We start from the raw sequence: 144,179 nt of genomic DNA on the forward strand, positions 1-144,179 counted from the left end.
GAAACAGCGAAAACTAGAACTAGTAGCAGGCCCCTGGAAAGGCTGCCCTGGGCTTTTAGCATAGCCCAAAAGGAGCACAGCTCGGTGCTGTACTTGCCCTCGGGAGCTGCAGGGCCAGGGCACAGCCGGTGACACTCGCCAAGGCTTCGGAGCGCCATGCTCTATGGCTTTCTGGAATTGAGACGAAAACACTAATTTCGCTCAGTGAGACGGAGCATGCCTAAAGCATAAAATGTCAAAAAGCCCGGGAGTGCTTTTCGCCCATTTATCTTTGTGTTCCTCCCGCCCTCAAAGTTTTAAAGACTGTGAGTAGCCGCAGTTAAGGCACACTGGAAACCCGCAGCCTCGCCTCGGCAGCAGAGCGGCACTGACTCCAGAGACCCCCGGAAAAGGCGACCAGCGGGGAGGATCCGGGAGCCACCCCGACCTGCGGGGCACAGCCTCCGCTAGCCAAGGACGCTCCCGGCTCCGGAGCTGATCCCGCCGCCGCTTCCCGCCCGGACAGCCCCGCACCAACCGGGGCACAGCCGCCGCTCTGGACACCCATCAACGGCCTCCCCACCGCGGAGGCTCTTGGGAGCTGTAGTCCGAATCCGCCGCTTCTCCGGCCAGCTGCGAGACGGCAGTGCGGCGCTCGAACTACAGCTCCCGGCGTGCGGGGCGCCAGGGCGGTGCCCGCCTGTGGCGCCGGGAGGCTGTGCGATGGCGGCAGGTTTGTAATGGAAGGAGAAGGCTGTAGCAGCCAGAGCCGGGCACGGCTGCAGGAGAGGCCTGAGGAGCGGGGCCGGGGCTGCTATCTCACCATATGCGAGGGGCCGCTGGTCGGAGCTGTGGCGGTGCGGGTGCTTCGGGGCCGCGGAGCGCTTGGGGCGTCCTCTGTGAGGGCGGTGTTGGTGTCCGTGAGGGGAGGAGGGCGCTGGGCCCGAAGCCTCGGCTCGGGCTCAGGAACGTGGCTGTCCTCTTCCCCACTGTCCATCTATTTGGGGATTCCTCTGTCCTTCCTCCCCTTCCCGGGGCGGATCAGCCTGAGCCCCGCCGGCTGCTCCGCTTGGCACGAAGGTGCTGCTGCCGTCAATTTCATTTATGGAGGTTTAGGCTGGCAGGCGTCTTGCCGAGAGTCTCCGAGAGGTGACGAGTAAAACAGACCGTCAGCCTGTAGGCTTGAATTTACCCCTGCGGGAATCTGCACCTCGCCGGGAAACTTCGCCTTTCAAAACCTAAGGCAGTCGGAAAGTATTTCTAAAATGGAATTTCGCTGTTTCTCCCAGTCGCGGTTTAAAACTGGTTGGAAGCACAAGCCTTTATTACTGCGGGAAAATTGAGAGCTGATCTCTAGGGAATGAGGAAGCTTTAAGAAGTTATTTCCTGATCACCGGCACTGTTGAACCTGGGCTGCTGTGGCTTTCTGTCCTTGGTTCCCTGGCCTCTTCCCTTCTCTCCTCTGTATTCCCCCGGCCCACCACATGCACAGGTAGAGAGTTCCTTGCCCTGCGATTAGTTTGAGGAAGCACACCTGAGTGGCCCAGCCCAGCTCCTGCTGCCACACTGTCAGCAGCACCAGTCTTGTCTCTCTCTTCCTAATTGGGTCTCCTTCCTTCCCGAGTTCTTTCATGGTTTATGGCAGCTGTAGGATTTTTTGCAGAATTTAAACTTTCCTTTGGATAGCTTTTAAAGAAGATTTTTGGGAGAAGGAAGACATAGGCAGCACAAAGATAAAGAAGAAGGAAGATAACAGAGTTTCCGTGGGAAAGTGAGGAAGACATGAGAATGATAGAGTGTTGCATTGAAATATGTGCATTAGAATGTTTGTATTTAGGAGGACATACCTGAAACTTTGCATTAATATGAAGGTTATGTGGCAGAAGTCTCTATGCTCATCAAATCACTTCTTTTGTTGTAAGCATTTTAAAAAAATTGGAATCCCTCTCAGTACTACTGAAGAAAATATTATTTGAGATGATATTAATTGCACTTAAATAAATAAGATGATTAAGAGTTGGATTAAGAGTTGACTTTCTGCACATAAAGCGTTTGTTACTTGTCCAAATTGTTTCTATTGATTAGGACTTATTTTTATAAATACATGAGGTTGGATACAAGAGACTAACTTTCTTTTACTGGGAATCTGAAATTTTAGATTTCTTATTTTGTTTATCTGCTTAATTTCTAGGTGCTCAAAGTAGATAACTGTCTGTACCAGCTAGCTGGAACTTTGAAAGTGATATTGTCCTAACCCTACATAAAGTAATATTGTTGTGTTAATGCTGATCAGCAAAGAAACTGGAATAGAATTTGCAAGATGCCAACTGTTGAAAATCCAAGTGGTGAGCAAAACTTCAGTGCACATTGGATATTCAGTAGTTCCCGTGCTGGAGTCTTACTAGGTCCTAGTTTTACTGGTTTGAACTTCAAGAGAGAACATTTGTTATGTGGACCTGAAAACATCCCAGCTTTACGTGAAGAAGTGTTGCATCTTTCAGACAGCTCTTCTGTAAGTGATGACTCCCTGTGTGAAGAGTCTGGCAGCTCTCAGACACTTGTGCAATGTACCACTGGAACACCTTTTCCAGCAGCAGCATGTAATGTAGAAAACTCAAAACCAGATTTAGTCCATGGTGAAGGGGATGGTCAGAAAAAATCCAGGCACAGTGATCCACTCCTACAAAAGCTTGAACAGGTAATAGTTCTAGAATTTCTTGACATACATCCATTAAGATTTATTTTGTTCCTGCATATGATTTGTCATACCTGCAAGTAAGCAAACTCCTTGCAACATATAGGCCACAGCAAGCTTAAAGAGTGAATCCTAAATTACACTTATGCTCACATAAAAGTTGGTATTCTTATGATGGGCATTTACTGAAAGTCTAACTACCATTTTTTCCAAGTGGCACAAGTTCCAGTTTAAAAAGAAATTGTTCTCAAAATAATTTTAACTGGAAAGGTGTTTTACAATGTTTCTTCTTTTGAGGCTGTGCAAATGGCTTGCTGGTCATTACAGTGGTGGTGCTTAACCACAAATATTCACAACATGGTGAAGTTGTTTGTTCTTGTATCTATAGCAACATCTTTTGTTAGTTCTTAAAGTATGTGTGAACATTCATATGCCTGGTCCTGTTTAGAGGAAGAGAGATGTTAGTGTTCAATGTGATAAAGTATCCAAGTCATCAGGACAAAAAGGCCTGGAATTATAATGCTGTTATGTTACTTACTGTTTGTTTTCTAATGCAAGTGTCATCCACTGTAAGTGGCTGTGTGTTGGCTTGTAGCTCTTCCCAATCACTGTATACAAATTATGTTAGTTGAAAGTGTTCAGCAGCACTTTGACAGATCTTGCTGTTAAGGACTAAGAACTCCTCGTCCACTCTGCCAGCAGCTACATCAGCATAAATCCCTATGTCTGTTCGCTTTAGTGGAGAGAGGGAGAGAAAGCATGTGTCTCCAGAGTAGAATTCCACAAGTTACCAGGTGCTATAAAGGTTTTCTGTATTTTACATGATAGGAAAACACCCACTTTTTAAATATTGTCAGTAGTATCGATCAGTGGCTAAATATTAGCTGGTTTATTGGTATCTTAAGAGGAATTATTAAGTGTCCTTGGAAAGTTACTGACAATCTATAACAAAGTAATTCTGTGGTACATTCTAAATAAATGTAGCCTCTAATACCTTTATTTTTTCATTTGTAAAGCTGAAGGAATTGCAGCAACGGAAACAGGAACAGTTAAAGAAACAACAGATGGAACAACTTCAAAGACTAATGGAAGAGCAGCAGAAGCTATTTAGCATGGTATCTGGCCAGACAGCAGCTCTTGGTAAGTTGAGAAAGAAAGCACATGATATACTTTGAATAAACTGAAAAGTTTAATCTCATTTTCCAGTTAAAATCTGAAAGTGTCTTCAGTGTTCTTCATTTTAAGATTATTTATTTAGTCAGAGACAAATGCTGCATTGCTTCAGTGCCTGTAAGTTGAGTGCTACTGAAAGAATACTGTCCTGTTTTTATCAAATGCCATCTGTAATTGTGATGTGATCAGTTTGTGCTACGATGGGAGCCCTTGCTTCAAAGTACATGTGTTAAAGTGTAAAACAAGCAGTTACTTTCCTTTCTGCTTAGCTGTTTCTCACAGAAAATTAAATTAGGGCTTATTTTAGGAGAAGAAAATCAAGATTGTGTAATTCTTCATCAGTAACATAAGGATGGAGGCTGCGTGATCCATCTTGCCCTTCAGTGCCATTTCTTTTCTCCTGTGGAGCAGTAGTTTTGTGATACAAATAAAATGACACAGCATTTTGTTCCTTCTCATTTCAAGGTTATACTCTAATGGCTGAAAGTCAAAAGGTAAGACCTGGGCATTCAGCAGGCTTAGCAACTTCACCTCAATTGCCATCATCTGGATATCAGAATATCTTTGAAGACAGAGCTCGTGCTCCGATTGTTTCTTCTCACACACAAGACAATGATTCTTTACAAAAGTTGAACCACAAAGAATGCACCTCATCTTTGAAGAACAGTCATTCAGAAGTGTCTGCCTGTGAAAAGCAAGGTCTGTGTGTGCCTCTGAAAAGGCCAAATTGTTTGAAAAACAAGGGAGAAAAAAGCATTACTGCTTAGTCATTTACAGAAAGATAACTTGATGTGTGGTGCTTTTTTCCCCGTATAGTTACTGAGAGTAATTTTCGTCTACATATTTTGAAGCTCTTCTGATTTTTGTTGGTTTACTTGATATGCTGGTTTACTGACAGCTCACAGTTCCCAGAGTGCTCCTGTTGTTGTCCATGTGAGTTTGGTTAAAAGCAGCATAAAGCAAAAACCAAATTCTTCTCAATTTACGCACATATATATGTGGGAAACAGAAGCTTGATAAAGCTTGATAAGAGAGCTCATCAGTACAGCAGACATCAGAATTTGTTTGGGTTTTTTTTTAAACCATGCATTAACAATAGGAAAGCAGATGAACAATCAGAATGGATTACTTAAGGTCTGTGGATTGTTTTTGAGGCATAGTTGCTTGCTCCTTTAAAAAGAAAGTGCAATTTCAAACAAGAATTATTTTGGGGAAATCTTAGGACTATTTTATGTAGGTATTCAGATCACGTGGCCATGAAACTCCCTTCTGGTTTTAATCTGACCTGAATGCTGCTTAAAGTATGTGCTGAAAACTGATTTGTTGTTGGGATGAAAAAAAAATTCTGTTGTCTTTATAGGAAAACACATGCAGTGTCCAGAAAAAAAGATGGAATTATTAATGGAGAATGAAGATAATCACATTGATCCTTTAGGTGTGGGAAGCGCAGATCTCTTGGAAAATTCCAGTGTAGGCGACCAATTGCAGACTAATACAGAGGAAAGGTAACTCAGACCACCATTATGTGTTTTTTGTCAAGTAACATGAGTTTGATTCAATTCTGAGCCCTGATTGAGAGAGTCTGATGCTCTCAATCTGTGTAGCTTTCTTAAAAAAGGATTCCATTTTTCTAGGTACTGTGGAGACCTGTGGTAAGAGAGGCTCTTGCTTGGAACTGCTTGTGCTGTAAAAGATGTGATGATGTGTTTTGGATGAAGAGGGGTGTGTGCAGCCTGGGGTAATGACAGCTTATAAGCACCTTTTAGCATAGCTGGGTATAGAAGCAGTTATAATTACTGTTCCCAGTTTGATTTATTACAACCTCCTATCCACTGTTATGTGCTGAAAGAAGTAATGTGAGGGAGGAGTGCAAGGCTGTGACTTTTTAGTTTATTACCAGGAGTTATGATTGTTTGAAATGCTCAAGGCCAGGTTGGATGGGGCTCTGAGCAGCCTGATCTAGTGGAAGATGTCCCTGCCCATGCCAGGGGTGGTTTAGAACAAGATGATCTTTAAAGTCCTTTCTAACCCAGACCATTCTGTGATTATATGATTCTATGAAACATCTGTGTATGGCTAAGGCTAATCATAGTGCCTGTGGCAGAAGCTTTCTCGTGTATGGTAAAAGATTTGTAGATGGAGTTGATAGAATGCAGTAGTGGTTAGCTTTGTTTCAGAGCTCTGCCTTGTCTACTGGATAACCACAGAAACAAGATGTGCTTCTTGCAGGCTGTGGTGGGTTGAGCTCAGCCAGCAATTCAGCACCCACCCAGTTGCTTGCTCCCTGTTCACAGAGCAAAAAGCAAGAGGATATCAGAGGAGGAAACTTGAGAAAACTTGGGGGTTCAGGTAAAAACAGTTTAATAAGTAGAGGAAAGAGGGGAAAACCCCCTAAGTGATGCATAGGCAGTCATGCTCCACATCCCTCAAGTAGACAAGTTCCCACTTGGTCTCTGAGCAACAGCTGCTTTTGGAAGACAAAGCCCCCAGTTTTTACTGATGAAAATGATGTTACGTGGCATGGAATAGCCCTTGGGTCAGTTTGACTCAGTTGTGCTGGCTGTGTCTCCCCTGTGGTAGGTCTTGTCCACCCCCAGCCTGTTTCCTGGGGTGGGGAGCAGCATGAAAAAGCAAAGAAAGCCTTGATGCAGTGCAAGCAGGGTTCAGTAATGGCTAAAACATTACTGTGTTATCAATGCTGTTGTAGTCACAAAGCCTAAACAGAACTATGCAAAAAGCTCACTCCATGCTAGCCAGACCAAATAGTCCTGTGAAGGCAGAGGAATATCAGAGGGGGAGACAGGAAACATAATCTCAGTAGCATTCCTGAGTGGAAAGGTGGTACTGTAGAAATTGGCAATGTGACTAAACTATGAGTGGAAGTTTGGTGATTTGGCCAAAAGAAAGGGTCAGGAAGAAAAGCAGTGAAAGAAGAAAAAGCAGCAGACCCTGCATATAGTCTCTTTTAGATATGCATTTTAACTACTGGAGGGATTGGATAAACATGTAGTGTTAAAGTGCATTTCTCAGATTAACTTAATGCCTAAAGCACCTCAGAATTTGTCATCTGTTATGCAATTACACCTTAGGTCTTTGAATACCAGTGATGTTAAATATATTTATTTTATACAGATTTTTAAGAGTTATTTTTGTAATTACACCAGACCTATTAAAGCTGCAATACATGAGAAGAAACAGACTTTTGAAGAATTCTTGGAAGAACAGATCCAACTAGAAGAGCAGCGTCTGGAGCAAAACCAGAAGTTACAGGTTATTTATTATTACTTTTGAAAACGTTATTCTTCTTTATATATTGTGCCAAGATGTGATAGGTGCTTTAAAAGTGTACAAGGAAGATACTAGCATGGAAAGCTAACAGTGAATGCAACATTCACATTCTTGAAATTAAAACAATAAGCCCCAAATATTCCACTTGCTTAAGTCTTTAGAAACCCAGTAGAAATGTACCATCTAAATCCTACTGGTATGGGGGATTTATTTTAAGAAATCTTCAAACTGTGTAAGGAACTTGTTAACATTTCATGGTTGGCTTTTCTTTACTCATTTTCAGGAGACAAATGGATTGGCAGTTGAAAAACCAGTGATCAAGAGACCTTTCCTGAAAAGAGGAGAGGGTTTAACAAGATTCACTAATGCCAAGTCTAAAATTACAAAACTTGGAGAAAACACTTCAAAACTTCAACAAAGGACTTCAGATGACAGAAATGTTATTAAAGTGGACAGATTACAAATACAGAAGAAAACTGTTCATCGTGGCAAAGAACTGGTTTCTGAAAATACTTTTGCACCATGTAAAAGATACAATCACCCCAATAAAGTAAAACGTTGTCCAATTCAGAAGACAGTGGTACTCAGGAATCACAATGGAGAAAATATCTTGCCATCGGAAACAAGACTCCAATCAGGAAAAAATCATGATGGACACATGAGAGATTCTTACCCATCAGAAATTAACAACAAAATAGAAAATAAAGAGAACAGAGTAGAATTTGCTAAGTCTGACACTGGCAAAATCAAAACCAAATTAACTGGCACAGAAAAGTCTCAGTTTTCTCAAGAACTGGCCAGTGCCTTTTCTAATTCTAAATGTCCCATAGGTCACCCTGTAAAAGATTCAGAACTGTCTTTTGAACTTTCATTTCAGAATAAACTGGAGAATTGGGAAAAAGAAAAAGAAAAAGAGAACCTAGAATTAGATGAATTTTTGTTTCTAGAACAAGCTGCAGATGAAGTATCTTTCTCAAGTAATTCCTCGTTTGTTCAGAGGATCTTGGAACGAGACCAGCAAACTTTAAAAGGCCGTAGGATGTCTTCTACTCCTATCAAGACAAAGCAGCAGCAAGTCAAGGCTCTGGCCATTGAACTTACAAATGAGAGAAATAAAAGGGCAGAGTGCATGGCACGGGAAAATGTAAATGATAGCCCAGTCGTGCATGCAGCCTCACATTCAGGAGCAGATTTTAGAATGGAGGATCCATTGAGTAAAACAGATGGTGTTATACTCTCAGCTTCTTCCATGAAAGCAGTGCCTGCTTTAAAAAGTAATCCCTGGATTGTAAATGAAGATAAGGGTGAGGGCAATGGTGATACTGCTGGAGATTCTGAGAGTGAATTTGGGGCCACATTGAAGAATGACAACAAAGAAGCTAAGACATCCTTTGTGAGCCATAGAGAAAGTGATCCAGAATTTTTTGATTGTGGAAGTTCTATTGCAGACATCAGCAAAGAGAGCAAAAATGGAGATGCTGACCTTGGCTTGCCAGACAAAGATTGTAGTGTACTGTCAAAGCAAAAGGTTAGAAAAGCTACAGATGATCACAGAAGTATGCCATGTATAAATAGGAATAAGTTTGAGTTTGATGATGAAAGAACATGGAGTGATCTTGATGAAAATTATGTTAACAGTGATTTACCTGAAAAATATACTAAAATACCTTTGCAGATGGACTTTTCCAGTAAGAATGATACAACTATTCCAGATAAAGCAATAAAGAGAAAAGTTGCCTCAAAGAAAGCAGATGAAATGTCCAAAGAGTCTGCAGTGGACAGTGATTCAAATGGACCTCCTGTATCAAACCTGATGATGAAACTGTTTCCTTCACTGAAGCCAAAGCAGAAGGCAGGCTATCATCCAGAGCGTGAAACCAAATCAAATGTGGAACAGGAGCTAGGAGGAGAGAGAACAGCAACTGGTAAGTAGTGTTGAAGAATGCAAATCATACAAGTCTTTCCTTCAATGCTAGGATAAAGAAACCACAAGTTAAGGGGTGTAAGGCCCCACCCCTTAAAACTGTAGCTTTTAGGTAAGCAAACAAAGAAGGGCAGATGCCAGAATTGTGAATTATAAAAGCCTGTGTAAAGTGAACCTCAGTCAGAGCTGCACATGGAGGTGCTAACCCCTGCATGTTCTCTTGGTGCCAATGAAGGTGTGCTTTACTTTGCGGTACCTGCTGTGGTGTAGATTCCTTTGAATCAAGGGAATGGCCTGAAGTTGTAGCAGGGGAGTTCTAGGTTGGATATTAGGAAAAGGTTCTTCACCCAGAGGATGGCTGGGCACTGGAACAGGCTCTCCAGGGAAGTGGTCACAGCAGCAAGCCTGACAGAGTTCTAGAAGTGTTTGGACAATGCTCTCAGGCACATCAGTACATCTCTTGGGGATGTACTGTGCAGGGCCAGGAGTTGAACTAGATGATCTTTTTGGGTCCCTTCCAGCTCAGGATATTCTATGATTCATATGAAAGCTGCTGCTTCTGCTGATTGTTTTCTGAAGGACTGATTATGTAGGCTTGTTTAAAGATGGCTGCTAAATTTTTTTTTTTTTACAGCATTTCAGAGTATTTAAGGGTGAGCAAGGCAACCATCTACACAACAACATCAGTATTTAGTCTGTTCTGTTGCATACTCAGACTCAAACTCCTGGCATTCTTAAGTAGTGACTGAACAGCAAACTGTGATGGGAAAAAAGCCCACAAAACCCATCCCCATTATTGGCTTCTGCAATAGGTGTCACATCGGTGATGGGTGAACAGGCTTTGTTGTGACTAAAACTTGAAAAAACTTAAAACCATAAACTTTGCTGTTTGATATACCTTACACCATCATACTGTATACATGTACCTGGTACATATATATGGTATATACCTACACATGTAGCATACACACTCATTATACCCTTATACCTTCATTTTATTTCTGTGGTTTGATGTGAAGCCCTTCACATTCCAGTTCCCAATATATCTTTAGCTCTACCAAGATGAAAGATATATTCAACACTTTGAAGTACTACAAAAGTGATAGATCTATATATTTGAGGTACATGAGTTGATAATGGAAAGTGTCTTAAAATGTAACTTCTGTGTTACTTGGATAGTAGAAGTTTTTTGTAATATTACTAGTGTCTCTAAAATAGTATTACTTGCTTTTTCTTTTTTTTAAACAATTTTTTAAGCTCGTGTATGATAATTGTTTACTTCAGTCTTATGGATGCCATTTAGGTAATTTACATCTGGCTGTGCTTTAACAGGAAACACTGTTCCATCCCAGCTACTGAGAGAGAGACTTGCTGAGTTGGAAACTGAAATAGAGAGATTCCGAGCTGAGAACTCAACTCTGACTAAACTCCGGGAAGAAAGAGAGCATGCCCTGGCAAGCATCAGGTAATTTTTAGTTGCAATGTTTTGGTGCATTCACTTACACAGTGTGTTGCAGACTCTCCCAATGGCCAGTTACCAAAAGCACAGGTAAACAATTAATGTGCTTCAGTTACAGTGGAGATAGGTCAAGAAATGAGTTGTTCTATGTGTATGTTAAACTGTAATTATTACACACAAATTATAGTATTGAGAACTCCTGCTCGGTTAATATGATTACACTTAAAGGCTATACTTCGGAGAATGCTTATACTTTTGTTCTGAGGGATAACACAGTCCTAAATTGGTCTTGCAAAACTGGTCTTCATGCTAACATGATTAATGTTTTGCTTTGGATTGGATATTTGTGTTTACAAACTTAGAATCTTTTAATTTGAACTGGGGCATTTGTAAGTGGCATATAGAACAGAATAATTACCTCTGATGACTTAAATGTGGCACACCTGTTCCTTCCACAGCCACTTTTGTTTTGTTTGAGAACAGCATTGTGTCTTTGGCTAATGTTTAATTTTTGGCCTCCTATTAGCAGGTTCTTTTCTTCAGTACTTTTGAGGGCATGGTATTCTAATGTTTTGAAGACTGTTGCAAGATTTTTGCTAAAGTTTTTGTAAATTCAGGATAATGTTTGTGACTAGATGGTATAAAAATACAAACTGTTGCACTTGAAACACTAACTGTGTGACAATTCTTATTCCTTAAGTAATACCATTTATAGGTAAGTCTTCCTGGGGGTAATAGATGCTGAATTACAGTCTGTAACCACAAAGTATTGAGTCCTCATTTTCTTCCTTAAAATCCAGATATGAAGGAGATTTGGGCTAAAACAACGACTTTGTTTCATAATTATAGGAAAGAAATTGCAGACTTTGAACAGAAGAAAGCCCAAGAACTGGCTGAAATAGAAGATTATAAAAAAAAGGAAATTAAAAAACTGCAAAAGGAGCGTAAAGTTTTTGAAAAATACACCACAGAAGCTAGAGCAATTCCAGATAAAAGAGAACGTGATGAAATTCAGGTATAAGAATAATTTTTCTAGTCCACACAGGAACATGTAAGTTCACTTAAAGGCACTCAGGAATTAAATTTTAACTTAGTTGAAAGATTACAAATGATTTCAAGATGGGAACTGTTGGCAGACATGGGTTAGTGGTGATCTTGGCAGTGCTGGATTAACAGTTGGACTCCATGATCTTAAAGGTTTTTTCCAATCTAAATTATTCTAATTGAGGAAGGGAACTACAGTCTTCACAATGCTGTTTGACGGTTTTAAGGCAAAAACTCCTAACGAGAAAATATTTTGGTCACATTCTCATACTAAAGAGTGCTCGTGACTGTGGTAAGAATGATCTTCAACTTTGAAACAAAATTACCAAAGTTAAAATACTAAGTTGTAAGTTTTTATTCATGGTAGTGGATTAGAGTGCAAACTAGAACTCCACAGAGGTTTTATTCTCTCTACAACTCTTGTACAGTCTATGTAGTAATCTTCTACTATTTTCAAAGTTACATTTTATTGTCACTTGTAGGTCTTTAGGTATCAGAGATGTAAGGAACATGATCGGTTTGTTCCTTGTCAGGATGTATGGCATATGAGATGTATGAACAAGCCATATTAAACACCATACAGGGATTTCCCTCTTCCTTCCCTACAAATTTTCCTTACTTCAAAAAACTGAATTGACATTTGCTAAATTTTCTAGGCAGATTTATATGTGTTTTGTTTGATTGTGTCCTCCCTGTTTTCCTGTGCCAAGATTTTTGCAGGACCCTCCAAGGGTAGCATTAATGTCTGTCTCAAGTGTATTTGTACTGGCCAATCGATGAAGTGTGAAGCATGCCAAGAAAGCAAGAAAAACAGTGTTTGTGATTGGAATAGAGCTTATAAAGTTGGTATTTTAAAGTAAATAATCACTCTTTCAGGGAACAAAATTTTTCCTGCCTTTCACCCCCTGCACTATTAAGCTGATCTGACTTTTTTGCCTCTTATACCTTTTCTGCTTGTGCTTGTATTTCTATTAGAAACTAAAATATATTAAAATATCTTAAAAATGAAAACTCTTTATGAATGTGTTTTTCTAAGGCTTTGAAACAGCAGATTGCAGAGTTACAGGAAGATTTAAAACGAAAAGAGGCAAAATGGTCAACCACCCATCGGCGCCTGAAAGATCAAATAGAAGCTTTAGTAAATGAGAATTTGGAACTAAAAGAGGAAATCAGAATTATGGAGAAGTTTCGTCTAGAAGCCTGGAAGAAAGTAGAAGCTGCTGGAAGCAAGAAGAAGATAGAAAATTCTGGGATGACTCTAAAAAGAGCAGAATCTGTGAGTTATTAATCTTGGTGTTTTAAATACATTTGTGTGAACACTTGTGAGTTTTGTGTCATATACTTGGACTCTAATAGCTACAACTTGCTGTTTACTTTTAATTTACTAATGTGGGGACTACACTTGTGGTGACAGACACAGAATTTTGTTAATGTCACATTCTCTCCAGATGTGCAGCATCCCTTTTGTTGAGGAACTCCTATTGGAAATAAAAAATGACACAATTGTAAAAGGAAATTCACTGATGGGGTCTAACCTGTGAACCTCTGCCCCTTGAGGATCAACCAGGCGAACCAGGCAGTTCACAACTGTGTAAAGCAGTTATATTAAGTTTTGAAACTATAACTATTATTCTGGATAACTTGCACAAAATTAATATTCTGGAGTTGTTGATAGTGAGGGAGAAGATAGACGAAGAGCTCCAAAGTGCAGCTTAGGGTAAATTGCATGAGCCCTTCTGCTGACCAAGTCTCCAAACTGTATAGTTTGTGAAGAAAGCTTCCAGTAAATTTCATGTCATATGGTCTATACATTTTGTTGATGCTGTATGAACAGTTATGATTACATGTAACACAAACCACAAATCCTTCCTTTTAGTGTCTACCAAACAGAGGCCCGAAAAGTCGAACTGCATCTCCGCTTCTTCCAGTACAGAACTGCAGCAAGATAAATGGCAAAAGTTATTCACAGGCAAAAGGTAACATATTTGTCTAGTCAGAGAATTCTGTTAAGTATTTAAAATAAAACACTTAACAATTGTAACACTTAAACCAGACTTTTAACTTCTCTGTCCAATCTAATTATTTCACGTATCTCAGCAGGAAAACTTTCTAGAACACCTGTATCAGGATCTGCTAGTAACAGAAACAACTCTGAGATGACGACAGCACTGGAAGATTCTTCTGAGAGTTTTATGGTAGTAAGTCCTGTGTCTTGATTCGATTTTCAAAGGCGGGGGGAGAAAAAAGCCTACAATAGAAAAGTTAATGAGTAGCTGGAGGGTGACTGATGATGCTGTTGACTCATGTTCTTATGTTCTTCAGCTTTTAATGTCATAGCAGGAAATGGCTATGTGCCTGTCAATGAGGAGTGTTTCACCTTTGGCTAGTAGTTGCATTATTCTGTAGCTCAGGAGAAAAAAAGTAATAATCTCCTGCTCTTTTGAATTTTGCAGAATGTTTTATCTTTTGAGAGGGTTAAAAAAAGATGGATGTTCATATGCTCCATGTAGGGCAACTGTGCAAGGATCTTGCACAGTTGTGGATATCTTACAGAAATTGAGCACCATGCTGCAACACACCACTGAATCCCACTTTAGTCCTGACTACAGCTGACCACAGACAACCAATGGTTGCTCAGTCTCCATCTCTTGTACCACTTGTACTTAGAGTTGCTTAAACTCCAGACTCTGTTTATGCCTCCCCTTACTCGTCTTCCTTCTGTGATGCTCCTTGTTGCCTAAAATACTTGTCAGTCTACAGAGGAAGTGTGTAAAGACAAATCTCAGCTTGAGTTTGTGCTTATCATCTCAGGACACCTCTCCTGAAGCTCATGTGTCACTACCATCTGCTCCTGCATATACAGGCAGTGAAGAGATACAGAGAGAAACTGCTTACCCTGATGGAAAGGTAAAATGAGAGCTTTGCACTTGGAAATTCTGGAAGACAGCTGTTGTGAAAGATGAATGAGAATGTGAGGGCTCAGTACTGACCTCTCTCATGTTTTCATTAGGTTGAAAAGGTTTTGAAAAATGGCTGTCAGCTCATATTTTTCCCAAACGGAACATGGAAAAAAGTAGGGTCTGACGGGAAGACTGTAACTATAACCTTCTTCAATGGGGATGTGAAGCAGATTATGCCTGATCAAACAGTGGTATGTATCCTACACCTGCATTTTTCAAGAAATATGTATCTGCACATGTACATTCATTTAAAACTTCTCACATTAAATCTGAACTGTTACCTGCAGATTTATTACTATGCTGATGCTAAGACTACTCACACTACATACTCTGATGGCTTAGAGGTCTTGCAGTTTTCAAATGGACAAATAGGTAATGAAATCATCCAACCCAACCAGACTTATTACCCATAAATATGTATTTATGTAATAAGAATATTGTCTCACAATACCTTTCAGAGAAGCATTATCCTGATGGCAAGAAGGAAATAACCTTCCCTGATCAAACAATTAAGAATTTATTTATGGATGGCCAAGAAGAAAGTATCTTTCCTGATGGCACCATTGTTCGTGTGCAGCGGTGAGCTTTTCCTTCTCAGGTCCCCTGGCCTGGGGAGGGGATGGGAACAGCTGAGGCTCACAGACAGGAGCACTGGATCATGACAGATGTGTTTCTACAGCTCCTGAAAGTTCACATTTCAATACTCTACTGTGAACATGCATGTACTGCTTGCTTGAGTTTGGGTTGCTTGGTTGTTTTTTTTTTTTTGGTAGCATGAAAGAGGCACAAAGACTGAATGCCTGTGTATATTGTCTCATACCCTAACCTGACTTTTCTGATTTGGAGGTAGTTCTAGTAAACTTATGAGACCCTGGCTGGTGAGGGAAGCAGGTGTGACAGACAGTTGATAAGTGATAGTGCTCAAAATACCAAGTTTTAAACTTTCCTTGGACTCTAGCAGCAATGGAGTTAATGCAGATAAAGTGAAGTGGAGGCTCTCAAGTATAAAGAAGTCATGTCATTTTGCAGAAACAGGATTTTGATTATGAACCAGCTGAGATATTTAAGAGTTAGATTTTTTCACAAATACTGTATTTTTGAAAGGTCTTCCTTCATTTAGGCTTACATATTTGATGTTTGTTCTGAGACTAATCTTACACCAATGCATAATCCTTACTTGGTTTTTTTTTTCTCCCTTAATGCAGAGATGGAAGCAAAACTATAGAGTTCAACAATGGCCAGAGAGAACTCCACACAGCCCAGTTCAAGAGACGGGAGTATCCAGATGGGACTGTCAAGACTGTGTACACAAATGGACAGCAGGAAACAAAGTATGTCTCTGGGAGAGTCAGAGTGAAGGACAAGGATGGCAATATCATCATGGACACAAAGGTGTAGACCATGTCAAAACTGCTGAAGTGCTAGCACATCAGCAAAAATAATGTACATTATTTCTGTAAACAAGTGAAAACCCTTTAAGCTTGTTGTGTATATATTATTTATAGTTTTCTCTAAATAAATTTATTTTTCAGTGGGTGCTACTACAGAGCTTTTGCTAGTTCTTTTTTCCCACTTCTACTTTTAAGAAACAGTTGATTGACTCAGTACTTAGTCATGTGGGGTTAAAAGGGTGTTTTTTAAATCAGCTGTCAGTGAAAACTCAAACAGCTGTAGACTACACCTTATTTTAGACATCAGTTTACATACTGCTTGACTTTAAAGACTAAAGGAATGGCAGCCTTGGGCTATTTTTCCTTCATTGTCTTTTCTTCATCTCAGAGTTAGGAGGCACCAGCATTAGACTGCAGTGTCTGTGAGTGGGGGACAGGTTCATTCTCCAAGCTACTCAGAAACAGAAGAAGATTAACAAAGGTCATCTCATCCAATTCTCCCACCTAAAAGGCATTTTTAAGCTGATTTGTCTTAAAATTCTGCAGTACCTACTATCAAAAGGTTGCTGCTGGGCTGGCTGCTCTAACTCTCCGTTCTCATGGATGCTGAAAAATTTGTTTCGTTCTCTCACACAGTAGAAGAGTGTCACTTTCTTCTTGTCTCCTCTGCCCTCTCCCCTTTATCTCCTCAGTGAAGGCAAGCTTTGTTCTTACTCTGTCTATGCCTTTTTTAAGTCACAGGGTGGCAATGAGAGCTGTGCTCACTCACAAGCAGAAGTTGCTTGGTTGGGTGGATAAACAGGTTTGAGCAGGATTGCCTTTTGGGCAATCTCAAACAGCAGCTCTTACATAATTCAGGGCTAAGTCCCTTTCAAGGTGGGTGATAAACAGTGGGGTTTTTGTTTTTTTTTAAATGAAAATATTTTGAAAATGAGCACAGGAGAGCTTTCTAGGGTATTTGCACCTACAACATGTAAAGGATTTAGCACAATAAAGAGACACCCAAAGAAACCTCACACACTACAACAGTAAAGGAAAACAAGCTTTCAGGTGCATGCTGACCAAACTGTTTATTCCCAAACCATGATGTGAAAGAGGTGTAACACCTACAAGTGAAAACACAAACCAGCAACAATGCAAAAAACTGTGTTTTAGAACAAAGATAGTAATGCAAAGAACTGTGGTTCAGAACAAAGTCAGTAATGCATCCCCAGCTGTTGGCTCCCTATCTGGTGCTGGGTGGAGACGTCTGTCACGAAATAAATCTGAAACAAAGCGAGAGTCATGTCACAATAATAAAACTATCATCTTCCCTCCAAGTCTTCTAACAAGATACTAGAAGAAGTCCCAACATCAGCTTTTGGTCTAATTCTTTACCACTATGCATTAGTCCCATCTACTCTTTTGAGAAGGATATCATAGAACAGTACTTAAAGCTCCAAGGTCAAAAGAGATTGAGATGGATATTTAGTTTCACTATTTCAAGATTATCAAGTGTTAGGAACATCATCTGTTACATCTATTAGAGTGATTATTAAATGGGAAGGAAAAATGTGACATAACAGGGTTGGCCAAGAAATCTGAAAATCCAAGTCTCTGGTATTCTGCATGGATAACACAAATTATAAAGCTCTTCATTAAAAATACTCCATGTTTCACTAGACTCGTGGACATCAATATGTTATCATGGATGTTTGCCTGAGAAACCACTGAGAACCACCAGCACCTGACACAGATTAAAAGCAGAAGATAGAATATTTATTTTGATTATCTGGGCAGAGTACACTGCCACACACCTGCAAGTTGCCTTCTTCAGTTACCGACAGAAGCGCTTTATACTCCATCACCTTAGGGCTCTTTGTTTCAGTAGCTGTAAGTTCTCAAAACTTTTGAGAAAAATGTAATGTATGTAAAAAAATTTTTAACAGCTTTTTGTTTTATATTAAATACTTCACTAATAGGATGGAAGTGTGGACAGAAGGGATTTTTTTGAAATAAATTCTAGTTGTCTACATTACTGGCAGTTTATACATTGCTTAAAACTTCTGAACGTATCCCTCCCCAGTGGTATGAATTTGAAGTTCTAGGTCATTGTACTTACATGTCACTCATCCAACTCTGCAAGTCCCATTTCTAACAGCTTCATATGAACCAGATTTTTGTCATCGCCATACAAAGAAACGGTGACCTCTGGTGAAACACTCTGCAAGTTGACAGTTTTGACAGTTAAAGATTTAAATCAAGCTAACTGATACTGAAAATTATTTTACTGGCTGCACTCACTGTCTAAATGGAACTGTGAATATACAAAGAATACCTTCAGTTTTTAAGTAAAGAAAACCAGTTTCAAAATAACAGGAAGCCTCAGAAACTTTGTGATCAGAGGATTAAGAAGAACACCACACCATTTTCTCTTAGCATTCCTTCATGGCAAATAGTTTTCAATTTTAAACTATGAGGGTTCACAGTAAGACAAATACATAGAAATTAGAGTGCTAGTAAGAATTTTAGGCTCAGCAAGAACCAGGAGAAAAAACCCAAAAGCACATTTCTTACAAGTACGGAAGCAGAGAGATGCTTTCCTTCAACACAGTCCACCATGGTCCACAATGCTTTCAGGCTCCACTCTGGGGCATATGGAATTCTTTCCACGTTTCTGTCATCTGAAGCAGGTTTAAATCCAGCCAACAGAACTCGTACTGCTTGAACTGGATACTTCAGCAGATGACTAGGTATGTGACGCAATCTGAAAGAGAAATGAGAAATGTTTGCCCATAGCAATCCACCTGCCAAGCTCACGTGCCAGCAAGGACATCAGGATGGCTGAACGGCTCATGCAGGACATTTATGGTGTGGGAACTGGGACTGGACTCCCTGCTCTATGGAACTTGCCAACATCAGACCCAACAATTCCTCAGGCAGGGCTAGGCCCTCTGAAGGACTCAGCACAGGAATTATCAAAAAGCAGCCCAGCATCAGAAACCCCTCCCCACTATCGTGACTGGGGAAGAATCTCAAGTGCCTAACATAGACTGGAGCACATGAATCCAAGTGTAAATCATCTCAATGCAGCTCCACAAACCTTTGTGGTCCAAAGTACTTCATGCCTGAATGTGCTCTAGACATACTACTGGAAAGAGGCACCTGGGGTTTATATTATCATCTCCCCATTCTTCTATCCTTCTATCCCAGAAGCAAGAGAATGGGGAAGCAGAGCAGGAAATGCAAGCCTGAAATAAAAGACACTATCTCCCAAGACCCTAACAGACTGTGAAGAACAAAATCTGTTCAAATCCTCATTTTTGCATTATCTTCAGCAAGGAAGTGTAGATTCCACAATAAGCTTGGGAGCAAGTCATTGTGATTAAGCAGTACATACATGTGTGTGTACATATATCTATGTACTGTATATATAGGTTCTATATATGCACTGTAGTACTAGGTACTATCCATAAATATCTGTGTACCTGAGTTGTGTACATATGAGAAATTCGGACAATTAGAGAACCTTAAAAGCCTCAGATGTTTGAGACACTCAGCTGACATCTGTGTCAGTACAGAACCAGTTGTTACAGTGTCTCAGCACCACACAGATCAGGAGTTTGAACTTCCATTTTCCACACAGAGCACGGTGTGTCCCACTCAGACAGTCCCTCATCTCTTAGTTTATTCCTCAGCTGTCTTCTGTGCAGACTGCAGTCACACAGGATTGGGATTTGTTTGCACACCTGGAGAGCTCAGTCCTTGTTTTGAGTAAAGTTCTCAGGTGCAGAAACAGATTAACCTGAGCCTACTTACTGGAGATAATGGAGAAATCTGATATTATAATAATGGGCTTCTCAGAACAACCTGAAACAGAAGCAGGTGCACAACCCCATACCCTGCAGACAGAAATTATTAAACTGGCCAATCCACTTTCTCTCTAATTGAAATCCTAAGGTAAAATATGATAATACACAGTTATATGTAAATAAATAATAATAAATGTAAAAATACATGCAGGTATTTTTAAGTACATATTTTATGATCTAAGACATTTTACATGCATTTTTTTCTTATTTACCTGCTTGTTGGGGCAACTAAATAAGTACCATAGTCAACAAACTGAACTAGAATCTGAACAGGGACAAGCTCTGTAACAGAGAGGACCTTTGCTCTATACCATAAACCATCCACATACTCTGCAAGGCAAGGCAGTTCTGTAAAAGAAAGAAAAAAGAAAACACTGTTACACCCCAGAATACTCAATGCAGTAAAAACTGAATTTGAAAATCCACTTTACTTTGTTTCCCCCTCCTTAGCAGAGTCATGCTACAATATTGTTCCATGCATCCTCCTATTCTCTCTGAACTCCAATCCAACCACTAGTATGCAATTTAAGTAAAGTTTCCCTACATCACACAGCAATGATGAGAAGTAACAGCAGATTGTTTGGTAAAAAGATAGTGAACCAAAACAGTTTAATGTTAAAACTCTTCAACTTTATCCATTTAGTAAACAGTTAGTAAAGAGACTGATCCCTAAGAGAACTGACACAAGTCTGGAGGACAGGAGGCAGATGCTGCCTAAAACCTCACCCAGAATTTTATTAGTAGGCAGAATCAAGTACGAACGAAAACTGTTTTCTTCACTAAGTTTTATACAACCATACTTTGTGTTAGTTTATGCCCAACAGCTGAGGACATTAAAATGGTGCTCTTTAGGGCTCACTCACACAAATTCTAAACCTTTATAATATGATTTTCTGTGCATAAAACTTTTGTTTTTTGAATACTTAGCAAGATTTTCAGTTACAGCTTCAGTGAGAGGTGCCTTTAGGGAAAAACTTTATTACTGCCAAATGCAATCTGAAGTCAGTTCATAACTCTAACAGACATCAGGAGTCTGAGTTTTGTCCATCGTTTTCCAGGGGAGCAGAATGACACAAAAGCCCCAATTTAATGAAGAATAAAACCACATTACAGTGTATCATGTAATTATAGTATGTTGTTACTTCTTACTCTTCAAAACTTTTATTTAAAGATACATAGAAATAGAAATAATAGTCTTCTTCAAAAGGAAATTCAGGCTGTCAGAATATGTACATATACAACAGGGAAAACAAACACACAATGTACCTTTTCTGAAGTTTGTTAGATGAGGAAGAGTCTTTACAATTTTATTGCACCACTTCAGGGCTTTATCAAGGCTCTCTGAGTCATGGCTGGCAGCTCTCTCTGTGTCACATGGCTTTGTAAGGTTCCCAGAAGAATCAGGACAAATATAAACCTATTTAAAGAAAAGGCTCTGATGTTACTATTTTTGCAGTTAATTTAGAAACTAGGAATTCCAGCTGTGATCAACCATTATTAAAAGATTACTTGATCCCATCTTTGAAAGGTTCAGCACCTCCTTGCTCCCCTTTCTTCTCTATTTCATCATTCAACATTCAAAGTCCACATGGGAATCTTTTATTTCATGAATGCACATTACATTCTGCCTTTTGCCTGGGCAACTACCAGAACTCCAGGAAGTTCTGTGGGCTTATATAGAATTCACTCTCGTTCTGCCACATTAAAATCCAATGACCTATTTTCTTATTTAAAAAGCCCAGTACCAGACTGTTGTATTGTAATTCTTTAAAATCAGTTTTTCTAGAGAAATGCTTAGTGTTTCACTGCCCCATCTATGAGGTTATCTTAACTAAGAACTCATTCCAAGAGCTGCCCTGCACAACCACCTGCACCAATAGCTCAGGACCACTTTGCAACCTCTAATGCTCTACAATTGTCAGCTGTGATTTCATTTTTGTCAGCTTGATGGGACTGCAGCATATGAGATGTTGACAAGACATACCTCCTTAGGGGACACCAAGTGGGTAACTGTGACAGGAAAGGTTTCTCCCGGAACAGGCAGTGGTTGCAGCAGGTATGAACGCGAAAGGTCTCCTTCAAATACCCCCTAGACCAAGACAGACTTCAGATGAGCATCATACTGAATAACAAAATAGAAACTAACTTTGGTATGACTTCTGGTTCAAAGGAGTTAGATAAGAATGTGCATAATAACAATAAACAGTGTGTCCTTGATGAAAAAACCAGACACTGCAAAGTACAGATACAGATGATCTCAGCAACACAGCAATCTCCAGTGTATCTGCTTGTAGAACCATGTATTTTACAGTTTGAATTCTACATGCCACTACTGCATTTGGCTCACCACAAAATAAACCCTGGCACATTAAATCATACTTTTATAAGGACATGTAGCACACAGCTCAGAGGTCATGCAGAGAGCTCCTATTATCTTTGTTACTTAAAGGAAGATGCATAACAAAATGCATGATTTCTCTGAAAGACATTTTTACACATTTACTTGATAAACACTTTTCATTATGCCCCAAGCAAAGTGAAAAGTAAAAACAACATGTAGAACTGGAAAATGAAACAAATTATGACCTTTTCTTCCCCCTGCAGGATCTGACAGAGGATGCAGTACAAAGTAATCATGTTCGTCAGACTTAACTAGGAAAAAGGAATTTTTTCCATTTGAAGTATGTACTCCTACAAGTAAAAGAAGGATGTCTACACCAAATCATAGATACTTATAATGAATGCCAGGTTTCTGCAAAACTATCAGCAGCACTCTGAGTCAGGAGTCACCTGACTGCACCTGGACAGGCACACCTGGGATGAGAGTCACTGCTGTGAAGTTCAGCACACTTGGAGGCTCCCGTGTGTTCTCCAACATCCTACTGCCTACCAGGATTTTTCCTGGCTAATGCCCAAGCTAGGAGTATCATACAGTGACAAAGACCAGCTCCTAAACTCATCAGTGCAGCTCAAGAGAAGTGCATCTTAAAGGCAGTGACACACTGCAGCAACAGGTACAGTGAGCTCTGCATAAGCCACTGTTAGCAGCTGCAAGGCTCACAAAACAGAATAAAGTCCTTATCAGCTTAACTTACCCCAATCACAGATCTGAAGCTGTGACAAAGTTACAAAACTGTAGAATAAAACAAATCAAAATGGTTACACCTCACGTAAAAATAATGCACTTTAGCTGACCTGTGAGGATGGCTGCTTAGTCTCTACAGCTAAAACCAGAGCTGATTATATCTGAACATGTTCAGAGCTGCTTGCTTCCCACTTCCGCTTTTCCTGAGGTTCTTCTCCTGGAACCAGCTAGAGTTCCGGATGCTTTGCTTCTTTTCTGGTCTACAACTGAACACTTCTGATGTCCATTTTCTTACACATTGTTCTGAGTCACTTATTCCTGGAACGGATCTGCTCAATGGTATTATTCCTTGAGGAAAGTATTTCAGGCTTTCTGAATGCTTCTTGCTTGCAACCTTCTTACACAGCTTTAATTTTGTTTTCCAAATTTAATTTTTGTGTTAAAAGCACAAATCTCATTTCGAGATCCATATTTAGTTTGCTGAAAGCTGTGTGTCACGCGCTGACTTTATGAAAGTGCAACAAGAGACTGATTGACAATTAGGTTTTCAATGGTTACTCAGTTCTAATATACACTGAGAGATTTTTCTAACTGCATCATAAGCCCACTGGCAGACAACTTAAGCCTTACACCAGCAGTGACAGAAGCAGACTCTGTACTGGAAAATGATTTTCTGAAGCAAAGTTGTACATTGGAAAGAAGTACACTGCCTGGCTCACAGAGAATTAAGAGAAAAAGGCAGTAATGAAGTCTTAGCAACTGAAATATACATGATCCTCAGATTTCAAGGAACAAAATTAAATCAAATATAGAGAAATTACTTATGTAGGTTTTTTTTTTAATCTTAAGATGATGAAGTTAGGTGGAAACTTTAATCCTCCCCTACAGAACATCAGATAAGTGTTCCAGATTCTTGGAATAATGAACCTGGGTAACTCTCCTAAAAATCACTAGGTTTATGTTGAAATATTTAATTTATTCCATCCTTGGATACATTTCTGTGAATAACTAATCTCTTCAAGTGATAAAATATTACTCTATTCCTACTGTTTTAGAGGAACATAAAACTAACTGGACTTTGAACAGAAATGCAAAAACCTCTTTTCATTATGGAGTCCATGAACAAACTCTTGGCAATTTGCTATTCCACGGGGTCTTAGCACATTGTAGCTCCCTGTGTAGTGCTGCAGATCTGTGTGCTCAATCCTACTGCTGCTTACAGCACAAAACTGTACAGAAATGTAAAAGAAAGGAACAAATCCTCAGAGGTCACAAAGAGCAAATGAAGAATCTTTTCAACGTTAGAACAGCAACAGCAAAAGGGACAAACACACACAGACACATCTCACCAGCTTTTCTATGTCCTGGCAATCTTCAACAACACAGTATTTCTGGTATGCCATGAAGGATGAGAGTGACATCCCCCCAAAATACAGGCTGATGGACAACTTGCCCCATGGGTTATCTGGTATTTCCTATTTACACAGAAAAAAAATCAGGATTGTAATAGTAACACTGGGACTGAAGTTTTAGAAATAGTGACCAAGAAATTCAAATCTCTCATGCTGATATGCGCCACACTCAAAAACATAAGACCAGCATGCCCAGTACCATCAGTTATAACACAAATAGAAATATCACTCTCTGGAATGGCAGCACCAATTGCTCATTCTAACACCGAAATATTATCCCATGTTTGCTCACTCAAACCATTCTCTTTTATAATTTATCACTGAACTGTCTGAAACACCTTGTTTTCATACAATACAGATGATGTATTTCCCTATAACTTTAATAAATGAATTTGAGCACATCTAAGTTATGTCAGAATTTTATCACTTAGAATTTAGAACAATTTATGCTGTTGATAGGTAAGTTACTTGTCAGAATGACAACTCAATATGAACAGGATGAAAAAACAGCATGAACTCTAAGGGACATATTTAAGGCCTGAAAACTGTAACAAAGGTACAGTCACAGGACAAGTCAGTAGTTGTGGTTTTTGTTTCATCTAATAAATACATTCACTGCTATATGCCTTCATGTACCATTTTTAATGCTACTTAAAGAGGAAAAAAAAAAGTTAGCTTCATTCCATATCTATGAATAAATAAAGCTACCTCAACATGAATTTCAACCTCTTCATTTTTGAGAAGTTCTTGAAGGTAATCTACTGCATCCTGCTGCCAAAAACTTCCAATCTATTTTGAGAAAAGCAAAAAATCCACACATTAATATGCCAACAAGTAATATTCTTCCTATTCTTAGGGTAGATGGAAATCCATGACTATCATTAAAAATACACTTATTTTGTTGGTATTTAAATGGTTGTAGACAAACTATCTGCTATTTGCATTAAAACTTACATGACAATGCAACCCACAATTTTAAGGTCCTGAAATGGCTTGGAAAGAGATGCTGCTTACCAAATCTAACAGGTACTATGTACATAATAGCATGTGCACAAGATTATCTGAAGCATAATCCAAAGAATTACAGAATCTAAGATAACACACAACAAAATACCTTAAACACTTTTATTCTCTACTGTATCTGTTTGCTTTCCAACCTGTAGGCTTACAAGCCTGTCTTTCACAGAATCATAGAATAGTTTGTGTTAGAAAGGACCTTAAAGACAAAGTTTCAACCCTCCTGCTGTGGGCAGGGACACCTTCCACCAGACCAGGTTGCTCCAAGCCCCCTCTAACCTGGCCCTGAGCACTTAAGGGATGGGGCATCCAGAACATCCCTGGGCAGCCTGTTCCCATCTCTCACCACCCTTGTAGTAAGTGTTTTCTTCCCAGTATCAAATCTAAACCTGCCCTCTGTCAGTTTGAAGGTATTTCTCCTTGTCCTGTAACTCCATGACCTTGTATGGAGCTCCTTCCCAGCTCTCTTGCAGGTCCCCTTTAGGTACTGGAAGGTGCTGCAAGATCTCCCTGGAGCCTTTCCTTCTCCAGGATGAGCAGCCCCAACTCTCTCAGCCTGTCTTCACAAGAGAGGTGCTCCAGCCCTCTGATCTTCATTGCCCTCATCTGGACTTGCTGCTCTTGAGATGCTCTCCTGCTGCCCTATGATCACTTTCCAGGCTTGGCACACCTATTGACCAAAGATGCTCTTCCTCTTCTCTGACAGATAAACCCCACAGGACCCCAAAGAGGCTCCTCAAAGCGACTGCCATTGTCCAAGTAGCCAAACCAGTGGGTGTGGCAGCAGTCCTGTAACAATTTAACTCACCAGACACAATAGCTCTTTTAAACCCCTTCCCTTTAACAGGCAGGACTGATGAAAAAACTACCAGCAGTCCACAGACCCTTACCAACACTCGGGATCTGCAAGCCCTGCACATACAGCCAGGAAGTCTGAGGAGTGTATCACTGGTGCCAACAGGAGTGGGTTACAGTGAGTGGACTGTACAATGCCTGGCACTCTCTCAGCAATGTCCATGATAAAAACAGGCAGTAAGCATCACTCCTCTCTAGGGAGTGTCAGATCAGCACATGGGTTCTTCTGAACCTCTCAGAAGAGTGCACCCACTGCTATCACCCGCTGTCTTTTGTTAGCTGCACTGGGAGCAGACAGTGCTGCCTTCCTCAGCCTCTCTCCTGATGTAACAGCTCTGCCTGTCCTCATCAGCCTGAAGAGTGACAAAGCAGTTCTGCAAGTGCACCTCAAGCTTTGGGGGGAAATCTTGTCTTCTTGCAGGTCCTTGCCATTGCAAACTTCTATTCTGCTGCATTATTGCCCCTCCTCCCTTCTGCATGTATTGCTGGGAGTGTCTGGCTGTTTGGCTGTGGGCCTGCTGCAGATTGCACTTGGAATCAGCTACCCAACTCCTTCTCAGCCATCCTGATATGATATGCAGCCCTCACCACCTGCTGCAGCAGGTTCCCTACCTGGGCATGTCTGCTGCCTGTCCCTGCCCCACATATTGCAGACACCCCTGTGCCCCACTGCTGGAGCTGCAGCCATCCTTAATCTGTCAGTTCAACTGCTTCCAGCAATAAAAGCAAGCTGGTTATTTCACTAATTTACTTTTACTAATGTACCATTCAAAGTAAGCAAGGTGTGATGGTATGTGAAGATGTTATTTACATACCAATTACTTACTGACAAAACCCCCTAGAACAGTAACTTGTATTAGTTTAGATTGTTTTCTACACAGCCAAGCTCAGAATGTTAGAAACAGTTTTGCAGGACTTGAAGATTTCAAAATTTCTGGCCCTTCTGCATTAAGAAACTCAAGCCTTATTTTAGTTGCTGCTATTGCAAAACAAATCAGCATTTCAGAGTATCCCCCTACCACCCCTGCAGTGCCCTGTCTGACAAAGGTTTAACTCCACTGACAGCTGCTTTTGAAGCATGGTCCCTTCACAAAGCACATCTGTTGGGTCTTGGTAAGGACCTGCTGAAACAATCCTCATCAGCTCTTCTCTGAACCCTTGGCAAGAGAAGATGCCAGCAACTACTCTCAACCTTTCCCTAAGCAGTGTATTGATTTGAGTAATTACTTACTAACACACAAATGTGTCATTACTCACCGGCAGTGTCTTGTAGAGCTGACATGGGATGCAAAAGGGAGGAATGCCAGTGTAAAATGTAGTTGGATACAGATGACACTGAGGAATGCTCTCTATGTAACCACGATCTATGTACTGAACCTATAGGAAATGCAAAGCTTTCCTGAAATAATTCCTGGTTTCTACGTTAAATTTAGTAAGAGAATGCGTTCATTTACAGCATTACTTCTATGGAGGAAAAAAATAATGGTTTGATAAGTAGGTGATGTGACAAAGTGGAAAAAAAAAAAAAAGGATTAAAAAAGTGGCATGGCAGATTAGAAATTCAGTTTTTAAACTTCTCTTGCAAGAATTCCCACCTTTTGTGGAATAACCAGCATCAGTTTAAAATTGAGAGCAAAGAAATTTGTGAACTAGGATAGTGTCAGCTTTTGCAAATTGCTTTCAAAAATCATGAGCAGATTTAAGAACTTAGGTAAGATTAACTGCTAATAAGAAAAAGCTCTATACCTGTGCAGCAGAAAGAATTCAAAACAGACAGCCACTACTTTCTGGGTGGGGATAGGGCAAGGGAGGATACTAAACCTAACTGTTTTCAAAATATTCTACATATGGTAAGAACAGTAAAATAAAAACTAAAAGGGATTACTTACAGGTGATCAAGAACAGCTTTTTACTTAAGAAAATTTATCATTACTAGGAAAGCTACAGGAAAAATTGCAACACCTGAAATAGGTAGGCAGATTTGATCTTTAAAATAAATGTAAAAATGGGGACAGTAATCAACACTTTTAAGCACAATGAGCATCTGCATAGAAAGGTCAGCTGAATGAAAAAATATGAAGTCCATTATTTATTTTAGAGGACTGGATTATTTGCCTTTTTTTTTAAACACACATTTGCACATATACATAAATCCGCCCCACCCCATACCATCAAACTTACCTGGAGAGTACTACCACTGACTTCTATAATTTTAGCTCGATACCACACAGTATCTGATCCTCTTACAACACAAGCTTCTCCCTTTTTCCAGCAGTAGGGTATCAGAAGACCAAGGCCTTTGAAGGTATTTTGTATTTCAGCCATCAATTTGTTTAGTGCAGTTTCTTGGGGGAAGAAGGAAATAAAAGAATTAAAAATAGTCTCTGACATTCATGCAAAATATTTCAATCACTAAACCCCACCACTTTCAGATATAAAATGTTTTATGTTTATGTATAAATATAAAACACATGTGCTGCTCCAAAATGTATTTTCCAGCACTGATACAACATGTATGTTCAATATCTAGTATATGCAAGAAAGATATTACTTGAACACTAAATTGCATTTCCAATTCTGAAGCCATTAGTAATTTGGAATTCTAGTCTCAGAAGAACTTATGGAAGGGTCTATAAATTTGGCAACTGACACCTTGGCAGCACTAATATAAGATCCATACAAAGCATGAACAGGACAGTAACTCCCAGACAACTGTTCCAGTGGTAGAACACTGTGAAACACCACAGGACAGGTGTCCAGAAGAGCCTCCTCTGCTATGGGTACAGTCTACAGTAATAACTGCAGGAAGAATACACAGTCTTGTGCAAGTGGGGTTACTGTACTTTGAATTTCAAAGTTTTATGAATAAAAATTGTTACATAACCTAGTAGTTAAACGTACTTGCAGAGCAAAAAATATAAAATTAATGCTCTTATATGAAAATACTTCTCCAAAGCACAATATACTAACATGGAACTGAGGACTGATACTGCATCTGTCAGAAGAAAATGAACTTCTTTCCAACAGTACAAACAGCAAACTGTGAGATATAGAATGCATCACAATGCAAATAAAGAGCCTGAAGAAACTGGGTACAGAGCTTAAATTGAAGGGAAAAAAAACCAGTTCCAAGAATCTTTATGACTGTATCTTCACCACTTTGAAGTAAATGACTTCATTTACTTTATCAGTTAACTCTATAAAATAAAGCATTCACTGCTTTACCCATTACAGCCTAGAGAAGAAAGGCAAGTAACCTGCCCATCCAAGCACTTTGAGTTTTTTGATTTCTTCGGAGGGTGAAAGACAGGAAAGCTGATTTAAGGATGAAGAGATCCCCTGCCCCTCGCACCAAAGGACACGGCATCTCCCAACAGGAATCTTTCAGAACTGTGAACATCTATACTAGCACGCCTGTCAAAAACGTATTTTCTTCTATGCAAACTTACCAAATGATTTTGGTATTATATAAATAGTTCCATCGCCTCCAATACAACTCACTACAGCCTGGAAAATTTTTGCTTCAGGAACAAGGGGAGATTTATATACTTCACCCATTCCTGAATGAGGTAGTGATTTGTACGTTTTGAATGATTTTTGTTCACTCTCTGAAATAGTGATGTTTTCCTCTGGAACAGCCCTGTTTCTTGCACATGCAATTTTGGAATTACAACCATTCAGCTCTGTGTTCTCCTGCTCGAAATCCACTTCAAGATGTTTCTTGAAGACTAAGCAAGCACGATCAGTTTTACCAGTTCTAGAAGATTCAATCAAATACCAATATATTAACTGACAAAGAACCTGAAAAGTGCAGAACTATAAAATACAAGTAAGAAAACCAAACTCACAAAAATAGCAAAGACTTCTTAAAATACTGTCAAGCATCTTGTCTACAAGTAGAGAACCAAAATGAGCAATGGATACAATAAATAATGTTATACTCAAGTGAGTTCACTGAAGATAGAGTTTTGTTGGCACACATGCTGTAGAACACAATCCAAACTGTTAATTTACTTATTAGTTCATATTTGACCAAACAGTGTCATAGAGAATATAAAAGAAAAGTATCCAAACCTTCTGTTTCTAAGAGCCAAACCCTGTTCAATAAGGTATTCAGAAGTATCAGTAATTTTTCCTGTTTCATCTTTGCAAAGAATTTTCACAGGCAATGCACACGGCACATCACTTTCCTGGAAAAAATGAGAGAGCTGGACAACATACTACAAATATGCATTTCCTCTAAACTACAGGTGTATCTGTCATTTTATTGGTACTGACTGTCAGTCAGACATCCCTGAACAACTGATGCCCACATGAGAAGACAAATTTATTTAATCCATATGACAGTTCCCATCTTTTTACCAACTGTTCGACACATGACATTAAAAAAAAATTGGAGAATAAAAACTTGCTTTTTCCTTCAGCTTTTTAATAGAATCAACTGCCAAACACTTGATTTCCACAAGGAGGTTTAAATTCATGCATAAATAACTTCACTCATCACTGCTTTTATTGTCATACACACTGTAAAATACCACTGGCAGCTGCCAACAGACACTGAACAAATCAAATCCTTCTAATAATCCTGGTTTGTTTTTTAAACCATAGGAGAAATAAATTACTAATGATGATCATACAGCACTAGCTGAATTCTTTCAGTCTGAGGCTTGAAAATTAATATAGTATCTGCTGAAAACATTCTCATCAAGAACCTGAGCATCTTGGCTATCTGTCCATGAAGGCTGTCATCATCCAGTGATCCCAAAGATACAGCTACTGTTCTTCTGTAACTAAATATACCAAACACTAAATTCCCTCCACACTGGGTAACCAAACTGCTCTAATGTTCCACTGAGTAACAAAAGTAAAGCAGAAAGAAGAAAAAGCACATTTTTCCCTAGCACATACAGCTATCCAAGCAAATTCTACTCAGACCTTTTGAAAGGTAAAATATTCAGGAAAAAAACCCCATGAATTAACAGACAGCCTGACAAATTTTATAAATACTACTGGTTTTGATTACCAACCTGTATGATTATTTTCACGTGTGCTCCAGTTAGGTAATAGGATAAGCATTCACATACTGTTGCTGTCCACTGTGTGCTTCCACCTGTGGGTCTAACATAGAACAAATGATCATCTCTAGGACAAGAGAAGTTGGCATCTCCTGAGTGTAACCACCAGCTCTTCCCTCTACCGAGAATTTGTGAGTTTTTTTTTTAACTTCCTAAACTGTTACAGAAGGAGAAGACAACCTCTATTACAGCTAAGTGTAAAATGAAATCGTTATTCGTTTCTGGATCTCTAGGTCAGTAAAATTAAAAAATACAACCCCAAAACTTCAAAATGACGAGGATCGTGAGTTCTACAAGTTATGACACCTGTCATAACAGTCTACAAAAAAGACCTTCTGTACAGTTCCAGGAGATCCAATTCAGATCTAAAATTCTGAGCCAAGGAAAAAGAAACAGTTCAGTGAAAATAAATCTGTTCACTATTTTATAATTCATCCTGTAAGTATTTATTTCTACAGCAGTTTCTGCTTTACTACTACGCAGTACAACTCTTAGAAAAAACTTCAAACCTTTATAAAATAAATCACAGCCACCACCCCATTCATTTATTCAAAAAATAAACTACATCCAAATCTTACATTATCAGTGCTAACACACTAACAAAGATATGTCATTATTAGTTGCTAATGCTGCTACACAGTATAAGGGAAAAGTTACCTTATTTCTGTCAGTGAACATTCTATTGCTAACTTCCTAATGTTCTTCATGTTTTCCTCAAGTTTTCTTAGACAGCTAACCTCCACTGTTTTTTCAGCTCCAGAATCATAAAGCAGTACCTGTTACAGGTAAGGAACAATGAAACAAAAACCACCCCTCTCTTATTATTTGTAAGAATTACTTCAAAGCATCCCCAAGGAGGTTAAAAACATTTCAAACGTTACCACAATTCAGTAAATGCCTTTTGCACTGAAGTACTTCACACAACACAAGCAACTACCACAGTATAGCAAGGGGACAAACCATAAAAATGTGCTTAAAGGGGGTTAAATGACTTTACTGACTTCTTCGTAAATGAAATGCTGCAACAGCTCCCCTCTACCCCTTGCTTTTTATTCTGATGGGGCTAAATAGCTGTTTGAAGGCTTTTAGGATCAGAAAGCAGATCATGCAAACCTGAAGTACACAAAGTCCCATTTCTGCATCCTACTCAAAAGACCCCTGGGCATAACCTGATGATAGCAGAGAGCACCAGTGGTAATCCAGTTCTGGATTTTCTTTATGATCAAAAAGCCATTCTTTCTTTTGAGACATGTAAGTGTCTAGTCACAAAACGCTTTTTCTGGTGCTCATTTTCAAATTGGTGCAACAAAACACAGGTTTCAAGCAGTGCTATGTGAGGTTACTGTGGGAAGTGTTGTACCTGCATGGTACAGTGCATCATCATCAGTTTAGGGCTCATGCCACAGCATGACTTCATGTGCTCCTGCAGTGCTGCGCTCAGTTCAACTGGCTCCATCTTTTAACAAAAACCATTAAACTGTGATCCCCAGTTTCACACACATTCTGGAATCTAAAATGAATTGTTAAGACTATAGCTTGGAAATCTCTGCCATGTTCCAAAATGCAGTGTAAATAGAGGGACAGTCAACATGAGCCTTCCTCAACTACCGAATTCCCTGCTAAAGGCAACTGAGCATTGATGAGTCAACTGATTTGCAGCAATATACAATGTGATTTAAACTCTCAGCAGAAGTAAAAGACTGTATAGGAGAACATTAACACTGCAGTAAGAAACTAAAATTTAACCTTATTTTAAACAATGAATGCTTACAAGTTTAGAAATAAAAGTATGAACTTTGTTATGATAAGAGCTTTACCTCTGCACTTGTTTCAGAGACAATCCTACTGATCTGACCTCTTTGCCACTGTCCCACATCACGTACGTAAACAGCACAGTGCATTTTACTCTCCCACTTCACAGACTGTGGCTGGGATTCTCTGTAGAAGGAAGTCATCTCCTCCTGTAAACTAACATTCAAAAAACCACTTTTCTAGTGAAAAAATTTTACGCAGTAAATAAAGGACTTATTCAATCACTGTTTAGCATAAAGTTTCACTGTTTTAACAGATGCACAGTATTGCAGTTTTTCTTCATGTCATGTTAGAAATACATGAAAAGGGAATTACAAAACACTTGCATCCTGATTGAAAGTCTGTAAACCTATCATCTTTACTTAGACACTGGAATTAAGCCAAGCAATCCTGAGTGCTTTGTATGGCACTATTAGAAAGCTTCACTCTTTTCTCCTGACAACTTGAGAGTGCAACACTCATTTAGTGTCACAACTAAGTAAATGGAACTCTAGGTAGCTACAACCAAGAAGATGAAAAGAGATAAAATATATAAGTAACTTGCCCTAAACCATGACATTCTTTTAATTGTCTTCCAAGAGTAGGCATGACTATTTGAATATCTACCAAAGATAGGCTAATACACACAGTCTAGAAATTGTCTTCAAACTTTCTAACAGGGTACTAGAAACCTACTGAAAAAACAACTGCTACTACTACAACTAGTAAGTTCTATGACTTGTGATACTGGTATTATTTAACCAGATCTCTAACAAAAGAATGGGAAGGAAAAAAGAAAAAGCAGAAAGTTACTCTTTTTGGACACTGTTGCATTCATCAGGCCCCAGTACTTACTACAACAAAACTGCTTTGAAATAGGAGTGAGATCATGTACTTAATTTGAAATCAGAAATATTTAATAAGCACCAACATAGTGCCAACCTTGCTTCTTCTGCTCCTATACTTTCCCCAACAAAGGACAGTAAATCAGAAGCCTTCAAGAAATACAGTGTCAAATGCAACTCGAATCGGACTTTGTTCCAACTATACTTCGCCACTTAAGAAGAGATAATAATAACATCTTAACTGAAGGAAAGTTTAGTACCTTTTCAGTATACTTTCTGATGACAGCAACTGTACAAATATTTTACTAGGAGACACAACATGACTAATTCTTCCATGTAACTCTTTGTTACAAAGTGACCTGAAATCTCCTTCATTCGCAGGTTCCATGTCTACAGCATTTAAAACTTCTGAGGTTTTAGAACTGTCTTCTAGAGGATCATCCCATATTTCACTGGACCTTACTTCAGTTCTTTCAGAGTACCTGTAAAGAGCATAAAATAATTAGATTGTAAAGTTTAAACAGATTTTAAATGAAATGAAAAAAGCTCAATAATCCCACTTCAACGTGACAGGAATTATTCAACATGAAAGTGAATAGTAACTCAGAAGTAGCATTTGTAAGTGTTTTTGTCTGAAACACTCACTACAGTAACATTTTTATTCACCTTCAGAAGGTATCCTTGCACATTCCTCTGTCAGATGGAAGCACTATTGCAATATATGCTGCCAGCAGAAAGCTGAACCTCAATGCTTATGTCTGACTTAAAAGACATCAAATTACTAACATGCTTCTGGAAAGCACTGCTGCCTGAGTAAAAACTGCAACAACTTCTACAATGGGTAAATATTCCTTTCAGAAGTGGAGAGTATTAACATCAGCAGAACATTTACCTTTCTAGTGTTTCCTGAGGACACAACTGGTGCCACCAAGGCTGGCTTGGGTATCCCTCAACAGCAATAAACATAGAAGGTAATAATATCATAAATATAATTCTAAATGACCTAAACAGGTGTAAGTTATTCACCAATCTTTCCCATTTGTGAACATAAAAAAGGGAATCCATCAGAAAGTGTGACAAACAAGCTCTGAAGAGCTAGAATAAAGCAAGGTAAACTCCAAAGCCCTCACAAACCACCCCTCTGCCCCTACTCCCCAACAGAAGCACCATTCCAACTACAAAACCATGGTGCACCAGGTGTAATGTTGGCAGCTGGGGCCAGAGGCTGCAGGGTGACCTCTGACAGCAGAGGCCAGGTGCTGCCCCACGGCAGACACTGCTCTGCAACACAGGACACTACTGAGCTCATCCTTCAGTGAATATAATGAAGGGCAGAAAACTTCAGGGAGAGAGAAGGAACAGAAGAGAGCATAGGGAACACCAAGATCGTAAGAACAGAAGAGCAGGAGTGGGCCTCTTGCCCCACAAAATAAGGGACAAATGCCTGTGGAGGGTCCATGCTAAAGCAGAGGGAGAAAAGGAGGAAGGAGCAGCATGGATAAGCTACTGTGTCTTGACCCCAACTCCCTACACTACTCACTGCCCTCCTGAATTGACTGAGTGTAACTCAAGTGCAAGAGGAGAAAGAGGTGTTTGGAATAAACTTAGTCTTGGGAAAGGGGGAGGGTAGTTGCTATAGATGTTTGTCTTTTGTGTATCAGTGCCTGAAGTCTGTTTTGCCTGCAATAGTACTTGGTGATTTCTCTGTCTTTATTTAGATGCATGAATTTTCTTGCTTGTGTTTCTTTTTCTCCCCAGTCCAACTGAAGAAGGTGAAATTGAGCAACCCCATTAGTCAGGTTATCAGTGTTACACAGCAACTTAAAGGAATATGCTCCCCTGAGTGAAGGCTGGAAGCAGGCATCTAAGTACAGATGGAACACAACAAAATACCTTAATGAAAAAGTAACTCAGCTGTTCAGACTAAAAGGAAGCTGCATACCTTTACAAAACCCTTACTAAAAACTGTGACTGTGACAAGTATAAGAGTGTTACTAAGATTTAGTTATGTTTCTGAGCCAAGAGAGAAAATCCACTTACCTGCTTCCTCCTGAAAAAAGAAAATTCAGGAATTTCGTTTTGGAATGAAAACTTCCAATTTAATGATCTATTTAATGATCTATTTAATGATCTATTTAATGATCTATTTAATGATCTATTTCTATCAGTATTTAAAAATTATTCATGAAAGAGTAATGACAGATTTTCATGAATACAGCCCATGGATTATCTTTGTAAAAAGCTAAGAAACTTAACACAGCAGTATTATATCCTTATCAGCCTCATCTCCACCACAATGCTTCCCAACTCTGCTGCTTTCCCAACTCTTTTGCTGTCATAGCTGGTTACTCAAGTGTTTTCTAGTAACTGACCTTCCAAAGAAATTACTTGCCTTAGGTGCAGGTTAAATACACAAATTTATTTTCTTACTATGTTAATGGGAACATATTAATGGGAACCTTAACAGGAAACACTTTGGGAAGATTTGGCACTTAGGGATGCAACAAGTATGATGCAAATATTTGATCTCCAATTTTTTCACAACTACAACTTCATTACATTAGTCGAGATTTAGTTTGAGAAAGCAACCATCAAACTGCAGAGTTACACTCTATATTACACCAGCCAATGAATGTGATTAGAATATTAATTTATTGCAAATGTGATAAATTCCAGCCTCTGAAGGTGACATACCAATCAACACCATAGTTTCTATACACAAGTTCAGTACTTCCAGACACTTTTAAAGTTATGCAGTGTATTTACCCAGGTATGTACGATGCTAGGTCTTCCTCAACTAGCTGGCAGTTAATACTAAACTTTCTCCCATTATCAGCAGAGGCATTGAAGAGTTCAATAGATAAGATGTTATTATCTAAAATTTCTGTGAATGAATAATATCAACATAATTAGTGCCAATAAATGACAGTGTGAAGTCTATTTATGATTCTGAAGGAATGACAAATGGTAGTAGAAGAAAGATTTCTGCAAAATTACATTTCATGTACAAAATTGATTTTGAACATCAACAATATGTAGAGGCTTAGCTTTGCACATGTCTATAAAATTAACTTAAAATACACCAATAATCATAAAGTATTTTTGTACAAAACCCTCAATCGCTACACAGTTCCTTTTATTAAATGGATTCCAAAACAGAATTCCACAAGGGCTGAAAAGTAGCTACATATTAACAATTTATGGTATCAAGAAAAACCCTACTAAGGCATGTATGTCTTATCTGAAATTTTTTTTTTTTGGCAACACTTTAGAGCAGCAGCAATCACACTCCCAGCTACCAATAAAGTCAGGAAACATCAAGGACAGCTAGTACTTTTGGAAAGAAGCCCATCTGAATAACCAGAACTATACCCTCTAACACTGGTGTGGTCTGTAAGAGAAGACATAAACCTTGTAACAAAACCTCTGTTCATCTGTTTTGTCTCCTCCAATCAGAGGACAGAATTTAGATATTCTCACTCCAGCCCACCTCTACCAGGTATGAACATAAGCATTTCAAGAAAATACTGTTTTAAGTCTCAAAGTGATAGTTTCTATATTTGAGTCAACTTAATAATATAGAAATAAAAATTAATACACTCTTGGTAACTTACCAATAACTGAACACAACATAAGCTTATCTTCAGTCATTTCTTCAAACCTTTCCTTGGCTTTTATGTTCCACTCACTTGCCCCTTTAAATGGCTCAATGCAAGCCAGCCTACACCTGATTGCCTGAAGAATAACTCAAGATTATACAACTAACATCACATACAGATCAAAATCATCTCATTACAATCAAATTGCAGGCTTTGCTTTGGACTCATACAAGACAGCATGACCTTGGCTTCTGGTTCCACATTGCCACAATCTGGTTTAGTTTAAAATGATCCCTCCCTTCCCATGAATTTGAGCATGAACCTCAAATTCAGAGGTGCTCTTGCTGAAATACAAAGAGCTTACTTCTCTTTGCCTCCCTTTATGGTAAGGCATAGAACTGGTGCAGAGATCAGTACAGATTATTGCACTGAAGTCAAAGCAAGCCTAGTGGTGCCTACAACCAGTTAAAAAACCCCTATCAACATATGAACTTTCAAAGTTTAGCATAATTATGATCGGTAACCAAAACTATCAAAAGAATAGCTGAAGAAAAAAATTCAGTTTATGGGCATTTTTTGACAGAAATACTTTGTCATTTTCTTTCCCAGTCAGGTTTCCTCCTCATCAAAAGGGGGAAACTCCAACCATTCCTCAAGTTAGGAAAACACCAAACTAAGAACTATAAATCAAACCAAAATATGATTTAACCCCCCCATTATTATTAGATAATAATTTAAAGATGAAAGAATGCAAAAATTAATCTGGCTTACAATGGAGATAAATTTAATGGAATTAAATACACATGTATATATGCAATGTATATACACCTCCTCTGCATGTATGTATACTGCAGGGCAACGTTAGATTAATTTTGCAACTGAATGGTATAAAAAATAAAAACGAGTTATCAATGTGCACCCAAAGCACATTAAGTGAGACATCATAATGGCAGTCAAGAAGGAAGTTCCCTAACATTTTATTTTATTTATTTTGGAAGGTGAACAATTCACTTTTTCCCTTCTTGTTCACAGAGACAGTGCTTAACCCAGGCATTTACCTTTTCCGGAATGGTCAGAAACTCCTCTTTCACTCGGCGTATATCTTTATTAGTTAAGTTAGCAGTGTTGCCATAGTCAACATATTTTACCAGAACTTCTTGACAACTTGGCAGCCCTTCAAGGAAAGCAACCCAAGGTTTTGTAACAAAACCAGTATCTGATACAGGTTAAAGCAAGGTAATTTCAGAGCAAAAGCCACATTCCTGCCATACGATCACTATCAGTTTTTTAGAATTTTTATAACCCAATTCAAAACACGTATTCTTTAGGAGCCAGCTCTTTTCAGGTTCCTGAAATAATAGCATTGGCATTTTGGCCTCCTAACATCTCACCACTTTGTGAGACACTGGCACACTGAACACATGCCAAGTAAACATGTAAGCACACAGGCATGCTACACTGCCCACATACAGGCAACACACAGGTCAGCATCAGCACAACCCCATACCCCCTTGGGAATTACTATGGAGAATTATTAACCAACAGCAGACAAGGGGTTAATATCTCAATTCACAGGTTAGCTGGAACAGCCAAAGCTGCAGTTCAAACTGTAACAGTAAGAGAAATATTACTTAAAATAATTATGCAATAAGATGTCAATGCTCTCTAGAAAATGGAATATATTGCATCTCTGACCAAAAAAGAACATGTGTATACACCAGTCTACTAATAGCAAAAGGGTATGAATTAGTACTATTGACTTTATGAAGCTACCTCATAGAACCATAATTCCTAGTAAAAACACTGGCTTTTTTTTACTGTTCACATCCAGTATGTGACTCTGACCTAGCAGCACATCTGATTTTGCAACCTAGCATTAGGGCAAAAGAATCAATACTTCACCTATAATCTGTGCTCTGTACCAATTCCCATCCTCCTGTTTTGCAATGCAGGCTTGGCCTTCAACTGGGCAGAAAATTTCCAAATTTCTTCCATTCTCAAGTTTATAGATCTCCTGAATTTTCTTTGGAAGAGCTAAAGATTCCACAGTCTCTCTCTGAAATAAAAACAACAAAACCACACATACACAACAGATGTTATTTTTTAACAGGATTTTCTCTCTTTAAAAGGTATAATCTTTTTCTAGTAGTGTACTTTCCAGTCTTCCCACCTAAATTACAACGTGGTCATGAATACATAAACTGAATTAAAGAGCCTAACTATTGTTGAATATTGCTCTGTTCAATCCCCATTCTAAACAGTAAAATACTACGTAGTCACAAAGGAATTCATCTTGTAACATAACTGACAAAAACTTTCTGGGATTTTAAGAATTCCTGGAATTTAACTAGGCTCAATCAAGGACTGTTGCAAATAATTTCACTTATTAATTCTAGGAATCCTATCACTGGTAACAAGTGACAGAACCAAAGTTGTAGCTTATTTAGTGTGGACTACAAATAGCTCAACATTAAAATGCTTATTCATAGTTTTATCTAAACAGACTTTATTTCTAAACTTACCAAACGGAGATAGAAGTCACTGGGACTATTAATGTGACAAACCACAACAAAGACTTCTTCTCCTTCTTGTGGAATATTAGGAGGACTGTAGCGTGAGACAGTGCCATTCTCTAACTGGCTGGGAAGCTGTGATTTAAACCTAAGGTAAACAAAATAAAATTTTGAATAAAGTCAGTAAAAATTAACTGAAAATTAATCCTTTTATATTCAAATGTCAAATTTCCCATTAAAAACCACAAAATATTATAAAAATTACTTGATTCATATTTATACATATAGCTTAAACTCTCCTTCTTGCAGCTGGTGCAGCCAATCACCTGTAATATTTCTCCCACTGCCTAGCAGCCAAATCAAACAGACAACAGGCTCATTTCTGTGAGGTTTTCTGTCTGTGATAGACACAAAGGCTTCTCCTTTAGCCCCCTTGTTATTTAGAATTTGTACAGAAATATAAATTTAGCAATTTTCTAAAATAAAGTTCACTACCTAAATGAAGCCTGACTAATGCAAATCAGTACAGCAGGGTGATTATTAGTGAAGGTGGAAAACAGAAATCAACATATACTGCTAAAGGTTAATAAATCACATATTTCTATACGGAACACTGCAAAAGCAACCAGCTTGGTAAACTTCACTTGGAAAGCATTATTCTGTTATCAGTTATGGCACATGAGAGCATGAACTAAAGGAAGAGACATACCTTGCCAAATCTAAGAAAACTAATGCATCCTTGAGAGACAGCGGTATGTTACTGCTCAGTTCATTACATGGAGGTTTTCTCAAATCTACAATGAGAACACCATCCTCTTCTCCAAACACCAGCATTGAGACAACTTTATTTTTTACCATTTCTAAAAATTTTGTCTTCGCTTCCTCTCCCCAACCTTCATTCTGTATTAGAAAGCAAAAGTTACTGAGGATGTCAGAGAATGTTAAAACAAAAAATACAAATGGTACTTAAAACCAAGATGAAATAGAAGCAAGGAAGAAAGCACAGATGCATCTGAACAGATTAAATACTGAACATGGTCAGACTTGTCTCATCCATAGCCAGGACAGCACTGAATAGAATTCCTCTGCTATGGACTACTAAGTGTATTCACTGTATTTACATTTATTTATTTAACCTTATAAAACTGAGTCAGATCAAAGGATTGCAGTTTCTACCATTTTTCTTCTGAAGATCCCATCAGATTGTCGTGATACATAAACCAGAATTGTCTGTTTAATTTCATGACTTTCACATGAATTGTGAGAGCAGAAACAAAGTTTGCCTTCTTGTGCCTTTACAAAAATGCACAACAATTTGATCAGTTTATATATTCCTGCTCTCCACAACATCCTGTATGACATTTTATCTACTCTCAGAAAGCCTGTCTGAATTTATTTCTCTAGGATCAAGTCAATGCATTTCTCATTTGATACTGTAAATCTGTGCCTTTTAAGAACAAAAAAAAATGAAAGCACATATAAGGAAGGCATTTTATCTACACCTGTGAAAATTGTTCCAGAACTTTCCCATTTGAAGTTATTTCAGTCAACATCAGACTGGTAAAATCTCCTCAAAACTGACCAACAGTTAATACTGTCAGAAATGCAAATGCAGCAAGAATAAAGCAAGCCTAATAAAAAGTGAACACTGAAGAAAATAACACTGCAATATATATTTTTTTTAATGATGGAATTAAGGCTGACAGTACTTTATTTGTTTTTATACTGAAAGAAGAAATAACATTTTTCAATAGTGGCAAAAATTTCTAAGTAACAAGTATAATCCCTGAAGAGATTATGTTAAAAATTTTGAAGCCATTTATTCTGTGTGGACAATTTTTGAAAGTTACTACTTGCATAGTTACCAGACAGACACAAAATAAGAGGATCAGTTTTGCAATTAAACTTCACAAAAGAACATGTCTGAAGTAGGAGCATTTGTAGACCCACAGGCTTTTTAAGACAGACTGCTATAAGCTCTTGCTTCCTTTCCAATGAAAGCAACACCACCCATCTTTACAAAATTTAGCTTTAAAAAAAAGTAAAATACACCCTGTACTCTTGAGCTTCCTTCTGTTTATACTGGAATAATTTATACTGTTATATATTTATAACTTAAGTAATATATTTAAGGTTCTTTAATATAAATCTTATGAAGAAAAGAAGTTCCTGAAATACTTCAAGCAGTTTGTACTTACTTCATTTTTGGGAACAACATCCTTCAATGAACACCGTACTGCTAAAGGAGGAACAGCTGCAAGCTCTGCCTCAATGTGCTGGTCAGGCTTCCTCACAAACAGACAAATGTCATGGGTTTCAAGAGCTTGCAGAGTAGCAGGATCAGGCCTTTCAGGGGGATCACATCTAGTGGCAATGGGAATAAATGCAGCATTAGCTTAAAAGGAAAAAAACCCAAACCCAATAGCTAAAAACCCTCAAACCAAACCACTCACTTTTACTTAACGTAAGTCATTATTGCACTAATTGGCATAATTTCATGTCAGTGAGACAGAATTTTAAAGTCTCAGTGAAATGCATTTTTTTAAGCATTTAATACTCACATGACCTCTTTTACAACCCAAGTCTCAGATAAATATTTTAATGTATGCAGGCCTGTACACTTGTGCACTGAAATACAGTGCTACCTTTCTGTGGAGAATATGTACAGGAAGAAAATCAGAGTCATTTCAGTATCTGCTTGTCTGCTTGTGTGCAGTTGAGGAAGGACTTCTCAGTAGAGATCTTGAGAACAACAGTCAAAGACATCAACTACAGACAAAAGAGCCTCTCTGTAAACATACCCTGAGAAAATGAGAACTAGAGAGTCTCCAAAATCAGTCAGGAATACTTTCAGCAATGCAACATCGCACACTTTGTATCTTATCGGACCACAAGGCTTCTTCCTCTGATTTTTACTTTCTATGGGAATTAGTTCAGTGATAGTTCCACGGCACCACATTCCAGTTTCCTTACTCTTAATAAAAGTTCTAGCACCTATATGGAAGCAAATAAAAAGGACTACAATTGGTCTTTTTAAATATTTCACACAGGAACTATTATTACACTTCTGCATAATGTTCTCCTGTTCCCATCCTCCACACAGGTAGTAAAAATGCTACTGCTAAAATAAAGACACAAAGACAGTAAAAACCTTGCCTTCATAGCCATTAGAAGTTCCCCCCACATTCATTTACACAGCATCTTAAAGGCTAACAGGTGTTTGGCTTGTATCAAGAAGTCATTTCTGGTAAAGTTTCTATACCTCTCAGTAAAGTGGCAAAAAAATCTATTGATGGATAAAGTTACTACATACTTTTCATCAGTTTCCTAAACACATTATAGAAGTGGGTAAGATTACCAACATGTGGGTTAGGAAATAATTTCAATGATTTAGGAATGTATTATTGTCTTTCATTTTCATTTCTGAAACGGTTTCTATTCAGCCAGTGAACTTTATAAGGACTGCTTTACTATGTAAATTGGGGGGAAGGAGGAAAGGAAAAAGAATGATACTAAGGAATGTATATTGCAAGGCAGTATTTCAAGCTGTGTAGACCTTTAGAAATTAACCATTTACCTAGTTCCAAAATGTCTGAAGGCAAGAGATAGGAACTCTTACTACAACAGAAGCTTTCCAATTTCTTCTGCAAAGCAAATACTTCTTTCCTCTGTGAGTATCTCCGAATGTAGAAGTGGCATGGATTTACAACATGGCTTACAAACACCAGTTCTGTCAATCCTGAGTAAGAAGACACATATTATGAAACACCCTCCAAGTGACTCCAACAGATATTATCAACACATATGATTGAGTTTATGTTGCATTAATCATGCTAACATTACCTCATATAGATTTTAATCCGACAAGTCTGTTCACACTTCTTTCAAACTATTACTGTCTGCTTCCTGATGAAGCTTCCCTTTTGAACTATCTCCTTTATGCTACCCTCCAAAACAAAAGGCTGTCTCACTAAGTGGCAGTCTGAATTTAAGTATGTAATTCAGAGTTTTTATTCCCACTAACAAAGACATAGAAAGCTCCTAGAAAGCAGAGATGAAGACTCCTACCTTTACAAACAGGTATGCTAAGCAAAGTAGGAGCACCTCCTGCACACCAGCTTGGCAGGCCCTGCTTGACTTGCTCCCATATGAAAGTGACTTTCAGCACCACAGGGTCCAATACTGGACATGGTACTCCAGATTCAATCTTCCAACAGAGGGGAAGGAACCCTTCACGGATCTGTCAGCTACACTCTTACTAGTACAATCCAGGGAAAACCTGACAAGCTGAGGAACCTAATTGTTACTGCCAAATATCATAGGACAATGGCCTGGGAGAAGATTCAAGAAGCTGAGTTATCTGACAGAAAAGAATTCTCTAGGAGCCAGTGTCAGATCCCTCCTTGAGAGGGCTTATGATAAAGTTTTCACTAAGCTAAGCAAGAGAACAAAAAAACCCCAAAAGAATTGAAACAGACACCATAAGGGAATTTGCATGAGCCAAACACACAGCATAATACAAGACTCAAAAATAAGATCATGCTCGACAATGGAACACTGAAAGCATGAGGAATACCTTCAAGAGACTTGCCTTCCAAGTTATCTTCAAGTATTTCTTCTATTATGACATCAGGTGTTTCTTCCTGGTCATCAAGGACAATAGTGTCTTGCCCATTATCTTCACTGTATTTGGGAAAAATTTTATTTTGAGACCAATTAATATAATTCAGTCTGTTTCCAGAAAAGCATGTGAGTCAAAGCAGAGGTTTTATTAAGAACAAATCACTATGCTAAAAAAAAAAAAAATCATAAGAGCTGCTAGAAATAAACTTAAGTTTTTGAATACCAAGACAATAAAAAACAGTAGCATGACTTCTGAATCCTAAAAAGAATTGTCACAGACACAGCACATATTGCTTGGGCACAGTTCAGAGCAGGAGCTATCCCTGCTTAGATGATCAGAGACTGCAAATAGTAACATCAATTATTTGAAAAAGCATTAATGTGTTAAGATAGTTCATGTTAAAAACAAAAGGCATGTCAGATGTTTTTGTACTAACAGATAGTATTCACTGTCATATGTAGGATTTTCAAAGATTACAGTATGCAACAAGCCTTTTTTAGCATAATCAGCGTTAACTACAAGAGCCCTAACAGTAATTCCATTTCATTTTTTTAAGTTTTAGTCAAAGACCACAGGGGGAAAAAAAAAAGGAGAAAAAAATAAAAGCAATTATAATTTTAAAAACAAAATGGTTTATTTGTTAATCTTAAGAAATTTCTTTTGGCATTTGACACAATCAGTATTTAGACTGCAAATTGGAAACACTACCAGTTTCAGTATTTGCTGTTCATTTTAGAGATTTATTTACACTAACATGAATTTTCATATGCTGGAATGATAAACATCTCTATTATATATGCTATGAACATGTAGACCCAACACTCAGGGATATGGTTTAGTGGTTGCCTTGGCAGTGATAGGTTTGCAGTTGGATTCAGTTTGATACAGTTGATCTTTTCCAGCCTGAATCATCAAAAGCCAGCCAAAGTTGAAAAGCAAACAGCCTAAATAAAAACTGGGTAACTGATTCAGCAAAATATACTTGGACAAAACAAAAGTAAAACCAAAATATCAGAACTGAAACACAAACTAGACTAACTGGAATGCTGATTGAAATACCAGAATCTGAAGATTTGCTTTGCTTCAATATATTCTTAGAATTCCATAAGCATCTACAGGTTTTTTTTACCTTATCTCCGATAAATACTTAACTACTAGAACAGGTAAGTTACCCTATCTATTCTCTTCCACAAAAAAAAGATATACTTACTTCCCTGTCAGTCCCCATTTAACCTCGCCCAGATTTTCTAATGAAGATGTAATCTCCAAAGTGTTCAGGAACAATCTTAGGAGAAGATAAAAAAAATTGTAGAAGTTGACATGAATTACCTAAATCACTTTGACAGTTTGAGATCTACAGTGTTTTTCAGCACAATATTCATGGAGGGGCAAAGTAAGAGATTAATTACCTACTCCAGTTTATTTCTTCCTACAAAAAAACAGATTTGACTGCTCATTTATCTTCATGTTCATACTTAAAAACTCTTGTCTTTTACTTTCTCCCTCATGCACAGAGTATTGCAACACTCATTTACTCAGTTTTCACGTCTATACTCAGTTTAGTTCAATATATTATTCTGCACAGAGAAAAAGAATTTTCTTTTCTTTGTAAAGAACAAAACCACAACTCAAGTCCACAACATATGCTTCTGTTTATTGCTACCCTATTAACTATTTTCTTTACCAACAAAAACTGGCAAAATCTTTTAAGCACTTTTACCTTTAGGCTAATAAACTGTGAATATTACTTAAATAAATGCCTTAGCTTTCCTGCCTACTTTTAATTAATCCATGGAAACTAAAGTGTAAGTAGTATTTAACAGCTGTCTGTGCTTCTCTCCCACTGCCCCTTCAGGAACACAGCCCCTCCTTCTACAACATTTTCTGCTTACAGCATATGCCTCGACTTCTATGCACCTTCTAGTTCTGATTTTTTTTCACCTTTGGTGTTATTTTGGAGTGGCACAAGGCTTATGTAATGCCTTTGCAGGTTTCCTTTGCCCCCTTTTGGGCTGAAGTTCTTAATTTTTCCAATGCAAAGAGATTGGATTTTGTTGTTTCAGCTTTCTTCTAAGCTGGGAGGGTTTACCACTGTGCATTTAAATAGGCTTCTCTGAAATCCTCATTCATCACTGACACTACCTTCAAAACAGTGATTTGGTAGGTACGGCTTAAATTTTCTAAAAGAGGATTTTATAGATGGCTTTATCCATATTCTAACTCAAGAACTCAACTAAGATGACAGGAGGAGTCCTAATTTTTGTCTAGCATTGGAACAACCCACCCAGGGATTGGCTGAGTTGCCATCCCTGGAGGCATGTGGCTAAAAGAGCTGGAGTTGTCCAGCCTGGACAAGGCAAGGCACCAGAGAGGCCTCATAGTACCTTCCAGATAGGCACAAGTTTTCTGGTAGAGCCTGCTGTGATAGTTTAAAACCATTACCCCTTGACCTAAGGGAATGTAGATTCAGACTAGATAAAAAGAATATTTTACATCAAGAATGGTGAAACAGCAGAACAGGTGGCCTGGAGAGGTGGTAAATGCCCCATCCCTGGAAAGGTTTAAAGGCTCAGATTGGATGGGGCTCTGAGCAACCTGATCTAGTTGAGGATACCCTTGCTCGCTGGAGGATGCTTGGACTAAATGACCTTTAAAGGTCCCTTTCAAACCAAACCATTCTATGATTTAAAAGATATGTAGACATTACAGTTAAAATCATGGCAAAAGTGGACCTAGTAATGTTAGGTTAGTGGTTGGATTCAGTGATCCTAATAGTCTTTTTCAACCAACACAATGCTACAATCCTATAAAAATTCACACTTTGCATGGAAATAACCAACTTGATTATTCAACTTTATTTCTCTGTGCCATTCAGAATCTGGTGGCATACCCCTCCCCCCCTATTCCCAGAGTGTTTCCATATCCTGAAATACAGCAGGATCCCCAGCATGTTCCAAACGAGCACCATCTTTGTCCTGCCCCTCCATCATTTTTGAGTGTGGCCTTTATACACCAGGAACGGCAGCACTCTTGACCAGCCTTATGACCAAGTTGCATAAGGTCAGGTGTACCACAGCTGTGACCTACTTTCTTACTCATTTCTGCTACAGAAATCATCAGGCACTCCCAATGAGGACAGCATGGCAACTGGGATTTCCCACACATTTCTTTAGACATCAGAAAACAAAAAGCATTTAAGTGTTTCCTGAAGGTCAGAAATTGATTTGCTAAAAAAATAAGCCATTCTTGTCCCAATTTATAAGGGAACTTATAAGGGAAGGAGAAGTTCAGAAGTGGCAGGAGTCTACCAAGAATTCTTAAAATGCATGGGTATTTGTTTACACAGCAGCAAACTCCATGTGTTTTCTCCCTGATGCCTCACATGAAGGCTGCTGCCCATTCTTAGTGAGTTTATACTTACGTCTGAAGCAGCAGTTTTTCAGACAATGCAAGAAGCTCAATTTCTGCTGTTTAACTGTTATATGAACCGTTTCTGTAATTAAGATAACCAGTGCCTCCTTTTACCTCCCTGTATATCTCCCACTTCCAGTCATTACCTTGAAAGTATTTCTTCCTTTAAACTCTTCACTCTTGAGAGCTCAGCCTCAACTGGCAACTTCAAGTCATAAATAATCTGAAATTAGGAAGTACCGTCTTAGCTTCCACTATACCAAAAGTAGATTATACAGACACCTATTACCTATAGCATGACACCTTTAATTTTATGGTAAAAACCCTGAGAGTTCAGCCAACAGCTAATTCTCAAACATGTCTTCTTGCCTTGCCAAGATCTAATGGCTGGGATTCTGTAATCTAAGCATACAGACAGAAGTAAAAGTCAGATATTCCTTTTGTTTCAACATCTAATGAGAAAGTGACCTCTAAGTAAGAGGTCAGGCCTATGAGAAGACAACAGTGGCTGCCAGTTCCCCCCCCAAAAAAAAAAAAAACCCAAAAAACCCCACATTAAGACAGAAGTAAGTGACAGAAAAAAGAGAGATTAGACTTCTTTTCTGAGTCAGAAGACTCAGTTTCTTCATATAGAAAGTGACAAATGGATGCCAGGTGGATGATTCTGAAAAATATATTTCTTCAAAGAACAAGAAGACCAATTATTCATTCTTTTTCCTCAACACAAGGACTATAAAGGCTCCAACTGAAATAACTGGGTGGCACAATTTGAAAGAACAGAACAAGCTGTTTTATATAAATCTCATTTTAAATAGTAAAACATGGAACTCACTGACACTACCTATGCCTACGTACAGATAATGCACATATGTACACACCCATGCACACTGCCACAAGCTTTACAATGACATTAAAGAAAGTGTTACACAAGTTTATGACAGCATGAAGTAATGTCTATTCAGTGTAATGAGCCTGCTGCATCCTACTGACACTAAAATCCTTAACCTTCAACTTCCTATACTGACTGAATACCCAGTTTCTTGGATGCTTCCTCCAAGCATCTTTTTCTCTCTGTTGCCAGAGACAGAAGACTTCACAGGATAGACCTTTGGTCTGACACAGCATGGCAGGTAGCATGGGCTTCTAGGAACAGCAGATATGACTGGGAGAAAGAATGAAAGCAAAGGCCTAGGACCAAGTGGATCAAATGCATGTGGCTATGAATTCTGGACTAGTTCAGTGAGAAGGCTGGAAAGCTCTGGAATGGAAAAGGCTTGAGAAACTGAAGTGATGCAAACACCACCTTTGCACTGACCACTACTGTGTCACAGTTTTCCTACCCTCCCACTCCACCTCCTGTTTCAGATGCCAAACTCTTCAAGGCAAGAGCCATCTTTTTTGCTTCACATCAGTCACCAGACTAAGTTGTGACCATGACCAAATACAAATTCCATGTCTGTGAAAAGGCAGGGAAAGAATACAACACGCCAAGAACGTCAATATTGAAGACAGCAAACTGGGATCACAAACTTTCAACCCAAATTTGAATGTCTCCCTTAAAAATAAATTATTTCACAGTGCAAGAATATAATTACCTGAGCAAGATCACAACAGTTTCTTAGAGAACGTGAAAATTTTAATTCCTTTGCTGTCCTAATAGCACCAGCCAAGTACTTTTTCTTCTCTTCAATGACTTCCTTAGCTTTTGCAATACTAGTACTGTAGTTGTTGATGTTCTCCTTTAGTTCTGCAAACAATTTCCTTCTCCTGCATTAAAAACACTACTTTTCAGAATTTAATATGCACTCAGCTGTACAGACTCAAACTTGAACTGTAACACACAGATGTGAGCCACACAATACAAAGTGAATACATCCCACACACAAGGATCATCTTTCCCAAACAGGGGTAAGTAGAAGCATAGGAAAAGCACTCTGAAACTGGAGGAATGGCAAAAGTTAAAGAGTTCACACTGAAAAGACATTTATTAATTAAAAATTAGGAGCACTCTTCCATTTTAAGCCTCCTGATATTTCAAAACATATCCAACTGAAAAATAAACAGTTGGATCTTACAATTCATTCTACTCAGATAAGATCTAAGACCTCTTCTCTCAGAGGCTCTTCTGGAAACCTGAACTTTAACACATCTTCCTTAAATCTGAAGATAAAAATATTTGTGCAAGTCAAGAAATCAAGTGTCCTTGGGCTTCTGTCAATTTGAAAATTTCCAGGAAAAATTTGCAAAAATCCCTGATCATCTACCACAGTATTAACCTCAAAATCAAGCTTTTTCATAAGTTAACATTATGACTAGTTTTTCTTACCTTTTAAGAGCACAAGCAGCATAAGCTACTATTTTCCAACCATGCAAATCAGCTCCAAGATGGCACAATTAAATGGCAAAAATTGAAGACAGGTACTATGAAATAATGCTATGAGAAAATTCTGAGCAAAATTTTACTCTTTCACCTGAATTAGGAAGAGGTTCTTGATAAAAGTAACTCACCCGTGCCATACTACAAAACTAGATTACTACCTTGACAGAAGAGTAATAAGTTCATCAAGTGTTCTATCTGCAGCTTCTGTAAGTTTGTCTTTTTTATGCTTTACTTTCAACTCCAAGTGTTCCAGCACCTATTTTGTTCAGTATGAATAAACACGCATTATTTCATTATTCGTTATTATTTCATTATTTTCACAATACTACTTTTAAAATTCAGAACAGAAGCAATGTACAGTAAGACAGTGATTGATACTCCAGCACACAGAGTGACATTAAACCACTTATTGCTCATTACAACCCTGTTTTCTTTAACTTGAAGTCAGCTGGCACTGTTTGAATCCTCCTCAACTGAAGCCTTTAGGTCTGAGGCTCACTATCTCATTTTCCATACCTGACACTCAAACATACACAGATAACTAGCATGCTGAGATTTCTGTTTTTAAAAACTCATTGTGAGCACAAAGGGAAAATTAAAAAAAAAAAAAAATCTTCCTCTGGCTAAGTATCAGTTTTGTCACTATAGTTACATTTAATGAAGAGACTATGGAAAAAAAATCTCAATAGTGCAATACTGCTTTGGCAATTCTTAGTCTTTGTTGAGAAGCTTTTGGAAGACCACAGTTGCACTCATGAGTTTTTATAATAGAGCTGCTGAAATGGGTGGTTTTTACAAGATGCTATTAGTGTATGAATTACAAATTCAACATTGCTCTAACAGAACGACTGGCCATTGCAATAAAACAAGTTAGAAAGGGAATGGAGAACAGGCTTTAATGGCACTTCAAGCAACACTTAACAGAATTAAGCTTTTGAAACATTAAATACTTCTATACATGTCTTACAATACAAGTCAAATACAAATAAATGGTAAAGACAGAAGTGCAAGCTTTTCTACAGCACATTTAAGAGGAGTTAAAACTTTAAATAAAATATCACTGATAAAATTCAAAAGTTACTCAATAAAACCTGCTAACAGCATCATCCAGTATTTTAGGATTCTTCCTATGTTTTACAGTGTGCATAAAAATGTTATTACTTGATTTACATGTTTTGGCACATGCTGTTACATTTTTTTACTTCTGCTGCCTACATAACATCTTTTCCACCTTTAAATGCAGAAAGAGGCACATCAGAATTCAGAAGTTAGAGCAGTTGCTAAAGCCACAGCAAATGATGAATTTTACCCTGATCAACACAAACCTAGTACTTAAAGACTGGCTTGCAGATGGTTCTCCTAAATGTATGTATTGACTTTATTAACTCTAAATTATGCACAGGCTCAAGTACTCTTTTGCAAGCTACTTCTCAGGCCATAGCCTTGAGTTTAAGGCTGTATATTCACAGAAATAACATGAACAGTTGAGGACAAGAGACATCAAAATAATGGTAGGAAATGCATATTTAAATAGTGTGTTAGAGTGTGACTATTTAAAACAAAAACCTTCAACCTAGGATAGGATTTAATATTTCATTATTTAACTGATTTACACCCACCTTGCTTGCATCATTGAAGTGGCCAAGATTATTAACAGCTATGCACAAAGCTTCCTCAATATCTTGCCCAGTGTTGTTCTGCTAAGGAAAGGTTTGCCAATGAACATAAAGTTGCTTGCACAACAAAAGACAAGATGGTCTATAACCATTCGCTGTTTTGACAGAGGCATTTGATGTGGGTGACTGATGAGCTATGTAAAGACTCTGAGCAGCTCCATAGTGGCCACTGGGCCCAAAATACTTGGCTCACCTGAATTTCACTGAGAACATTTACACTAATATTTCTTAAACAGATTCTAAATTTGCTTTTTTAAAATACATACAATTAGATTGTGTATCATATACAAAAAACATATTAAAAGAGTACACGAAGAAAAAAAATAAAGTTACTGATACAGAGAAGAGAAAAGAAAACATCCTTATCAGGCACTGTAACAAAACTACCTAAGAAACCACATCAGACACTTGCAAATTATGATTTTTTTCAAGGTCAGTGTATAGGACAATCTCTACAGTCAAAAACACGACTAGCATTGGATGTATAGTTCCTTTGCAGTTTCCTTTCCAGTCACTTTAAAATACCCATAATTTTAGTTCCCCTGGTCTAAAACTTCACAAACCTCATTCAGAATTATGAGGTTAGGAAATTTAACAGTATGTTTACAGAGATCCATTTGTTCGACAGCCTTGCTGCCCTGAATTACTGCTTTCAGGAGGTTAGCAAGAACAGTGCAGATGCTCGAAATTTAAAAACAAAGAAGTTCCCAATTCAAACGTTGTGATACCTGGGGTTATCTTTTAAGAAAAGATAAATTCAAAACACATAGTTTCACAGCAGCTGAATAGAACTAACAGTCTTCAGCTATGATCTCATTGAGGGGTTTGAGCTGCACTCATTTTGTCAAGGTAATTTTATGAACACTGTAGTTCTATGATAAGACAGAACAATAGCACATAACTATTAAGGTTGCAGGGTTTTGTGTTTTACAAAGTGCACTATTAACTATGCATATACAAACCCAAGTGAGAACATAAGGAAATTCCATGTTAACACACCACGTCAGCTGATGGAGATAGAGCTGATCCATCCCTCAGCCCACCATTGGAAGAAAACAGATGCTGAACATTTTTCTCTTTGGTAGTGTGACTGAAGGGCCTGCAAACCAAAAACTTTTAAAGACAAGACCTAGGCATTTTAAATTAAATACCGAACTTTCTGCAAATGCTTTACACACGAGTATTTAAAAATCCGTCATTAAATACATACAAACAACTATTTTTTAACAGTTGAATTCACACATACAGCAGATACCCCATTTTTCCAAAAAATTTCCTTTTTACTATAATCCCCTTAAAAGTAGCTATTTTTCATTTGACAATTTTGGCAAGGCTGAACAAAACCTTAGTAGCTGGTAGTGATTCTTACCCTCAGCAAGAGTAAATGTGCAGCTATGAACATTCCAGGATTCATTTTTCATTTGTTGCTGTTAAAAGTCATTAGAATACATGACAAATGATACCAAAACCATTTACTGGCAACCTGTTAGGAAGGCTCTTTAATTCTACTGTATGATCACCTACAGCTGCTCTTCTGCAACAGCTAACAAGACTCTCACAAAAGCAGTCTGCATAAGCCAGCCTTATCCCAGGAGGGAAACCCTGTCATGTTCTTCCCAGGCTCAGTTTATCCAGTCTGACCAGCTGCAAGCAGATGTGGAGAACACTGCTGCAGAGACTGACAGCCATATGTGAAATCCCGAGTTTCTACTTCACTTTGGGCAAGGTTAGCAGCACATGCAACATGTACCAAACTCAGAAGATAAATTTCCTGCACCTTCCTTTCAGAGCAGGTTCCTTATGCAACAGATCTGAAAGATTTATCTGGGTCCATCCTTATTTGCAGGAACATTAATCTCCACAGCAATAACACTCAGGGGGCAGATACCCACTTCAAGACTTCCTTCAGGTTCACACTAACTAGGCAAAATAAGCAAGTGAATGTAATTTAGATTTGACAATACCACTGAATATTGCTGGCCTGTAATCTTTACACAGTTGTTATTGAAGCAGAAGATGTGATGGGATCAGCAGGCAGTTGTAAGTGAGGCAGAGGGGAGGCACAGTGTCTTCTACCACAGCTTGGCACTTCAGGACATCTCTCTCCCTCTGAACCCTTATCAGTCACTTACCCTTATCAGTCACTTAGTGCTTAAAAGCCTCAGTTTCATACACTTTCAAGCCAAACCAATTTCTTTCTTGCTGCCTCTCACTGAAACAATACTTGTACTCAATGTGTTCCCACAGTACTAGACACTCACACCAAGACCACATTAGTAAAATTTAAAGAACACATTAGAAAAAAAAAAAAAAAGCCCAAGGAGAATGTCTGAAAATGCTTACTTCATTGAGTCTTCCCCCAGGCTGGCATCCAAACACATGAAAAGATTTAATAAAGACTTACCTTGCTTGTCTTTCTGGGCTGCCACCACACAGCTCAAGTTTAAAGTTTGTTCTAGTCTAAATTCAGAGCAGAAAAGGAAAGCAAGTTCAAACACAGGGTTACAGCCAAGTCCCAGGAAGAAGTGTGCTATAAACCTGTTTTCACCTTCAACGTTCACCCCTGCCCACCATTTCAATTAGACCAAGTTTCAAAGTGCTGTTGAACTGTGCAAGGGGAGGTCTAAGGAAAGAGCTTCCAAGCAGATCTGTAGCCACCAGTGCACCTTTGTGGTAAACAAAAAGTATTCCTTGTAAAAGGAATCCCAACTTTCTGTTTGACAGTATTTTCCCCACTATTATGCAAAGCTTGTAACATATTGCATTACTGAACCAGACTCTACAACTTACTTTTTCAATAAGGCTTAATTGCAGAGCTTTAAATGCCAAAAATCTGACTCATTAGTATTTTGCAATAAATGCTAAATCTGAATTTTTAAGAGGGGGGAAAAAAAAAGGCACACTTAACATTTGTCCAAAACACAGAGTTTTGTGAAACAAATGGCACTAACATGTCATAACACAGAACAGTCACACACAAGGCATTTTTTTTAGATGCACAAACAAAAAAACTCAACTTATGCACTACTGGTCAAAGTGAATGTTTTCTTAAATCTTTTAAATCTCAGAGAAAATGTACATATTCATCAGTTGCCTTTTTGCACAATGTGTGCACACAAGAGGGTGAAACAGATCTGGCAACATGGGATATTAATGAGAAGTGTAGAAATACACCTTCCTAAAACCAGGCTTTGGACATTTGATGTGCACTACCCAGCAAGACTGCATAATGAGAAATGGTAGCAAACACTTGCTGGGGAAGCAGGTGGTCAGAAAGTGCAGGCCCTCAGTGCAGAGAGGACTTGAGCCTGCTTTAGTCACTCTCAATGAAAATGCACAACATCCTATAATACCATTACTTCAGACCACCACAGTGACAACTGAACAGAAAGCTTTACATCTACTTACTTCTGGAGAAGAGAAACAAAAAAAATCAGTGTCTTCATTCTTTCCATCACCATGCAACACTGTAAAAGCAAGCATAGAAAAAAACCACTCCAGTAGGGCATCCTAATCCATGAGACAGTATGAATACACAATCACTGGTGTAGTCTTCTAAACAGTATTCATCAAGTCAACAGGAATTAGAGCACTGACTTTTTTAATCAGGGGATTTAAGACCTAGGAATAGAAGTCCAGATAAATAGACATAAAACTTATCTGAGCATTACAAGAACTGACTTGCATATACTGATTAGGGCATTATCTGTTATCATTAGCTATATTATGCTGCTGCTACATTTAGTAGAGGATAAACACATACAAAAGGCAAAAAACCCCACATTCAAAAAGCATAATTAAGGAAAAAAATTGCTTCATAAACACCCATAAATACTACACTTCCCATACAATTTTTTAACTCTTGCAAAATAGTTACTGATGCAGAAAACCCAGAAAAATGAGGTTTCTTTTAGAACAAACTTGTCAATCCCTTTGTAAAAAAAACCAGCAGGAGATGAATCAAAAGGTATCGACTGTTCTTGCTAACTACTGGATAAGTAGTAAATAAGAAATGTGTTAATCAAATCTAGTGGCTCATTAACTGTCCTTAACACACTAAATAAAATAAAAATTAACAGTGAGTAGTGCCCATGGAAGAATTGCTGGAAATAAAAAGATCCCAAAGCCTTACCTTCTGCACTAAGGGCTTTTGTCACATGACACAAATCACCATTTCTCTGATGTGCTTCTGTAAGATGCTCTTCTAGGACCTTAGAAGATTGCCTTCAGAGGTAAAAGTAAAGGTTTAGGATCATCTGGAACATCAATAAGAAACTAATTCTGACTTCCAGCTCTCTTAGAACTAAGCTCACCCACTTTTACCAAATGACATTATGAAGCAGCTCCAGTTAATGAAACACTCAACAAAATTGTTACCTTCTCTTAAATGGAGAAGTACTTTAGACCTGTGACACTAAATTCATCATACATAAAGGGAATACTACAGCTTTTAGATAAGCAGTATTTCAGATAACTAGAACCAGCATGAATAAATTGTTAAACAGTTTTAATCACATTCATTCTAGCCATTTAAAATGTACTGAATAAATAAACTGTGGTAACTTGTAAAAGATACATGCAGACCAGTGCAATACAGTGTTTGACACCATACCAAGCTGCACTTAAAAGTCTCTTTCCATGAACCTACTCCAAATACCGAAACATCAAAAAAAAAAAAAGGTACATTTTACTCACACACATAACACATAAAAATGAGCTCACTTGCAACATGGCAGAACACAAACATTACTTTCTACATTTTCTCAATTCCATTTTCTGGTAATTGCACTATTAGAGCTTAAAGTCTAGCCACCACCTCCAAATTCACATACCTCACAGCTTTCTTTCTACTTCTGGGTAGCTCTTTATTACTACAATCCAACAAGGAGAAGTCTTCCCTTCCACTCATAGTGCCTGACCTTAAAAAAAAAAAGGAAAAAGAAGTGACAAATTCTTTACAGCACAGCCCAGTTCATCACTTGAGCCAGCACCACAGGTTCACACAACTTTGAGAAGAGTGAAAGTGACAGACACAAAAATACTATCAAAGCATAAACGTATTTCTTCTCTGAGAAGCAAATCTTCTAAGTACAGCCGAACAGCGGCCTACTCCGCACTGCTCCTCTATCCCACCCCGGACCCCCCAGCACTACCGGGCACACCGGGAAGCACTACTGCTGCTCCTCAAAGCTCCTTCCCCATCACGAACCCTCACCAGGATGATCTCCTTACCGCAATTACCTCCAAACTGCAGCACCGTGCCCTGCCTGCAATCCACCCCACCTACTGACCCCGACTCCTTCCCGCCAGGGCTGCACCACCCGCACTACCTCCCGTGGGTTTGTTTTGGCTGCAGCGTGCGCGGTGCGGTTTCCCGCGGCACAGAGCTCCGGGACAGCAGCACACAGAGCGCAGGGACAGCAGCACGCAGCACGCACCGCTCCGGGCGCGCCTCACGCAACGCCTCGCGCAGCGCCTCGCGCGCCCAAATGGCCGCCGGCTCGCGGTGCCTTTCCCGGCGGCCGCAGCCAATCACGGCCGGGCGCGAGCGGCGGGGCGGGGCGGGGCGGGCATGCCCGGTGCAGCCGCTCCGCCATGGCCTCGGGGGCGAAGGCCGAGCTGCTGAGGCGTTTGTTCGCTGGTGTCGCGGCGGCACCGCAGCCTGCAGTCGGGCACCACGCAGCCCCTCGTTCGCTCCCCTGACAGCGGGATCGGGGAGAAAATCTGGAGAGTGAAAGCGAGAAAATTCGCGGGTTGAGATAAGGGCAGTTTAATAGGGAAAGCAAAAGCCATGCGCGCAAGCAAAGCAAAACAAGGAATTCATTCACTGCTTCCCGTGGGCAGGTGGGTGTTCAGCCATCCCCAGGAGAGCAGAGACCTATCACATGGAATGGTGACTTGGGGAGACAGAAGGCATCACTCCACATGTCCCACTCCCTTTCCCCTCAACTTTATACACTGAGCATGATGTCAGGGTCTGGAATGTCCCTTTGGGCAGCTGGGGTCACCTGTCCTGGCTGTGTCTCCTCCCAGCCCCCTCCCCAGCATGGCAGTACAAAAGCAGAAAAGGCCTTGGCTCTGTGCAAGCCCTGCTCAGCAATAACAAAAACATCTCTCTATTATCAGCACTCTGTTCAGTACAAACCCAAGACACAGCCCTGCACCAGCCACTGTGAAGGAAATTAACTCTACCCCAGCTAAAACCAGAACACTGGGCTAGAAGCTATTAAGTGCATGCTTTAGGGTTACTTTATTCTACATGCATTCTCATTAATTGCAGAAGTAAGGGGTTTTTTTGCAATGTTTCCCACTCATGTTTTGGGTGTTACAAATGTAGCATATTTGTTTAATCATCTCTAGTGAGATATAGTTAAGTTTTAAAATTAACAAGATGTTGATTTTCCCCTGCTAATGTCCAGGTGTTAGAAAGATGAATTACTTTTTTGGTAGAATTACCCTGTTAAAGTTTCAGGCTTGACATGCATCAATGAGCTCAGACCCAGGAGGAGGTAACCCAAGCTTGGCAAGAAGGATGTACCACTAATAGTGGGCACAGGGAATGCAGAAACACAAACCTTACTCAAAGTTTTCTTAATAACAGGGAGTACTGCAGTTGGTGTGGCCAAGGCAAACAGTATTTGTGTGGAAAAGAGCCAGAAGAGGAGAGACTACAGTCCTGTTTGCTGAAAGGGCGGGAGAAGAATTTCAGGAGCAATGAGGAAGAAAGCATGAAGAAAGGAGCAGTGAAGTTCAAAAATTGTGCAATTCTGTGGAGTAGGGCCTCGCCTTCTTTTTGGTAAAATACCCAAATCAAACAAGTTCGTATGGGTTTTGTTTATCTGCACTTGAATGACCCTGATTGCTATGTGAGGGGCAGAGCTTTCCAGAAGTTATCCTCAAACTGATTTGCCTTGTACATAATTTCCCTCAGATGGGAACAAATAAATAATCTCTCTCTGTGTGACCCAAAAGAGCTAAATCCCCTTCTTCTGCTCTGTGAATACCAGTTATCTTTCTGATTCTCCAACCACTTTTTGTAATGAAGCTCAAATCTCAGGTGTTTTCTCAACATATATTTAGCTTTGGAAATAGCTTCCTCTACTTCAAAGGTGAGGACAGGCTTGCACACCCAAAATTTTGTCTTAATATTCCTTATTCTGTGTTAGTTCCCACTTAAAATTTAACTCATGAAGAGTTTCTTAAGAACATAATGAGTAACAGCTGAGGAGTAAAATGTAGGATTGGTGATGGCAGACCTACCGTGGATGTAGCAAGGAAAAGGAAATTATAGGAAGGTTTGCCTTGATTAGAGGTCTGAATGCAATTTTAAACCAGCAGAACATGATTGTCTAAAAAGCAGTATTAACTAGCTGTAAGAAGCCTAATTAGGCCAACTTAGCTCTTTGGTGGGAAGACAGCTCATCCTTGCTTATGCTTTAGTTTTAGTTCCATTTAATAAATAAGTGAACAATAGCAACAAATGCTCAAGTATAATTTTATGTTTATGAGTTGTGTCAAAAATAAAAAAATGGCTCCACATTCTGCTCTCCATGCCTTTACAAAGAATTATAAAGATGTGAATTAAAGAATTATGTTATGTGATGTATCATATGTATATTACAGGTTTTGTAGCTCTGTCAGCCTGTATTTGAAAGCATAAATGAACATGCACATCACCCCTTCAGTTTTGCGGTCACACCACTCTGAAAATCTGAAGACAAAACCGGCAGTTCGATTAATCATTCCTAAAAACGCAGTAATTTTCCCGGAAGGAAGGAGCAGGTTGTGTCTGTGCCGCGCGGTGCTGTCCCGGGCGGGTCCCCACGAGGTGGCAGCATGGGCTAGCCCTGGCCGCGCTCGCTCGCCCGCCGGCGGCAGCAGCGCCTCGGCACTCGTTTTCGGCGGGCTGGGAAGTGAGCTGCCGTGGAAGGATGCTGCTGAACAGACTGGCGGCTTCCGTGTGAACTCTGCAGCTGTATAAAAAGGACATGGTGAGATGCAGTTTGAACATATATGTTAGCTTGCAACGACCCCATGTAGTGCTACAGGCTGGGGGAAGACCTTCTGGGGAGCTGCCCAGTGGAAAAGGACCTGGGGGAGCTGCTCAACAGCAGCTGAACATGAGCCAGGGTGTGCCCAGGTGGCCAAGAAGGCCAATGGCATTCTGGCCTGGATCAACAATAGTGTGGCCAGCAGGACCAGGGCAGGGATTGTCCCCCTGTACTCGGCACTGCTGGGGCCACACCTCAAATCCTGTGTTCAGTTCTGGGTCACTCACTGCAGGAAAGACATTGAGGGGCTGGAGTGTGTCCAGAGAAGGGAAAGGGAGCTGGGAAAGGGTCTGGAGCACAAGTCCTGTGAGGAGCAGCTGAGGGAGCTGGGGGTGTTTAGCCTGGAGAAAAGGAGGCTCAGGGGGGACCTTGTTGCTCTCTACATCTGCCTGAAAGGAGGGTGTAGCCAGGTGGGGGCTGGTCTCTTCTCCCAGGTAACAAGTGACAGAACAAGAGAACACAGCCCCAAGTTGCACTGGGGAGATTGAGGTTGGACATCAGGCAGAATTTCTGCATTGAAAGGGTGGTCAAACATTAGAACAAGCTGCCCATGGATGTGGTGGAGTCACCATCCCTAGAGGTGCTCAAAACTGACTGGATGTAGCACACAGTGCTGTGGTTTAGTTGATAAGGTGGTGATTGGTCTGAGGTTGGAGTCAATGATGGAAGTCTTTTCCGACCCAAATGATTCTATGATTCTGTTCTATGAGTGTATTCTATGATTCTAGTCTATGATTCTGTGTTTTCTTGATAAACTTTCCAGCCATCTGTCATTTCTTCAAATGCATAATTGCATCTTCCTTTCTCGTTGTCTGTATTTTGGCTTTTCTCAGCAAGAATTTCTGTTCTCAAAATTTAATTACTAAATGCACTAAAACTGTCTATTTTTTTTTAAACTCCTTTTTTAGTGTGATTTAGATCATAGATTCTGCAAATGTGTATCTTGGTTATTTGGTATGTAATTGCTATTAGATTTTTTTCTGTACTATGGCTATGTGATTAAATGCTAAGCAGAAAAAGAGTCTTCCCCTAGGTGCTATGTATGTTTGGAAAAGGAAGGATACCTGTTACATTACTGCAGTCAGGACCAAATGACACAATTCAAGAGCAGTTTGTAGGTAGGGGTTGTGCAGGTATATTGGAAATATGATTTCATCGATTGCATAGCATTAACAATTGAAGGTTTACCCATTAGACAAGTGACTTTAAAATGTTGTGGTGGCCTAACAGAGAAACACTGATACCTGAGGGAAATGTGCCTAATCTTAACTCCTTGCCCACAGTTACTGGTTTATAGTACTTATAATTATCTTACTGAATTATCACAGATTTAAGTAATTTATGCTGTGAAAGAGAATCAAAATTTCAGGATCATCAGGGTTTTTGTTAGCCAGTATTGTATATTTGTGTGTTCTAGAATTACTCAATGTGCAAAATTTCTGCTCTAAGAGTACAGCTGGTATATTCTTCAGTGAAGTTTATATCATGGTAAATAGTTAATTTTTACAGTTCTAGTATCTGGCGGCAGTCACTCAAATAAAAGTTAAAATTATTGCTTACTTATCTTCATTTAATACATTGCATTTATCACTGTGCCTAAAATTACTTTTTGTGACTGGGTAGTGTTGATCTAAACTTGTGCTGTTGCTGAAAGGGTTGGTCTTCCATTTTTCCCATCCATGGTGTGTGTTCACCCTTTCCTTGTGTTACCACTGGTGTTTCTGGCACTGTGCAGTGAGCTGGATGTGTAGGTTACTGTTGAGTAACCATTTAGTTCCCTCATAACTCATACCTTTGAGAGCCTTGCAGCCTTGTATTTCACAGTGCAGTCAGTGGCTGTTCTTCCATGGGCTTAGTAGTACCACTGCCTAATGACCACTTAGTAGTTGTGCTTATATTCAGTAGGTATTATTTATCTAATCTTCTATGGATGAAATTAATTGCAGAGTATGCCAGATATGTTTTTCTCATCTACCCTGTTGGTTAAAATGAACAACATATCTGTAAGTGTTAACAGTGGGCAGTTTGGTCCTAGGTACTTCTGTGGTATTGGTGCTGAAATCACACTGCTTCTTCTGTCTGGAACGCAGTGTAGAAAATCTGCTGAGCCTGACTTGAGATATATCCATAGTAAAAATATGACAAAATTCATAGGGATAAGAGTATTAAATTTAAAATGTTACTGTGATTTTTACCACAATTTTAGTGCTTGAATCAAGCTTTCATCCTTTAAAATTCCTATTACAAGCTTTTTACTGTAACCATAACACAGTACTATATGTTTAAATTCCATGCTTTTTTAGCATGTAGGGAAGTAGCAGCCAGACGTGGAATTATGAATTAGCTTGGTCCATTGTGCTCAGCTTCTGGGTCTCATAGCCTGATAGAAGTGAGACAGCTGAAGCTCCATCTCTCCAGGTCCAGCCAGTAATGATGTTTGAGTGTGTATTCCCAATTTTGATTTACTGTTGAAAAGACTGCAATGCACCTTGACCACCCAATATAAGTAGGGATATCTGGAAATAATGACAATCAGAAAATCTTTTTCTGACCTCAGGTTTCCATCTCTGAAACTCAGTATGTCTGTAACAAGGCACGGATTTGGGTTCCATTGCAGAAATGAGTATCAAATAGAGAGATTGCTGTATCCCATGGGATCTGACTGAAGCCTCTGTGTGGGCACTGAAATTGGTTTGGGGGTCTTTCAATGGCATTTGTTTGTACAGGGAGATAAAAAAGATGTTGAAATCTTTCTGCAGATCAGCCGCCGTTTGGTTCATTGAAGATGAAATTCTGTCTCTAGGCAAACCAAGATTTCTCTTTTGTTTTGAAAATCTTTAGGAGACTTGGTTTCACAGTAAAAAATCAGTCTGGTCCTGTGATAAAGAGTACTAACAAATTATGTTCTCTTGTTAAGAACCAAAATTATTAGAAGATTTTTTGGAATCAACTATGCAAAATGAAAGTGAAAAGATCAGCAGTATTTTTGCAGTGCCTGTACACAACATTTCAGCAGTTCAAGATGTAATTATACAATGATGTTCTCTTCACAGCAGATTGTTGCAAGTATTTACCATGTGCATCTGTATAAATCTCTCAGCATCCCCCTGAGCTCCTCATGTTTGGTGTTCCTTACTGGACCTCCCCATAAGACAAAACCATTAGTTTCTTTGTCTTTTGTAACCAACACATAGAAAACTGTTGATTTCTTAAGAAGGCATTTAGAGGATTTGCTAGTTAGAATTCTTCATAATGCATTGAAAATGGGTAATGATGAGGGAAAAGTGTGGATTATTTCTATGGTTAATAAGGCTTTATCTGATGGTTATGAGCTTGAATATTGAAACTGTGAAATGAATATTGAATATTTTAATGAAAATTGAAACTTCTGAAACTGCAGTTTAGTACCATACTCCTTCACTAGCTCCTTGTAAGACCTTGAGCTAGTTAGTTAGTTGATCATCATTTCCCCATGTTTATTTTGGTTTCTTTGTGATGTTTCTCCAGAAGTATAGACAAAGGAATTGGACAGCTATTAGGATGACAAATATCACATGCTGTTGGTTCTGGATTCTGTTGCTTTACTGATAAAAGTGATGTTGTTCAGAAAGAACAGGATTACCACCCTGTGGCACATCCATTCCAATCCCTGTCATTGTAATTACTATCAAATAAATTCTGGCTATTCTGGGAAAGATAAAACATTTTTCTAGATGGTACTCTGTGTCTTAAGGTTTTTGTGTTACTCATGCATAAAGAAAATGGAATGAAATCAATGACAAATGGAGAATCTGAACTTAAAGTGACTGCTAAGCAAGTAGAGCACATTCTCAGGACTGTGAGTGTTTTACTTTTCCATCTACACAAGGCATAATATGAAAAATCCAAGAAACAATATGTTTGTGGTCCCAGAGAAAGATACGATTATGTGCCTCTTGTACCTACTGTTCCCAGAAATTATCTTTGTATTGGTCATTTTTTGAGGTGCACATCTGCTATTTGAAAGAATGTAAAGCATTGCTGCTATGTATACAGCACATGACAATTAATATACCCAGATCTTTGGAGAAAAAAAAAAAAGAAAAAAAACCCCAACCTCTATTTTAAATTTCACTTCCTTTAAAAATACAAGAAAATACAATGAAAAGATTTTTGTTTATTTTGGCTTGCATAGCTGTCTGCTTTTTTTTTCTGGAATAATAATTGAAATGTGTGGTTAATAATTTTTATTAGTGAAAAAGCTATCTTTTAGTACATTCATATGATGCTGAGCATAAATCTGAACTTGATACATGAGGAAAAATTACTCCAAATCACTTATAGCAGCATTCACTTATATCTTTTGCATTTGAAGGTCAAAATCACTGTGAATTATTAGAAGTACACAGATTTCTGTAGGAAAAGGCTTACATGGGCTATAACTTAGGGTGGATGTTGCTAAAGAATGGAGTATAGGATAGAATATTCTGTAAGAACTTGGGCAGGCATGGTTGTTCATTCCTTCTAAGTAATGTTAAGAACTAGAAGGCACCTGATGAAATGATGAAATGTCAGATTTACATTAAGCAAAAAGCATTTTTGAAAGCAATCTATAATTAAACATTAAAAAGTACTTCCTACAGACTTATAAATATATTAAAATATGATCAGTCAGTTTTATAGTCCATGAATTAGACCAGTAGAACTGTTAAAAAGGATGATGCACACATGATCTGTTGTAATTCTATTAGTCTCTCAGAGCTCACAGCAAAAGGGTTTACTAAGGGAAGCACCATTCCATACTGGTCTGTTTTTATATTTTTGCTCCCACTTACCCACTTATGGACACAGTAAGAGATAAGGCCACTTTTCTCTAATTGTCTCTTTGTATGGACCAGTATATATTTGCTTGTGTTTCCATGCTAACAAATTCTGATCCCAAGAATCTAATAAAGGTCTAATACAAAGGGACACTGTGATTAAGGAGAGCTAAATTCAGCCATGGCACAAGATTATTAAGTATACATCCAATAAATTTTTAACACACACATACTTCTTTCAGGTGTGTGATTAATTTTTTATACGTGGTCTAAATGTACTTTTGACAAGTGCATTTGTGCATTTGTATTAGCAGTAGTAAAGTAGTTACAGCATCTCTTTGATATCATCACTGAATCAAAATGAAATACATTTTGAGCTGTAGTGTATTCCATGGTTGGGTAAATATTCCAATTAACATATTGGCTAATATGTTGACTTTAGCAAAAATGACACTGTTTGAGTTGAGAATGGGAAAAACGTTTCTTCACATAAGAAGACATAATCTTTCCTGTATAGTCTGACTGCTTGCTGTTGGAATGCAGTGGGGAGTCATTAAAGCACAGGATTACATTTCTTATGGTAGTTGTTCTTGCACTTTTTTTTCATTTAGACAACAGAGTTTTTGTGAATACTTATAATGTGCTTCAGGTTTGTAGCATTTTAGAGAATATACAGTGAAAATTTATGACATACTCTTAATCAAGGGTTAAAAAACTTGAGCATTTTTCAGTGTCTGTCTTCTGTGAAGGAAACACTTTGCTGGATTTTCTCTCTATGATATTTTCCCAATTTTTTCAGTCACACTTGTCAGGCTGAAACAATGCATGGAAGCTCTTTGCCATAACTTGCCTATGTTCCAGGAATCACTGGAGTTCTAAATGGAAAATGTGAAACCTGTTCTTCTAAACTGAACAACATGCACAGCCAGATTAGAGCGGTAGAGCAGTGGCTGGAACAAGGAGAAAAAGAAATCAAAATTTTTCAAGCAGACATCAGTTAAAATAATGGAAAATACTAGAATATAATCAGAAATGCTAGAAATTCTTCAGAGTATATTTCCATGTATTTACAAAGCAGTGCTCAATTACATTCTGGGCAAAGTTGATCGGTTCATTCCTGGCCAGTTGTCTTCGGACTTTCCAAGCAGGTCATAGGTCTAAGAGTCTGGGACTCGTTTGGAAATCCAAATCAAGTTGTTCTCCTGGAGTTGCTAATGAGTCCAGGATTGAGCCTACACATTGGTTTGAAAGTGTAGTTTTGTGGGGGGTTGTTTCTGTTTTTCCCAGGCGCTTTTAAAAAAACAACCATCTTAGATGTGGTTCTGCATGGAGTTTGCAGTTGAGGAATGCCATTAGGTAAGACAGGTTGTTTCAGCAGCTTCTGGATGTAGGCTTGAGGGAGATTACTTGAGAATGTAGAGAAAAGATACGGTGGTTGTGAAACGGTAGGTGGGCAGAACGGACTTAAGGAGAGAAAACTGGACAGAAAGTGTATTCATTACTGCCCAAAATAGTCTCCTGAAGATATTATGTGGTTTTACTTACCTTGTTATTTTGTGTTCTGCTGATGTAGCCGTAGAAGCTCTTTCTAGGACTGATAAGATCCCCTAAGTTTTAAGAGTTCTTGAGGCTAATGAGAGCATTGTGTTTTTCAGGCTTCCTGTAGTAGTATCTAAAGGTACATCTTCAAAAGGAGTTCCAAAGTGTATACAGAATACTGTTAAGCTAGTGTTGCTCTCCATTACAATAGTTATTTTGGTAAGGCTGGGGGGAAATGAAGTTGGCAAAACGTCAGTATGACTTCACAGAGGTAATTTAGAGAGGCCAGCTGAGACTGGGACATCTGCATTAACAACCTTATACTGAGATGAATTCTGCCCAAATGATTCTGCTGTCTAATAATGTGTCTGGAAGAGTTTTCTTTCCAACCTGTATGAGTTTTTTGCATTCTGTCTGTGCACTTTAGCCATATCCTAGATTTGGGATTTATTAATATTTTCAAGCATGACTGAGAAAAGACCAAAGTGCAACTGGTTACTACAAATGAAATTTTGAAGGAGTGTGCAGAAGGTGCTGAACATACCTGAATTCTCAGTCCCTAGGAAAAAACACAGAGGTTTCCTTTTATGCCTATCCACAACTGACTTTTCAAAGTCAAATTAATTCAACCCAAATGGTGAAATAATCTGACCACAGGGAGCACAGTTATAGGGTGTCTTTCTTTCAGCAGAGTAGATAAAAGAGCATTTTCCATGTGTATTAAAGAGACCATCTTTATGCTCCACAAGTCATGTGTTCTTATCCACTCTGATGGCAGATTTCAGAATTATCCTTCTGGTATGAGAATTTACAGAGCATTATTTTTTATATATTCACATTATACGTTTATAAAAAAAAAGATGGGATTATGATGCTATTACTGATTTCTGTCCTTTGAGTCTAAAAACCAGGACTTATATTGTAAATTTATTTGAAAATTGTTGTAAATTGGATTAATACAACTGCAGTTCTAGAATCACTCAATTAAATTAATAACATTATCTGAAATTACATGTCAACTTTTTGCCAGGTTTTTCAAAGATAGTAAAAATTAATTCAGTCAGCTTGGCTTTTACTTATTTTCTTTGTTTCTTTGTGTCATTGTGCTTTCTGTTTGTAATTATTACTCTAATTAGTTGATAAAGATTTATGGTAAAGAATTAATTAAAAACCATGCACAAGAAAAGCTTGTTTGTGTTTTTCTAATAAGATATAGCATTTGCTTTCTCATGATTCAAGTGGCAGGTTATGTAAACATTTCTATTTCTGATCCTTCTAAGGCTTTTGTCTCTTGTCTATTAAGTATTTTGTGGGGGAAAACATGATCATCAAGTCGGCAATCTGCCTAGGATTTCAGAATGGCATGAAAATAAATAATTACACACGATGAAAACATTTAGGATATTACATTGTGATCATTTCATGTCACTGGCAGACCCATTTCAGGAAGAAAAACAACATTACATAAAGTCTAGTGGTACAGTAAACAAGGGGATTTAAAGACTGATGGATATCACTGTCTGTTCTCTCCCTAGGGTAAAGTATCAACCCTAATACTTTAAAATTAGATTTTCTTTTCTTTTCTTTTCTTTTCTTTTCTTTTCTTTTCTTTTCTTTTCTTTTCTTTTCTTTTCTTTTCTTTTCTCTTCTCTTCTCTTCTCTTCTCTTCTTTTCTTTTTTCCTTTCTTTTTTTAATTTTTATTTTTATTTTTATTTATTTTTATTTATTTTTATTTTTATTTTTATTTTTATTTTTATTTTTATTTTTATTTTGTCCATGACAGAGAAATCTGCAGGTGGCTGTTAAGTAGTTTGGCTTTGGGAATCTGTAATAGCTTTTATTGGAACAGAGGACCCAATTACATAGAAGGATTTCCCTTCTTGATAACCTGAATTGTTAAAGGTCTTACCTTGGTCACCTACCTAATCATCAGGAGGAACAGAGTTGCTCAGTTCCAGACTCCAGGCCTGAAAAGTACAGTGTCTTTGTAATATTTGTATGTGATATCATAATTCCCTTCAGAATCCAAATATATCTGTTATTCCCCTTTATTTATGTCTTTTATCCTTGTTCTGACTATAATTCTAGTACTCATCTGAGCTTCTGCTCAGAAGGAGTTTTACTTATGTGCTGCATCAAAGGAGAAAGTGAAAATGATCATTAAAAGACAAGGTGACCTACTTTGATATAATTAATCTGCTGTGTTTAAAATAGCTTAGATATGTCTGTTTTTCAGAGGTATTGCACTTCCAGAAGACTAGTAGAAGACAGTGGCATTAGCATGCTCATGAAACAATTCCTATGCCTATATGCATTAGGAAACAAGATTTTGGCAACTCCTATGGAGCTATACATATAGCCGTACTGGATCTACTTAATAAAAAAGGCAGCTTGAAAGGCTTTTTAAACAGAGGTCAAGGAACGTTGTTACATGCTTGGTTTTTATCAGCTTTTGTGCTTTGGAGTCAGAAGAGCGACTTCCATCCATCTTCTAGTGTGAACCTGCTGTGCTTTAGTATCACTGGAGTCACTTTGGCTTTTCCCATTTGGGAAACTGCATACTACTAATGAGTGATACAGGATCTCTGCTTCACATTGCTCTTAGCCTGAACTAGGGCAGTCTGGGCCAGAGAAAGCAGAGTGACTGAAAATATTTTCTCTTTGAAAGAAACAGGAACTGGAAGTTCTGTCAGTAAAGAGTCATGGAAAAAACCTGTGTTATCCATGTTGAGAAGCTGTTTGCTCTAGTTTGGGACAAACACAAGATGACATACCGATTTTATTTACAGGGGGCTTTATCTTCAACAACTGCATAGAAGATAACAGATATTGTACACTATGTTCCTGCAAAATGATACAGTTAGATTCACTTCAGAGAAAGGCAGGAATTCTTTGGGCTTGAGTGCTTAATGGTGCAATAGGTTTCTGGGAAAGAGAAATGTTTTGCTGTATAGAAGGACTATATCCTCTCCTGCCTGTGCTGTATCTCCTCTCCTGTCCTCTGAGTGGCAGATTTTTTCAGATGTTGTTTTTTCCCAAGATCATTAGTACCACTTTCTTTTGTCAGACATCATTGTGGATGTCCTCTAGTAAGATGTAAACTGGACCTGTAAATTTCTTGTGAAAGATTTTGAAATCATGTATTTTAGAAGTCACAGAGTAAATGGGAGTCCATAATGCTATGTTATTGTGAACAAGGCAAGTGTCATCTGAAAGATCCTTAATGCACTTTTTCTATTTGGCAGGCCTCACTGCTCTATTATGTCAGTTTTTGGGGAAGCACATGAAGAAAAAGATGACCTGGTTGGATAGAGTCCCAGAGAAAGTAGCCAGATTTGTCAGGGGACAGGACAGCACAGCCAATGAAAAGAAAATTAAAGGAATGGGAATAACAATGAGAATTTGTACTTTAGCTGAAGCAAAGACTAATTATGTTAAATACTAAGGAGAAGTTCAGATGTTACGGAGAGATAAGCACTCAGTGGGATAATTGATATCTGAAACTACTGCACACCTTAAGAAAATATTGAAAAACATCTCTTGGGAGCAATATTTGATCCTAGTTTAGAGCAAGGTGTTGGACCATGACCTTTTAATGTTTCTTCTCTGTTGCCAATGATTTTTTGGTAACTACCTACAACATTGACCTGTAAAAGCAGAAACTCAGAGTGCCAGTTTATAAGAGTAGCTGAGGTGATTTTGGCTGGATTGAGTTAAATTTCTTCATAGTACCTGGTATGGGGCTGTGCTTTGGATTTATGCTGGAAACTGTTGATAACACAGGGATCCTTTTGTTACTGCTGAGCAGAGCTTACAGGGAGCCAAGGCCTTTTCTGCTCCTCACCCCATCCTAACAGTGGGTGGGCTGGGGATGCACAAGGAGCTGAAACAGGGCACAGCCAGGACAATTGACTCCAACTGACCAAAAGCATGTCCCAGACCATAAGGTATCATGCTCAGCAATAAAGTTAGGGGGAAGGTTGGCCAGCGGGACCAGCCGCTTATTGGGAACCTGCATGACATTGATCAGTTGCTAGTGAGTAACTGTTTTCATTTGCATCAATTATCTTTCTTGGGATTCACTTTTTTCTTTGTTATTTTTTCCTTGTAATTATGATTAGTATTATTATTATTAAATTTTAACCAATAAAATTTCATTATCTCAACTCAGTCATTTTCTCACTTTTACCCTTCTGATTCTCTCCCCTATTCCACCTGCAGGGCAGAGTGAGTGAGCATCTGCATTAATCCACAATAGTATCCTTACAGGATCAGACCAAAGACTGAACTCAGCCACTGAATCAGCATGACCAAATACCTCCCTGGAGTGCCTGTATGCTACTACATGTTCCATGGGGAGCAAACAGGAGGAGTTTTAGCGCTGCATTTAACTGCAGGGTTGAATCCCACAGCAGCATGGTGGGATAGCTCCACTGGAAGATCAAGTTAGGAAGACAATAAGGGGGAGTGAAAGAATATGATGGACAAACCAGAACAAGTTCACAAAGGGCCATGAAGATCATTAAGAACTTGTAGCATTTTCCGTATGAGAAGAGGCTTAGAGAGTTAGGACTTTTTATCCTGTTGAAGACTCAGGGGTCCTAATCCGGTTTATAAAGCATGGGAGGGAATAAAGAAGATGGAGCCAGAGTCTTCTCAGTGGTATCCAGTGACAGGACAAGAGGCAGTAGCACCAGTGGAAAAGTGGGGAATTCTGTTTAAACATAAGAAAAAGCTTTCTAGCTGTAAAGGTGGTCAAACATTGGCAAAGGTTGTCCAGAGACTGTAGAGTCACATTTCTTGAAGATATACAAAACCCAGATGAGAACAATGTGCTCACCCTACTTTGAGCAGATATGTTGGAGTAGATGATCTCCAGAGTCCCTTCTAACCTTAGTGAATCTGGGGCTCTGTCAAATACTGGTAAATAGTGGGTGCATAGAGAAACATGGAACTTTCCTTGGATGGCCTTTTAGCTTCTGGCATCAGTAGATTAAATATTAGTCATGTTTAATACTCATTGATAGATCTTCTCTGCATAGATTTGTTTAATTATTTTAAATCTATTAATGCATATAATGTCTCTGGCATGTTGTGATAATGAACGCCACAATCTGATTATGCAAAACATAATTCATACAGCCAGAACTATAACATCAGGCCAGTGAATTCCCCAAAGCACAAAGTTCTTAGCCCTTGATAGCAGTAGGAAGGTTGCATGGGAGTCAGAGGGAGAATGTGACTCTGTGTTCTAACAAAACACTTACATCCCTATAATATTCAGTGCCTTTTGTTTACCATTGCAGATCACTGAGAAAATCTGGTCTGCTGCTGTGTTTTCGTCACTTTGATCTCTCTGCTCCGTCTTTCCCTTTACTGTCTTTGAAAGGCTTCTCTCTCATTTGTGTAACTCTCAACTGCTAATGGAGCCATTTTCACTCCAGTGCCCACCCTGTCTGAACCACTAACATGACTGCATCTTGGTGAGAGAGTTTTGATTCTAGATGACTTTCATGTGCCATAAAGAAGATAGTCCAGCAAAGGAAGAGTTAGGACTGTGGGAAAATAATGTTGGATGAACTTGCCTCTCTGCAACCATGATAAAGACTAACATGTAAAATAAGTTAATAGGTGGAGTTCTAGAGATCTTTATATTATATACACTTGTCTATGGCTACCTAAATGTATTGTGCCATCTCACACATTTGAAAGTCTTTCTGTAAAGCCACATGAATTTAAAACAATACAGTGCAAAGACTAGTATTAGAATATGTTTATACTTTGAAAACACCCTCTAATTCATATATTGAGTTACAGTCTTAGAAAACCACTCTTAGATATTTCCTCAAGCAATACAAAATGAATAACTAATGAATTTTCAATGATGTAAAAAATAAACTCTGCTTTTAAAAATCCTTGAAATGCCATTTAAATTTCTAAAGCTGTTTTTTACTGCTGTGGTTACTACAATCACTACCAAAAATAACAAAGCTTTGCAACTGGTCCCAATCCAGTTGAAGTAAAGATTGTTTTTGTTTGAAAGAACCTGGTTAAGGATTAACTGGAATTATATTTGATAAAATCCATATTGTTTTTAAAACTGGCTATCATTATGGACTTTAATTTCTTGCATTTCTCTTCACTAGTTTGGAGCTTTATTGTTTTGTTTTAAGGTAATGTACTAGGAAATACTCCACCTCTTTTTGTGCAATTAAAAAAATTACTTGAATTTTAGGAAAAAATTAGAAAAATAAGAAACAAAAGTAGGAAAAAGAGCAAGACAGAGAAATTATGTTAGAGAGGTTGGATTATGAATAAGTTCCATACATTATGTGGGAGGAGCATGGCTGGCTCTGGAAGGTAAATCTACTCATTTGGCCTTTATCTCAGGCATGGCTCTATAGCCACAGCTCTCATGGACCTGTGTAGTTCAAGAAATTTTACTCACTATCAAATTGTAGGTTCCCTGCCTGTCCCCATGTGATTGTCATAGCTGGCTGTCTATAGTGCCACAAGTTGGGCTGCTGGTGTTCCACCCAATCTGATTCACCCCTATCCTTGTTACACCCAGACCTGCTCATTCTGCTCACATTGAGGCCAATGGGAAGAAAGGCAGAAGAGCCTCTGTGTGAGAATTTGTGTGATGGAGCATTTGTTTCAAAGGCTGCACTTCAACATTAATATAGTCCATTCAATGAAACTAAAATGTCCATGGGGGCAGCTTTGGAGAAAGGAGTTTAACTAGGAGAAACTACAAAATAAGAGAGAATGATGTTGGGAATATTTCCTGTGAAAATCTTTCCCCTGCGTTGCACTGGCAAGGAGGTCAGGTACACTCATAACAGCCAAAACCAAATGCAGAGAGTGGTACCCAACATCCCATGGAGCCACAGAACATTAATACCATTACCTTCAGGCACGTTTCTGCTTCCCCTGGCCCTTTGTAAGGCTGCTGATCATTAAATTACAAGATGACAAGTGTGCAGGGAGCACAGCTTTCCCATGTGTGACAGAGTTCAAGCAGATGGATATTTTCAGCCTAAGCAATATGGGAGGGCTGGAGTCTGCTGTGTCTATTTGGAGAAGGTAAAAAAGCATCTCTCAGCATCTCCACCATGACAACCTTCCCAGCTGAGCATGAAGGCTGGCCTGCTGTGCTGCAGGGGTGGGGGGACCATGCAAAGGTCCAACAATATTCTAGGACTGGCTGTCAAAGCTGGTAGGGCTTGCTTAGGAGCTACTGGGAATGCTCGTGTAGTTCAGGCCAGTGCCCTGCATACCCCAAGGATATTACCATGCCCAAGGGCCTGGAGAAGACCTTTGTGAAGAAACAGGGAGGTAGAATAGATTAGGAGGGACAAGCATTGATAATTAACCCACTGTTTTTCTGTAATAGCTTTATTTTAAGAAACTGTGAAAAGAAATCATTTCACGACATCTCTGTGGAGAAACAAAAGTCAGAATATTTTTAAATTATTGCCCCTTTGACAGCCTTTCCTCTCAGTTTAAGCTCTGTTACGTTGCTGTACACTGTGGCAGAGGGTTTCCAGCATGCAGCTCGTTGCAGTACAGGGAACCAATGCAGAAGGGGATGGATTTTCATAGATGCATTCTCCCACTTATAAATACACAGAAAGAGTTAGCAGCTAACAAAATAAAATAAAATCTAAGATAATGTTTTAGGATGGATTTTTCATTTAAAAAAAAGAATAGGAAGAAGAAAATTACCTTTACTATGGCAATATCAAGCATTCAAGTTTGAACTGAATAAGGAGAATATCACTGTTATTGCCCAAAAGTTTTGGATTACTTTTTCTTGTTCTGCTAAGAGATTTCCTATATTTTTATTCTCTCCCATATATTTTTCATCTTACGTAACTCTTGTGAAATTGTTTTGTTCATGGTGAAAAATGAATACAAGGATGAGAGAGAAGGTTCTGGAAGAAAAATAAATAAATGGAAGATTCCGATTAAATCTTTGTAATATCAGACAGGCTACCTGAAGTTGGAACTATAGAAGCATAAAGAAGTTAATACCAAATAGAGTAGATACTTCTTACTGTATGAAGGGAAAAAAGTTCTCGAAATATTGAGTCTGCCATAGGCTACCAGCCACCCTTTAGAAAAGTGAGCAATGCACAAATATACACAAAATGTTGTCAGATAAAGCCTCCAGCACAGACAATCCACTGGGAACAGATTCTTGTCCTATTGATGTAAAATTGCCTGTCTGTAAGCCAGCAGGGGATTTGCCTCCAGCAGTTCAGCTATAGCTGTCCCCAGCAGACTTGTGAAGAGCACTGGATTTGTGTTCATAGTTAGGTATCTTATCATAGCCTTCTCAGTGGGCTACAGGCTGTGCTCTCACTACTCCTACAGTCTTGACATCTTGAAAGTGTTCCCTAGATATCTGAGAATTTAAAACAGAGCCTTTGATCAAAATGATAAATTTAGTAATCAGCTGGTTGAATGTGAGCCCCAATAAGGAAGACAGTCTAACAAGTGAATTTTCCTGGATACATACACAATTATATGTAGTCAAGAGTTGATTGTTAGCTGTGTGGTGGTCAGACACTGAACGGGATCTGCAGTTTTGCCAGTTGGTATCAGCGATGGTTCTGCCCAGGGTGCTGGAACAGATATCTTAAAAATGATGAGAGAAATTAAAAGTGTGGGAAATAGAAAGTGCATGAGAAAATCTTCATGCAGAGCTCTTCTCTTTAAAATGTTTTAAAAGCTGTGCTTGGGAGGCATTTTATGTTCCTGTCTCCTTTTTACTAAGAAGAGATGAAGAAGGGGTTTCGGAATGGAATGCTAGAACTGTATGAGGATACTTACTTGCCAGTGATCCAAACACTTCAAAATAATACCATTAAGATGTAATGGCTATGTTAGAAAATATATATTAAAGCATTTTTAATAATATTGTACTTATCAGGTTTTTGTGTTTTTATTCCCGTGTCCATCACTATTGATTGCAGATATGAGTAACTTAATATTTGTAAAGAAAAGAATTTCAAGATTATTATATTTTACAAGATAAAGAACAGGTAACACTTGTATCTTGATACTATGCTAGTATAAGGCATCATCTATCAGAACAACCATTTGTTCCAAGCAGAACTAAATTGAACAGGTCAGACTCACTGTACAAGAAAAATGCACATTATTTAAGGAAGCATGAAGAAGTTACAGGTTTTACTTTTCTGGTAGTGAGATCTCAGTGTACCTGAGCCCTGATATCTGTGCATCCTACTGAGCTGTGTCCAGCTGTTGGATAGGTGAAGTTTTGTACTGGACCAGGATTAACTTGGTTGGAGTTTTTTCCTCTTCTACTTTACTCCATTTGTCTCATCTGAAAGTGGACATTTTCTTGTTACTTGTTCTCTGTACATTATGTGACTACTTATATTCTACTGCTAGTGGTTAACATCAACAGAGAAAACATGTTTGAGCAGTTGCATGTGAGAAATGCACTTGCAACGTGTGATTTTCTTTAAGTGGTGAGAAGCCACTGGCTTTGGGAGAGTTGTCAGCTGGAAGTCAAACTGTCCCAAATATGTTCTAGGTAAACATATTTAGCCCTTATGCTGTAGTTCTGAAATCCCTTGCAATAATTTTTACGTCTTGTAACTTTTATTATCAGTTATGGTAGGCGTGATTTAAGCATGCTGAATTAAATAAAACTTAAAAAAATAACTATTAGTCCTTATTGTCTTTTGTGGTAGCCATTAATGGCTGTAAGTGTTAATAACCTTTAGAACTGCATCTACGTTTGCTTTAAATGCTGTAAATTTAAAAGAAAGTGCATCATATTTATAAGAAAGGTTTTAAATTCCTTGTTAACAGTTTTCACCTATTTTTAGGCCAAAGTCTCTAGTTTTCATATCTAGATATTGAATTTCATAATGTCTTTGCTAGCTTAAAGATTAATCTGCTTTCAGAAATATCACTTGCTGTGTAGATATCTAGAGACTGATTAGGCTCTGTTTGCCTTCCATTAGAGAAACTGCTTTTAATTCTTTGATAACAAAGCTGTATCTGGATGTGCCACTGTCATTTGAACAGCTTTCTGAATGTTTGTCTGATATATGTACCAGAAAAAATACAATGTACTGAATTATTACCACTTCACCACTTCAACTGTGTAGTGACTGTTAATGCACTGGGATATTGCATTTTTGCTCTCAGCTAAAATTAAGTTGCTCTCAACTAAAATGAAATCACTCTCAGCTCATGCTCGGTTACTCTGTCACATCCATGGCATATTCTCTGCTTTCTGAAGCTTTCATCTGCCAAATTACACAAACTGTTTTTTTCACTCAAATTAGCAGACACAAGTTTGTCCAAGCTATGTATTTATTTATTTAGTTAATTATACCTTTTAGAAGGTACTTAAAAATATCATTATGAGCGTATGAAGATTTTTATGACAATGTGGGGGAAACAAGCAGAGATCTAAAATTTAAGTGCACCCTTCTTATTCCTTGTTCTTGTACTACAGGATCTGAATCTAAAAGTGTGATGTGCCAAAGATAAATGAGATGAGGAACCAGAGATAGTGTTAGCTTCACCAAGAGGTTTTGCATGTGTACCAAGAAGTGTAATGTCAGATGGTCTTAGCAGTATAGTTTCTCTAACTGTCCATGTATCCAGAGCTGCCTCATATTTCCAACCCAGTATGCTGAGCAAAAAGGCTAAAGTTTCTGAATTGATTGTGCTGAAGGGAGCTGAATCAGTATTTTGGGGGTTGATAATTTTTTTTTTTGCTCTTTTCATTTTCTGCTTACCAGTTTGTAACTGTCCTCCTGCAAGTCTAGTTCAGATTTTCGGCGTCATTTGTGGAAGCACCAGACACCAGGGAAAGTGTCAGTTTTGTTTTACATCTGAGAACAGCCCCAGACATTGTACTGTCTGAAATATTAGAGAACGACTGAGTTGATTTCTTCCTCAAATATAATTGACTTTATAACTGTTACAAAGTCTAAGATATCCTACTTAGGGAAATGTTTCCCACAGAATTTCAGAAATCATTATGGGCTCCATCCTTGTGCTGTATTCCTCTTTTAAATATTTTTTTAAAATTGCAGTTCTGTTAATGTAAATGAAGTCAAACTGGTACAAAACTGATGTGAACGAATGGAAAACCAGATCCTCTGTGAATGCACTGATGTATTGTGACTGGGGTACTGTGTTCTGACATTTAGAGAAGATAATGTAACTGTGAAAATGTCATGTTCATTATCAAGATCTGAATGTCATCATCCTTTGACCTCAGAGTTCTGTAAAGATTGTTAACTATAAAGAAAAAAGCTGTAGTGTTTTCCTTCCACATTTGTCTTCTGAGTAGAGTTTCTGCTGCTTTGGGAACAGCACTGACATTTGTTTGAGAACTTGGTGGCAGGCACAAAATCACATCCTTAAAACAAACATAGAAATTTGTTGAAACATGCTGACAGCTAGAAACTTTCAGCTGTGCTACTTTTGAGATCTCTGTAGACAGATGTTTTTTAGAAAATGTGTGTCACAGAAGAGATGTGAACAATTTAGGTGATGCTAAATGAATTTCTTGACTTCTCATAGATTCTGCCTTGAGTCTGGGCAGGAATGAATGTGAGAAAGATGATGGGTTCTTTATATGGTGGCTAGTCTGGCAAGTGACTTTCACAGCCTCTAGAAAAAACCTGCTGTGTTGCAAATGCTAATGCAGTCTGTGACCTTTGCATAATACGAACATTGATAATGGAATTTCCAATGGTACACTCATTAATAAAGTGTAGGAAAAGGGACTGGTATGATGGGTGTGAGGTAGATAGAATTAGACAGTATCTTTAATCATCCCTTCTTGATGACTGAACTGTTTTACACATCTATGTTGGAGGCGTGGGCTGGAGTTATACATCAGATGTCTATAACATCACTAATATCCAAGTAATGCTAATATGCTTTCCAGGATGATGCTAGGAACCTTTCTACCTGGCCTCATGTCTGAGAGGCCAAAGGTAATGAAGTCTAACACAGATGAAGACTAACACAGACAGGATGTATGTATGAAGATATCCAGTTTCCAAATAGGATAAAGGATTATGCATTGCAGAGTATTTTCTAGAGTTGTCGAGTTTTAGAAGTCACTGGCAACAATGTCCACTTAGAGCAGGACATGAATTAATTAATTTTCATTGAACTCTGATGCCAATGGTCTCTAATGATCTGCTAATTTGTGTTGAATCTTCCTAACAAGAAGTAGAATATTGACTCTGTGTTCACCTGACAAGGAAGTCACTGCTGCTGGGAACAGTGCTTTCCTGGAAAAAGGTAAAACATACTCCTGCAGGAATGTGCTGGACAGCATGTATTTAGGCAGGACTTAGACACACTCGTGGTGTATTGGTACTGCATATACTGTGCACAACAAAATCCTTCCGTGTCTGAGTTAACCTGGAGGAGAGCATTAGGCCATGCAAAGATTCAGCAGGATCCAAAAAATAAGGCAGTAAAGCAAGAAAACACAATCTATGATCAGCATACGTAACTTATCCTCCATTTAGGTGAGAATGAGGCCATTGCTAGAGGCATTGCAGATTCCACTGGTACCACAGAAGTACCCCACAAGGTAAATATTAACCTGTAAAGCACTGAAGAGGACTTTATTGCAACTGTATAAATGCATGAGAAGGCTGAATACAGGCCCACTGCTTTTGTTAAAAGTCATTTGATGCTCTTTTTGAAATGTGGATCTGAGATCCTTGGTAGAGTCCTCTGGTCTCACAGTCTTTTCATTCTTTACTTCACTGCAGACTTATTTGGGTGCCTCTTTAGTGGTACAAGGCTTTACATTCACTCAAATGTTTCCTGGAAGGGGTTAGTTTTAGACCAAAATGAAGTTCAGGAATGGACTGAGTAATTAGCTGAGGCTGGGGATGTTGATAGTGATCTCTTTGTTGACAATGTGGAAAGGTGTAATTATTATTTTTGGAATTAGTTTAGATACTGTCAATTTGTTGCCAAATGTGTGTGGCATATTCAGTATTTTAACAAAATAAATGTTGCCATGGACCCATATTAAAAGTATGTATTACCTGTCAACCCTGTAAAGATTGAAATGCAATCTGTAATGAGGAAAAAGGTCCAAAGTAAAGAACAAAGAACTGCACAAGGGATTTCAGATGGTGTGGAGTCTGCTCTGAATTTTTCCAAGTAACACCTATTACTTCAGCTTCATGTTTCAATTACCTATAAAAGAGAGAGAATTAAGGGTTACTGTAAATGTGTATTTTCTGGAAATAAAACTGCAAAGAGGTAAAAGGACCAAAGTGATGGACAGGAGGTTGTTTTCCACAAACCATGTTGGTTATGTGCTCATGTGGTCCCAATCCCTGAGCATCCACAGTGCCTTGCCCTTTGACAGTACTTGACAATGTCTTGGTCAAATTCTTTGACCAAGCCCTGGAACAGATTGCCCAGAGAGGTTGTGGAGTCTCCCTCACCGGAGATATCCAAGAACTGTCTGGACACAATCCTGTGCCATGTGCTCTAGGAAGACCCTTCTTGAGCAGGGAGGATAGACCAGATGACCCCACCAGTGGTCCCTTCCAACCTGACCCATTCTGTGATTCTGTGTTCATGAGCTGTTTGCTCTGAGCACCAGATCCAAAACACCCAGACTTGCCCTTCAGCCCAGGCATACAACCTTCATCCAGTGTGTATGCCATATGTATGGCCATGTACATGGTATTACTCCTTCCATCATGTTCTTGAGGAGAAATAACTTTATAAGGTTTTTGGGGGCACCTAGTCAGATTGAAGAAAAAATTTACTGATTCCTTCTCAAGCAGAGACTCTGCCTCCAAAGCCATCTTCCCATTACTGCAGAGTCCCTAGAGGGCTTTGGGACCTGTATATTGCAGGCAGTGCTTGGGCAGTGTGTCTGCTGGGAGAAGACCCAGGGTCCTCAGTGAAGATTAGGAGATGCTTTTTATGTTGAAATGTGGAGTTTGTAGGGTGCTAGCCTTCCTTCTTCTGTCTCAGCTGAGTTTCCAGTGTAGACACTCCCCTGTTCAGACTTTAGCAAGCAGCTTTTTGGTCACATCTGTTCTTTGTGAAGTCTGTCAAAGGATTCTGAAGGGTCTGCGATGCAGGGTGGCAGCCTTCCCTCTGTGAGGCAGCCTTTTCAAAGGGACAGACAGATGTGTCTAAAAGCTGAAATAGATAATGAAATCAAGGAAAAAAGCTGTCAATTTAAATTTTTTATATGCTTACCATTGGTATCCACACTGTCCTTCTGTTAAGCTTATTTAAATTCTCCCTAGCATGACTGTCAGGGGATGAACTACTTCCCTTCTCCAGTGCAAATTTCAGGCAGCAACATGTCTCACAGATCTCTTCTAGTAAGTATGTATCATCCCCTGGTTCTTCAGCACATATCATATGAAGACTTTCCTGAAGTGTCCAGGGAAATAAAAGCTGGAAGGCTCCTTTCACCCTATCGGCAGACTCCCTTCTCCCTGGGGGAGTCAATTGCTGTTACATCACCTGAAAGCACTGGCCTCTGCAGCATCTCTGTGGTGCTCTAATGGTACTTTCTGTTCTTATGCTTCTCTGAAACATCAAGATATGGTGTTAGGAGGATCTTGTCTAGTCAGGGTTCTGGCAGCCTGTACAATGAATCTGTACGAGTCAAATTTTTGTGTGTGTATTTGGTATCAAAGGGGAAATGTATTCAGTTTTCCATTAGAGAAGCACAAGAGAAAATCATACGGTTCATTATGAAACATTCTAATAGTATTTAGGAGAAATCACATGGTTAGGAATGACTACACCTGATTATTTGTGAAATCATGGAATATACTGTGTTCTAAGGGACTGAGTGGGTACAATGATCAGATTGCAGCTCTGGTACATAGTATACTGGAAAAAACTTGCTCTTACTTCATCATTTTCTAAAGCAATTCAAGTTCTTCCTCTACTTGCATCTACAGGCTTCTGGCTTATTTTCAAGAAGCATCATTCCCATTTATCCAAAAGGTAATTTTGGTTGACTTAAGATTGCCATTTCAGAGCTGATATTTATAATTCTCACAGATGTTTTCACCACACACAGGGGTTGGAAATTCCACTGACACAACCTCTGGGAAATGACATGAGCTACGTTAACCATAGAAAAATATGTCTTAAGAATTAGACAGTTATGATTTCCGTCCTTTCTGTAATTTTAGATTTACCTGTACTGAACTTGATCTTTCATTTTCTGCCTTGGTCACTTAGCAATAAGACCCTTCTGCATTTCTGCAATCAGCTGCCATCTGTATTACCTTGCACACCTTGGTATTGTTAACAAACACTGACAACCCTTATGCATATTACCTACCTCTTTAAAGATATGGTGAACAATATGCCCCCAAGCAGGGCTCCATGGTGACTTCCCAGTTATGAAAACGAAGTAAATATTCTTACCCTTTGTTTTCTAGTCTTGTAGCCATGTGAGGACCTTTTCTGTTGTCCATTTTAGCTTGCTTCTAGAAAAGTGTCTTATAGTAAGCTCTGCCAAATGTGTTTTGGAAATGAAAGTAGATTATATTAAATGCATCTTCTCTGCCCACATGTTTATTAAAGTATAATCAGAGAATTCTGGCAGAATTCTGATACTTGATCTCTGTAAAGACTGTGTTGATCTTCCCCACTTTGTACCTGCTAATTCTATTCCTGGGAAGAGTTGCTACCAATTTCCTCAGTGAAATGTTGAGATTATTTGCTGAGAGTTCCTCAAATCTCTTTTGAAAACCTTTGTAAAAACCATTTCCACTTTTCTGCACATGAGGTGGTTTTAAAGGATTTAGTGGTTTGGTTTTTTCATCCTTGGGAGTACCTTTAGAAATTGCATGTTCCTATTGTCTTGTCCCATCCAGTTGTTACCACTCTTTCTTTTTCTTCACTCTGCAACTACTGCTACTGTCACTGTGGGTTGAGATAGATCTTCCACAGGCTTACTATGAAAAAGTTTTCTGATGGGTGCCAGCATATCCCCTCCCCACCCCCCACCCTTTCCCCAACATATGCAGTTGCAAAATACATTTTGCTTTTCAGCTATGGTTTCATTTTTTTCCTGAGTCTTTCTGTTGGAGCTTCATCCTCTATTGTCTCTGCAGAGTCTCGGATATATTTTTTCTCTTATTATTGTGTTTGAAAATTTATGATGTTTTTATTTCTTGCCATGTTTCAGTTCCAGTTATTTGACTTCTCTCTATGTACCTGCACTCTGACAAAATATTGCAGCTATCATCACAAGAATTGTTGCTTGTGTAAATGTCTGCTTTTCATTCTTTTCTTGTTTACAGCGGGGCAAGCTAAGAACAGCACTAAAATCAGCAGAGTTGATCAGTGATCTCTTTAAAGGAAAAGAAGATTTACAAACCTTGAATTTGCCAAAGCATTTCTGTGGCCTCTAGATACAAGAATGCCACATCTGTTGACCTAGCAACCCCAGGATGTGGTCCTACCTCAACGTCTGATAAAGAAATAATGATGCATAACATTCCAGCCTAATTCTGCTTTTGATCCCCCTTTTGATTCCGAACATAACAAATGCCTGACACATGTTCAAAGATACAACACAAGACTTGGCATCTCTAAGGCTTTGTACCTAGATGCTTACTTGCCCACCCCACCATCCCTCAAGCCAAGTGAGGGGACCATGCACCCTTTGGCAGAGAAACAGTGATCCAAGTAGTTATGTGTACCAACTAGAGTCCAATCAGTTCTGTTATACTAGACATGCAATTTTATGAGAAAACCTGCTCTTCAGTTTTTGAGTGTCTTGTTTTTTGCTAAGGTCAGCCAGATAACTTAAAAAATATGGCGCACAAAATTAGCAGGAGCATTTGAAATTTTAGGCTTGTCATTCTTGCTTTCAGCTAGAGGAATACTGGAAAGAATAATATTACTGAAAACAACACAAACATATCCCAATACATCATGTGATGTACATAGTGAAATGTCTTCAGGCAAAACTGGCATTTCAGGCTTTCCCTTTCTAAGGCTCATTCATGAACATGCTATTGAGCTGGCTAATCAAGTTTGAAAGGCTGAGGCACCCATTCTTTGCTTATGAGCTTTTACTGGAAGCCCAGCAGTTGAACAGAGTATGTTAAACTTAAAATATCAAAATGGAAAGATTTGAGGAGTCTTTTTGTTCCCTGCCTCACCTTTCAGACTTCTGGCACTATTCCATCTATTCTGGATTACAGATGAAATCATTTAATGAGGAAAATGTGTGAATATAATATAAGATGTGTGGATATAAACAGTTCAGAAATTAGGTTTATGAAACTTTTCAGGCTCTATCACTGGCAAAATTTACAATTAGTGAGGCAAAGCAAGCAAGATTTTATCTCTTTTGCAAAGAGGAAAAGCAGGTCAGTTTTGAGCAGACTGGTTTCACAGATTGTCTCAGATGAGTGACAGTGAGTTCTGATGTCTGAACTACAGTGAAAATAAATAGAAATAAAAAAGATATTTCTCTCTCTCCTCCAATTTTTAAAATTAGTTTGGGAAAATTTACTGTCTTTGCATCATAGAAAGAAAGTCAGTGTAAGAGGTAAGAAGAGGATACCTGACATATGGCTTTTAAAAAATGTAATATCATGATATCAATTTGTAGGAATAATAATTGCCATACATTGTACTAAAGCACCATCTGCTTGTAGGACATATTGCCTTTGATTAAGTCCTTCAGAATTGCATGCCTATAAAAAATGCAGAAGGTGATGTATTTAATCTTGGCCCCAAGGAGATGCATCTTTGCTGCTTTGCTTGGGTGTTTTGGAGATACATTATCTCATCTGTATATGCAGGAGTCTGGCTTTGTTCCCACTTTCTCTTCTGACTCTTCTTCAGCAAAACACAATGGAGACCTTTCTTGTTTTCTTTATTTAGCTGACAAGTACAGGAATATCTCCTTTCCTGAAGGAAATTCATTGTGGCCTTGGGTTATGTCACTTGCTGTAGTCATCTCTTTGTGCAGCAGAAGTCCCATGGCTTCTTCTCACCGACCAGAAGAACCATTCAATCAGCAGTATTCAGAACAGTTGGGGTGCTGTTCATGGTGGGTGAGATGTTCCCACTACGAAAAAGAAAGTTCCCCATTATTAGTGTAGCTCCACGCTGAAACCTTGTTTAGAAATGCTGCAGAGGCACCTGCAGTGTCTTAATAACTTTGGCAACAAGGGAAGGAACAGATTTCCTTCCTCTGAGAGCCAGCTATATAATACAGAATAGTCAAAACTTCTCTGAAGTAAGCGACAGCTGAGCTGTGTATGTTAAGGGTCATCCTAAATGCTCACATTATATGAAGAAATGCTTTGTAGGTGTAAGAACTGTTAGGTTACAGAATCACTTCTGAAAGGAAACAAGAGGAACACTGAGACTTGCAACACTGAAAACTGGCAGGCTATAAAATGTACTTTAACTGTAAGCATGAAAATGTAAATGCAATCATGTAGTTATAAGGAGGCAGATTTTGTTGTCCACTTGGTGTTCTCCCTCTCTGACTTCGTAGAATCATTTAGTCCAACCATTCACCTAGCTCTGCCAAATCCAAATATTCTTGCCTGATATTCATAGCCTCAGGATTTGTTCAGAAACTGAAAACAGGTCATGTCAAGGCAGAGGATGAGGATGAATTGATAGCAATATGAAGACAAGATTGTGTTTTAAAAAGTGGGTCTCGTTCGACTGTTAGCAGATGGTAATGCACTCCCCTTCTCAGCAAATTCTTTTAGCAAGCTCTCTGAGCAAATGCATGTGGGGGTGGAAGTTATGATGCATTTCTAAAATAGAAAATTAACTTATAACTCAAGCTTTATATATTTTAAGCTATTATGAGCAGCTGTGAAAACACTTGTTTATTTTGACTATTTGCCTTAGCTTCAAAATTTGTAATTGGAATGAGAAATCACTGGGTGTTCCCTTTCTATTTCCTTTTCTAAGGATTTGTGTTCAGGGCTTCTTTACCCCTGTGGATTCCAGAGCTATAAGTAATGCAATAAAAGCTTGATCTAAATCTCACTGAAATTGGCAAGTGGCTTTCCATGGGCTTTATTGGGCTTTCTGATGGACTTTCTCTAGCTTTGGACCAAGCCAGATGCTTTACTGTTTTCACATCCACATGGAAAGCTCTGCCTATTTTGAAGGTCTTGTTAAGAAGCTGGGGCAAGACTTACCTCAATTTCAGGCTGAATTCACCTAATAATGCCTGCAAAAGTTGCACATCTGCAACTTTGCAGTTACAACTCTGTCTACCAGGGTTTAAACTGAAGTAGAAATGAAGGCATAAAGGGCCTAATGTGTGATCTGAAATAGATTTTAGGAAGATACTGAACCCTTGGACTGTGCTACTCTGAGTATGCACCAAAGCACAGGGTGCAAAGAGGACTTGAGGTCCCACCCATCCAACTGGGAAGTTTTAGTGATGATAGGTAGAACCTTCTGACTTGGTTCTTGGATTTGGAGATGTAAGCTTCCTCCACAATCCCAGTGTGAACACTTCTGCATCATGCTATTTTAGTATTTTCCTCATATAGTCTACCATCTGCTTCACCCGCTCCATTTAACAACTGAACCAAAAAGTTGTTTTAAAATCCAGATTGGGACTGTAGAGTGGTTTCTGATCAGGCATAACAGGAATAGTTCAAACAAAATTCATTTGAGAGTTTGTTTAAATTTTGAGGGTACCTTTCCAGAAGGTACAGGAACCTGTAAATTGAGATCATCAGAAGAAATTAATTCTATAAAAATGAAGGAACCATAGATTGAAATGTAGGGATGAGCAGTTCCATGTCACTGACTTAATTATCTACAAATGAAAAAAGGAAAAGTGTTCTTCTGTGGACCTACAATATCCTGTGCCTGAATGTGGCTGCTTGAGAATTACAGTGTCACACTAATTTAGTCTGTAATATATTTACTTGCATTAAATGACAGCAACTCCTCAGAGAAATGCATTGATTCAAAAAATGTTACTTTGCCAGTGGTAAAAATTTCTAAGAATTTCTAGGCTCTTAGGATTTAATTTTTGATGTTGCCACTTGGTGTTTCACAATGAAGAGTTTTTAATTGTTCTCCTATATCAGTCCTGTAAAACTGTCACAAAATGAATTCGGGTAATAATTCATCTCCTCCACCTGTACATTTTTTAATAGACAAATGGAAAAAATTCTGTAATTGTAATATTTTAAATTTAGCTTAATCTGGATTCGTGAGCTGGATAGCTCTAATACTTTCTGTCATTTTGTGTTTGTTTGGTTTGTTGTCCCCCCCCCCCCCCCCTTAAAAATATGGTTTAACTGCTCATGAAATAATTCAATTGAAAAACTTGCTTAGTACCTCCATGTTCCAGAATTACTATCAGCACTGGTGGTAAAATTCTCTCTTCTTATCAAAGCATCTTCAGCAGTAGGAAACATTTTAACTTTTCAAATGTTATCCTTGAAAATAATTTCTCTTGAAGCATGAGCATACTTTGCACATTTTTTTTCCAAGATCTTGAAAAAGATAGTTTAATATTTTGAGATCAAGATTAAAAATAGCAGAACACATGAAGCCCGTGGGTTACTGTTGATAACACAGCTATGGATAATTCTGGCCAGTGAAGGGTTGCCATCATGTTATGTTTTCCAAAATCTGAATAAATACTTGCAGATGACTAAGTTGTCTCATACTTTTATTCATCAACATTATTGAATACTATGCACTCCCTTTTCCAGAAGTATATTTAAGCTGGTGATTTTCAGTGCTTGTAAAACAATTCTCCTTTATATTTCCTTCATGATTTTCAGTCATTTATTATTTTTAATAATTTTTGGTTTTAAGTGTTTTGTTTACTCTGAACTGCCTCATGTGTGACAGTGAAATGTCACATGCCCAGTTACTTTCCCATGAGCATAAGAGTCCACTAGTATCTCAGATTTTGTTCACCATTTTAAAGGAAATATGTGAGGTTTGATATAAAAAAATAATTTTCAGGCACTGAGTTGACAAACATATTTGATTTTGTTGTTTGTGGGGCTTAGGTACTCTTTTCATACAGTGTGATAGGGATATTATTTGTAATTGTCAATATTGTCTCAGAACTCTGTCATATATAAACAAATCAAAAAGTATTTTTCTTTGCCCAAATTATCTTTCAGTGGATTTTAATATCATATTTGAATGGGATCATTCATCTTTAGCTGTATCCTGCAGCGTATTTTCATGCATTCAATAATCTTGGACTTATATTCAAGAATGAACTTATTTATTTTCAAGAATGAAATAGCAGAAAACATAGTTTCTATTATGCAGTCCTTGTCAGATAGGAGCTTTCCATATTGAACAACAGAACATGGCATCTGGTAATTTATTAAATAATAAAGTCTGTTCAGTCCTAAAGTGAATTAGAAGCTTTGGAAAGAATTTTGAGTTCACTAAAAAAATGAATTGTCCTTCTTCTCAAAATACTGTAATATCTCATTGCTTCAGTCAAACATGTTATTTCCTAAGCATGCTGCTCAAGTAATAAAAATTCTTCTTTCTTCCATTTTGAAAATAATTTTTTTCTGGCACCTTTCAAAATGGTATTTAACAATAAGCATTCAACAATTTTTAAAAAATAATGGTTTGTTCTTTTATTCAGTCACTATGTACTTGAGTAATTACTACCTTTGAAAACTTCTACCAGCACTTGGTTTTCCTTTTTTACCTCTAGGCTTCACATGGTTTGTGTGTAGGTTTTGCCATTCTAGCAGATTCTTCATTCCTTCTCTTCAAAATTTTGTGGTTTGGAAAGCTGTGTCTGCATGTGTCATGAAATAAATCCTTCAATGATCAGAAGTGCTGTAGAGATTATTACTGGTGCCCACCCAAATCTCTCTCAGGGCCAGTGATGCTTGTGGTTCATTACTGCCAACCTCATGGCATCTGCAGAGGGAAACACTCCTTGGGCTTTTTGTAGCTCTGAAGTGAGGTGTCTGAAGGGGATGGACAGAAGCTGCCTTGTCCTCTCCACTTTATTTCAGTTCCATCTACCGAATTTTATTCATAGCCTGTTTGGTTCTTGTTTTCCATTTAATTTCTGGTGATGTTCATTCCATCTTTTGAACTCTTCTCATCTTTATGCCACGTTAGATGTCATCCTGGGTCTGTAGTCCTCTTGCCCAACCATCTGCACTTCTCTCCAAATAAACTCAATAGGTCATTTAAGTAAAACATTGATGACAACTATTTTGTTTTTATTTGTACATTTTTACAAAACTAAAGTTTTTAAGTCTAAGGAGATAAATCAGAATGAAAATAAATGCAGATTGAGCAAAGCTCCTGGAATCAAATATATGGCACTGAGTTTGCAAATAATTATCCTATAAGTTTTTGGGTTGTTATACTGGCGTAATGCAGGCTAAATTCTCCTACTTTAAATAGTGAATGATGTAAATCTAACTAACCAGCATGAGGAATTCCTCAGAGCTGATGTCAGCAAGGGACTTTGAGTAATTTCAGAGGGGAAATATTTGTAAGCTGAAAAAACATTTTTATTGTGTTTATTATTAGAATTAAGACAAATAGACCTAGTATTCCAAAGCCTTTTTTAAGATGCAGTTGCACAGTATCAAGACAAAACTGAAGGGAACTTTTGTGAGGTAACAGAAACTCCAAAAATATTCTTATCCAAAGACATATTTTACTGTAATACCTAAAGCACAACTCCCTTGGACTGTTTTCTACGATGGCAGCAGAACATTTTTCATTCTTACACCTTCCAGTATACAGATGGCCTGTGCCAATGCAATCACCTTTCTCACTCAGCAGAGAACAGATGATAGAATTTAAATTAGAAACATGAAAGTGCCAAGTAGGAAAGTGCAAGAGAGAGATCTGTTCATTCCTCTCACCTCCAAGTCTGCAGCAGCCTCCATGTACAAAATGTGGGTGTCTGTGGTCTGCAGGACTGTCAGGGGTGGCTGGCAGAGTGGCTGGAAGCCACGAAAAGGCAAGCTGGGAGGCACTGGCTTCAGACAGACCTTTACACGTCACACAGGAAAAAGAGGATAGTCTTCAAAAGTGCAGAAATAATAGAAAAGGTGGGGGGGAAAAAAGGGCAATAATGCAAAGCAAAAGTAATAGAAAAGTATCTTCTGCGGTGATGTAGGAATTCAACACTAAGAAAGACCTAACTAGAGAAAAAGAGATGTGTTATTAAGAGCTGGATGTAATTAGCAGCCACCATGGGACCAGTATGAGCCACAGCTGTATTAGGACTGTGAAACAGACAGTTTTGTTCACACGATGAACAAGACAAGATATTTCCATTGGATATAATCTCACCAACAAGTGCTCCCCTGGAGTGTAACTCTGCTTTAGCTGTGGATGCTCAAGGAGGAGTTAATTGCAGAGGAGTAGACATGGGGAAGGGTTGTTTGCATGATGGAGGAAATAGAAGGGATCTTATTTAAGAGAAATAAAATGATCTTAGTTTCGTCTAGTGAACTGAAGTTAGAAAGTGGACAGCATTGCTTTCCATAATTTAAATGGAGGTGGCAGAAAGTAGAAGAGGACAAGAAAGAGAAATGTAATACTGGAGAAGAAATATGCTTATTTAAACAGTATAAACAATTTTAGCACAAGACTTAGTCTTGTCTTGAAAATTCCCCATCACACAGATAAAATTATTTCTAGGAATTTAAGCTGGGCAATGGGGAGGGCTGGTCATATTTTGATGGGAAACATAGTTGGATGTGGGTAAGGTGATGTGAGACACCAATTTCTCTGTGCTGGGGAAGGCTCTGGGTACAGATGGGGAGTTTGTCCTTGTTTTCCTCCTATGCTCTTCAGGAGAAAGGAAAGCCTTAGCCCACCTTCTCAGCAAGGTTTAACCCTCCTGTGACTCTTCAGTTGCCAACCTGCACCTTATCCTGCTGAAAGAATACGTTTATGTGGGAAATAAGAAGTATATTTTTTGCCATCAGGGAAAGGAGGCTCTGGAACAAGAACAGTGGAACCAAAATAAATAGCAAATTTTGGGATGAAACTAATTCACTTCATAAAGGTCTTTATGGCACATTACTGCTGAGGAAGGCAAGACCCAGTGACCCTGTACATCCCTTCCAGTGATGTGCTTCTATGGAAAAAATAGTCTTAAGTTTTGTCTTCTGTTGCCTTAAAGAAATGTTTTATGCTCAAAGAAACAAGACAATGAAAGCACTACTAATGTCCATACACATCAGTGATTTCTACAGAGAAGTCACAAGGCTTGGACAGCCAAAGGGGTGCCCTGGAAATTAAAGCACTTTTGTGAGAATATCTGACCCACTCAGTGACCCTCTCTTCTATTTTGCTTTACTACAGATCTGACTTATATCATACTGGACCCTCTCTCTGTAAGTTTAAGCAGGAATAGAGGGGCAAAACTGAGTGAAGTGATGCTTCCCTGAGCTAGGTTTTCTTTTCACACTGTCGCCAAGGGCCAGCCTTCATCAAATCACTTCAAAATATTACTAGATTTTATTGCATTTAAGATGAGGAGATATTGAAAAAAAGTCTTTAAATTCAAATCTCTGTAGTTTTCCAAAAATATGAGTGCTGCAAATGCAGGATTATTTTGTAAAATGAAGGTAAATGTTAACTGCATGGAACTGAACAACAACTATCAATCAAGTCTGTCATCTTCATCTGCATCATTAAAGAAAATCTTTTTTGTCAGAAAGAAGGCTTTGGCTGAGTGGTCATGACTAAAGCTTTTGACATATATTCTGATGAATAGCTACCCTGAATTTTCAAGAGACAGCTCTTCTGTCAGACATAATTCTTCCAGAAACAACAAATATGCTTTGAGTATATATTGTGGAGGGAGGTCAGCTGTGATGTGAACTAGCAAAATCTGCTAATGCTGGACTTGACTTCTCTCTGTCATGCCAAAATTAGAGGTTTATCATCTGCAACCTTCAGGAAAGGCTGTTAGAGGCTTTCAGATTGTTTCTCTTCTCCCATTTCCCAGCAAGATTTCCCACTCCATTTAAAGTACCTGCCCAAGTGTAGATTAAACATCTTTTAAGAAAGAGGAGGAAAAGCTGTGATGGGTGTTGAAGCATTTGGTGCTTCCTAAGCCAGAAAGCTTTCCACAAGGCAATTGGTGCTGGCAAGGAGTGCAGCCTCCACCCCAAAGCCATTCCCTGGACAGTCAAACAAGCTTTTGGACTGTTTTTGAGGCAGCGTATGAGGTTTCACTTGGAAAGAGAAAATCAAGGTTAATCCATCAATACCATTAGCAATCAATAGTAGATTTTGCAGAAGGAATATGGGCTGGGTGGTTATGGTCAGTACCCCCACCCACAAATCTTGCACTGCTGAGGTCAACAGAATTGTTTTCTTTTCTGGGGTTTTTTTCAGTATGAAGAGGGAGGACAAAGGTAATGCAGAAATCCCTTCTCTTCCTTCTTGTTTATGAATGCAATCAATAGATCTGCTTTAAATTAGGGAGCCAGTCCTTCCTTTCTGCTGTCAAGGATTAGTGTCAGCATTAATGAAGCCAGCTTCTCTTTGGAAGAGAAAGTTTCTCCCAAGTCAACAACTCAGATTTGAATCAAATCAATGATACTTTGAACTCCAGTGACATTTTTACCTTTCTTTTTTTGAACGCTGGAGAAAACAATCTGATTACTTGCTACACATCAAGGCACATATATTCAGATGCAAATAGAGATGTCTGGCCAGAATTGGACTGGTTTTCAGAAAAGGGAAGCATCCATAGCAGAGATTCAGGTCAATGTGAAACAGTAATGCTCAACACCTCTGAAGAAACCAAAGCCAAGTTACTTTAAACTGAGTGTCTCTATGCATGAGTGAAGTTCATGAAAAGTAGTGTTTAGTCTGAAAATGTGTATGCCAGTGATTTCCCCATATACACATTGAACCTAATAAAGTATTTGAAATGGCATTAGCAATTTAGCTCATATAGCATTGTAGTGGTTCTTTCTCTCTGTCTTCTTTATTTTCTCTCTGTTTCTCATGGGCACAATTTTTAATCATTGCTCATGAGAAAAATTTAAACACAAAGGCAGTGCCAGGAAGATATTTTTGCTTTCAAGGCATCTTTGTTCATACTGGCAGGGGACATACTGAGTAGCTGTTTGAGCATACAGGACAGCATAGCATGTGTTTACACTCACATGACCATTGCCAGCCATGCACAGGATTTTTCTGCTAAATAGTCTAGATTAAATTTATATTGCTAAGGGGAAAATTAGAGCATGCAACACAAGGGGAATCCAGCATCAAGGAACAATACACAAAGATTAGCCTTTAAAAGAAAAAGCCAACCATCTTCTGTTTTCTTACATTGCAAGGAGCACAGCAGGAGGATGGAGGCAGGTGCTCCCCTGCCTTGCAAAAAGTGTGCAGGTTAAGTGGGAAAAAGTAAGCAAAACTGGGAGAACAGCTTGTGCTGCTATATGACAAGGCCCACTGTTGTCTGTGGGTACAGCAAAAAGATAGCTGTTTGTTTGCATAGCTGCAGAAGTGCTGAAATAGAGCCATAGAAATATCCTTGCCTTCTTGGACAGCAAACACTATTGCAAAGATCTTCCTATTACGTGGCACCAGATCTTGTAAACCTTGCCCTCAATCTGTGCTCTTCACTGGGGTCTGTACTAGAGCAGCCACAGCAGCAGGTCAGGAATGTGCACTGATTTTTCATCCCCTGGGAACTGAACTGCACCTGGAGTTCAGACTTGCCTGGTGCAAAGCCTTGGTGCAGACCCAGCTTGCTGTACTGCTATACAAACCATCCAGTGCTGCCATGATCCATGCTTACCTGATAGAATTGCACCAGCACAGCTGCACCAGTGGCAAATGTGCCTCCAGACAAGAGGTGGGTTACAGACATAAACGACCTCAATTCGAGGAGCTGCCAGCTTTCAAAACATGGTTCTTGTGCTGTCTGGGATATCTGCAGCATGTGCTTCCTGCACATTGCACATTAATACCCCATCAGACAGCATTAGCCTCTTCCATCTTAACGAAGGTAGGTATCTGTGGTTATGACTAAACAATCACATGGTAGAGCCTGTGTTAAGTGTGTTCTCTCCTCTCTGCTGATTCTTCAAGCCCCACTGAACCGTGCCCCCATCTCAGCAGTCAGCCTTGCAGCATGCCCTGCTTCCTGGGGCCACGGCTGCTCTCACATAATTCTGTGTAGGCATCTTTATCTGGCACACTGAGCTGTGAAGCTCATTTTGCATTAACTTGCACCACACTCCCTCAATCAGCAGCGTGTGAGACAAAGAAACATATGGGCCTTTATTGTTGTCAGTGCTGTAATGATGACTACCCAGGGAAAAAGGGGAGATGATTAAGAGCAAAATCTAAACGACAAGAATCTTATATCAACACGCCTTTCTAATCAAGTAATCTGGTTTAAGTAATTGCATTCTGATTACTCAGAAGATATGCATTTTAAGATTCAGATATCTAAATGCATGTAAGGCCAAAGTCCTGTAGCATCTGTGTTACTGCTGCAATGCAAATGTCATTGTATGGACAAGATACATGAAGAGTTTTTCTAGAACATTTACTTTGCAATGAAAGCAGATGTCTTTATAATGTATAAATAATTTAAATTAATCTCTTCTTCAAAATTAAGATTTTTTCTTTCTCCTTTTGAGATTTTAAACACAGGTACATTTAAAGGTCTATGGTAAATTTCTCTGACTTCTTCTGTATTTAAAAGAAGATAGGAACAACTTCTACATAAAGGTGGAGCAGTTACTGGTAACCAAAATTTTGCCTACTGTACTTATATGTATGTAAATCATAAAGATTGGCTAAGGAATTTTCCTTTTATGCTTAAAACATATGTAACATTGTACAATAGCTGAATAAATCTATTTAGTGTTTCTCTGCTGTTTTTGAAATACCTATTTACTAGCAGTTTGTCATGAATTTCTAATGACAGCTGTAGTAAATTTAAACTGTTTTGTTCTGTTGCAATCTCATCTAATTAGTTTAAGCATATGGCAAAGAACAGAACCTGCAGTTAGTAGCAGACCCAAAACACAGTTCTGGGTTCACAGCTGCATAATTAATTTCTTTTGTTGCTGTATAAATGCATGTATGCTTCATCTGCCTCTATTAGTTTATATTAGGTTGATTACTTGGAAACTTATTTCCCTTTAATTTTGCTCTGCTTCATCTGAAGCCTTGTCCTCAAGGGTGTCCTGCCAGCTTGATCTGCTGAGAGCTTCAGGGCAGCCCTCATTCCCAGTGAAGTACCTTCAGGAAGTGATTGGTATGATATAAGGTCAGGTTTAGGGTTCCTGCTGAACTTACATGAACATTTTCCTTCACTTCTATGCAGAGGCTCTTCCCTAGCCTTGTCTTTCTGCCTGTCACTCTCTGTACTGACTGCCTCTGAGAATACCTGTATCTGTTTGCCTCTTCAATCTCCAGTTCTGTGTTATTATTTTTCACTTCTCTCAGGCTCTGCTATTTTCCCCTGTAGCTGTGTTTTTACTTCTGTAAAGCCTTTTGGACACAATTTACATATAAAATGTTAGACAAAAGAGACCATATTGCATGAAGCTTGGGCTTGCTCTGTGCCCACAGCTGTTAGTAATAGAAAAACTGAAACATTATCAAGTTGATTGTGATGCTGTTTGAATAAAGAGCTGTGATTTCATCTGAAGTCTCCATTTTTTTTTTTATTAGAAAGCTCTAACATGTCTTTCTATGCAATTTCATTAAAAAGGCACATACTTCAGTTTTGTTTGGCAGGAAACAATGGGCACTAGCAGCCCAGTGACCAGCATTTGGCAAATATGCTGTCCAGAACACGTATTTGCTGGGTCAACAAGTTATATGGGGTTAGGAAACTGCTGATTTGATGGTGCAAACATTGCAAATATCTTCTCATGTAGAAAGCATGCAGTCCCTTTCTCATAAACCCTACAGGTAGAGTATGTGTCATTCTTTAATGCTGCTATGGGGAAAATTGCAAAATGGAAAAAATACTAATAAGCTTTTCCAGACGGCAGTATAAAAACATTATTGCTTCTGCTACCATGTCTGTTATTTATTATATCTCCTATTACCCAGGCATGGCTTAACTCTATCATAAGTTCTCCTCAGTTCAGTTCTGTTGGAAATGCCCAGGACAGAAATATGGAGACAGTTTTCTGCTGAAGGTAGCTTAATTTTCATGATTTTTTTATTTTGAGACAATTTATCTGGTTCTGAGATTTGCAACTTTTATTTCTTAGTTTGATTCTAACTCCTGTATTAGTTATTCCATCAGTTTGGACATCAATTAAGGAGGGACACAGTTTTCCATTGTGGACTCTTCCTCCAGAAGAAAGTCTTGGGAAGGTTCTGAGGAGTCAAAGACTGTTGCCATATGGCTCCCCAGGAGGGATGAGGTTGTTGCTCATACTGCATGGAATAAACCAAAGCATGCCATCTGAAATGAACAGGATCAGTAAGGAAGGATTTCTGCACATCAAAAAGACATTTTCCTGTAGGTGATTAAGCCCTGTAATCTGTGAAATCAATGCTTGATCCACTTATTTTAGGAGATCTCTGTTACACACCAGCAGAAACAATATCTTGAGCAAGGTTTGTAAATTTTTCTTCTCTCTGGTATTAGTGAATTTATGTCATAAAAAAACCCTGCCTGGAATCCTCTTCCCCAGATTTATGGGGATTTGATTTTCCTGTGGATGTGCTGATGTTATTTGTATTTGGCATAAATAATTTTGAACTGAGTCATTACTGAGTCTGAGAGATGGCTCATCTGCATGCTGCTGGCTTGCTTTCTTTTAAACTTAATGGATTGCTGGGTCAGATTTTGAGAGAGTTTTTGGGAGAACAGCTTCTAGGAAATCTAGTGCTTGGTTTGTCCCAGAGCAGATGAATATCTGTAATTTCTAACAACCCTCTTCCCTTAATGGTTTGAAGTCTGTGTGCTCCCAGGCCAGTCAGTTGCCTCCCTTTGTCTCCTGCTTGCAGCAGTGCCACAATCCCCTGAGGCAGCAATCAGATGGTGTAGAAAGGGCATGCTTAGTACAGAGGAGTTAGATACTGATATCTAGAAAGCTATTAATTAAAGAATTAAGCGTAAAAAGAAAGATATCTTTTATCTGATGAGGAAGATGGAAATTAATCTGTGAATGCTGTGTGGCATTTGTGTCTATATGCATAAAGGAACCTGGAAGAAACTGATGACCCACGACTGAGCTGTCTGCATTAACCCTACTTGAGCTGAAGTGGTAAAAAGCTTTAAAGAGACATTGTTAAGACTGAAGATGAAGATGACCCCCTTCCTCCTACTTCTCAGCAGAAATACCTGGATTAGAGAAGGAGCTGAGTGAGGCTGGCTGTGTCTGTGAATTCCTGACAATTTTCTTATACACCCCTCAGAGATGCTGGTTACAAGCTGCTCTGGATTGGGATCTGGTAATGTTGGATAGACTCTGCCATGTTCTTGGTTTCTTTGCATAGAAAAAAAAGCCTGCTTAAATAGCTTTTCCTTCCTACATTATGCAACCTGTCTGAGTAAAATGCTGCAGGACTTTCTCTTTACCTGAATCTGGATTGTCATAAAACCCAAGCATTTAGAGAAACCAAAAAAAGCCTTGATAGTCTGTTTAGCTTGTCTTTCCTCCCTCAGCTATGATTAATTTGTGTCCATATAATTAATGATTCCTAATTATTCAACATTTTCTTAGAAGCTCTGATTGTCTGAGAAGACTCCAGTCTTCTCAGCTTTCCTTTTCCAGTGCCTCACTGGGCACATAATTATGGAGTTTATTCCAGCCTGCTCTTATCTAAATTCCCAGGGATGACTATTTCTTTGTGTACAGTCCCCAAACCTGGACATGGTGCTCCAATCAAAGTTTCACCAAAACTCTTGGTATAACTCAAGTTGCATATCACAGAATCATTTAGGTTGGAAAAGACCTCTAGGATCATTGAATTTAACCTTTGACTGATCACCACATTGACAAGTAGACCATGGAACTAAGTGTCATTTCCAGTTGTTTCTTGGACACAGCCAGGGATAGTGAGTTCACCACCTCCCTGGGCAGCCAATGCCCACTGTTTGAAAAAACTACATGTTTATATGTTTTCTTTGCATTTATGATTGAAAAGAACATTTAGTCCTTCTGTAGGTTAGTGACTTGCTAATACTCAGTCAAACACTGGACTTATATTTAGCAGATTCTGAGAAATGTTCAGCACATGATGCATCCAACTGGCTAACCACAAGGGATATTTTCAAAGCTGGGAAGTTTTGATAGTGGCATCATGGCAGGCAGGTTGAAAAACCTTTCTTGAGTTGAAGATTAAGAAATCCTTTTGAGAGGAAGGATTTGAATCCAAATAACTCTTTTAGTTTGGCCTGGGTTCTAAAAGCTGGCTCTTCCTCTGTGGAAGCAAACTAAGAACATAATAGAAATAAGATCTTCATTCATTTGATTGCAAAGCCTATGAAAAACACTAAAGAGAATATGGGAGAAACTCACTGAGCTCTTGTCCAAACTGCTCTGTGTGTATTTTCACGTGATGCTTCTGTAAATGTCATGATCCTAAATTTCTCCTGAGACAAACGTTTCCTTCTCTATGAGAATTAAAACTTGTGTGGTCCCTAAGCAGATTAGCTGCTTTGCAATAATGTATATACCAAGTGCCCCATTTCTGTTCCTGATAGCATTGCAAAGCAGTGGGAGCTGGGACAGGATTTGCAAAGACATGAAGGATGTGTGCTTGAGGACCTTCTCTGAGTTGTGTTATATGGGCCTTTATGGGAAATTTACTGATTTTTACTCTTCAAAAAATGTTATAGATGGGGGGGGGCAACTTTTACATGGGGACAGACTAGAGACAAATGATCAGTTTCTGCATCATTCTGCCATGTATAATTTCATTTAATATCAAAGAAGTGGAATTCCCTGCAAAACAGAATTTGTTTTCTCCCAATATTTGTAGTGTTAGGAAGATATTAAGAGAAGATACGAAAATGACAAACTCAAGGGCAGCAATGGTTGGACACCTGAGCACTACCAAACTGCAGACTGATGGAAAAGATTTGGCTGTGGCACTCCCTGCCATGGGATGTATGGATGTACAAGGCTGTCCTACACCCTGCCCTCAGCACTGAAGTGAGAGGCTAAAAAGTCCCATTATCCCTTGTCCCACTCTGAGAATATGGGAGGATTTAGTGGTCTCTGGTCTTGCCAGCAGTGTTTCCTCACCTTGGCAGGCAGGGTCTGGAAATGGTCTTCAGGTGGATTGGGCTGTTCTAACTTCTGCACTTCTAAAACTAGAGACCATGTCTTGCCCAGGGTGTTTGTTTTCTGACTGGTCTGCTTCAGTGTTGTGACCTCACATGACACATCAGCTGGGTATGAAGAGCAGGCAAAGGTAGGTGAGGTCAAAGATGAGGAGGAAGAAATACAAACATCCTCTTCTGTACCTCTGTCTGGTCCCTTGCAATAGGTGTAAACTACCACACTGCTGTGAATCTGTCTGGGTTTGCCCTCTTTGCCTTCACAAGATATTGGGAAATTGTTTAGGCTGTTTCTGCTAGTGAGCTGATGTGTTTGTCCTGGTAAAAGCTTTTATAAAAACTTGTAACTGGAATACATAAAGCATTGATATGTGTTGTTCCCAAAGTAATGAATTTAAGGATTGTTACTGTGTTAGAGCCAAGTGCCTTGGTTGAACAAGAATACTCAGTTCTTCAAAGAGGGTCACTCTGAGTACAGCTTTGTTTGCAGGCAGGTTGGTGTTCTGCCATGCTCTTGGGTACAGGGAGGCTCAGTCACAAGCATAAAAAGATTTACCTTTTCCTATAATCCTTCTTCCTTGTTCAGCTGTTGAGGTCATTGCAGATGCATAACTCTGCTGTGTCCCTCCATTGAAAGAAACACTTCTGAGACAGGGTAACCAAAATCAGACAAAAGGTGAAAATAGTAGGAGATAAAAGTATTTCTAGGGAATAGCACGATACAACTTTTTATCCAGGTTTAATTTCTCACCAACATTCAATCAGCTATTTCTTTTGTTTTCTGCCCTATTTATAAAGCAGGCAAAATGTTCAGAATAATCAAAATAAAGAATGTTGGAAAGCTCACAGGTGGAAAACAAGCTGCTTTTGACTTGCTTTTCCCCCATGGACTTCAGAGTTGCAAATACCAAGTGTGTTTGTTTCTCTTTTGATGTGATTAATGGCCCATTCTTTCAATGTGCTCCTTGAACTGGTCAAGAACTGGCTAGTGATAAAATGTTATTTCGTGGCTTATCAGAGCCACTGCCAAAACATATGACTGGCAGCCCTTGAGGTAGATAACTGAGTGGCTGTCCCTGCAGCCTGGGGAGGACTTGAGCATTCCTTCCTCATCAGCTTTGACTTTTCAGAATAAACTGCCGGCGTGGTTCTCACTGAGTCCTCACTCAGACTGCGACTCTGCAGGATGATCTCTGCCTCTTTCCAGACGCTTTCTTGGAATTATCTGAGACAAGGAAACTGCCTGAGCACTGGCTGTCACTGCTACTGCCCTGCTGGCTTTGCTAGATGCTGCTCTGTACCATGGCAACAGTAATGTTGTCTCTATTGCTTTCAACCTTTTCATATTCTTGCTGTGCTACCTTTTGATTTTCTGACACATGCTGTCACTTAGTAATAATAAAGCTGTCAATGGTACCAACAGCTGATCTTTTAAGATGGGATCAAGAAGACTGACATGAGCAAAGGAAATGCCAGATTTCTTGTGGCAGGTTAATTTATTCAAAATACCCTGAAAATTATTTGCCTCCCTGTTATACACAGATGATGCTCAGCAAGGCCAGGGCTTGCAAGATGGGGTGCAGTCTGCAGAAGGATTCAGTGTGTAGGAATTCTGTCAAGTAAATGATTTCGCTAGAAGCTGAGCTAATAACTAAAAGCTGTTTGCTAAATATCCTGAGGCAGAGCCTGTAGGAATAAGATGGACTTTCTATTTATTTGAATAGGCTACAAATCAAATTTTCAATTCCCCATCCATATTCCTAGGTGGTCTCAGCAAATAGATAAGCTGCTTCAGAAGAGCCCAGCACAGCAGTAGGCTTTCATGGGAAGAAAAATTTCCAAAAGGTGCTGGGTGCTGCTTTGTGCTGAAGCACATGACACTGCTTGTTTAAGGAGTATTTTTCAGATCTCCTACAAGCAGAACTGTTAGTAAATGACACCCAAGAAATAATACACTGGAGAGGAATAATTTTCTTCAGTACATTAGAATTATAGCTGTACTTTTTTTTTTTTTAATTTTACTTTTATTTTAAAGTTGTCAGTGGTTTTAAGTCTCTTTTGCATTCAGACAGCACCTAGTTTATAGAGGGGAGAGGTCATTGCTTTCTGAAAAGGAGGCATCTTCAGATATCTCTAAAATGAGGCATTTAAGTCCACTAGACTCTTAAAATAGCTGGGAAAATATGCTTATGGGATGGCACACAATTTGAAAACATTTTACATATAATTTGAAGATTAAGAGGGGATTTTTTTTTTGATACTGGATTGCAGTCATCAGTAAAATAAAGTAGTTATCTGTAATTTGCAGAGAAAGACCTGAATAGCCCTGACTGATATTTTAACATCCCTTTGCTGAGTTTTCTTTGTCAACAAGGAGGGCAAACATGATAGACAGCAGTGGTTTTGATCTGAAGTGAAAGGCAAAACATAGATTATATTTTGAAATCTAGTGAATTTCATTTATACCTTAAAATTTTTTTTTTAGAGCCAAGAGGGAGCAAGAGATCAAGAATAATATGGAAAATTAGGACATCCACAAGCAAATTTAATGAGTTAAAAAAAAGCTAGTGATCTTTATGCTTCAATGCACAGGCCAGTGACAGGGCATAAGAAGACTATTTCATCATTCTGTTTTCCTATGAAGCATCAAGTAATTAATTAAATTGGCTTGATTTGTTCCACTGTGTCAGTCTCCATGTTCATGTGACAGGTAAAAACTATGCACAGCAAATCATGCCTTTCAAAATCAACTTTGTGATTTCAAATAAATTATTTTCACCTTTTAGCCCATTCTACCCTCTCGTGACTCTCTTAATACAGGCATTCTTAACAATGTCCAGCACTTCCCAGGATTTTCCCCATGGCCTAGTCCTTCCAAGATGTGTTTCAGTGTCTTGGCTCAGGTCAGCAGTGGGATGTGCAGAAGCACATCTGGAGATCAAGTGCTGTGGCTGCACTGGTGAGTCCAACTCTGGCTGTGCTCATCCTGACCTTTCTTTGTGCTGTGCCTTGCCAGGCAGAATGACTGCTTCTTTTTGCTCCTTCCTAGTGCCCTGTGGCATTGGATGGGGTGTGCAGCAGCAGAGCTTAGGCTGTGCTGTCTGACCCTGTACATTTCTCAGTACAGTTTTCCTATCTCCCCACCAGACTGTTCTACACATATTCCAGCTCTTATCCTACTGAATCCCAGCTGACATTGGTCTGCATGCCTGCTGGTGTGGACATGGTTCTTTTTATTCTGTTTACAAAAGTGAGCAGTTCTGCCTTTGATTACATTATTTTTTTCAGTTAACTTCTCTTTTCACTTTGGGCTCAAAGCTGAGTTAAAACATTAGTACAAGGAGGAGATGCAGATCCATGCTCTTGTCTCCTTTTCTACCAGAGGAAATACTCCAGCTAGTAACACATTTTGTACCAGCTACCTGACATCAGTTTACTTCTCTGAGCATATTTATTAGAGGAGCAGCGTTCCTCCCAGTGTGATAAAACCTTTGTTTTCCATAAATCCTGTGACTTCTGACTGGTCACAACAGGATATTGCAAGCTGACAGCTTCTTCTCTGCACCCTTTCTGCTTCCATTGTCAAAAACTCACCATGTGCAATCCACAGGTCTATATGAATGGTTTTTGCATGAAAAAGAGAGTTACAGAGGAGTTAAAAAATTCCAAACTGAACCAACAGAAGCTCACGTTTTCAAAGGTGGTCAAAGGCTGTTACATTTGACTGATCCTTTTGAAAAAGATGTGCATCACAACTATAAAGGAGCATAACTGGACAGGTGTTTTGCTGTGAGCAATATTTTTTTGCTTTGTGCCAAGGTTTTTTCTGTTGTTAAAGAACTGGCAGATGGCAATACCTGAGGAAGGAAAAGTCCCTTGGGGAAACATGAAGAAGATCACAGAAGTCCCATAGTCAAATAATCATGGAAGGCAATAATATTGGTCAGTTAAATAAGGTATTAAATGTTTTTAACTGGTAGATATTTCAAGCTTTCCACCAGTATTTGTGTCGTTCAGAGCCCATATATTAAATTCTACTAAATCCAGTGATAATTCCCAATGCTGTAATATGTCAGGCAGGAATTTTTCATGAAGTTTTGGTAATCTGTATGGTTTTCATGAAGTTTTGGTAACCTTTTCTCCTGATGATATGCAGAGACTATGACAGAAAAAGTCTTTCAGAAGAGTAGCATACAGATGTGGGACTTCTGGGAACTGGTATAGAATTTATTTCTTCAAGACCTGACTTACATGCTCTATATGAGCAAAGTGCTATTAAAAAAATCTGCAATTACAGTAACTTATTAAACTTAATAGAAAAATTATGCTTTATTTACAGCTCCTATGAAGCTTATACTGCATTCATTCAAGGTACTTTTCCTACCATCTCCTTGATCCAGTAAAAGATCTCTCTGAAATAGGAAGATAGTTAATCTGAAAGAGAAGTGATCAAAGCATTCCTTTTAATTGCTTTAAATGGATATGAGAAAACATTGATGGCCATTCCTTCTCTACCTTATTATTTTAATCTGTTATTTTAAGAACTTTTGTACACTGTTTTCCAGATGATATGAGCCTGCAAATCCCATTCAGAATTATATCAATATCTGGCAATCATGAGGAGAATAGACTTCTGTATTGGATAGATACTGTTGGGTACATCTCTGCTATCATTTAGCCACCTAAAAGGTATGATATGGTTTAAGCAAATCATCAAGGCTTCCTCCTTCCTCATTCCCTGCTCTGGAGAGAGGTAGGGTCCTCCAAGGAGTCAATCATCCTATTTTAAGACACGTGTGATTTCACCTGGTCTCATTTTTCCTTTAGTTTTCCGCAAAAGGTAATGGCACTTCAGCAGATATATCAGGTCGGTTGCCTCAGAAGAGCTCCTACCTCAAAATGCAGGAAGCTGTGTTAGGATCATGGACCCCAATTTCCTGGGATCCTAAATCAGAGTCTGCCTTTGGAGCAAGGCAGATGAACTGTGGCAAATATAACTTGGTATCTAGCTTGGAATAGAACTGAAATCCAGTCATTTTTGGGGTTGTGTTAATTCAACACACAGAAAAAAATCTTAGGGAAATTTTTCCACTAAGTTTTTTTTTTTAAATGTCTAGCTTCAAAGACACAAATAGGTTGGATTTTGGGAGATTTGGATTCAGCTTCCAGTTTTGTGCTGTGTGACTGGATGTGTAACGTTGCCTCTGTGTTTTGTTCATTGTTCAGTCCTTTATCTGTTGTCCTTCTCTCTGGTGACCTCCTTCACTGTACTTGCATCAGATACCACCACAGTAAAACTAGTAATAATATGCATTTAATAAGCCAGTCTGTTTCTACAGTGTATCATTTGTTATGCAGGCTGATAAATACATCTTCATTTCACACTTAATGAAGTATTCATTTAAAATAAACTTCAGTGTAATTTGACGCATTATTTCTTCATTAAAGAAAATCTATGCTTTTTATCTGATCAGAGTTGATGATGTCTGAATACTTAATCTAGTCTTGCTTTTTCTGCAGTAGATGTGCATTTGCATGAGCAACATTACAATACCTAGAGATGATTGTGCATCCTCTCTAAATCAAAAATATAACCAAACTCTAAAGCACTGTGGGTGCCAGTCAGGTAAATGGAGCTGCTTTTATCTACCAAAAGCAGACTAAGAATTAACTCCATGGCCAGCTGGCTGGAAAGCAACTTGGCAGGGAACTTGGACTGGCACTGGACCTGAGCAACCTGCTGTAGGTGACCCTGCTCTGAGCAGGGGCTTGAACTAGGTGATGTACAACTGTCCCTTCCATCCTCAGCAATTCTGTGATTCTCAGGAACTCATCCACTATAAACACAGCAAAAAAAGGCTGTGCAAGCATTATTCTATGGTTATTACATCCACCTCTGCATATTTTACCTAAACCTAGGCAAAAGAATCCTGAAGTATGTGCCCACATTGATTTCAGTTCAGTAACAGCTGTAACAGAATATTTTCAGAAGAAGTTTTCACTATGAAATTTTTCTCCAGGCTAAGGCTTGGTAACACCCTAAAATGGACAAGCAGAAGAAATCTAATTATTTATTTGTAGTTAATATTGCCTGCTTCCATTAAGCCTGGGAAGCAAATTAAAACCCAATTAGTGATGGAATTCCCCTACTACAGGAGAAGCCATGAAACATAACCTCTAGCTGTAAGAATGGATGCCAGTGTTAGCACAGTGCCTTGGAGATAATAATTGTTATTAATTCTTTCTCTCGTCTTTCACTTGCCTCGTACAAGATTACTTCACTAAAACAGGCTAATTCTGTCTTCTCATGCATGGGTTTCACCACTTTCCCCCACTACTTCACACTGGAATGATGTCACAGCTAATATGGATTCATATAGACAAAAGGAAAGATAAGGCCCTTTCTGAATGTCAGGCAATACTCATGAAACTGTTCTTCCCTTCAGCTTTAAGAGACATTTAATTTCTCTTCAGGAGTCAAAAACCTGTGCTCTGTTTCGTTGCAGCTCTCAGTGCAATGATGGGGCTTTCAGTCACATCTAATTCAGCTCAAGTTGTATTCTGCCACCAGGAGATTACACGTCTTTTCATTTTCACAGTAACATGCCACCTGCTGCAAAATGAAATACTACTGGGATTTTTTTCAATGAAACAAGGATATATCTTGAATTCTTTTTAGCCCTAGTCTTAGCGTTTCTCATATTCCATTTGAGGTTCAAATAAACTTAAAGAATGTATATATTTTGCATAAATTTGGACACAGAGGTAAGTTTCATGTGGTCTGACTGTCTTTCAAATCAGCTTTTTTCCTGGATGATTCATTTATTCAAGCAGAAGTGATTTTTCTTCATTTCGTTATGAGAATCCTCCCTGTTAATATCGTTACCTGCCTCATAAGTGAGGATGTGCCCTTTTGACACTGATATTGTTCCTTCTCCTTTAATGCTCTATTTGTGTAAAAATGCATGTATTTGTCTGTGGATACATATTATAACTTCAAAATTGCAAGACAGTCCCGTAGTTCTGTTGCAAATTAAAGAAAGATAAAACCAAAATTCATAGAATCATAGAATGGTTTGGGTTGGAAGGAACCCTAAAGATTATCTCCTTCCAACCCTCCTGCCATGGGCAGGGACACCTCCCACTAGACCAGGCTGCTCAGAGCCCCATCCAGCCTGGCCTTGAACACTTCCAGGGATGGAGCATCCACAACTTCACTGGGCAATCTGTTCTAGTAATTGTTGGCAATTTCTGATGTCTGATCCAACCCATTGCTCTGTAAAAGTGTCTCTGCCCCCTCGGAGAGCCCAGTGGCCATCAGGGACTCTCTGCCAATGCATGAAGCTGTCTGATGAATCCACCTTTTCTTGCTGGAATTAATGGCAATGCAGCAAACCTGGGAATCAGAGCGGATAGATCCTCAGCCTCTTATTTTTGCCTCCACTGAAGCCAGAACCACAACTAATTTAGATACAAGTGATTTTTCCCTTATTTGTGTTTCTGCCTGGGAATCCACACAGGCTATTCTGGTTTACCCAGGCACATGTTCTGATACCAACAATGTATAAATTAGGGCCAGATGGGGCCATCCTTTTCATACCACAAGTCATAGGATTTTGCTGACTTCATGTATGTCTGATCTAGAGCAACATTTTTGAAATTCAGATATGCATAGAGGAGGACTCCACTGTAACCCCTACAAAGCCTTTCCTATGATTAATTGTTCACTTATTTAACTTTGACTTCCATCTATTGGATCTGTATTACTTGCGGTTTTTCAGTATAATGAAAAAAAAAATAGAAATAACTGTCAAAAGAACCCATTATGACATTTTCTGAGATATTAAAAAGTGATGATCAAATCTCTCTAAAACATCCTTCTTGGAAAATTGAGAGATGTTATCAGTTTGGCAGCTTCTAGCCCACATAATACATGCCATGTTGATATTGTGTGGTTATATTTGTTTAAAATGTCATGCAGTCTGAAGCCAACTTGCTTACTTAAGTCTGCTGTTAATACATCAACACTAGTCTTTTTATCATCCAATTATATAGAGCCATGAAAAAAATTCATTCAGCTGCATCACCAAATCTGTTTTCTATAAATCCACATTGACATTCAAAGATTGCATTAACTTCTGTTGTTCTGTGTTAACTGAGTGTTTGTCACATGCATTCTTACTTTCCCAGGGATCAATGCCAAGCTAACAAGCTTGCAAGTGCACAGATCACACCAGCCAAACACTATTCCTCTTAATGCCAAGATATTTTAAAAGGCCCTAGGTGTTTTAATGTCCACATTCCTTAAGGACTGAATAAATAAACCTCATCATGAATAAGCCAGAAAAATCCTGGGCTGGCTCCTTCAAACTCTCATGTGCAGTTTAGTTTTATAGGCCTAAATAAATGTGCAACTTTATTTACTTATTCAATAATTAATTAACTAATTAAAACAAACAAATTATTAATTAACTTATTAATAATTAAAGAATTTATAATTTACTTGTTAACTTTATTTATTTATTATAACTGCTGATTACCATTGTCACTTGTTGCTCTGTTGACATAAAAGTATTCTGCCATCAATTTGATAGCACTACATTTTTTTAATCAAAGAAGAATTGTAACATCTCTTGAACACTTCTGCCTACTTTTCATAATTGCCCAAGACGGAATTTTATGTACAGTAAAAGAATTTAATTGTTTTTTAGTTTGTATTATACCTGGGATGCTTAAAACCCAGCATGGTATTCATAAGTCTGAAAGTCATGGAAGTGTATTTGTAGCTTTGTTTTCCTTTTTATTTTTCTTAAGTTTCTGGGGGTTAATGTGATTATGCTTATTTGCAAAACCATTATCCCTGTGTTAATTTTTCTTTTCTTTCTCTTTCTCCAGCTGATTTACTAATTAGCCCTATTTTTCATTAGGATGTTAGCCATTTGGGCACCTTGGGAAGTATTCTAAACTTCTGTCAGTGGTCATTTGTGTTTTTTCACTTCAACTCATTCCCAAAACTGGTTTAGCGAATAACAGTCTTTGGCTTTGTGCCACCTTTGGCGGTCAAGACATTTGCTATATGACCTGTAATCAATGCACAAGCACTTCTGGAGCAGCCACTCCAACTGAAGCAACATTTTCTATAATCAACTTTAATTTCTGTGTCAAGAGGAAGCCCAATATGGATTTATTTCCACAAGTTAGGAAAGCGAGAGACATTTTAAAAAGCTTTAGGCATCACTTAGTGCTGCCAGCATAAAAAAATTGAGTGCATGTCACTTGAATCAAAGGGTCTATCAGAACACTTTTCTTCCTGCTGTATGAATTAGAGTATTTTTCAAGGAGCTGCTATGTAGCAGATATCAGCTCTTGTTCTTGACAGTAATAGTTGAATCCTCAGCCCCTACCCTCATTTCTGGGATTGGACTGTTTTTAACTAGAATTAATTTACTAGCTCTATCTGAAATTTCTGTGCAGAAAAGTTGATTTGCAGTTTTTCTTTGTTAATTAAGTTGAGACAAAGAGTTTGCCTCTTCTAATTGTGTTCCATGCTAAAGGTAATTACTTCATTAGGGAGGATGCCTGTGTGCAGCTAGCTGGTTTGCAGAGCAGAGCTGAGTGGGATGTGTCTGCTTTCTCCACTAAAAATAGTGACAAGGAGATGTCACGGTCATCTGGAAAAAACCCTGCTGTGGATATAAGGTGTCAGTAAAACTGATAGAGGATCCTTTCATTTGAAGAGCTTTGTTGGGTTTGAAAGGCCCTCAAAATCTGTACCTTCACTTCCTAATATCAAGAGGCTTTGAGTGATTTTCTATTCTCTGTATCTGAGTAAATCTACTAAATCTACTATCCAGAGAAACACAGTAGCTTTTATACAATGTTCCATTAAGTGTAGTTAAAATCTGTACTTGTTTTCATACCCATTGCTTTCCTTCTGCTCAATTGGCTATCCAATAGTACAAGACTGTGATTTTGCTTCCCAAGTCACTACCGAGCCTTTTCTTTGCTCAAAGGGCAATTTCTTTTCCTAATTCTTTTCTGAGTTGTGCTTTTCAATGCATTGCGTTGCTATCTGTGGGGCTCTTGCTTCAAAGCACAGAAGCTGTACAAGTGGAAAAGCCCTGCTGTTAATTGTTAAAACTAAAGTTACAGTTAATATTTCAGCTTCCCAGATTGGTTTTTACCAGACAACAAAATCCCTATTTTCCCTTTCACCTGCTCTGACAAAGCAGGCTTTCATGCAACACCCAGAGCAGTAAGTGGGTTACACTTGCCTTCCAAAATCTGCAGCCCTGTAGGTGGATTCTTTCTAAAGACTTTGATCTTTGTGGAGCACCACTATGAGATGGTACAGTCTGTTCCTTATGGACTATTAGAGACAATAAATAACTCATGGAGAGCTCAGGGCCTACAGCTAGACCAACTTTATATATCCCGTTGAAATTAGTGGGGCTGACGACTGAAGGAAAGTTTGCTTCCTTTGGCCAACTATGGTGACTTTAAATTGATGAAGCGTCACTTCTCTAGACTAAATTTCTGCCCTGCCATGTTCCTAGTCACCATTTCCAGCTGGTTTCTTCTGATCCAGATCTTTGTACTATCTTCCTCATGCTCTGTGCTGTAATTGCTGCCTTATTTGTTTTTCCTTCATCTCCTTTGTGCCCCATAATTTGAATTTTCCTGCTGGGGCTCTTGCTGTGATGGTCAGCCAGATATCTTCCTCTCCTTGCCTTGTGCAAGGAGCCTGACCTGTAATGGAGCTGGGAGAGCCACATTATGTGACTGTGATGCAGAGACAGGGCCAAAGGGGGACAAGAGGAACCAAAAAAAATGACACATCCAAGATGTGAACACGTAACTTTTAAAATTGGACCCAGCAGGTTAATGTTTCACTCAGCAGCTATGTATGCTCTGAAGAAAAGGATGACACTGTGCAATGCAGGAAGAGCCAAAGAGGGCAAAGCCTTCATCTCTCATCGCTGAGTTGTGCTTGTAGGGAATGACAGAGATCCATGACAGGAATTAGTCATTGGGATGTTCCTGGGAACAGCCTTACATGGCCAATCCAGCCTATTTTTTGATAAAGAAAAATTGTTTTTTACCTGTTTTCATGGTCAGCTTGGCAGCAACTGCCAGTATTGTCTCAAGAAACACATGGAGATTGAATCATTCATTTGCTGTGGATCAGTAATAACTTACTAATGTGTACTTCTTACATAATTTTCTTTCTTCTTAGATTGAAAGTGTTTTACAGAAATGGTCACTTAAATCCATTTACAGAGAAGTCACTCCACGACATGGGGAATTGAAGTGACTTTTGTTAAGTCCATAAGCTGTCCCAGAGGAAAGCCACATCTCTAGGCTCTCAGCCCAGCATCCTGCTCATGTTTCTCTACCCTGCAGCTCATCTTTATTTGTCTGGCAATCTTAGCAGACATTTTTATGTTTTCCTGTACATTACCATAAATACTGGGTATTTTTCACGCCTTTTCTTTACTGCTGCCCATGGAGAGCAATTAAAACAGAGTTGAAAGGAACTTCTTGTGGCTTTCTGGATCATTGTCATCACTTCCCTGCATTCCCAAACAGGGAACTGCAGGGAAGGAAATGGCTTTAGATGTCCTATTCTTAGCAGCTATTGAAAAATGTCAGGAGCACCACTGAGCTGTCTATGGTAACAGGCTTCTTACACCAGCCCACGTACAGGGAAATTTTCAATGCTGTGATTTCTCTAAGAGTATAGCTGTTCAAAGCAAATATCTCAGCTGGCATGAAACTAACCAGTGCAAGATGACATTTTACAAATGTAATAACTGCAGTGATAACTGGTTTCAGATTTCATCTGAAAGCCTTCATTTTCCTAGAATTCAAGGTTGATGCAGTTGGACAGATAAAATAAAAATCTTCTTTCATATAAACAAGGAATCTATTCTTAATGTATGTCTATTTGTATTTTACTAGTACTTGGATTTTAAAAAAGTTGCCAGTTCTTCACAAATAGAGCATTAAAACTCATTCCATTGCCCCTGACATAGGCAAGGCAGAGTAAGAAAAGCATTTTGTTTCCTTAATGAAGTCACTTTTAAGCTAGAACTCTTCTGTTGTAACTAGTGCGACACAGTTCAAGCTAGGGAGTGAAAATAAGGAGATTGTAGGTATATGTAAGGAGGGTCTGAGCTGGATAATTTCTGTGATTTGAGTTGAAATTAGCCAAACTAACTTGCCTTGCCTTCTTTGCTATGCCATGCAATGCTGGGATATGCTGTGTTCTAATTTCTCAACATCACAGCACCTTCCAGCAGTGAATTCTTCGATGTCACTAATATGTATTATGCTTTTTCTGTTCCTTTCTGTTGAAGAAAATTTTCTAGGTGGTTGTTTAATTTTGAATGCCTAAAGAAGATGTATCAATATGCATAGATGTGGCTCATTTTAGAGGAGAGAGGGTCAAAGAAATGTGCTCTGCCCTGGGAACAGCAGGCAGGGAGGCTGGGGACTGTCTCTAGTTTCAATGCAAGTGCTCCTCAATGTTCACTGCTGTCTTCTGAGAAAGTCTGGGAGCTTTCCCCCCTTGTAGAGGGAAGTTTTTATTCTTGCCTTAGTAATTTTTATTGTGCTGAAGACATGAGTTGTCAGCTGAGGACTTCATGTAGAAGTAGGTGGAGGCTGCAGTGTGCCTTAGAGACCTGTGTGGGATCTTGATTTCAGGTTTCTTGCTCAGGAAACCTGGAAGAGAGGGAGAGTAGTCTCGATTTGTTTTTTAGAGCTAGGGTGGCTGAGGATATCTTGGATGTGTAACTTGTGTGCTAGCTGGAATCTTGCAAGTCCTGAAAGAGTCCCATCTAGTGCATTATTGATTTAACATGCCTATTAACAATATTGCTGAGATAATTACTATTATATCACAGTGCAACAAGGAAATAACAAAGCTGTGGAAGCCAATGGCCAGACCACAGTTTTCAGGGAATGGAATCTTCTAGCCAACTGCATGAAATTAAGTGGTTTGGAGCCTTGGACACTTTCTTGTTTTCAGAAAGTTGATTTTTCATTTCTTGTGGTTCAATGTGATAATACTGAGTTCCTAGAAGATTGAGAGTGGAATATATTTTAACTTTGGCAAGGAATTTACTATTGATATCACATGGTTTTCACCATTGAAACTGGAAAAAACTGGATAGAACAAAAGAATGAATGATCATCCTTAGAATTTCATCATGAAAATAATTTATGTGTATCAAATAACTTTGTTACTTGGGTGGAGGTAAACAACTGCTTAAAGAAGTGTTAGTAGAAACCAAAAATCCAGAACAGCAGTCATGCCATTCTTACTGGTACAAGTGCTACACTTGCAGTGCAGGGCAGGACTGGAGAGTTTGGAACACACTGTGTCTGTGAAAGAGCATATGTGGAAACATGCCTCGGAGAGCAAAGTTTCAAGCAGCACACTTAGCTTACTGAAAAAATGTCACATTTCTAATTACTACAGGGAGTTCAAACCTCAGAGCTGAAAATACTCCACATGCAGTGCTCAGAATCATTTCCTCTGAAAAATGAAAGGCAACATTCAGGTTTGGGAAAATTCTTGAATTAGCTCAGTTATTTTTGAAAGCTGAAATTACGAAACTCCAAAAGGCTCTGCAGCAGCTAGATCAAACTCAGTCTTCTTGATAAAACTCAGCATCTACTGTTCACTGACAGGGACTGATAGTAGAGATGGAAATGTTTTGCTGTGATGGATTAATCTATCAGATTGTCTCCTTGTCCATAGCAGAGCTTTCTAAGTATTTTTGTCCACCCTTGTATTCAGTGCTACAAGAGAAAGATCTTCCATGAGTTCCTTTGACATGCTGTTCCAGTGTAATGAGCTTTCTAATTAGTTAATAGTTGCTAATATTCAGGTTCAATTTTTCTTTCAAATTCCATATGAAGATAATCCTAACTTTATGGCCTACAGCCCAAGCTTAATGAGAATTTCAGGGCTGTTAATAGAGCTGGTCAAAAAGCAGAATTCCCTCCCATGGGGTATTTTCTCACTGTAGTATTTGGTTTTGTTCTCAGCTTGGAACTGCAGAAATTTTGAACATGCCTTATTATATAGAATGTAAAATAATAAAATAATTTTGCATGGTTTTGTAGTGTCCTATTTGTTCTCTGTAAATTTTCTCTTCATGTTATAATGAAATGTGCTATACTTTGAATGAGAAAAAGAGATAAGGAGTGTGTAATATCAAGAAATGCAACTGTTTGTAGTAATGATGTCTTCCAGCATTTTCCTCTATATTGAAAACATTTGATCCTAGCACAGAATATGGCTCTAAATGAATGTGATGGCAAACAAATTTTGTTGCTTCAAAACATTTTTTTCAGGGATAAGCCTGTCCTATGAGGCTTGATCAGAACTTATCATGGTCAGAATTGGATTCAGATCTCTCCACTAAGCAAAGGAAATGTAACCTGGCAGGCCAAAGAATCATTATCCAGGTTTTTTCACCAGAACTTGTGAATTTGAAGACACTTCAGAGGCACCAATTCTGCACATATTTTTCTGTCTGTAGGTCTGAATCTGTAGGTAGTCATAGCAGAAAATTGAAACTAGCTCTGATGCCTCTCAGGCTTATGCTGCTGTTAATGACTAATAACTTAAATTGATGCAGTCATAAACAGAAGTGATTGGTAAAGGGAGGCCTGGGTCCTGAAAGCCAGAAGCTAAGTTAAGGACACATAGGTCTGATATCTCCAGCTATGAATGGCTGCTGGAGATGATGGAAGTGTAAGAGTCAATTTCAGCTGAAAGGAAAACTCTGTTACATCAAAATTCTGTATTTATATATTCTAGCGTGTATATAAATATATACTATCATTTTTTCTCAGATATCTTTTGTTGTGTTGAAAGCATATAGTTAATCCCTTTTTACTGAATTCCAGTAGGTTAAACAATCTGCTAACATTGCCTCTAGAGTGTCTGATTATAATAAAACCTGATTGGTCCAAATGGGTGACCAAAGGGAGAATCATTTCCAGTTCAGCAGCTAGCATATTAGTCAGCACTTTAAAATCCAGGAGGAAATATGGGATGAGCAGAATGAATACCACCTATCTCACACCCTTGCTCTTCTGCTCTCTGAGAGCTACCCACTGATGGTCAGTGTAGCAGCTCAGAAGCTGTACAATGTGTCTGTGAAGTGAGAGAAGCAGCATCAGTGTTCAAGTACTGGTACATGATCTTTAAAGATTTTAAAAATCTCAAAGAAAATTACCAGTATCTAGTGATAACCTCACTGGCCTAATAATATTTCTGTAATTATGCTCATATTGAAGGGAAAAGGGAATACTTACAGTAATTACTCTGAAGAGAGAACCAAATCTGTCTCCCATTGCATTCAGTGACATTTTCACAATGGATATTAGTAAGACCAGGATTGACACCCATAGTCATTTGTATGGAAAACATCTACCTGTGAGGCCAGGCTGATGTAGGATGTAATAAATTCCCTAAGTCCCCTTTTAATTAATGAGTCCAACATTCATATGGAGGTAATTGCATGTAACACATTATTTGTGTTCCATCAAATTAGACGGAGCCGTTTCCATCTGAGAACAGGTTCCAAACATCTGCTTCTGGAGAGCATTATTATTGTTTGTTTGTACAGGACTAACCATGTGCCAGCTGCTTTGCCAGCAGAGAGGAGACAGGTCCTGGCTTCCAAAAGTTTGCAAACTGAATAGACTGCTTCAGCATTAAGGGGGAGGAAGGTGAATGAGAGAGAGCAGTGCTGTTGAGACAAAGAGTTTCCCTTGATCCCATCAGAGCTCTGGCTTTTGCAGTGCTAGTAAAAGACCTCTTTCAGGGTGCCCACCCTGGCCTGTGATGGCCATGAGTGTCTGACTGAGACTCAGGAGGTTTGTGTGGGACACCAGTGGACTCAAATCCATGCACACTGTGCAGGTATCTTCCAGTGAAGGACAGCTTCCCAAATGGAAGTTGACCTTGCTTGGTGCAATTAAATTTTTGAATAGTTGAAGCAAAACTGAGCGATACCAAATACCATTATGGGAAGGCTTTGTTCTATCATCCCAGCTTTCTCCCTGAGAAGCTGCAGTGACCTGTCAAGGTTCATTCCTGGGTAGCACCACTGTTGGTGAGAAGGAAATTAAACCTTTCAGTTTGCCAATTCTGTTTTTCCAGATATGCTGACCACCACACTAGGAAAGCTTAGAGACATGACAATGACCCAGGTTGAGGGTGATCACAAAAATCTGCTGTTTCTAGCCCATCAACACATCCCCTGCATTGACTGTGGCTGTCTGTGGCATCTCTTCTGCAGATTGTCACAAGACATGCTGGCCAGGGCAGTGTTCTCATGTGCTTTATTCACTGCATCATGCACCTTTCTATCAGGGCACCTTTCTGCTCACAGGCCAATTTCCCTCCTATATCCTCAGCTTCTAGATCCATGTCTGTAGGAAGCCTGAGGAAGGAGATTTGACCTTTAAGGATCTTTGCTGTACAAGGAATATACAGAGTCTTTTTCTAAAGTGTGAAAAGCCGAGAGAGTTTGGATTTTGTTTCCAGGAACAGCTCAATAATAATTTGCTGCATTTATTCAAATACAAAAGACCAGTTTCCTCACATCTTGGCTGACATATACTTTGGCAGTTTTCTTGAGTCTGTTGCTAGAATCCATGGCAAATACCAAAGAGGTATTTGCAGGACAGGAGCAGTGAAGGACTAGCACATTGTTTTTTGCAGTCTATTTTTTTGCCAAGGACTGATGATGCTCCTGCCTGAAGTCAGCTCATGGGTGTGGTTGCAGAAGTAGCCGTACATTAATGAAAAAAGGCATTTTTGAGTTGGAGTTTAAAACCATTTTGCAGTTCAGCGTAACATTCAGATCATGCAGATCTGCCTGAGAAAGACCTTCAATTCCTGGGTCCATTATTCTCTAGGCAGCACTGGGAGGTGGGCATTTTCCTATCTCCTGTGAAGAGGGGTCAGCAGTTGTACCCTGTCACTTTGTCAGAGAGCAGGACACATAAGCCAGGCCAGGTATTGCTAACGGAGGAAGGAAAAGTTACATAGTCTACAGAGAAGAAATGTAGCTCTTTTTGAATTCTTTATTCTGAAAACTTCACATGTAATGGATCGATGCTGCTACTTTGGTATGAAAAGATGCAAACCCAGCTTGTTATGAAGTGTAGCTATGACAACTGAGTGATGAGTAAAGGTGATGGTGAGTAAAGGCAATTCTTGTATGAGACTGTCTAACTTTTTTTTTTTTTGGTGTACCCTTTCTCCATCAATTGTATTTTTTTCTACTAATAGATTCTAATATCTTTGGCTCTTGGCTTTGTTTTGTTTTCTATGGAGCACAGCCCAGCACATTGTGCTCCAATGTCCTAAACTGGGTTTGCTGCTGTAACTCAGAATATAATCTCATAGCTGTACACATTTTAGGACAAGAGGAAATGGCCTCAAGGTTCACCAGGGAAATTGGATTGGATATTAGGAAAAATTTCTTCACTGGAAGGTTGGTCAAGCATTGTAATGGGCTGCCCAGAGAAGTGGTGGAATCACTGTCCCTGGAAGTATTCAAAAGATGTGTGGATGTGGTTCTTAGGGACACGGTTTAGTGGTGGACATGGAAGTGTTAGGTTAATGGTTGCACTCGATGATCTTAGAGGTATTTTCCGACATTAATGATTCTATGATAGTATGGTTTGACTTTAATATTGTTTTTTTTAATATTAAACGCAGTGCAGTTTGTTTAGCGTCCAATGCCAGGTGCAACTTTGAGAAGAAAACAATCTAAAACCAATCAAAAATGTTTTGAGCAGGTCCTCATGAAATATTACAGGACCCTGCTGACATGGACAGTGGAACCTGGGTTAAAACCCAGGTGCTAGCCACCACTGAAAAGGTTTGGCCTTATGCAGAACTGAAAAAAGAGACCACATACAGTCCTAACAGGGAGAGGTTGGGCTAATTCCATGATGGGAAATGGCCTCCCAAGTCAGCAAAATGCTGACAAAGTGCTCTGCACAGTGACAAACAATGGCTTTGTTTGTCCTGCTATGTCCCGGAGGAAAACTTAAACCCTCCATGGACTGGCACAGAAAATAAGTGAGAATATATTTCAGATTTTAAGAGATTCCAGATTACTCTGGCTACTTCTGCCTAAACATAAATAAAATGTAAAGCATCAAGTAAAATCAAGAGTGCTGGAGAAATGGAACTGGACTCCTACTTGGAGGCAAAATGTGTTTGCTAGCTCAGGCTGGGGCTGAGATTTTCTCCCTGTGACAGAGCTTGGCACAGCAGTCCAGGTGCATTCTGAGGTGTGTTTTTATACCTCCTGATGCCAGAGGCAGGCAGCTGAACCAGATAAACCCATAGTCCTTTATGGTAGAGCAATTTCCATGTAAGCATGTGATTTCAAAAATGATATGTTGTGTCTTTAAGGCTCCCTAGTAAATAAAATTATTTGCTGTTCATGATGTGTTTCTGTATTTTGTTTGAAGGGTATTTTTTTCCAAATTGTAAGTGTAAAAATGCCAACAATTCTGTCTTTGCAAGTCACTGATATAATAAATCTATGATTAAGAATTTGCTAAATTATTTTAATGTTTATTTATGCTTTCTATCAATCATCTCTGGTCTGTATTTCCAGTCCATTCTTTCTCATGTTCAAACTAATCCTAGATGACATAATTTGCATGCACAACTTCAGTTATTATCTCTATTTTGGTGACTCACAATATCCTTTCAATGGCCGCATAAATTGAATTCCATACACTTGTAAATAATTGCTCTCAGTGGAAGTTGTTTGTTGAAATTCTGAATCAGTATGGACTATAAATTTATTCCTGACCTTAAAATCAATGAAGCACCTCACATGTAGCTGCCATTTCATCAGCTATTGCTGACCTTCTGTCCTGTGTGCAGGCTCTGGGAGCTGTGCTCTGCTTGAGCTATTCTGGATTTGTGCTGCCACTCAAATATATGCTAAAAATAGCATTACTGTGGCTCTCTCTCACTACTCTTCACTCCCTCTGATGGGATACCAAATCAGCCAAAGCTTTGAAGTGAATTTGCATAGGCATTTCCATAAGGTAAGCACTGCATGAAAACTAGCTAGGACTTACCAACTAAAATGAGTGACTGATACCCCTTACGTAGGTTTCCTTTCACTTTGTTCCACTTACGCATTTTTTTCAGTGTTTCTTCCTCAAAGGATAGTGCTAATAACAGCAAGGTTGTTGGTTTGATCCCACTATTCACATAAAAGTTGGACTCAATGGTCCTTGTGGGTCCCTTCCATCTCAGAGTATTCTCTGATTCTGTAATTCTGCAATTTCACCAAATGCTAAAAGTCTAGACATCTCCTTCTCTTCACCTTCCACCTGGAGCTAGGCTGTAGCCAAGCTATCCACAGCTTCTCTCTTACTTATCTGGGGAAAATGCATGGGGACTCTGATTACCTACTCACTGACATGAAGGTTTTCAGGGCAGTACTGTGTGTCAATCACAATAAAATGCTATGACGTTGCAGTAAAAAATTGCAGTGATTTAATCTTAGTGAATTTAAATTCAGCAGTCCATTCTACCTTTTAGTTTTGGTTCATTTATGTCCCTGGGGCCAGTCCCAGAGATCTTTGAAGTTTGCTGAAGCTTTTGGTGGAATGTAGGTTACGGTTTAAGTGTTGGCATTCCAAATGACATTAAGAAGGTGCTAATTGTCAATCTGTTTTCTTGTCTGAGTGGAACAGAAGAAACATGTTACTGTCTTTGTCAGATCTGCTATTTTTTGTAGCTCCTTGGAAATGTTTCTATACCACCATTATGAAGCCTAGCAGCATCTACAAAAAACTTGCATGATGAGAGGTAGAAATATATTTTGTATTTTTTTCATTCCTTGGTAATTTTGGAACAAAACTCTTCAGCTTTCCTTCTGCCCAACTTCTAGATGCCGTAAAATTTATTATAAAGCCAACTGATGCTGACACCTCTTTCATTCAGCTTTTACAAGTAGAAAGGTTACATTTGCATGAAAGTATATTTGCATTTTCTTATTTACAGAAAAAGTATAATGATATATGAAGCAGAAATAAAAAAGCCTTGTTGGTTATTAACCTCTTCTATAGGTGATATGTGAGGTTTTAATAAATATGGTACTGTTTTTAATATGACTCAGAATTAAAGTGCTCTGTGGAACATTTGGAAAACATGAAGGTAGAATGCAGAAATGTGGGCTGAAGCATACATAACAGCAGAGTAAGAGTAAGAAGACACTTGTTTTTAATGTTTTGTAAAATATTATTTGCCTTTCTGTCTGCAGGATTCTAGATCTGACCCTTAAATCTCAGCAGTGGAGCTCTAGCATGGAATTAAATTGATGATATTTGTGTGCCTATTGCTGGTTTAGGTGCTGTGAGGTATCCAAGAGAGTTTCATGGGCCTGGTAGATATTACAGCGGACCTCTGAAATTCCCTTCTCTGCTGGGATTGCTGCTGGAGATGGGATAATTAAGAGCAGCTCAAGATGCTTTTCTCTGGAGTCCAGATAGCCATACATGTCCCTCTCTATTTTATGGTGAGCTGAATATCTCCCTGGGTTCTGTGAGTGACTTGATTATATCTCCACTGACAGCAAAAGGAGCAGAGAGACCGAGTGCGCATGTGCACATCTAAATTTAGCTTTGATGTGAATCCTACCTGAAGAGTTCAAAACATGGTTGTGCCAGAGCTGGTATACCAAAATGTCTGTTGTCAGTTTTCATCAGCCAGCACTGGAATGTCTTTCTTTGATGTATGATTTTATCCAGAGCAGCAGGTGAAAAATGTACCGTGGGTGTCTACTAACTGCTGTCAATTCCTCATTTGTTCTCAGCAGGGATACAGCTGCTGCTGTTTGCTCTTTATTCTGGGAATCCACAGATAACTGTTTTTCTTCTTTTTCTCTCTTTTTCCCCTGCCCCTATCTCCAAACACAGGATCAAGGAATCATGAAAACACATTGGGTAGAAAAGACCTTTAAGATTATTGAGTCCAACTGTTACTCCAGCACTGCCAGGTCCACCACTGAACCATGTCCTTGAGTGCCTCATCTAAATGTCTTTTGGAAAGCCCCTGGGATGGTAACTCCACCACCTCCTTGGACAGCCTGTTCCAGGGCTTGTCAACCCCTTTGGTGAAGAAAATTCCCCTAGTATCTAATCTAGGGCTCCCCTGGTGCAACTTGAGGCCATTTCCTCTTGTCCTGTCACTTGTTACCTGGGAGAAGAGCCCACCCCCGCCTGGCTACACCCTCCTTTCAGGCAGCTGTAGAGAGCAATAAGGTCCCCCTGAGCCTCCTTTTCTCCAGGCTAAAAACCCCCTGCTCCCTCAGCTGCTCCTCACAGGACTTGTGCTCCAGACCTTTCCCACCTCCCTTTCCCTTCTCTGGACACACTCCAGCCCCTCAATGTCTTTCTTGCAGTGAGTGACCCAGAACTGAACACAGGATTTGAGGTATGGCCTCAGCAGTGCTGAGTACAGGGGGACAATCCCTGCCCTGGTCCTGCTGGCCACACTATTGCTGATCCAGGCCAGGATGCCATTGGCCTTCTTGGCCACCTGAGCACACACTGGCTCATGTTCAGCTGCTGTTGAGCAGCATCTCCAGGTCCTTTTTCTTTGGGCAGCTTTCCAGCCACTCTGCCCCAGCCTGTAGCACTGCTTGGGGTTGTTGTGACTGAAGTGCAGGACCTGGAACTTGGCCTTGTTGAACCTCATACAATTAGCCTTGGCCCTTTGATCCAGCCTTACAAGATCCATCTGCAGAGCCTTCCTGCCCTACAGCAGATCAACACTCCTGCCAAACTTGGTGTTGCCTGCAAACTGACTGAAGAGATTCTCAATCTCCTTGTCCAGATCACCGGTGGACAAAACTAAAACTCTTTCATTCAGCAGCTTGTTTCATGGAGCTTTTTGTTCGAAAAGTCTAAAGATGCTCTTGATATCCTGGGAGGCATTTCAGGATATTAAACAGAACTGGCTCCAGTAATGACTCCTGGGAAAGACCACTGTGACGCATCCTTCTCTTCTTTGACTCTCTTATAATCTCTATTTATCATACACATATATGGATGGTGGTTTTTTTTAAAATTATACTTAAATGTTAATAATTATTAGATGCTCTTTTTGATGTGGGCTATTGTTTACCACCCCTAGCAGAGTGGCACAAAGTTAAAATACCACTGGGCTGCCTGGGGAAGATGGTTGCTGAAAAAGACCAGGTTTGCTAAAGAAAAGTGCATTGCAACATCTGACAGAGATCCGTGGGGACCATTAATCCACATCCATTTTACTGTAAGATTCTTATTTAAAAATATGCACTGTCCAGAGGAACACTAGAACAGATGGAGAAAAAAGGTTAGAAAAGCCTGGGGTATTTATTGTAGTGCTGTAGACACAACCTCCTACCTGGTAATACTGCTCTTGCTCTAAATGTATTTTTCAGCTTAGTGGTTGTTGAACAAAAACAGAGACTCTTTTATTTAGCAGCTCATTTCATGGAGCTTTTTGTTCTGAAGGTCTAAGGATACTGTTGATGTCCTGGGCAGCGTTTTCTCTGCTTCAGAGGAAATGTCTCTAATGTAAAAGGCTGAGTACAAGCCATTCCAGAGATTGCAACAGCTGTTGAGCTGGCTCACACTGGCACAGCACTGTCACTTTAATTGTCCTGAAAACTTCTTAATTGGTAATGCCAACCAAACTCAAATGTGTTAGATTATGCATTATCATTACAGAACACTCAGGCATCAAAAAGTTGATTGCAACAAGTGAAAATGGGATCAAATACTCTGTTTTGTGCATCTATGCTCTAATAGATTTTTTTTTTGCCTTTGTGCAAAATAATTTCCCTTGAGTCACATCTAGGCACATAAATATTGTGGATTTCATGCAGATTAATGAAGATTTGATTCATTTCTATATAATTCAATTTCTTTCCAGCTGCTAATGGGAGGAGGGAATTGTGTGTGTGTGCATAGACTCTGCTCAGCATATGGTCCATAGCTAGCAGCAGATCACATCACCCAGCTGTTGTGTCCTCCAGGACTGCTCCAACAGATTCTTCAGACTCCTCAGAGCCAATTTTCCATAAAGCTCACCCATAAAGGGGTGAAAAACCTGTCCATTTGTAAGGTACCAAACAGTAAGTAGCATGACTAAAATAAATTAAACCTTTGTAACATAACATACAAGAAGTTGAATGTCAGTACCCTCTGTTTACCCTGGTGTGAATGTGAAGAAACTCTGTTGATTCAGTATAATCTGTTTTTTACTTCACTCTTGATTAGGGATGGCAGGAAGAGTTGTGTGTTTGGTGCTGGACTTGGGACTTGAAAAACAGGGTCCTTGGTTCACTGTGAGCAGCAGGGACAGATTATCTTATTCCTCCCCACCTTGTCCAGTGTAATCCAATTTTGACCTCTGTGAGAGATGAGAGCATAGAATCAGTTTTCCAGTGTCATCCCCTTTTCCCAGTTCATGATAACAGCTACCACTAACCAGGATGGCTGTTTCTCTTCTGCATGCCTTTAGCAGCTGGAAAGCAAAGTGAAGACATGGCACAGTTACTCCTGTGTTACTGCCTGGTCATTACGTCATGACCAGGCTGTAACACAAGTTGCAGTCACTACAGATCAGGCTCAAAGTGGTGACTCAAATTCTTATTTCCTTTACCAGTATCTTCCTTCCAAGTTCTATCATATGATATGTCATTTATAAGTTCAGCAAAACAAGCTTGCCCTTCTTATTTATAACACTTTTAATGGTCACCAGGGGTTGGGTAAATCTTCTGGCATCCTGTGTTCTGCAGCTGCCTATTATGACTAAAACAAGTTTGGTATGGCTCTTGCTGGCTTCCTTAGTGCATTACTTTGTTTAAATTGGAGAGTTATGTTACTTCTTATTGGCATATGTTTACATCTTCAGAACACCATACGCTGTCTGAGACTAATCAAATTTATTCCTTGTTGACAGGAATATAGGAGGGACTGTCACTTGCTAGGCTCAGTATGAAATGTGATTTCATGCTGACTCTCCCCCGAAAATGAAAAGCCAACCAAGTGTTACAGAATGGAGATATTTTAAAGATCGTGACAGCTGGGAAAGTTTTGAATTTTGCTCAGCCTTTTCCAGACTTTGATGGTTTTGTTGTCTTTAAAGTCTTAGTACAGCCTTGCTGGCTTATGAGTCTTGCTGGATTTAACTTTCTAGGATCAAATATTTGCAAGCTTGGAGAGCCCATATGCTTCAGTAATTGTTTTAATTGAAGGAGATTCATCATGTTGTGACACTGAAGTAGACTTTTTGTGGATCAAAAGTTAGGTCAGGATCTAAGTGGAAATTTAACTTGAAATCCTCCCCCTTATCACCAGTATATATTTGTCTACCTGCCAGGCACAGCAACAGCCTTCCTAAGAAGGTGACTTTCTAGATGAACATCTCTTGCATGGTCCCTGCTTCCTTCTGGAGTTCAGAGCTCTTCTATGGGACAAACCTGCATGCAAAGACTGAAAGCTGTGCTGGGAGCTGCCTAGGCAGGAACTTATGTGAGGACTGGGGTCTCAGGTCAGTACTGGTGAAATTAATCTGTGCAGACACCTCCAGTGTGGACACCTCCATCAGAGCTGGTCATTCTCTGCTCTCTGCATAGTCAGTGTAGACAAACAGACTTTCCTGGGAGCTTCCTAAGGGAGTGAACTGCCCTGGAGATCTGATGGGAATGGGGTGCCTCTGCCTTGCATCTGATGTACAGAGGAGCTTTGGTGGGAGATAGATGCTCTCTGACTACCTGCCATGAAATTGTACTTGAGCACAGAGGGAGTGCTGCTTTGCAGAACAGAAAATGAAATGCCTCCAGAACCCTTATAAATTTATTTATTCTTAATTTCTTTACAGTCTAAGGTGCTAGCTTTACATTCTAAGGAGATCACTGTGCCAGGCTTTGTTGGACTGTGTCCTATGTCTATATGGATTTAAATTATGGTAAATGTACACCATCAGTAGACTTGCTTTGTGGTTTTGTCCAGAGCTTTGCTCTTCTGTTTGTCCAAAATGCATACATGATAAGTTGTGCCTGAGAATATTGCCTGGAGTAATGGATTTGTACTCTCTGGGAGGAAATCAACAAGGTGAATCACAGGGTAGCTAAGCCTGGAAGGCATTTCAGGAGATTGCCTAGTCCAATCTGTTGCTGAAAGCAAGCTCCCCAGGATTGTGTCCAGTCCAGAGACTACATAACCTCTTTGGGCAACCTATGCCATCTTCTGTTTACCATCTTCATGGTTAAAAAAAAGAAAAGCTTTCTGAAGTGCAATGTCCTGTATTTGAGTTTGTGCCTATTTGCTCCTGGGCTGTCACTGGGAGCTACTGAGAAGACACTGTCTCCATCTTCATTACATCCTCTCATTGGATGCACACTGCTGTTACCCCTGAGCATCTCCTGCAGGCTGAACACTCCCTATCTGTACACAAAACCTGTCCACCATGTCCTTGTCCACCAAGATCTTCAGGTCCTTCTCTGCTGAGTTGCTTTCCAATCAGTACTAGTGTCTGGAGTTATTCCTTTCCAGGTACAGGACTTCCTTTTGCTTCTTCCTCTGCTGAACTTCACAAGATTCCCACTTGCCCATTTCTCCAGACTGTCAAGGTGCCTCTGAATGGCAGCACAACCACTCCTCCCAATTTCCTGTCTGCAAACTCGCCAAGGTTGTGCTCTGTGCCATCATCCAGGTCTTTCATGAAGCTGTTAGAGAGAGTTGGCTCCAGTATGTGTCCCTGACACAGATAGTTACTGCCCTCCTGCTGGACTCCATGCTTCTGATCACAACCCTGGGAGAGCAGTAGTCCAGCCAGCTTTCAATCCACTTTACAGTCCACTTGTGTTGTCCATAAGTGATCAGTTTGTCTACAAGGATGTTATGGGAGACAGTGCTGAATGCCTTGCTGAGGCAGAGAAAAACAACATCCATTGCTCTTAGCTCTTTCTCTCAACCAGCCATCTCCTTTTAGGTGTAAACACATGGGCACTGTTGTGTATACTTCTTTATGTAGGTGATGTGCCTCCTTCCTTTTCAGATATATACCTCCTAGAGATTAGGTAAGGGAAATAAGTAGGAGGAGATCCAATTTATCTTTTAAAAACTGGAGGACAACTGAGTTCTAATTGCAAACTGAGGGGGTGGCTTTTAATTTCTACATTTATTTTAATTTCACATTGCTTTTTATTTCCTGGGTGTCGTTGGAATAGATACAAGAAAGCTCAAATGTTTTCTCCTGTGCTCATTACCAAGATAGCTGAAATTCTGTATAAGGAGTTTTAGTAGAGAATTAGAACAGATTTTTTCCCCCCATTTTCTATTTTCAGTCCAAGAGCAGAAATTACATGGAAGCTCACAAAAAAAGTGATTTGGTGGGGTTTCTGTGACAACATTGAGAATGAATAAAATCACAGGTGTTTAGGAGAGAATTTGCAGGTTTTGAAGATTTTTTTTCATATCTGTACTCTGCCTAAATAATCATCCTGTTTTTTCCTAATACCTAAGTATAGGCAAGAGAGATTATTTTTCACCAGGAGTTCCTTCTTGTGATTGAAAAGAATGTAATGGCTCCTTTTATTTTTTAGCATCTTACAGGACTGTGAAATCACATCTAAATTGAGAAAAGAGCTCTCAAAGAGGAAACTGGTGCTACTGCCAATTTTTATTCCACCAGTGCAGCAAGCCAACAAAAGCTTTGCATAAAAATTCTTTTCATATTTACATTTATTGAATTGAGTATATCCAACCACTGAAATACCAGATCCTTTCCTAGAAGCCTTTATGAAAGGAAATAAATTTAATTGTATTAGAACAAGGCTGGATTTATTTGCAGTCTGAAGAGTTTGGGTAACTGGAGACTAATTTTTCTTGAAACAGTTAATTTCAAAATAATTTCTGAAATTCCATTTTGCACATTGTTGGAGAGAGTGTGTTAGAGTGCTTTGGAACTTAGAGAGCAACAACTTTCGACACAATACTGAATGAAAAGTGTACCCATTGGAATATAAAATCATTCTCTGTGTGGAAGCATACTTGGCCCACAATTTGTAGAAATACCAGTGTGTTACTACGTGTTATGTGAAGTTTGAAAATTACTGTTGTATTACCCCTACCATTTAAGGAATATTTCTTGCTTTCAAAGTGCAAATATGAATTACAGAGCTTTGAAACAACGATCGTACTAGTCTTGACAGTGGCCTAACAAAGGCACAGAGACAAAAAGTCAGAGTCCCTTGACCTTTATAAACATTTCAGATTGTGACACAGCTAGCGTGGTTGCTTTGGTTTCAGAAGACCATAGTTCACTAACTCCCCTCTGACTGTGGATACACCATGTATACAAGGAAGATGTAGCCTTCCAGTGTTTTCAGGCTAAAGCCAGTCCTGCACATTGTTGTAGAATGATCAAAACTGTTTTGTACATCAAAAGTTTCAAAATTACAGTTCTGTGAAATGCATGATCTACTTTCATTTATTGAAAATTGATTGCCAAATGTCACTTCAAAATGGACCAAATCCCAATATGTACCCTCAATCTAAAGTCACCCCTTAGCAGATTCTACTTCAATGAATTTAGAGATTGTTTTTCCTGTAACAGGGTTTGAAAATTAGGTGGGAATTTGACCAACATCATGAAATACAGTGCATCCCTCCATGCAAAGGGTTTATGGATGAAATCAGACCTATGTTTCGAAGAAATGGTGAAGTAAGGATTTAAATAGTTTGATCCACCAGAAAGGGAAGATTTTATAATAAATGACTTGGAAAAATCAATGGAAGAGGACTAAGGTGAAGGTGCTGCTTTTATAAGCCCTGGGCTTTTCCTGGTGTGTGCTTGGAACTCACAGAGTACAAGACTGAACCAAAAAAATCTAAGTAGCTCAAGATGTGACATGTGGATTAGCAAAAACATGAGGCTAGATAAACACACATTATAAAGAAATTTATTGCATTAGGTACAGTAGGGACAGTCTCAGATAACATCATGTAGCACCCAAAACTTGTCACTTCTGAAGCCCTGGAATCAAGTTTGTCTGGGAATTGTCCCAGTTTGTGCTTCCAGAGGACCTTGTCCCTGTGGTAGGCATTGTTGGAAGTCAGCAGGATTTTTTAACAATGTTTTTGGTAAGGAGACACCAGATATCATCCAGCAGAAACTTACAGATTGTACACAGGACACTGAGAGAATTCGATCTGCTGCAGGCAGCTGCTTGCATTGCCGTAATGCTGGTTCTGGGCTCTGGTTATCTCAGTTCACTCTTGGTGTAGCCATGTACATCCCAGTCACTGGGAGGTGTGAAACAGATCCTCCTTCTGCCACAAACCCCTGATCCAGGAGGTAAATGGGAAGTGCCATTGCTTGTTGGATAGGGAAAGCCTGTGACACAAAGCTGAGCAGCTCTGGCCTCATCCCATGGACAGTAATGGCACTAGATCCCTGCAAGACACAGCAGACCATTGCAAGGCAGCTTACCCTTCCTGGGAGGAACTCCAAGAGGGAAGGTGGCTCTTACTGAGCCATTCATGCTGCAGAGCCATGATGTGAAAGGGAATGGATTAATGAGCAGTGGTCTGAAAGTGTGTCCCTCGGCTATCCACCTTCCTCAGAGACTTGAGGGGTTGCATTTGAGAAAGCATTGCTTAATTAGCTCATCAGACTCTTTGAACCTGGAAGCAATTGGGTTTTAATTCACTTTTCATAGTATGCTTTGTTTTTATGAACCTTGTGTGGAGCATCCACTAGGTAAATAAATTATATTTTCACTTTTTCCTCTTCTCTCTGCACTGGGCTCATTTAATACTCACTTGGCTTGTATCTTAGAAGAAAACAATCACAAACCGGAAAGACCAGAGCTCTTTAATTTAAACAAATCCATTATTCTGGAGCTGAAAATTTAGTTTAGTCTCAGCAAAATAACAAGCATAAGCAGTCTTTGGAGTAATTTTTATTTATATATTTAAAAGCTTATTTAACTGTTACTGCCTGGCTGCCTTAGTGTCTGAAGATTGCCTAAAGATTTAAGGTTGACTCAATAATAAAGCAGTCAGGAATCTGCAGTTGGACTCAAGTGGAATTCAAGGAACATCTCCAGGGATCAGCAAAACACTGTGCAGAGCTACCTCAGCTAATGATGACTGAGATGGTTTGGTTATTGAAGGCAAGACAGAAACAAAGGCATGGCCACTTCATTATATGATGGAACTCTCTAGAAGTAGCAGCAGTATTTGACAGGTTAGACTATGTCCTGGTGGATGACTGTGCCCAACAGGGAACCTTATGAAGCTCAAGTGCCTTGACCAAACCATCTGTCACTGTCAGCAGAACTCTCTCACAACTGAAGTCACTGCACCTCTGGGATTTACCTTTGCACCTGAAGTTAGATGCTCCATACTCTCTACCCTGCTGTTTTGCTGGTGTTTCCAGCCCCACTTGTGGAAATGGCACTTGCTCCCTGTGTCTACACCCCTGGCATGACAGCCCAACCCAGTCCACACCAGCCTGCTGAGCTACAAACACAAGCTGTGTCCTCCCTCCTTACTGTGAGCAGCAATGTCCCTGTGACTAGGGAGGGTGTTGTACCTTCAGCCAGTCAGGACCCATGCCCAGAGGTCCAAAGGCTTCCCTGCAGCACACAGAATCTTTGGGGGCACCAAGGACCTGCCCTGTGGGACATGTATCCAATACTCTCTTTTGACTTTGCATGTAGCTTTTGCACCTCATAACTGGTGTTATTTCAGTTTTATGGGACATGAGTCCACCCAGCCCTTTACTGACAGGAAGAGGGATTTAGAGCCTTTAGACTGCCTTACCCCATGCTGTAGGGGATGCCTAGACAAGTGCTGCTAAATTCTCTCCAGGAGTAGGTTCAGCTCTTGCAGGTCTTGTAAGGACATCCAGCCTCTGCACACAAACCACACAGGAGGTTCTGCTCATTAGCCTTTAGCTGCACTTCAGCCTTTAACACACTGCACGAGACTTTGCTGCCCCTTTTGGAACTAGAGTTTCAACCAACGATTCCAATGTTTAAAAGAAGTATTTTAGTCACTCTGCTACAGTAGAAAGCTGTGTTATCCTGAGGGTTTAGTCAATATTGTACCAGACTATTAAATACCCACTGTGTGAGAGACAGTCTCATGTTCAGAGTACTCACTTGGCAAATCCAACAAATAATTTGACTATTTTGTACACAAAGTGGAAGACTTGAAAGACTAGAAAGAGATAATACCCTTGTAGAGTTTCAAGGTCTCCAGGAAAAGCAGCAGGCACTAAGCCAGACCCAGAACTTGGAACCCAGCACTAGGAATACTAATACTACACCCAGGCCCCTCCATCACCTTATTGCTCTACAGGGTCTGTGCTTCCAAATTCATTAAAATAACCCAACCAAAACAAAGAACCATGTTGCAGGTAGAACAAAATACATCATTCAAATCCAATGGATTTGTACTTAAAAAAAAAAAATTAAATGGCATCTGAGTTTTTAGAGGAATTTCCTCCTTCCAGTTAATTTACTAAATCAAAGCATCAGCTGTTTCAGATTTTCTAATGCATTGTTTCCACTGCTACTGCTGGGTGACAACCCAGGGAAAGCTGGTAGTAGGCTGTGAGCTTGTCCTTGTGATGCATAGGAGAAATGCCAAGATTTCTGCTCTGGGATACATGTGGGCTAGAGGGATGGAGAGACAAAACAAGGTATTGCTTCCTTGCCTTCAGTTGGTGGTGTCTCCAGTTTTCCCCATGGCTCTCAAATATTCTGAGTTGTGGATGGGCCTTAAATGTTCTTCTTTCTTCAGTGACCATGTGATGGATGGGGAGTGCCAGAAGAAAAGTCGTACTGTAGATGTTCTCTTTATTTTAATATGCTCCAATACATGCAGAAAAAGATGGCCTAGGATTAAAAGGCCTCCATAACTATGGACACTTATATCCATAAGATAACTTATATCATTATCACGATTTTGTCCCTTAAAGAGCCCTGTAACAGGAGTGATATTAAGAGGTCTTGCTCTAGCACCATCATTACTGAAACAGCAAATCTGGAGCTTTGGGGAATTTAGCTGTTAAATTCTGCCAGAGTGGATGGTGTTTTTCAGAGGCCCCTGACTCCATCAACTGTGGGAGTTTTTTTAGTCACAGCACAGGGTAACCACCTTTCTGAACATCAGGTGTACACTGCAGCATAGAGGACTGCTAAAGCTGCAATGTGAAACATTTTAATTTGGAAGGGGAGAGGAGTTTCTTAGCCTCTTTTTCAGCATCACATTTTGGCTGGAAGTTTCAAAAAAAATCAACCAAGGATAGAAGATTCAAGGGTGAAAAAAAGTTGGACAGTTGGACAAAATCATCAGCAACTGAAAATAAGACCTTGAACCAGCAATTCTCAGGGTATTTTTAACAGCATCTGTTGCTATCTGTGCTGCCTGTCAAAACAAGAGCCTGTTTCATACCCCCTGTGTTTCTGACAAGTTCTGTGTGAGGTGTTCTTGGACCAGTTTTGCAGCCAGAGGGAAATGCAGCTGCCTCTGAGATATTTGCAGCATGGAGAAAAAACAGAGCAGGGAAGGAAGATGGATATATTCATCAAGTCTGTCTTTGGAGTAAATTTTAAGTAGACAGAAGTTAAATATTTAATTGGAATGTAGTCAGGATTCCAGCCCCCTGTGTAAAACAAATGCAGTCAACTTTAAATGGTGATAGAGACTTGTATTTCTCTTTGCACATTTTGTTCAAAATTATTAAAACATATTAGAGAAAATAATTCAAACTTGTAAAAATCTTTATGGTAAGAAAGGGAAATCTCATAGCAGCTGTAGCTGAGACAATACTTATGACTTATCACATTTCTGAGATAATTAAGCTAAATAATCAGACTGTATATATGTCTCCAGGCAAATACTTAATCATCTGCTTTTGTGGTTGTTGCTGTAAGGGCAGTTCTTTATAGTAATTTGCCAGTGATGAGTGGAAGGCAATACTTCTAATGATCATCTTCCTTCAGTGCTCTGCTGAGCGTGCTGAACTGCAGATAGCACACTGTGGTATATTAATTGTGTGAAGGGATTTATGGTCACTGTTCTCATTGGAGCTCGTGCAGATAATGCACATTCATAAATCCTGCAAGCTTCCAGATGCTAGCATGCTTACTAACTAGCAGACCTGGCTAGAAAATATTGAGAGATATATATTTTTTTCTTCGTAATTTGCTTCAGGATTGAGGTTCCCTGGAGAAACTTGTCTGAGCTGAAAATGCTTTGGTGAGTATAACCAAATTATAAAGTATGGATGGCAGGTGGTTTCTGTGCATGGTTCAAACTCCAGTATTTCAAGCCCTCTCCAAAGAAAAGCCAAAATCCCAACCTGACACCCCTTCCCAAATGTATTCTTTGTGAGAGAGTCGTAGAAAGAGCAATAGGGACAGTCAGGTCTCCATGGCAGCCAAGCCAGCAGCTGCCAGGAGATCACAGCAGATCTCCCATTATCTGGTTCTAGTTTCGCACAATCCTCAAGGTGGATGAATTTTTCCTAATATTCAGCCTGGCTTTGCTTAACTACAATCTGTGCCCTTACCTCTTTTAAATATTTGCCACTACCAAAAATTGTTTGCTCATCCTTTTTGCAACTGCCTTTTCAAAGGGGGCTATTAGACCCCTCCCAGCCTCCCCTTTCCCAGACAAAGCAAGCCCAAAGTCCTCAGCTTTCTCTGTAGCTCATAAGTTCTGGCTCCTTGATTATCTTGGTAGCAGTTTTGCAATATTCTTCTTTAACTGGAGGCCCAAAACGGGTCAAAAAGTGCCACAAGTCTAATGCACTGATTTTACTGCAGAGCATCTATTGACACCCTGGATTCCAGTATGAGTTCTCAGGCATCACAAACACCACAAAAGTTTGAGATGTTTATCATGTAGAAGCATTCTGTACTTGTGCATATTGATTGTGCATCAGGCAGATACAGCCTGGGGCCTTCTAGGTTAGCATGGTGCTGAAGCACAGTCTCAGAACACCCTGGAGAGCACCTCAGGCATCCACATACCTCTAGAACATCCTGAAGAATGAGAATGGAGCCTGATTAAGCAAAATGCATTGGTTGTACAACAGCAGATTACAACTGACATACATGAGCTGGCTGCGTTATTGTGAAACCCACTGATAAGCAAAAGGTTCAAGACTGCCTTTTCTTCAAAAAGCTAGGCAGACCAACGTAGCTCTTTCAGTCAAATCCTAAATAATATTTTTATAGCAATCCTTTTCAAAGTCTGTAAGTTTTGTACAACCAAGCCTGATTAGCTTCTTAAATGTATCATTTCTTTATGGTGCATGTTCTAACAAAAAAATGTCATCCAGAGTTGTCTTTGGAAAGTATATAATTCTGATGCAATCTCAAAGAGGGATGAAAATAATTGTTTTAAATGTATGTGTTAATTAGCATTTCTATATCATTCATCCTTGAACATCAAAACCTTTGGAGCCCTGAAATGATTTGCTAGAACTTGGACAGATGAGGTAAGAAAAAGAAGGTATTTTCATCATTTGGTCCCAAGGCCAAATTCTTCAGTGCTGCTGAAAATGCAGTTTTCTTAGCACATAGAAAGACGTCTTCTTTTAACAAAATTAGGATTTTTTTGGCATACTCTAGCTGGCAGCTCTGAGAAACTTTACAACATCTCAGGAAAAAACTGAAATGGGCAAGGAAAACTGAGGCATCTGACACCATGTCTGGCCTTTGCTTATGGGTTTTATTTGGAGGATGCTGGACTTCTCCCCCAGCTCTGTTGCACACTCCATGTGCTATTCAACCCTGAGGTTAAGGCCAGATGTGACTGAGGCAGCTCTGTACTTTTCCAGAGGCCCACCTGCATATATCCATCTCTCCACCTGCTAGGACACTACTGTGGGATACAAAAACCCAGTCACATTGTCAGCACTGTGTGATTCATGGGGTCTGGGTAGTTTTGCCATTTTTCCTCATGATGCAAACTGTGCCAGCATATATATGTGCACTGAAGATAACTTCTGAGTGGAATCGATTTTGGGTAAAGCTGGAAGTCTGAGAGTTGGCTGGACCTGAAGTTCATTATGTGAGCTCTCCTTCATAGTCATGGGGCAGAAATGTGCAACCTTGGAGGGTGAATCACTCTCCCTGTGTTGCCTGATGCTCCTGACTGACTCACAAAGCATGTCACTAGCTCTCTAAGGCTGATAGCTGAATGACATGACACCAGTTACAGAATCACAGAATCATAAAGGTTCGAAGAAACCTTCAAAACCATTTAGTCCAACCACCATGATCATGCCTAAGTCACATCCAGATAACCCTTAGACACTTCCAGAGACCACCTCTCCCCCTCCACCCCACCATCTCCCTGACCAACTTATTCCAAAGCCTAATCACTCCTACAATGGAAATTTTTTCTTATATCTAATCTAAATCTGAACCTGATTTTAAAAAATATTTTGTATTATCTTGTCTGAAGTAAGGTCCACTGGACTTAATAGAATTGAAATAGCATTCTCTTACAATTCTGTCCAGGTAAAAAGTCATGGCTCTTCCTTTGTACAACTTTTCACAAAATGGTCTGGCTTATTACTTTATTCTTCCCACAACCAGGCACAGGCTCAGTTTTGAAAGGTTAGAGACTGGAGCCAAACAACTGTGGGTAACAATCAATAGAGATCTTTGTTGAGGTTACAATCATAAAACTGTATCACTAGGAAATAAAAACAGGACGTAGACATTAAAATTAATGTTTGTGAAATATGTGCCAAAAATTAATTTATTAGGAAAGTAATACTGTTTCAGTTTTCCTGATAATTAGTTTATATAATGCAGCATTCCTTCACTTACAGTTGTGATATATCACTTATTTCTTTAGGACTATTCCAGCAAGTAGAAGACCATATTCAGTCCTAACAAGACCTCTGGGGCACAAATAACTCTCTAAATACTTTGAATTCATTTGCCTTTAAAAGCATAAAATAAATCATGAACTAATCAGGTTCTTTATTGAATCTTGCTTGTAAACCATATGCATTTTCTGAGTTCAGGTTCCTCATCATTCCAACTTTTTCCAGCAATTCTTTTCTAATTGTACAGATGCAGCAACAAATCAAGCACCATAACTGTATTTCTAAAGTGCAATTAAAAAAAATCCTTAGAATTTTAAAACTATAAGCATTCATCATCACACCTCTTTTATTACGTGTGTATATTTGCAGTAGGGAAAGTCACACAGCTAGAGAATATTAATAAAAGAAAAAAAAGAAACTCACCATCATTCACACATATGGAGAATCAATTTTTCTTTTGACCAATGATGTCACCTTCCTAGAACAATGTACTGAGGAGGGCCAAGGAATAATGGAATAACTCATCTTGTAGTCTTTCTAATTTTTCAGTGGTCTGGTTTGTAAGCTTTGTGATTGTTTTTACCTGAAACAGACACAAAAGCAACCTCTAATGCAGAACAGGATCATTGAACTAATGGGTTAGCATTACCTTTTGGGAGAAACTCATCAGAGCCTCTGTGAAGAGAGGAGCTCCCAATGTTTGGAGGGTGGTAGAGGAAGTATGTGGATAAAGGGTGTTTTCTTATTTGGATATAGCAAGTGTGGACTTGCAAAAAGCTTATGATAAAGTTCCATGCTGAAGGTTGTGAAAGAAGTTATGTTGCTATGGGACTGGAAATAGGTCCTTTTTGGACTGAAAGCTGGTTGAAGAATTGGAAACAAACCATAACTGCTAATGGTAACTTTCCAAATTCTATATATCAAGATTTTTCAAAACAGAAAGTATTTCTTTACAAGTTAGGAAAAATTTCTTCATGGAAAGGGCTGTCAAGCCCTGGAAAAGGCTGCCCAGGGAAGTGGTGGAGTCACCATCCCTGGAGGTATTTAAAAGATGTGTAGATGTGGCACTTGAGGACATGGTTTAGTGGTGGACTTGGCAGTACTGTGGTAATGGCTAGATGCAATGATCTTGAATGTCTTATCCAACTTAAATGATTTTATGGTTCTAAGTGATTAGTCATTTTTTTATTACTTGGTTGTCCCAAGAGGTTACACAGCTGCTTAACCAGAGCAGATTCAAATAGGAATGAAGCAGATTTATAGACAGTGGGTTCAAAGCAAGTACTAAAGGGGAAAGACAGGCATTTACCCTTTGACATTCCTCATCTAGATTATGAATTGATAGCAGATGATGGGGAAGTAGGATGGGAAAGAACCACAGAAAATGGCCAGGTGTCAGTGCTCTTGAAACAGCTTCTCCTGTTGCCATTGTTGTGGTCAGAGTTCTTTTTCCCTGGAAAAGGTCAGAATTCTGAAAAAGAGAATAGTCAGAATTCTGTGTTTCTGATCTCACCCATTAAGATTGAGGGCTATGAGGAGGGGAGTTTATTTTTTAATGAAGGGAGGCATGCCAATCACATATTTAGGAACAAAAGCAAAAATGGGGGAAAACTGGGGTAAACCTAACTACTCCTCAGGTACAAGTCTGACACCTGAAGCCCTCAATGAAAATGGCAATGCAGACTTCATGCTGGCATCATAAAACATCAGCTGGGATTACAGGTGGCCCACAGCCAATAGAGCAAAATATCCTTCAGTCTTCTGTGTTGAACAAAACTTTTCTCTACCAGGACTTTGTCTTGACAAGAAAGTGAAATCCAACTGAAGAGGATGTTTGGCTTTATCCCGCTATGTCCTTTCCTTGCCTGTCTTGGCTTCATCTCTGCTGTGTCCTGTGAAGCCTATGCTCTAGTCCATCCTGGTACTCCTCTATCCCAGGCACCCCTTGGGCAGATTGCTTCCAGGCAGCTTGTGGAAATACCTGTGGGGATCAGGCTAGTGAATGGAAAACATATTGTCCAAGTGTCACCCAGAGAAATTGTTTCTGCCAATTTCAAACTCTGGAACTCTGCTACTGCTCCTGCCTTAGCAACCTGTTAGACTCCCTCCTTCCACCCTATCCACCTCAATGGGGACTCATCAAGGCATCATTTGCCTTCATCTGTACAAATCCCAGGTGACCTGGCGCTCACCTCCCACAAACTCACCTGCTGAGTGTTTTAAATTTCATGGTCGGCACTTGCTTCTGACATTAGGTGCATTTGAAAATCTTGCCTTAAAACACATTTTGAAGTTAAAGCTGTTTTTCTGATTTGTTGTTCCCAGAGGATTTCTCCTGTTCCAGGTGCTCTCTGATTTCTACTGGAAGAGGGATTAACACCTGGGCTAATGGCTGGGTGATGCCCCTCGATGTAACAGTGTTGAGAGCCAGATGTTATTTGCACATTCACTGCTGTATGTGCAGCACCAATATATGAACAGAGACACTTCCCAGCATGGATGGTGTCATTCAGCTCTGCTGGAAACCTCTATTAAATTATTTTCCTCTAGAGAAAAATGCAGGCACTAGTGGCTTGTTCTAAGTTCTTCCACTGTGTCTCTGTGTCTGTTTCTGAGAGTGAATTGTTACACATATATATTTGCTGGGAAAAGCAAGAAATGGATTTACAGCAGATAAACAGGCCTTTGAATATGCTAAATTTATTTATATGTTATATTTTTTTTATTTTCATATCTTGATCTGAGGATTATTAAATTGATATTAGAAAACACTACATTGAAATGTTTTCTTTATGGCTCTGTGTCCAGGATGCCTTAAAGATGGAGAAGGGGAATGAAAGTGGCATGAAGGCATTCTGTCAAAACTAGGTGTTTAGTTGCTATAAACCTCCATATACCAGTAATAGACCTGGAAAAAATTCTTTGAAAGCCAGTAGGAACTTAGAAAATATTGGAACGTGTTTAGGAGACACTCCTCTTGTCCAGAAGACTCTGAAAATCTTGACAGGACAGAAAACTGTTTGACAGCTCCTATTTTGGTAGTTCGGAGAGCTGGAGGAGGTTTGCTGGATTAGAATATGCAGCAACAGCATTAATGCAGAGCCTGGTTTATCTTCACAGCAACAGAGGCCATTTGTAAAATCACACTTTCAGCACTAGCATAAAGACGACTTAGAGGAGTTTCAAATATTCTGTGAAAAAAAACCCACTGTTAATTCATATTCAAAAGGAGTTGCTCCACTGCTGATATAAATGATGGAGTCTGTCTTTGGGGTGGAAATTGTGATGAAGAACCTTCTGGGACCATGCCTTCATGAGGGTTTTAGGAGAGCCTCCTTATTCTTATGGATGCTCCAGAAATACTGACTGAAGATCTCTGCACCCTGTTTGGTTCTGTATCATTTCTGAGCAACTCACAGGAACTAAGACTCAGGGGCCATGAGAAGTTCAAACTCTCTTCTTAGACATCTGGAGGCAGTCTCTGACTTTGGTTTGCTGAGATACTTGTGACGAGTGTGCAGAGCTGATCTTGCCAGGCACTGAACATTCTGGGGGGAGTCAGAAATGGGTGGTTGTGGTTACTCCAGCAATGTGGAGTAAGCACAGAACTGGTTTCTTTGTCAAAATTACTCAACTGATTAAACCCACAATCAGACCCCCTTCTGGACTAAGACAGTGTGCCCTACTTTGGGCATTCCCCTCAAGATCTTACAAGAAGGATCTTAAAAGTGCCCCCAAAATAATTGTGCTTTTGCTGGTCCAATATATATGGGGGGAGATTTTGTAAGAGATGGGGGGCAGGACCTGGGGAATCAGGACAGAGAGATTAAAGGGATGAGAATTCTAAGCACTCCAAAGCTTATGGGAAAGTGAATTGAGAACTCTTCTCAAGAGAGATCAGGTTGCTTGGCAGTAATCACCTTAGTGGGGCATCCTCCACAGCCAGGAGCCCATGAGAAATCAGCTTGTCATTGGGGCACTCAGCAGAAGAGCAGGTAGGTCCCAGGGACATAGGCCAGGTTTTTCTGATCACTCTTTACAGCCTATGCACCTTGCTTGAGGAGAAGGTGTGCTGAAGCACTATCCTGAATCTCACCCTTCATCCTCCTCCACATCCAGGATGAGCAAGATGAGTATTCTGAATAGTTTTCATCTGGTCCTTTCCTGAGACCAGCAGTAGTAGCAATTCTTATGGTCCATTCTTCATCATCAAAGTGATAATTAACCCCAGCTGGGAGGATCACCTCTCTGAGAGCAGCATGTCCAGGTATGTGCCAAGCCATGGGAGGATCAGCATCCACCAGCTTCCCTTGCATCTTCCAGGGGCAGAAGTGCTGCCCAAATGGGGCTTTCCCAGCCCTTTTCCCCCTCCTCTGCCAAGGAGGGGAATGCCACATCCCCTGCCAGCGTTGTGTCAGCCCCCCTCAAAGTGCCACACACCTCACTTGAACTCCTTTCAATCTGCTGCACTAGAGGTTTAATAAAGGTAATGACAGCTGTCTGCCCCAGGCCATCCCTGTAAGTCAGCAAAAGAGTGCTCTGATCTTGTAAATCACACTGCAAATTGCCTACATATCTCTAAGATTTTGTTAGTTTATTTGTTTCAGTCTTCCTCTGCAGCTCTCAGCTGGTGCTGGATGAGGGAGACTGGATCAGACCAGCCCAACCATGGATTTCAGCCAGCATGGCAAATCTGGAACAATTTATCTTTTTTCTTTCTTTTTTTCCCAAGTACAGCAGCTCAAAAGTTTGCTTTTGAGCCAGCACCTCACAGTCCCTTGTGGCTATCACAGATACAAAAATCATGTGATGTTGCTTGGTAACACTCAAATGTAAGTACTGTACATGTCCCAGGGACTGCACTGTATTTAATCAAAAGTTACAAATACTATATAAACACACCAAATTCAGGGCCATCTGCTAATAATTCAACAGAGCAAGGGTAATAATGCTGCTCATAAATTTAATACTCTCTACAATATTAAAAAGGAATTGCTGACAACATAGCACTTACCATACAATCTGTAAAAAATGCAGAAAAATATGGTTCTCTGGCCACTGATAAATCAAAGACATGAAACCTATGGAGAAAACTCAAGAAACAGTGAAGGAAGTCTGTCAGAATCAAAGAAAACAGCATCCAAATTAACCCAGGCAAGCTCCAGACTCAAGCTATAGCCACAGATCAAAACATTCCTCTGTATATAAACATCCTGCCATGGGGTCTGATCAACATCTCACATTAGTAATACTATATTCTCCGAGAAGGACTTTCAAGGCACACATCAGTGCAAAAGATGTGAAGTTCAAAGCCAACCATAAGAAAACAATTAGAAACAGAAATCTCCTACTCAAGGACTCCACCAAGAATGGCAAGCTTTTTTATTAGTACAATAATCCCTGCAGTGGCAAAGAAGAGCACTCAGAGAAGACAGAGAAGAGACAAAATAGTCTGCAAAAATTAGAATAACAATATGCTAGTGTACAATATTTTATATGTTCATTGTGGGAAACAAAATTCTACTTCAGGAACTTCTTTTCTCTACCCATGTTTCCTTTGTTTCATATATTTCTGCTGCAGCTGTTAGAGAAAACATCCCCTCGTAACTGTGATGGTGCTAATCACAAATTGTTAAAATAAACATTGTCTTTAAAATAAAACAATGCAGCGGCTGTGATGCTGAATCATGTTCATCTCTCTCCCTGTTTTCTGACAAGTGCTCCAAGTAAAGGGTTTTACCTGCCCCATCCAAGATTTGCCACCATTACTGCTGTTGCTCCAGTTACTTCAGGCTACTCTGGAATTAGCTTGTCTTTTCCAATATTTACTCTTTCTGTGATTTTTTTTTTGTTTCCTTGGCAAACGTAATCTCAGTGAATTGACACTGAAGAACTACCACAGACAGATGTTTGCTGAGAGGTTTCCTGTGCAGCAATACAGCCCAGGCAGAACCATGAGGCCACTGAGGACAGCTTAACCACAAGTGAGGTTTCCCTCCCTGGGAGGTACCCAGAGACTGGTTGCACTGGGACAGGTTTACCCCATCTAAGCAGTGGCCTTGACATCCCACCTCCTCATGCTTTTGTTGAAATGCAGCATCCACAGGACTTCTTTTAGTTTGGGAAGGCAATGAAATGGGAAAGTCTATTTGGGGATGATCAATCATCCCCAAAATTCCATGTCTTTCCCATCAGCACTTTGATGTGATGGGTCATATAAATGTTGGAGAATTTTGGCAAGATACAATAGTGGATTTTTACTGTTCAAAACTATTTCTTCAGAAATATTGAACAAAAGGAATCCAAGTGGTGGAGGAGATATCTATCCCAGAGGAGTGAGTCCCCACAGTGATTTCCGTGGGTGAATGCTGTCCATTGCTGATGGCCAGTGTGCCTGTCACTCCTGTGCTCCACAGCCTGAGAGGGAAGGAAAGAATGGGTGTGGGAGGACCACATTGCCCTTCATTTTGCACCATAAGCTTTTTCTTAATTTCATTTGAGAAAACATAAATCTCTCTGGAGTGGGCTGTCAGCATGAGCTTGTTTGGGGAGAGGGTTATAGAGAGATTGCCTCGGGCTAAAATCAGCCTCCTCCTCCTGATTCGCTCAAATCTTTGGCAGCCCCTAGGAACATAAACCAAGTACATTTGTAGCTGTGCCTTATTAAAAACAAGTTATATAGAACAAAAAGAACAAGTTTAAAAAGTGATAGGAGTGGTGATGTGTTCCAGACCTGGTCCTGAGCGGCAGGTGGCTAACGGGAACCTTCCGAGGAGCTGTGCTCAGAAAGGTGCCCCAGGGATGGTCTCTGCAGTCATATCTGTTAGCAATAATTTCTCCAGCAATTCTTTGAGGTTGTGAAATAAATATAGGCTCCAATAAAATAGATGGTGCTTGTATTTAATTATTACTGTGCTCAGAAAGAGCTCGCACTGTGTCAAGAGGGCCATAAGGTGAACAAAGAAAGTGAAATGTAACCTGAAGAATATTATGCAGCTATGAATTTCGATCGATTAAATGGATGAGGAGAGGAAAAAAATCAATGCAGGTCTTCCACTCTGGGGTATGACTGTGAATACTTTACTCTTAAATCCTCCAAAGACACATGCCAAACAAACTCCCATGTGAGCATTTTCATTTTTCACTGACTGCCCCCCAAAAAAGCCCATTCAGGGAACTCCATCACAATGCAAGATTTTTCTGGAGACCCTATATCCCAGAAAAACAGCCTGCTACAATTTTTAGGTACAAAGGACACATATCAGCTCTGGTTGCAGGTTCTGGGTTTGCTCCCAGGGTGATGATGGTTGAGGTGGTGATTTCTGCATAGAAACTGTGTGCTTCACCCAGTCTTCTGTGAAATAATGATCCATGAAAGGAACAGTGAATTTGGGCAGTTGTGAATGAAATGTGGTTAGACAATAAAGCTAACCAAACTGATCCCTCATATGACACAAATGTTTAGACAAACCCTGGTCTGCTAAAGGTTATTCCTGCTAAGGGGACAAAATTATCCCACCAAGAGGTTTTAGTGTTGAATCATTCTGTTTACTTATTGAGACTAATGAAGCTCTGTTTCTCAAACAGAACAAAATCAAATAGCAATTAGCCCTTAGTTTCATTTGCTCTTAGTTTCAAGTGTCTGCCAGTCATCTCTCAGCCTCTCATCTCTAGAGGTCCCCCTTTCAGCTTGTTCTAGGCTCTATAACCTTCCACCCTTTTTTCACATTGGCATAAACCTTCAGGGAAAACGGCCAGTGACACTTCTTCATTAACATGTCATTTTGGTCTAGAGAGCTGTACCACAGAAACCACTGTTATTTCAGCTATTTGAGTTCATAATGGAGCATAGCTGTTCCTTGACAGTTTCATGTGTGGACCTCTGCAGTTTGTAGCCCATCCATAACACTGATTTACTAGAAATGGCTGAATAACTATAATGAATTGGCCATAAACTTTGTCATCAGCCAAGGTGGCTGTGCAAGGACATTAACCCAGAATAAGGATGGTAGCAATCACAGAAGTGAAAAACGGCATAATAAATGACAGCATTGCTTGAGTAAGTAAAACCAGTGAAATATTCGGAAAGTCTCCTCAAGATGAGCCCAGTTCCAAGCCTCACTACCCACAGGCTTCTAAACCATAGGTTTCAAGTGGGATGAAGAGTCGAGTGTTACAGATGGTACTCATTCTTTTTATACCACGGCATAAACCAAATTTTAAAAAATTGGACAGTGCTGATTTTGTTGGTTTCAACTTTAGAACTTTGTTCAAATACAGTAAATTTGTAAGTTATTTTCATTATTCTGTAATCATTCTTCCATTGTCATTTACTTCTCTTCCAATCTGTATTGGGATCATGGTAGACAACAAAATTGTCAGTTTTCTTTTTCACTGCTCCCTGTCTTTTTTGTTAAAGAGAAATTAAACTCTGTAAGGAAACACATATTCTTCTGTTAACCATCTTTAGATACTGTGTCTTGGATGTTTTTGGTTGGAATAACAAATAATTTAGAAATGGCCCTATCTGTTGGGATGCTGGGGGGTTTGAATTGAGCACCTTTAATAAACTGCTATGAGCAGCAGGTCTTGCAGCCAGGAGAGCACTGGTGTGAGGCATCCTGCCCAGGCCTGCTGACACACCGTGTGGTTTGTGGGGAGCCACTGCAGACTGCCTGGGGCTCCAACACTTTATTTGGTCTGCAGCAGATGAAATGTAAAATTCCCTTTTGCAAGGAAGCCCTTAAAAGTCAGGTCTGGTTTATCCATTTGATGCTAAGCTGCTCTGAAGGGTAGTGCCTCATTGCTATGTGGAGCAGAGGAGGTCAGTGTGAAGGTCGTGCCTGGTTTGCCAGGCTGTGTGATGAGTTCACTGGCACCCACCAGCGACAGAGGCTCGCAGTTGTGTCACTGAAGCTTCGGTGTGACGTGCACCAAGGGCATGGCCATCTCCGTGGAAGTGCTGGGCCAGCCATGCTCACATACAGTTGGAAATTTAAAAGCAGATCATGCCCAAGGCAAGGTTCATCCCTGCAACAGAAGAGCAGCAGAAAGAGCCCCGAATTTTCAATAAAAAAGGATGAAGCTGTTGATGAGAAAAGCTTGTAGTGTGCAGGACTTCTTCAATCCTTCAGAAAAAGGCTAAGTGGCTAATGGCTAAAAACCTGCACTTCTTCCATGTCCCACTGAGCTTCTCACATATGCTGGCATCTGTGCCCATGTGTATGCCTGTGCAGCAGGCAGGAGAACATGCTAGAGGCAATGCTTGGAGCAGTGCCATAATTATTTGTGAAGAAATGCTAAATTAGAGGATAGTAGAGGCCTGGTAAGTGGAGATAGGAGAATGCCACTTGGGAGAAGATGTACGATGGAAAACAGGGTTGTTCACGTGAAGATAAAATGGTTTGGAGTCAAAAGCATGAAGATGAGAGGGAGTTTGAAGATGTGAGAATGTGAGTCTGCTATGGGAAATAATGAGGAGCTGGGGAAGGGCATGCCTGGCTGTACCTATCCTAGAAAGTGAAAGGGGCCAGAGAACATCCCTGAGCACATCAATTTGCCTGTCTGTATTAGCCCTAATTATTTATCAAGAGTAGTTTTCAAATGGCCACAGTTTTGGAGGCTAAGACATCTAACTTTAGGCCACTCTGGGTCAGCTGGCCTTGCCTTCATTGCCCACTACAGAGACAACCCTTTTGTATATGTTTTTTAGATTATTTGCCATCTCAAGAGGTCCTGGGCATAACTGAAGTGCCTGCAGAGTCAGAAAGTGTTGCCCTGCTTCATTAGACAGGCAGTGTAGGCTCTGGTCACGCTGCTCACATGATGTGGTGCCTTTGCAGAGTGTTGTGTCTTTGTTGTGTGTGTGCAATAGCTGTTTCATCAAAATTATGCCACACTGGCCCAGGATTTGTCCAAAGTCCTGCTCCAAAGGACTTAGATCTTTCTGCTTAGACTGGGTTGAAGAAGTCAAGTTGGAAAAGGGAGGGACAAAGGCTGCAAGAGGATGGATGAGATCATCAAAGTCAAACGTAAAGGTTTGTTCAGAGAGATGGGAGGAGCCTCAGAAGAGCCCAGAGCCATCAAAGCATACAGAGAAAACATCAAATATGCTGAAGGCTCATGGAGGTGAGAACAAGAATGCAAAGCTCACTGGAGACCCTGGAGGTGGGCAGCCTCAACCCTGCCATGCTGGCAAACACAGTAGTTTAGGGTATCAGGAAAGACCTGGAAGAGGCACTGGGGGACAGGTCCATAAGAGTTTAAAGATACAGGGAAGGGAGAGGGAAGGGTGTTCTCTGCATGTGCTGTGTGAGACGTCATCAGAGGGAATTTGAGGAAGAATGAGAAGATGCAAGGGAACATTTGCTTCATGACGGGGAATAGGGAAGTAAACTCCCTTCCCTTTCCTTCCTTCCTTCCTTCCTTCCTTCCTGCCTTCCTTCCTTCCTTCCTTCCTTCCTTCCTTCCTTCCTTCCTTCCTTCCTTCCTTCCTTCCTTCCTT

At 39.3% G+C, this 144,179-nt stretch overlaps 2 protein-coding genes across 18 annotated transcripts; one reads left to right on the forward strand and one right to left on the reverse strand.

Moving 5' to 3' along the window:
- Nucleotides 1-368: 368 nt before the first annotated feature.
- CPAP (centrosome assembly and centriole elongation protein) lies at nt 369-16,068 on the forward strand. 4 transcript variants are annotated; one of them, XM_085063492.1, is made up of 17 exons: nt 373-712; nt 2,171-2,677; nt 3,691-3,814; nt 4,313-4,546; nt 5,208-5,352; nt 7,012-7,117; nt 7,419-9,060; nt 10,392-10,524; nt 11,368-11,533; nt 12,599-12,838; nt 13,439-13,538; nt 13,660-13,760; nt 14,374-14,469; nt 14,573-14,713; nt 14,810-14,894; nt 14,981-15,101; nt 15,728-16,068. In XM_085063492.1, exons 2-17 carry the CDS (start codon nt 2,300-2,302, stop codon nt 15,918-15,920), a joined length of 4,005 nt encoding a protein of 1,334 aa, XP_084919618.1. In that variant the 5' UTR covers nt 373-712; nt 2,171-2,299; the 3' UTR covers nt 15,921-16,068. The 4 variants fall into 4 exon arrangements, with proteins under 4 accessions (XP_084919643.1, XP_084919618.1, XP_084919635.1 ...); XM_085063509.1 differs by having other exon boundaries at nt 13,663-13,760; XM_085063501.1 differs by lacking the exon at nt 373-712 and adding an exon at nt 733-836.
- Nucleotides 16,069-16,968: 900 nt separating this feature from the next.
- RNF17 (ring finger protein 17) lies at nt 16,969-57,527 on the reverse strand. 14 transcript variants are annotated; one of them, XM_085063550.1, is made up of 37 exons: nt 57,486-57,527; nt 56,880-56,966; nt 56,180-56,271; nt 55,456-55,514; nt 54,452-54,507; nt 53,047-53,146; nt 51,991-52,071; nt 50,530-50,627; nt 49,587-49,758; nt 48,138-48,214; nt 45,791-45,865; nt 44,533-44,639; nt 43,534-43,695; nt 42,758-42,950; nt 42,155-42,320; nt 40,666-40,856; nt 39,966-40,104; nt 39,346-39,499; nt 38,502-38,617; nt 37,459-37,579; nt 36,611-36,728; nt 34,105-34,326; nt 33,026-33,176; nt 31,866-31,984; nt 31,161-31,251; nt 30,208-30,341; nt 29,583-29,890; nt 28,315-28,478; nt 27,391-27,510; nt 24,970-25,050; nt 24,199-24,324; nt 21,749-21,853; nt 21,031-21,181; nt 19,977-20,112; nt 18,470-18,659; nt 18,015-18,116; nt 16,969-17,178 (listed from the first exon to the last, which is right to left on the reverse strand). In XM_085063550.1, exons 2-36 carry the CDS (start codon nt 56,954-56,956, stop codon nt 18,018-18,020), a joined length of 4,551 nt encoding a protein of 1,516 aa, XP_084919676.1. In that variant the 5' UTR covers nt 56,957-56,966; nt 57,486-57,527; the 3' UTR covers nt 16,969-17,178; nt 18,015-18,017. The 14 variants fall into 14 exon arrangements, with proteins under 14 accessions (XP_084919676.1, XP_084919711.1, XP_084919736.1 ...); XM_085063585.1 differs by lacking the exon at nt 57,486-57,527 and adding an exon at nt 57,339-57,435 and having other exon boundaries at nt 51,991-52,068; XM_085063610.1 differs by lacking the exon at nt 57,486-57,527 and adding an exon at nt 57,339-57,435 and having other exon boundaries at nt 30,208-30,323; nt 44,548-44,639.
- Nucleotides 57,528-144,179: the final 86,652 nt, after the last annotated feature.

Source organism: Lichenostomus cassidix, chromosome 1 (genome assembly GCF_008360975.1).
Source record: "Lichenostomus cassidix isolate B80296 chromosome 1, HeHo_3.0, whole genome shotgun sequence".
Taxonomy (NCBI): Eukaryota; Metazoa; Chordata; class Aves; order Passeriformes; family Meliphagidae; genus Lichenostomus; species Lichenostomus cassidix.

What these genes read in the sequence shown, in the direction of transcription:
- CPAP (XM_085063492.1), top strand. Translation starts at nt 2,300, where the DNA reads ATGCCAACTGTTGAAAATCCAAGTGGTGAGCAAAACTTCAGTGCACAT. An exon ending in AAGTTATTCACAGGCAAAAG is followed by an intron (nt 13,539 to 13,659) that starts GTAACATATTTG and finishes CACGTATCTCAG; the next exon opens with CAGGAAAACTTTCTAGAACA. An exon ending in CTGCTTACCCTGATGGAAAG is followed by an intron (nt 14,470 to 14,572) that starts GTAAAATGAGAG and finishes TGTTTTCATTAG; the next exon opens with GTTGAAAAGGTTTTGAAAAA.
- RNF17 (XM_085063550.1), bottom strand. Translation starts at nt 56,956, where the DNA reads ATGAGTGGAAGGGAAGACTTCTCCTTGTTGGATTGTAGTAATAAAGAG. An exon ending in AAATGGGGACTGACAGGGAA is followed by an intron (nt 44,640 to 45,790) that starts GTAAGTATATCT and finishes TCCCAAATACAG; the next exon opens with TGAAGATAATGGGCAAGACA. An exon ending in TATGTTGTGTTCAGTTATTG is followed by an intron (nt 36,729 to 37,458) that starts GTAAGTTACCAA and finishes ATTCATTCACAG; the next exon opens with AAATTTTAGATAATAACATC.